The 144,179-nt window shown below is 43.6% G+C and overlaps 1 protein-coding gene and 1 pseudogene across 1 annotated transcript; both read right to left on the bottom strand.

The window, feature by feature from the left end:
• Nucleotides 1-64,374: 64,374 nt before the first annotated feature.
• Nucleotides 64,375-121,850, bottom strand: LOC126474733 (trypsin Tyr p 3.0101-like). Its single transcript, XM_050102212.1, has 4 exons — nucleotides 121,834-121,850; nucleotides 121,591-121,726; nucleotides 73,753-73,884; nucleotides 64,375-64,620 (listed from the first exon to the last, which is right to left on the bottom strand). Exons 1-4 carry the CDS (start codon nucleotides 121,848-121,850, stop codon nucleotides 64,375-64,377), a joined length of 531 nt encoding a protein of 176 aa, XP_049958169.1.
• On the bottom strand, nucleotides 118,061-118,178 carry LOC126475712 (5S ribosomal RNA; annotated as a pseudogene).
• Nucleotides 121,851-144,179: the final 22,329 nt, after the last annotated feature.

The following is a 144,179-nucleotide window of genomic DNA, read 5'->3' as shown; positions in this document are numbered from 1 at the left end:
AGGACTTGCTAACAAGTTTCTCCTCTTCAGAGACCCCTTTCTATCTATTGCCAGTCTGTACTTAATAGCCTCTCTCCTTGGCTGTAAGCACTATGGGACTTAACATCTATGGTCATCAGTCCCCTAGAACTTAGAACTACTTAAACCTAACTAACCTAAGGATAGCACACAACACCCAGTCATCACGAGGAAGAGAAAATCCCTGACCCCGTTGCCTCACTCCTTCAGACAAACTCAGTTACTTTGCTACTTATATAGAAAAAACTCATCTATCATTTTTAGGCTCTCAGTTCTTGATCTTACTGCCTCAGAATGGTCTGATTTTATTCGACTTCATTTCATTACGCCTGGTTTACTTTTGCTTGTGTTAATCGTATAACCTCTTTTCAAGACGCCCTCCATTTGTTTCAAATTATCTTCCAAGTCTCTTGCCGACTTTCGCAGAATTGCTATGCCATCGACAAATGTCTTCTGAATTTTAATTTACTTTCCAAATTTCTCCTTTGTTTCATTTCGTGATTACTCAGTGTACTGACTGTATAACATCGGGGATAAGCTTCACCCTTTGTCACTCTCTTCCCAGCTACAGCTTTCGTTTCATGTCCTACAGTTTTGTTTCCGTACATTTTGTAAACAATCTTTCGTTCCCTTTACTTTCTCCCTACTGTTTTCAGCATTTCTAGGAGTGTAATGAAGTCAATATTGTCAAAATTTATTCTAAATCTACAAATGCTATACATGTAGGTTTCTCTGTGTTCAGTTTATCTTACAAGATAAGTCGTAGAGTCTGCATTACCTCACGCGATCCATCTTTTTTTCCTGGAAACCAAACTGACCTTCCCCCAGGTTCGGCTACTGCCAGTTGTTCTTTTCTTCTGTAAATATTTGTGTCACTATTTTGCAGTCATGAATTACTAAACTAATGTTTCGGTATATTCACGTCTGAAAGCATCAGTCTTATTTCGAGCTGGAATTATCACGTTCTTCTGGAAGTCTGAGAGTATTTCGTCAGCCGCGCGGTATTAGCCGAGCGGTCTCAGGCGCTGCAGTCATGAACTGTGCAGCTGATCCCAGCGGAGGTTCGAGTCCTCCCTCGGGCATGGGTGTGTGTGTTTGTCCTTAGGTTAATTTAGGTTTAGTAGTGTGTAAGCTTAGGGACTGATGATCTCAACAGTTAAGTCCCGTAAGATTTCACACACATTTGAACATTTTTGAAATATTTCGTCTGACTCATATTTAAGGAACAGTCGAACGAAAACGAGACAGATAAAAAAAGTAAGTAAAGTGTTCATTACTGCAGAAGTAATCGCCGAAACTGTTAGTACAGTTATTCCACGGTGATACAACATGGTTAACGTCTTAATGTAAAATTGTTTGCGGTTGCTGAGGGAACCATGATTGTACTCAAGTGTGTTCCTCTTCGTTCGAAACAAATCGACGGCTACGAATGTCTTCCTTCGGCGCTTCAAAAATATGAAAATCGCGTGGACAGAGATCGGGACTGTATGGATAATACGTTAGGGCTTCCCAGCGAAACTTCTGCAGCGTATTCGAAACAACCTTGGCAACGTGTGGGCGGGTGTTATCATTCTGTTCCAGGACGGGGAATAAATGTGCTAACAATTATGGTAATTAAACATTTTACTTACTATTTTCCCTCTGTCTCCTTTCTATATGACCTCCCCTTATATCTTTCACAACAGGTGGAATAGTTTTGCCATGGTATGTTCTTCTAAGGCTCTCAGTAAGTCTGGGGAAACGTTGTCTGCACCTGGTGCCTCGTTTCGACTTTAGTCTTTTAGTGTGTCCGATTCTGAAGCTCTCAGTTCTCATCCCATCTTCATCTCCTTCCGCCTACCCTTCCCGTACCACTGTCTTCAATGTCGTTTCCTTTGAATATATATTTAACCATTCCTTCCACGTTTCAACTTTCCTTTGCTTAGTACTGGCTCTTGATCTTCGTACAGCAGCTTCTGTTTTGTCTAATGGACAGTTTAATTTTCCTGTACGTCGCACATATCGTTACGCACGCTTCTATGCTTTTTATTTCTCCCCTACCTATTTCTGCTTTGCTATTTTGCACTCTCTGTAAATATCGCTTTTTAGATATCCGAATTAGCTTTTGCGTATTTCATTTGCTGAATTTTTATATTCTCTCCTTTCATAAGCTAAAATCAGTACCTTGTGTGTTATACAAGGGTTTCTACTAGACTTTTTGGGTATTTGACCCTTTGCTGCCTTCACTATTTCATATCTCGAAGATATCAATTCGTCTTCTACAACATTTTTCCCCCTGTTTCAACCATCGGTACCTAACAGTCACTTGGAAATCGCCACAACCAGTGACTGTTGTTGATTATCCAGATCTCATCTTCTCAGTTTTCTGCCTTTCAGTAGTTTCTTAAGTTTTAATCATCAGTAAATAATTAGTAATTATGGGCAGTCTCCACATGTGTCCGAGGAAATGTTTCGCGGGTTGAAATCTGGTTTAGAACCCTCTGTCTTACCCTCCGAGGTCTCCAAGTCTCTTCCACGTCCACTGCCTGGTTTCATGTTCCTTAAATGGTTCAAATGGCTCTGAGCACTATGGGACTTAACTTCTAAGGTCATCAGTCCCCTAGAACTTAGAACTACTTAAACCTAACTAACCTAAGGACATCACACACATCCATGCCCGAGGGAGGAGTCGAACCTGCGACCGTAGCGGTCACGCGGTTCCAGACTGTAGCGCCTTTAACCGCTTGGCCACACCGGCCGGCCATGCTCCTTAAACCATCGATTGTTAACAACGATGTTTTCTGTGCAAAATTCTGTCTGGCGACTTCCCCTCACAATCATCGCTCTTTAATTGCAGTATTATGGCTCAGGAGTGCTGTGGATATGAACAGTTTCGTATCACCATTCAGAGACGACGTAAAACGTCTTTGCCACTTGGCTTGTTCCTACAGTAGGTAATTCTTGATCTTCGCGGCCATAAAAAGAATTTAAGTTACGTAGTATTTCTCCTGAGTATGATGGCGTGAGTTACTGAGACGCATAGTGGCGTAATGTATCAGTCATTGGTGCAGGAAACTTTTTCATTTATGTTTGTTGATAAGCGGTTTATCTCCTATCAGTGAGTCAGAAAGTTTCAAAAGCCCAAGATATTTTGTTATCGAATGAAATCGTTCGCCTCTATTGCATGACCTTTACAGCACTTTGACAGCAGTGGTAATGTTCCTCGCACGCAGAGCCTCGCGCCCAATACAGTGACGCCTGTTTCTGGCAGTACGTTCATCATGCGTATTCTCACACATTTATAAAAAGTATAGAATTTAAATTCTGTGACCTTCAAATCGATCTCATTCATAAAAAACTTGTTATGTGCAAATTTCAGATGTTATCCTGCATCGGGGCAGATTTTTTCAAGGATGTTGAGGGTAATTGCTGTACGAGTACAAATGTAAGATATGATGTTCCTTTGATGACAGTTTCTTTGTATTGAGACACTGTATCTTACGGGGGAAGGCTACCGCAAGTGCAAATATGTATTTGAAACTTTATTACAGCCACGGTTACCGCACTTTTGCATGTGCGAAGCAAAACAACTGTATTTTAATGAAAAAAAAGGGTAAAAGACCCAGGATTGATACATTGGCGAAAATATTAATTTTTAAATTTTTAATTTTTCTCTCCATGAAACATGGACCGTTTCGTCGTTGGGCAGCGAGACAGATCCAGATCCAGATATGTGCAACCACAACGGATCTGCTGAGAGGCCAGACAAACGTGTGGTTCCTGAAGAGAAACACTACCCTTTTCAGTAATTGCAGGGGCAGCGGTCTGGATGGCTGACTGATCTGGCCTTGTAACATCAACCAAAATGGCCGTGCTGTGCTGGTACTGCGAACGGCTGAAAGCAAGAGGGAATTGTAGCCGTAATTCTTCTCCAGGCCATGGAGCTCTACTGTATGGTTAAATGATGATGGCGTCCTCTTGGGTAACAAATTCCAGAGGTAAAATATTTCCCCATTCTGATCCGGGAGGGTACTACTCTAGAGGTACTGTCATTAGGAAAGCAAAGCTAGCATTCTACGTATTGGAGAGTGAAATGTTAGATCCCTTAATCTGGCAGGTAGGTAACAAATTTAAAAAATGGAAATGAATAACGTGAAGTTAGGTACAGTGGACATTAGTGAAGTTCGGTAGCAGGAGGAATAGGACTTCTGGTCGGCGAATACAAGGCTATAAATACAGAATCAAATGAGGTAATGAGTAATGGGTTTAGTAATGCATAAGAAAACAGGAATGCATAGTGAGCGTATTATTGTAGCCAAGATTGAAACGAAGCCCACACCTACCATACTGGTACAAGTTTATTCGGCAACTCTCTGTCCAGGTGATGAAGAGACTGAAGAAATGTATGACGTGGTAAAAGATGTTATTCAGTTAGTTAAGGTAGAGTAAAATTTAATTGTGATGGAGGACTGGAATCCCACAGTAGGACAAGCAAGAGCAGGAAAAAAAGTACGTGAATATCAACTGGGGGGAAGGAACGAAAGAAGAAGCCGCCTGGTAGAATTTTGCACAGAGCATAATTTAATCATCGCTAACACTTGGTTTAAGAACCATGAAAGAAGATTATGTAGATGGAAGTGGCCTGGAGACAACGGAAGGTTTCAGATTGGATATATAATGGTAAGACAAAGATTTCGGGACCAGATTTTAAATTTTACTACATTTCCAGGGGCAGATGTGAACTCTGACCAAAATTTATTGATTATGAACTGTAGATTAACATAGAAGAAATTGTAAAAAGTTTTGAAACTAAGGAGACGGGAATTCTACAAGCCGAAAGAACAAGTGGTTTTTGAGGGCGAGTCTAATGGAGAATTCAAAACATTATAGAATACGTTTGGCAGCTATGTGGCCCTTTATTTCCTGGGTTGGTGCAGAATTATCCTACTAAATTTACTCGCTAATAACAGTATTTTGTTATTTCGATAAACATCCCAAATAATTGTCACATAAGCGGTGACATAAAGGTAGAAAATTCATGTTTTTGGGTTCAGAAAGCTCTAAGCAACAGAAACTGCAGATAATTTTGCCATTTTCATTGCGAAATTGCCGGCTAATTCATGTCTGGGGTAATAATAGAGGGCTGTTTGCCTAGGTTGTCTGGTAGCGTAGAGAAAGGTGTTTGCTACTGCAAGGGCGGTCTGGTTTGTTTTCGGTTCTAATCTCGATGGAGGCAGATAGACTATCAGTAAAGCAATTTTAAGAAATTCTCGCGTCCCCAATACGTTTTGTTGTTACCTTTATTCTGTACCGGAGCCCTGTGGATGTCGATATGAAACTTTTGTAGAATTTCATACTTGTTACTGCCTACTTTTTCCGCTTCTGTCAATAACTGAATTAAATGTGGCACTGAATGATTTTTAACTGAATTTCGTTATGAATCTTCACGCATTGCCAAATTTCCACACTTTCATTGTAGGTCAGCACCGGTAATCCAGTATGACTGGTCTGAACGTTGACACAGATCGTTTCGCGGCCGAATGCGCATAATATTTTGCTAATTCGTAGCGATCTGGGATATTTTGTCTTATTAAAACCGTTATGTTATTTCGATAAGCTGAAATTCATTTTTATTAGTAAAGTTCATACTAATTAGCGTTTCTTCTTTCATTTATATCTTATACTTACGTGTCGTGTTTAACACACGAAACAGCATTAATATAGCCTTACACATGATTTAAAACAGTCTGACAAAGTTCGGATAGTGTGTCAATTTCACGCCTGTGCATAGTATGTTGGTAGCACTTCGTCGCCTTGCCTGTTATGCTGTGTAGCATACTTTAAAGCTGTGCGGATCAGCACAACGAGAAGGCGAGGGGTTTCGCTCGTTTTGTCCACGACTGTACATGAGGAGTACAATGATGACGATACGAGTTTAACAAGTGGGAGTAACATTGAAACAGGTGTCGAGGCCTGTAGTTCGTCATCATTGTCTTATAGGAAGCTACAAATCCTGTCTCCAGTAAAATTTAGCAAAAAAAAAAAAATGGGGGGTGGGGGGCAGAAGTCCACAGCAATATGACCACATAGCCCATTAGGAAAACTACTGATATTCAAGGGAGGACAAGGCACACTTGTTACAAAAACTGGCGTTTACACGTTTCAAGGATGCTCGATACAATTTACAGGATGTGCATGATAGCGAGCTTCTGCCTTACGCACATTAAATTGCGGGTCACACAGATTACAGCGACGTAGTGAATGGTTGTATAACTTGAAACGGTGTTACAGAATTGGAAGACGTAAGAAAGCGAAATTTCAAACAAAGCGTTAACTTGACGATTCACGAATCGGAATCGGCCCTAAAATTTGAAGGTGAGATAAACTTATCCCATCGTTAAGTAAGGAACTTATTTTCACCTCCGACCAATCGGGATTTGAAGAGGAAATGGATATGAAAGGTACCATGAAAATTAAAGGTACCAAGACAGTTTTATCAAGATCAACTAACATCAGTTTAAATGGTTCAAATGGCTCTGAGCACTATGGGACTTAACATCTGAGGTCATAGGTCCCCTAGAACTTAAAACTACTTAAACCTAAGGACAGCACACACATCCATGCCCGAGGCAGGAGTCGAACCTGCGACCGTAGCGGTCGCGCGGTTCCAGACTGAAGCGCGTAGAATCGCTCGGTCACACAGGCCGGCAACTAACATCATGCCTTAATATGTTCGTATAAAATTATGCCGACTGTATATCTGAATGGTAAATTGTCTGAAAAGTTAATTATTGTGCTGCTAGACGTTGGAGGTGCTTTGCCTCCTATCATACTTTTATCTGTGCGTAATCTTGCAAGAGCAACAGGTAGAACTTACGTCACAACAAGCAAGGGTGGGAAAACGCGCGTAAGAGAACTACAGCTTTGGTATGAGTAATGCTATTGGCCAATACCTGGTCAAAGTAACTTGCTTTTGCTCGATTCCTCATCTGCGTACAAAAATCATACTCCTTGAGAGCAAACTATCCGTCCTGAAAAGTGTGTGAGATTGCAGTTCATACCACCTGGAACCACTGGACAAATTAAACCTCTGTATGTTTTTTTCTGTGCCTATAAAACACATTATCACACTACCTGCATCTACGGCGTAAAGTAAAGCTCAACGACAGACTGTTTCACATTCGGTTGCATGCTATCACATTCCATCAATTCTCGTCACCCCTTTACACCAATATGGCTCTATATGCCTACTCTAAGAGTGAATGCCGAGCTGAACGTCCTGCACGGTTTGTAACTCCCAAGGATGTTGCCTTCTATCTTGATGGTTCGAACCTTTGTCATCACTATGGCGCGTCATTGTCCATTCGGTGTTCATGGTGAAAGTTAACAGTTACTTTTGAACATTTCTCGAACGTCGACGATGTCCGTTTTGTGAAGTGTAAAACATACATCCCATAAAAGGTTTCTGTCTACACCTTCCGGACCCATTTCCTGTCGCCCTCCTGATGCACATGGTGAGTCATTAGCAGCTAATATTATCTTGTCATAATTACTAACACAACATTTTCAAATGAACCTTACTCAAGATTGAACTTGCGACATCGCACTCATGAGGTTCCTTGTAAGATTCGTCTTTCGTGGGTGGACTACAATTTCTGACAATTCTTCCAATAAATCTCAGTCTGGAAACTGTCTTTCAAATAATTAGTTTCACATGGTATTACTATTACTCCCACAACCCTCTAATACTTTCTTATTCCTTCACGAATGGTGGGAGGGAAGAACAAATTTCAGTAAACTTCTATATAATCTCGAACTTACCTAATTTAACCGCCAAGCTCATTTCATGGTATGTATGTCGAAGGAAGTCTTATTTCACATGACTTTTCATGGAACTTGTGTTCTTGGAATTTCAATAGTAAGTTTCTCCAAACAAACATGCAGTTCATCCTTGGATATTTTTGTCTCCTGCCTGATACTGACAAACAATATTCATCCATTAGTCGAACCCATGTTACCATTTTACTGAAATACAAACTGATCATGCCCGAGGGCGGCTTCTGCCATTTTTTCCAATCTTCTGTAAAGAATTTGTTATAGTAATTTGCAACCATGGCTTATTAAACTGATAGTTCGGTAATTTTCAATCCTGGCTTCAACCGCTTTCTTTGGAATTGGAATTACTACATTCTTCTTCAAGTCTGACCGTATTTCGTGAGTCTCGTACATCTTGCACACCAGATGGAACAGTTTTGTCACGGCTGGCTCTTCCAAGGGTATCAGTTCCTCTGTTGGAATGTTGTTTACTCCAGAAGCCTCATTTCGACTTAGGTCTTCCAGTGCTGTGTCAGTTTATTCTCGGATATCGTATCTCCCATCTCAGCTTCATGTACGTCCTCTTCTATTTCAATAATGTTGCTTTAAAGTTCATCTTCCTCTTATAGACTCTCTGTATGCTCATTCCACCTTTCAGCTTTCCCTTCTTTGCTCAGGACTGGTTTTCCGCCTGAGCTCTTGACATTTATTTTTCATACAGGAGCTTCTCTTTTCTGTAATTTTCCTATAGGCGGTATCTGTCTTTCCCCTAGTGAAATATACTTCTAAATATTAATATTTGTCCTCTAGCATTCTAGCTTAGCCAATTGGCACTCTATCTCATTTTTTAGACGTTTGCATTCCCTTTTGCCTGCTTCATTTGCTGCATTTTAATATTTGCTCATTTAATCAATTACATCTACATCAACATCATACTCTGCAAACCACCTAATGGTGTGTGGCGGAGGGTACTATTTGTACCACTAACTGAGCCCTCCAATCCTGTTACACTCGCGAATAGCGCGTCGGATGAATGATTGTCGGTAATCGCCTGCATTGTTTCTAATTTCATGAATTTTCTCCTCGTCGTCATTACCCGAAACGTTTGGGGGCCGAAATTTCAGTAGTAAATCTCTCCGTGATGCTCACTGCTCAGATACTGTGAAATTTGTATTCTGTCAATCTTGCAAAGCAAAAATATTTTTCTACCTTTCTTAAGATTCTTTGTCAGGTCCGTTTTCCTAGATGGTATCACAGCCCTACGACCACTGATACCTTTTTCTGTGTTAACTGATTCGATAAATTACAGCCTGTTTGTTGCCAGGAGATCTAAGACTTTATCCTCACAAGTTAGTTCTCTAACTATCCGCTCAAAGCAATTTTCGGACAAGACATCCAGAACAATGTCACACGAATCCCTGTCTCTGCCACCAGTTTTGACATCATGACACTCCCAAACCATACTTGGCAAGTTGAAATCACCCCCTGTTACAACAGCATGATCAGCTAAATTATTAACGATATTTTGCAAGATCTGTCTGAAACGCTATACCACTAGGTCTCCTGACACAGGCGGTCTCTAAAATCATCGACTACAATTTTTGATCAATCTTTGAAACTTAATTTCACCCAGATTAATTCACAATCGGAATCCGTGATAACCTCGCTAGATTTCATTCCTTTATGCAAGGAACACGCCGCCACCACTGGCGGATAACCTATCCTTACGAGAAATATTCCAGTCTGAACTTAGGATTTCGTTGTCACTAACGTCTGGTTTCAACCAACCTTCTGTTCCTAATACTACCAGTTCATTATAACCCTCACTAAGCGATACTAATTCTGGGGCCTTTCCTTGAATGTTCTTGTAGTTCCATAAAATCACATTAACTCTTTTTATCTCCGATCTGCGACAACGAATACTGTGGCAGAGTCGTCTGAGCCTCTGGTTTAGACCTTAGACTCTGCTCCAAACCTGAGGACCGCGATTCAACCGTGGGTACAGTGCTACAAATAGACAGCTTAACCTGCACCGTGCGATGTTAGTAGCTTGCACCGAACCAGTCACTCCCCTAAAGGAGCCGAGGATGCCCTCAGTACCAAAGCGGTAGGCGTCGTTCGTGCCGACATGTGCCACTACATGCAGCCGGTTGAGTGTATGAGCTTTCGGGCTGAGAACCTTGCCGCTCCATAGCCGCTGGCAGGGCTGAACCGTGAATTTATTTTCAAAACTGTTTCTTAAGAATTTACTTTATTTACTAGCGATTCATCAAGAACATTAACACATTTAATCACACTATGTGAGCGTGGAAGTAGTTGTCAGGGAGTAACTGATGAAATCAAAATGAAATTGCTTTTAACAAATGTGAATTTTATTCCTAAAAGCCTTTTTTATTTTTCATTTTTTTTAGGAAGCAGATTTAAATTACAAGCAGGAAGCGCTCTCTAAATATCAAGTTACAATTTCTTCAAAGGCAGAAAGAAACAAATTTTTGAGTGTATGAGCTTTCGGGCTGAGAACCTTGCCGCTCCCTTTTGACACGGCCGTAGTCACGACCGCTCACAACAACCTCTGAAAGACTACACAGGTGCAAATCTGCAACACACCTGATTACCTGAAAGTAAAAGTTTTAACGATTCACACAAGCACACAAACTATGCACCCCATAGGAGGGATGGAAATGGTACAAAACACTAAAATTATAAGATTAACTTGCCACCGAAGGTGCAACTTGATTTTAACTCCTAAGAATAGTATTACGGTGAAAGGGTGGCAACTTTATATCCTAAAATGACAATTTAAATAAAAGCCCATGAAATGCAATCTTATATAAAATTCTACACCATTGGCCAAACAAGTTAAAATGCTGTACAGTACACAGATACCGCCCCTCAAGATCATAGGCAAGGTCTAAACACATTTTAGGTATTAGGCCGTTACACTCCAAGCAATAAATTCGTTAACACAACGAATCCCACAAACATGACAGAGGCAGCTCCGAACGATAGACAGATACTAACTGCCTAACGAATGTGGACGAGAGACAGACGAGCAAGCTGGGGACCAAAGACTGACCAAGAAAACAAGTATAACTTAACGAGAGTAAACCACAGAACATATCACCAATTACTTAACTTCTAATAAACTGCGATTTCTCGAGAAGACCTGGCGCAGCAGCACCCCAAAATCGCTCTCCCGAACCGTCCGCTGCCAGCCGCTTCAACGGACGCAGGAAGGCGCGCCGATCTCCCGTCTTTCGTGGTCCGCACCAACCGACCGACTGCCCGCTGCCCCACCCGCGACTGCTGCTCTGTCGCGACTGCACTGCTGGTGCGTCTCGCACTGACTTCCAGACACACGACGGCGGAAATACTGGCTCGGACCCGACCATGCAGAGGAAACACGCCCACTGGCAAAAACGACATCCCTGCACCAGGAAAGGACCGAGCCAAGCTCCACAAGATGGTAACTGAAGGTGCCCAGAAGCGCTCGGAGAACCAGTTACACCACGGCGTCGTAGTTCGCACCGGCCAGACTGACGTCTTGGGTTGACTCCCGTTGCTCTCCTGTCGACCGCGAAGTCACTACCCCTCGCTATACGCCGCGGCCCACTGGACTCACGTGGCGACCTCACATGCGCCGACACTTAAGACAGACAAGGCATCTTGTGTCTCAGTGCGCGACCGACCAACCGATCGATCCAACCGGCCTTAAAGGTTGATCCGAACGACAGACATACTGGCACTCCAGACGACAGACAGACACTAACTGCCGCACAAATGCGGACGAGAGACAGACCAGCAACTGTTGACGGGTGACTGACCCAGACTCACTCTGACTGACCAACTGACTGACTGGCGAGCTCATAGCGCCCCTTAAATGCACATGAACGAGCTACCTTTGCCCTTTCCAATCAGAGAGAGACACCAAAGCTGCGATTTCCACAGCGGCGCCACCGCCAGATACGGAGAGCGACTGCTTCACACTACGAGCTGCGGCGCGCTCTTCAAAACAGCAGTTTTTACCATGGCTCAGGGGCCTCTTCCACATCACGGTCTAGATCCCCTGGCAAGCATACCGATTGCACACTGGCATTCCTTTCCGCCTTGCCTCCTATTTCCCTGAGGGGCTCCATCACCCGATAGTGACAAGCATACCTGCCCTCTGCACTTGTCCGGACTGGGCAGGAAAATCAGCCACTGGCCCAGCAGGAGAGACTCACAGTTATCATCAACACTGGGTAGCACCTCGTACCTGCTGCTAAGGTGTAGGGAGCTCCGTCTTTCGCCTTCCGCCCAGTGACACGCCAACCCACGACTGTCTGTCACTCACTCTCGAGAGATTGCGGACCTACCAGATGTTGCTTATCAGAAAACGCAGTGACACCCCGGGAGAATCCAAACGCCACCAAATTTGTCTCAGGTCTCGTTTCCAGTGCCCCGATGTTTTCGCAGCTTTGAGCAGTACACAGAAGCATGTCGACGGTAGACAAAGTTGCTACCAGATGTTTGCGGACAGCAGCGTAATCTCCTTGGGTCCGCTCACAAAAAAGCACAGTCGCGAGTCACATCGCAGTGTGTAAAAACAAATATAAGATCTCATATGGCGCTACTGAGTTTGGAATGTACGCAAAATATAACGAGCAGAATAGAGAAAGACTAAAAGTTGCTCTGCAGATTTCTCACTATGCCCTGAGACGCAAACTCTTACAAAGAAATAAACTTACCTGTGTATCTACAGTTACCTGATTCTAGAAACTCTGATTTCCCGAAAGCTGTTGCACGAGATAAATATGGAAACTAGAACACACTGATCTAAACTACATCCTGTGTACAGCACGATGTTTAAACTTAGTTGTTTGACTTGGCGGTCTGACGGCGGGAAAATTGCACTAGGAAGCCGGCTTACACATGGATATGCACCAAGATTTACTCAAAAATAAAAACTTGCAGGAAATCGCTAACCACCAATCTTCACAGTAAAGTACACATTTATAGTTCACTCCTTTGCAGAAGAAAGTAAAGAAAGATAGAAATTAAACTAAATTACTGTGTATCAGACACCTGCTACTCTGCTACCGCTGCTGGTGCGTCTCCCCGGCTCGACGTTCCGTGTTATCAAGGATTTCTACTAGGCCTTGTCTTTTTACCTATTTTATCCTCTGTTGCCTTCACTATTTCATCTCAGCTGCCTATTCGTCTTCTGCTTTATTCCTTTCCCCCGGGCTAGTCAACTGTTGTCTGCTGGCGTAGTGAAAGGTGTTTGCTACTGGAAGGATGGTCTGGTTTGTTTTCGGTTCTAATCTCGATGGAGGCAGATAGACTATCAGTAAAGCAATTTTAAGAAATTTTCGCGGCCTCAATACGTTTTATTGCTACCTTTATTCTGTACCGGCGCCCTGTGGATGTCAATATGAAACTCTTGTAGAATTTTATACTTGGTACTGCCTACTTTTTTCGCTTCTGTCAATAACTGAATTGACTTAAGTGTGGCACTGAATGATTTTTGACTGAATTTCGGTATGAATCTTCACGCATTGCTAAATTTGCACACTTTAATGGTAGGTCAGAACCGGTAATCCAGTATGAGTGGTCTGAACGGTGACACAGACCGTTTCGCCCGATTGCGCATAATATTTTGCTAATTCGTAACGATCCTGGATACATTGTCTTACTAAAACCGTTATGTTATTTCGATAAGCTGAAATTCATTTTTATTAGTAAAGTTCATACTAATTAGCGTTTCTTCTTTCATTTATATCTTATACTTACGTGCTGTGTTTAGCACACGAAACAGCATTAATATAGTCTTACACATGATTGAAAACAGTCTGACAAAGTTCGGATAGTTTATCAATTTCAGAATGTTGGTAGCACTTCGTCACCTTGCCTGTTATGCTGTGTAGCATACTTTAAAGCTGTGCGGATCAGTATAACGAAAAGGTGGGGGGTCTCGCTCGTTTTGTCCACGACTGTACACTGTCTGCACAGTCGAGCGAATAACATGCATGCCACCAACACATCTTGCAGAAACGCTAATATTTAATCTAACACTTCTTTCTCATTTTGCTAAATTCCTTGGACTTCTTTCTGACGAAATGTCACTTCGGCATCTGTTGTTGTAGATATAATGCAATATTTGCTTTGTTTATCGTTATCACTACTCTGCTTTATTACAACACCACTAGCACTGTCACACCGTTGTGAGTCGATTAAGCAGTTCAAGTATGCTCTGTAGAAACATGCTGTGATCACCACTGAATACATCCAGTACTGCCCCCCTGTTGCCATTAGCAGCCAATATTGTGGTCGCATGGTAAGCAATACGTGGGGCGTCAAAAGCCGTAAACATCATTAACGTACTGTGTCCTCATACTCAAGTGCTTTCTTGTTAGAAATAAACCTTCCTTCGACCTGTATCTGCATATTTTTCGTCACTCTGAAACCGTTACCAGATATCATTGGTAGATAAGTGCGAATGTGTCATGTAGATTATGTTCGTTCAGCAGCAGTGTCAAACGCTACAAAAGAGGAGTGGTGCACCACAGAATGGTTTCCTGTTAAAATTCCGAGAACGTGCGTTCCTAGAAGAATCAACCAATATGTTACTTCCTCTTACATATGCCAAATTTAAACGAGTTGCTTTTAATAGTTTCGACAACGAAACTTTATCTCAAAACGTGGCACAAAATCCAAAGAGATTCTGGTCGTATGTAAAGTATGACAGCAGCAAGACAGTCAACGCCTTCTCTGTGCGATAGCAATGGAAATACAGGATTATTCTAAATGATGGTCCCATTTCCAAAACTTCGTGTTTATTCAAATACAAATACATAATGAACAAGCTTTACACCAGTGAAAAGAGGAAGTTTCAAAGTTTTTACATAATGTTTGATATCAATTTAATAAATTTAATAGTTAGTAATTAACTAGTTTTTAATAATTAGACATGTGATAAATGTTCAATGTGGCCACCGTTGGCTGCACGGCAAACATCGACGCTGTAACCAAACTCATCCGACAATTGCTGTTACTGAGTGCACAGCAGCAGTGATCCGGTTCTGCAGATTGTTCAAATGGTTCAAATGGCTCTGAGCACTATGGGACTCAACTGCTGAGGTCATTAGTCCCCTACAACTTAGAACTAGTTAAACCTAACTAACCTAAGGACATCACAAACATCCATGCCCGAGGCAGGATTCGAACCTGCGACTGTAGCGGTCCTGCGGTTCCAGACTGCAGCGCCTTTAACCGCATGGCCACTTCGGCCGGCCGCAGATTGTTCAGAGAGGTTGGTAGAGGCAGGATGTAAACAGCTTCCTTCAGTTAACCCCATAAGAAAATAGTCGCAGAGTGTGAGATCAGGAGATCTTGGTGGACAGAAGTGCAGAGTCAGGTCCTCTAGTTCCCTGCAACCAATCCAGCGCCGAGGGAGGGAACCATTCAAAAAGCCTCACACATCATGGTGCCAATGGGGCGGTGCTCCAATCTGTTTGAATTCCGGGAAATCTTCCATAACTTGAGGTAACAACCATTGTTCCAACATGTCCAGGTACATGATTCCCATTACAGTTCTTTCTACAAAGAAAAATGGTTCGTAAACCTTTGTTTGGGATAAGGCACAGAACACGTTGATCTTTGGTGGGTCTCTTTCGTATTGCAATGTGAATGTGGATTTTCCAAACCCCATATGCGAACATTGCGTCTGTTGACTTTTCCACTAAGGTGGAACGTCGCTTCATCACTGAAAATTACATGCTGTAGCAATGCGTCATCCTCCATCTTTGCTAGCACATAAAAGTAAAATTCGAGACAATTCTCTTTGTCATTGAGGTTAAGAGCCTGCACAGGCTGTAATCGGTAGGGCTTATGCAGCAAACGCCGTCTAAAACTTTCCACACAGTTGTTTGGGATATTACAAATTGTATACTGGCTCTACTGGTAGACTTACTGGAACTGCGCACAAAACTTTCTTGAATCCGTCGTACATCATCCTCCGACACACGCGGTCGGCCTGTGCTTTTACCTTTGCATACACTTCCAGTCTGTCTAAATTGCTTCAACCAACAGCTAATGCTTTTGCGAGTTTGTGGTTGAATACCGAATTTGGTGCGAAATTCCCGATCCCTTTTCGCAAACTCAGAAACGCAGAAAATCTTGTGCTCCAGAGTCGGCATCTGCTCACAACTGACAGTGAAACGGAATGACGGCCCTATTGCCGCGCGAACTCTACCGGCCGCTTCTGAAGCCATCACCGCTCGCCCGCCACCGCCCGCCAAGAACTTTGAAACTTCCTCTTTTCATTGGTATAAAGCTTCTTGATTTCGGACTTACACTTGAATGCATACGAATTTTTTAAATGAGTCCGTCATTTAGATTAACCCTATAACCCTGTATTATGGACGACAGTGCTGCGAAAGCAGAGTTACTAAACACAGCCTCTCGTAAATCCTTCATCAATGAAAACGAACTAAATATTCCAGAATTCGAATCAAGAATAGCCAAAACCCAGGCGATCATTGTAGGCAAAACCACCCCTTCCTTCCGCCTCCTTGATTTCTATCTCACCGTCTATGGCCATCCCATCGCCCTCACTCCAACCCTTAAGTACCTTGGCGTCACCCTCGACCGTCGCCTCTCCTGGACTCCCCATCTCCAGACAATCCAAGCCAAGGCCCGTTCCCGACTCCATCTCCTCAAGCTCCTTTCCGGCCGTACGTGGGGTCTGGACCCCTCCACCATCCTCCACACCTATAAATCCCTCATCCGCCCTGTCCTTTGTTATGCCCATCCAGCATGGATCTCCGCTCCCCCTACCTTTTATAAATCCCTCCAAATCCTTGAACGCCATGCTCTCCGCCTCGCCTATCACATCTGTCTCCCCTCCCCCACGCAGATCCTGTATGATCTCATCCCCTTCCCCCACCTCCTCCTTTTCCTTGAAAGGATATGGATCCTGTACACCTCCCGTAAACTTGATCCTCCTCACCCGCTCATATCTGCGATCCTCTCCCATCCCCGCCCGCTGCCGCGCCTGTATTCCCATGTCCCGCCCGGTCTCCATCTCTCCACCCACCTTACCCTCTCCCAAGGTGGCTTCCGCCAGCTCCCTCTCCCTGATGATGTCCTCGTCCCCTCCATCTACCCCTCCTATCAACTTTGACCCCGCCCCGCCCCCCACTTCTGGTGTCCTTTCCTTTCGGCACCCTCCCTCCCTTCTCTTCTCCCTTCTCTTCTCTTCCCTTCTTTTCCTTTTCCCCGTCCCCTCCCTCCCCCCTCTTCCCCCGGGCTTCCTCTCCCCTTCCTCCCTCCCCCCTCTCTCCCCTGCCCGTGGCATCTCTGCTCTCCCCTCTCGCTCTCCCACTCCCCTTCCTCCTCCTCCTCTCTTGGCAGGTCCCCGGACTCGCACACGCATAGTGAACATTCGCGCGCTGGAGATCATCGCCTTCTGTGTCTCTTGTGTGTGACGTCGTTTAGTGTTTTTTTGGTGTCCGCCGTCCCACTACTATGTTCACTTGTGCTGTAGGATTCATCAGTGTTCTGTGCGCCGTGCCAACGTGTTGTTATCGTCACGTGTGAACGACTCCGTGTTTTTGTGTCTCTGTGACCTCTCTCTTTTGCCCGTCACTTTCTTCACTATCATTCTCCGTTCTTATACTCTTGTAAACGCTATGGCTGAAGAGCGGCGTAGTGTGCCGCTGCCAGCCTACCTGATTTGTACAGGTTTTAAAATAACAATAAAGTAAAAAAAAAAAAGAATCAAGAATAGCTGTCAACATGAGTAACTTTGAAGCAGGTATCCTCGGAGTACTTAAGTAACCTAAATCACTTAATAAAACCAAGTCTCCTAATCCAGACTGAATACCAATTAGATTCCCTTCAGAGTATGCTGATCCAATAGCTCCATATTAACAATCATATACAACCGCTCGCTCGACGAAAGATCCGTATCCAAGGACTGGAAAGTTGTACAGATGACACCAATATTCAGGAAAAGTAGTAGCAGTAATCCACTAAATTACGGACTCATATCATTAATGCAGCAGGATTTTGGAGCATATCTTATGCTCAAACATCATGAGCTACCTCGAAGAGAACCGTCTATTGACACGCAGTAAACATGGATTTAGAAAACATCGTTCTGGTGAAACACAATTATCTGTTTACACACACGAAGTTTTGAGTGCTATTGACAAGGGATTTCAAATTGATTCTTTATTTCTAGATTTCCAAAAGGCTTTTGACACTGTACCACGCAAGCAGTTTGTAGTGAAATTGTGTGCTTATGAAATATCGTCTCAGTTATGTGGCGCGATACGTGATTTCCTGTCAGAGAGGTCAAAGCTCGTAGCAACTGACGGATAGTCATCGAATAAAACAGAAATGATTTCTGTCGTTCCCCAAGGTAGCGTTATAGGCCCTCTGCTGTTCCTTATCTATATAAACGATTTAGGAGACAATCTGAGCAGCCGTCTTAAGTTGTTTGGAGATCATTCTGTCGTTTATTGTCTAGTAAATCGTCAGAAGATCAAAGCAATTTGCAAAACAATTTAGGAAAGATATCTGTATGTTAAAAAAATTGGCAATTGACCCTAAAGAATGAAAAATGTGAGGTCATCCATATGATTGTTGCAAGGAATCCGCTAAACTTTTGTTACACCACAAATTAGTCTAATATAAAGACCGCAAATTCAACTAAATACCTAGGAATTACCGTTCAGAAAAACTTACATTGAAAGGAACACATAGAACATGTCGTGGGGAAGGCAAATCAAAGACTGCATTTTATTGGCAAAATATTTAGAAAATGTAACAGATCTACTACAGAGACTGCCTACACTACGCTTGTCCCTCCTCTTTTGAAGTACTGCTGCGCAGTCTGGAGTCCTTACCAGATAGGAATAATGGAGTATATCGAGATAGTTCAAAGAAGAGCGGCACGTTTTGTATTATCGCAAAATAGGGGAGAAAGTGTCACGGACATGGTACAGGATTTGGGATGAACACCATTAAAACAAAGGCGATTTTCGTTGCTGCGGAACCTTCTTCCGAAATTTCAATCACCAACTTTCTCCTCCAAATGCGAAAATGTTTTGTTGAAACCGACCGACATAGGGAGAAACGATCATCATAATAAAATAACGGGAATCAGAGCTCGCACGGAAAGACACAGATGTTCTTTTTTTTTCGCGCGCTGTTCGAGAGTGGAATAATAGAGAATTATTGTGAAGTTGGTTCAATGAACCCTCTGCCAGGCACTTAAGTGTTATTTGAAGAGTATCCATGTAGAGGTAGATGTAGATGTACATCTCATAGGAACACCACCAACGGAAAATTGGAGATATTCGAGGTCGCACGTAGGCTCAGCAACAATTGTTCCTCCAGCACGCATTTCGCAACTGGATCAGGAAAAGAAGAGTGAGCCAATGATACACAAACTAATCTCTACAGCACACCATAAGGTGGAACGCGGAATATAGATGTAGACGTAAACATAATTGTTACAAACGAATGGTGAAGTGGCTGCTTTTCACAGGTCTCGACCGGTTCCCTGTCTCTGCCTTGTTCGTTCCAACTACGTCCCCATTCTCTAATTATCTCGTTAAGTGCGCGGTGCTAAAAGCGAATCTTCCATCCAACTGTTATCGTGCGGACGAATAATAAGTGATCGGTGCATCATCTCACAAATGTTCTACTTTCTGAAATACAGGTGTGTCTATTATTTGCTAAGCATCTATATGTGCAAGAGTAGGTGTGGAATTTGTTTGTTACTCACTGGTTGGGCTCAACGTGGCCACCGAGATGACAAAGAGTGAGGCCAGTGTCCCCCACATACCGACAGCCAGCTTGATTACCGCTTTCAGTGCGATCTGGTTACCGAATGGTGCGGCCTGTCCAACACCGAGATTCAGCGACTTCCTGTATTACAGATAAGATACGTACGGGGATCAGATTCCAAGTGTGTACACCTGTCAGTGTATAGTCTATTGCACAGCACGTCGGGAGGGGGGGGAGAGCATTGGCTGTTGGGTGGAGGCGAGGTCGTTGGCGATAACATCGAAGTGACTTATTCAATCCAAGATTATGCGATGGGTGCTCGAAACAAGCTTGAATCTTCATTCACGCAACACATGCTATTTTTATTAAGTCTGATACATCACGATGAAAGTACATCAATCTAATTACATTTCCATGCATGCAGAAGAACTAACATACTATGCGAGATTAGACAACAGAAATTTCTGAAGTGATGAGAATTATATTTAACTAACTTAGAGCCCACTACTTAACTCGCACACACTGTGTGGTCTGCAAAGATTTTTTTTTTTGTTTTACTTTAATCGAACTTTATTTTTTCACAAACTGCTACATCCTTTGAACTTTTCACGCTTATTAAGGCCATAAAAGCATAGTCTTTCCCGACTGTACTTCTGATTAAAAATCGATTCTGGAAGCGTTCTTGCGTGTTATTTGCATGGAAAATTTCATTTCATAACACATATTTCTTAATAGCTAAACGAGAAGTGAAATGCCTTTTTTCATAGTTTTAGCTTTAAAAATTATTCAATACAACGAAATTTTCTTATAAATTTTCATTCCCTGTTTCACCTCCTTAAGGGCTGAATTACCAAAAACAGTGAAACGTGCATTTTTTTATTTCTAACGCAGAAGCCAAATACAAATTTTCATAATTTAACTTTGAAAATGTTTTCATACTAAAACAATTTCATAAAACTTTTCATCCCCGATTTCACTGTTATAGGCGTCTGAATTTCCAAAAACACTGAAACACGTTATTTTTGTTCCTCGCCGAAAATCGAATACCAGTTTTCATAGACGTAGCTTAAAAAATACTTTAGTAGTTCTTTGATAATAATTTATCGTTAAAAAAATTTCACCTATTACTTCATCCTCATAGGGGAGAAATTTCCAAAATTTCCGAAACACGTATTTCTTTCTCACCAAGGAACCAAATACCAATATTCGTAGGTCTAGCTAAAAAATTGACTTGATACCGACATTTTTCATAAAACCGTTCATCCCCTTTTTTACAGCCCCTTGGGGGTGGAATTTCGAAAAATTCCTTCTTAAACGACGCCTACAGCAACGACACTGTCTCCAAATTTCAAGTTTGTATCTTTAGCGGCTTTATATAACAGATGTTGAGCCGAATTACACAAGAGTTCAAATAAATAATCTACTCTCGTTTCACAATCGGTTAAAATGAAGAATGAAAAATCTCTGTAAAAACAGATTATTTTTTTCTGCTACACACAGTTTTACCAGCTGTTGTTGTACAACTATCGACAGCAGAACCCGATGAAAAAATACTTCTTAAATATTTTATGTTAAGTAATAATTTAATCTAATGGTTTTAGTCCTGAATCCACATCTGAACTCTGTTTATTTTTTTCCTAGCAGGTTTACTTGTGTCACAAAATGACTCCATTATACACTTGAACATCGGTTGGACGTATGTTACTGGAATGAAAAGTAATTCAATTTTTCAATATGAATAAACTTTTTTTAAGCATTAACATGAAAATATCTATTTATTTCATAGGAATTATGTGTCCACAGGCTTGTACGTTCCTTCTCTCTTCTCCTGAAAGCATCTAATACAGCTTTTTCTCTGTGGATTACCTGCTTACGACTCCATGAAGTGGAAAACAATGGTCTCCCATAATCTTAATATTATAACGACTCTGATACCATCTTTCCATCCCTTCAGTGTCTTGCTGCAGACATTCATCTTGTTCTTTACTGATACCCTCCACATTTCCAAGGAAAAAATGCAACATGACTGTTCAAAAAGTGAAATAAAGTAACCTAACTTTTTGAAATTTCCCAGCATGTTTACCACAACAGAAATAATAAAGTGGATTCTTTTTGCTACATATGAACGTAGTTAACAACCTCTTTCAATGATACCGGAGTCTCTTTCTCAGTGGTAGTCAGTTTTTAGTCAAACTTGAAATCAAAAATCTGACAAGCACTCCTGCTTCTTCTTGCACAGTCGGTTGAAACGTTCTCCAGTTTTGGGTAAGGCTGACAGAAATTGGAAACTGATCCATTAACCCCAATTTAATGACGAGAGAGATATACAATAAAAAGAATATATCCACAGAGGCAAAGATAAGCCACTACAAGGCGTCGGTGAGGAATGCAGTATTATATGCTGCTGAGACGATGACACTAGGAAGAAATGGGGAAGAACAACTAGAGAAAGAAGAGAGAAAAATGCTGAGAAAAATACTAGGTCCCAAAAGAGGTGGAGTGAGATGGATGCGAAAATCTAGGAAAGAACTCTACTGGAACATGAGAACAATATCTGGGGAAATCAGACTCAAAAGGGCAAGGTTTCCTGGACATGTAACTAGGTTGAGTATGGGCTGAATGATGAAGAGAGTGTGGGAAACAACAGGGAGGACAAGGGGAAAGTCGGAAACCAAGTGGGTTGTTGTACTTCAGAAGGGCTGTTTGGAAATGGGGCTCAAGGTCGAAGGAAAGGAAAATTGGAGGAACAAATGTACACTGACCAATGTGCCAGAGATCAATGACAGAGAAAAATAAAGGTAAAGATTAGAGTGTCACCAGTGGAGCCGACAGGAGCAAAAGGACACTGAAGATCTCGCAAGAAGACTGGGAGAGAAGAAGAGAAAGACTCAAGAGGTTCTCGGAGAGGTAAAGGAAAATGCAGTCCACGAAGAAAGTTTTCTTTGGACAGGGCAAAGAGTTTGTCTTATATATATATATATATATATTCACAAAGATACGTAACTTCCATTAAAATAGTTTCTTCACTGACGTTGTGTGGAGTTTTTCTTTCGATACCCAGCTACATGGAAGAATAAGCTTAAGAAATGTGTCGAAAAAAGTAACTAACTACAAGCTGTGAGGTTATAGGCCCGTGATGAAAGAGGCAAAATGTCAAGAGAATACGAAAGTATTAGAACATTCTATCTTTTCTTTCATATTTACACAGAGTAGCTTTTGAAAGCGCTTGGAATTTAAGAAATCATTGTTTACCTTCATGCAAATGTTCAGACATGTCGAGAGAATTTTAAAAACTCTGTAAGTGTGCAGCTGCGGACTGCGTTCAAAGCTTCCTACATAACGATTGGAAAGAAATGTTAATGGAGGAGCTTGAAAATAATAGCCTCTAGCAAATAATGGTGATGTGGCGGGATGGCTTAAAGATGCATTTCACAACTGATGTAGATAGTTGCTTGTGCTGGAACTGCCGACTTTGTCTGAAATGGCTAGTCATTCTGCCTCTTTCACCATGCAAGAGGCGACTGGCACTAGTCCAGCAGGTAAGTGGTATTATTCTGTGTGAAAGACATCATAACGATAGTAATAATATGCTGAACTGATGACGGTTTTCCCTGCAAGCAAACTGGTTGGGTTGCAGCGACCCATCCTCTTCTGTAGCCCTAGACCGATCAATGCCTGTGCGAGACTCAACGCTCGATCTGTCAACACTGGCTCCCAGCGGCAGTCGATGGAAGGACTATGACACATCTGCAGCAGCCGAGATCGTCCAACACCTCCCAGCAGAATAGGAAGAAGCAGAATAGTACATACCACAACTATGCCTGTAGTGGCTTTTATTATTATTGCATGTAACGGTTTTTCTTCTTCTTCCTCTCCTTTGTTCAGCAGCACAACTGGGACTTGTCGAGGCCTGCCCAGCTTGTTGGGACCAGCAGCAGCAGCTGTGACCTCCAGCACATGGAAACCTGTAGTGGAATTGGTTAGTATTTTGGAGCAGGACAAGGATCTGCTATTGTCTGTGCCATTCATTGATTTGTTTCATGAAGACACCCAACACCAAAGCACGGATATACCTGTCCACTAGTCACTGAAGTGCACCAGACATTTTCAGTTTCCAAAGCAACAGCCTGCTGAACAGCATCGGCAGTGCACGGGGAATCCCAAAGAGGACAGTATTGAATTCCAACATATGCATCGTCCATGGAACTTTGGGGCATTCCAGTGATACTGAAATGAAAGAACGTGGATGAAGTGGATGAGGATACCAATTGTTTCCAGTGCACTAATATTGCTATTCACTTCTACATATAATTTATCTGTTGGTGGATCAAAGCATCTGAATATGGGCACAGAAGCAGATGGTGGCTGGTGTGTGGTGACTGAGATTCAGAATGTGATGAAAGGTGTTAAAGTACTCAGTCAGAATGGGGGGAGGGGGGCAGGTATGTCGTGTAATGCTGCCCATCAATTCTCAGATGACTACAGCGCATAACCCATCACTTATTGTGCTGATTTGCAGCTATCTATCACATCAGTGTGTGATGACACAGCACGCAGGGTGCAATCTGGAGACCTATCCATTTACTTATGACACTCTACAGGTACGAACTTATTTGAACTAGGATTGGTGCGATTTACTGTGTCAGAGAGACTGAACCGCTGGTTAACATGTATTCAAGTTGTATGTAATGATATTGTGAACGATCTTCGTGTGTACAGCATCCATGTGAATGATTTAGAACAGTGCTCCAGTTCATGTATCCACGCACTGCCAAAGTCAACTACTAGTGCTTCAAAGGGTATAGAATCCATCAATGCTAAATTCTTCCCCAGCACCCTGGTGTTCCAGGAATGTCTTTGAAGTTTTAGTTCAGAACACTTAACAGTTGGCAAGTTTCACAACATATTCTAGGCAGAAATTTTGTTTATGAAGATAAATAGGTTTTAGGGAAGATGAACTGTAATAGCAGGGATATCACGCCACTCTGCTTTATCGCCAAATTTATTCAAGATATAGGATCCAAGATGGATGTAAGTCTTCATTTTATCTCCAGTGCCGTATATTGTATAATGCTTGGATGTGTTACAGCACAAAAAAACAATGTATCAAACAACAACACAACAATCCTCACTTGCGAGCGATAGCCTGTGGGATATAGTCCTCCTACAGCACAGATAATGAAACTTTACACTGGTCTGTGCAAACGACTTCGATCATTGGCCACCTGCTCCAGTGGACCAATACACATATATTTAATGGAATCACCAAAAATGGAGAATGTCAACACCCTGACTGTATTTCTTTCCTTTTATACCAGAAGAGGGAGACGTGGTAATATATTATCCAGTTCTCTATCAGATGACATTAGTGGAGTTTTTTTGTAGTCCGTATTTTTTCTCTGTTGGATGGCACAAAACAACGATGACAGAAACAATGTTTGGATGACAGTCATTAATGCCCCCTGAGGGGCGCAGATCTCCTTCAAACTGCAGTACCTGTATATAGTTTGGAGGCGCACTGCAGTAGCAAAATAAGCGTCCTTATTCCAGTTCCCGGAACTGCTCATACTGCCTTTTCTACTACCTCCTGTTGCGGGAGAAAGCTTCGTTTGGTACCCACCTTACACACTGTATGTGGTTGGCAGAGCTACAGTAACATGTTCTCATTTCCACCGAGTGGTCAAAACATGGTCCTGTCGCATTAGTACAGCTCACCATGTTTCTCCACAAGTGAACTCTGCTCGGCTTCTGACAGTTCCAACTTAAATTGGGAGAATCACATGGACAAAGCTGCAGGGAGGGCGGGACAGAGACTGAGGAACAATTACAAGTTCCAGAGGGACCGTTTAAAACCACGTTGGAGGTTTGCTGTATAGTGTCCCTGGCAGACAGATTCGAAGGAGGTGACTCGTTTCGAGATATGACAATACCAAAATGTGATTCACCAGTGGTTGTAATCATTAACAGTCGTCTCCATAGGATCCAGTGAAAGTACTTGGTTGATTGGAGAGACTTGTTTCCAAATCGCAGACAACATATCTCCCAGAAAGCGTAACACTATAGATCTGAAAAACCAGTGTACTAGTTATTGCATTTTCTACATTTCTTAAGACCTCAATCTAGCGTTTCATTTTTTAAGTGATTCGTCACATAGCACACCATCTGCTGTATGTGATCATTCTCAATCAACCATCATCCTCCCTCTCCTATAAACCAGTGGATATATCGCAGAACCTCTGACATGGTGCCGAGATAGAATACGCTACAATGCTGTTTGTTAGAGTGGGAAATATCTACTGACAGGATGAGGAAACTGAAAATATCGGCTTAATACCATATTCTGTAGCTGAATCACTTTCTGAATTCGGTGAGAAGGGTGATTTTTACTACGAGTTTACACCGCCGCCGAAGTGCACCCACGCTTTCGGCCTGTTAATACATACCCCAGGGATCACCGTCTACATTCAATATCGCGCTATCGTGTGGAAGATCGCTTCATTCGGAGGTAATACCATATCTCGATTTATAAAGCTTGAATAGATTTTAAAATGGATATCGTTAGCCATGATTGTGTGAACCTGTAGAAACAAGACCGCCTTTTTATGCAGGGTAACAGTAACATAATCGTTGCAACCGTGTTTTTAATAGCTGGCCGCTTATAAAACGGTTACGTCTGCCTTCCTATGACACACTGGTACTACCTGCAAGAAAAACATATGAGACACGTCTATTTATCGCGGATTTTCACTCAGTATTGTTTGGTGTCATCAGCATTCAATTATTGGCGAATTATTATACTTAGTAGGGGATGTGTCACAGAGTCGCTGTGATCAACAGGTTTGTAAAGTAGGTGTTGGGGTGTAAAGTTACTGTGGTCATTGTTCTGACAAGCGCAGAGAAAATGACTACGGCATGTCGTAATGGGAGGTTTGGATTTGACGTGGAGAATTGCGATTTCAACGTAGCTATAACTGTAAGGGGGATGAAGGACTTTATGTGGAAAATTATCTTCAGTCACAATGAGGATACAGATATTTATATTTCCAGATCCACAACCTTCAGGAACGGGTATTTACGATACTTCGCTCATTCCCAGAAATCATCATATTGGCCCTTCGAACTTAATATTTAATTGTAATTACACTGTTAAATATGTGGCTGGTTTCCTAGGAGAATTCTGCCTGGCATGTGGTATGTGATGGAGGTAGGCGGTGGCCAGAACGACTTGACGTTTCCAGCTTAAGGTATGAGCTGTCATTGAGCCAGCAGAACTGAAGATGCAGCGCACGAGAATGCAGCTGGCCTAACCGTTTCGCCCTCCAGGCGGGTCAATAGCGAAATAATACTCAGTATGGTTCAAATGGCTCTGAGCACTATGGGACTTAACTCCTGAGGTCATCAGTCCCCTAGAACTTAGAACTACTTAAACCTAACTAACCTAAGGACATCACACACATCCATGCCCGAGGCAGGATTCGAACCTGCTACCGTAGCGGTCGCGCGGTTCCAGACTGTAGCGCCTAGAACCGCTCGGCTACTCCGGCCGGCCTCAGTATGTGTTGGACATATTTTGCAATCGAATGTGTTGCGACTACTCTCCGTGAAAATTTAAGGAGATACAATATAGGATTGTGTTTGCGTGAGACAGTTACTCCCTCCCATGTAAATTGACCAGCTGAATGGCTGTACTGCCATTTTGCACATTAGCCTCTTTAATTAGTTGAGAGAACATTGATTGTGGTGCTGTGCGCATCTAGATGATGAAAAAGAGATGGTAGAGACGTTTACTGGTTCTCTAGGCATGAGAAACACTTACGATTACCTAAGTTGACTTTGTAAAGTGCAGGGATGATCTGGAATCTGTTACATCATTGACACCGGTATTCGCTAAAAAGTACGAGTGGAACTACCTGTTTCCACTATTTTCGGGTTGTCACGTAAATATCTATGCAGGCGAGCTAAGTTTCTAGTTACTCAGTGGTTTCCAGCATGTTCCACATCATGACCTCACTGAAGTTTCAGGTGTCTTGAGATATAATTACCATTCTTTATCTTAGGAATTATGCTGTACAGGCGATCGTTAGCATACTGCTGTGTGGCTGATATCGAGAACTATCGCGTGAATTCTATGTTATTCTGGCAAACCATGTATGCTGTATGCTCTTGTAGTTCCAGAGTGTGGAGATAATCACAACTCGTAGCAGGAACTATGGTAGCAAGCAGGCCATATCGGAAACAGTTCCATTAGCGGACGTCTTTATGCGGGAGGATCAGCCCAGCCTTTGCGCATCTGTTCATAGAGTGACTGCTGTCCGCGGAGGGTGCTCTGACCGCGCATCATGCCAGTGTATGTGTGTAGGGGGGGGGGGGGGGGGGATGCGGGGAGGGGGCAGTTGACTAGTGACAGTCGGCCGCTGTGGATGACTGACCGACCTCATGGGAAATATCTAGTGCTGCGACTATGTTTTTGTTTGGAGGGGGGGGGGCGGAGGGGGATCTGTCTGTCTTCACGGCATACGTACAGGTGTCTGGTGCTTGATAGCTATATGCAGGATGCACAAGTGATGAATTTGCGAATTGTGTTTCCTTCATCAATATCGTATGGTGGTACAATCGCTAGTGGTAATGTAGCGTGGTTGGAGATCGGTTTCACACAGCAAAATTCAAGCTTTCCTCCAAGGTAGCAGAGGAGAGTAATTGAGAAAGTGTCTTTGGCGGTTGTATTTCTTGATGTGTAGACCACTTTTGCAGTGTTTAATTATCATTGTAGTACGACTGCTATATGTTTTTCCATCTGCATAGAATAGTTTGCCGCTGAAATTCTATTAATTCCTCAAACTGCATAATGTAGTGGACAGTGCTCCCATATTGGCAGCATCAGGTTGGTGGGTAAATTCAGTAAGAACCAATCAGAATGTTTCATTCACAGTAAGTTCCCTTACATCAGGGAATCACACGACATGCTTTCTGAAGGGCTTATGATCCTCTACAGACTGGTTCAGACAAGAAAGGGGCAAGGGACCTATGGAAAGTTCCGTGAAGTCTGAGAGAGTCAGTGCTCAAGTGTGATTTGAGTAGTAGTATTGTGACATATGTTCCATTTGTGAAGGGAACTGTTTAATTAATATTTCCTATGGCACATCTCCTGAAGCAGCAACATTACAGAGTTTTGTGACTCCTCAAGATATGTATGTGACAGTTTCTGCACACTCCTTAAAACCTCAGATTTTACAACTCCTGAGGCACTTCAAGTTCAACACAAAGGGGTATCTACGTGCCACAAAGGAAGAAACCGTGTCTGTGAGGAGGACGGCGGTGGGTATTTCCAACGTGACAGGATGTACTTAGTGTGGCCACCTGCAGTTGCTGGTGGCTGGTTGCTGCTGTGGAGCGGCCCAGGGCACACAGCGCACTTGATAAAGCTTTTCAAATATGTTTAGCACGATCTGTGACAGTTTAGCTATGCGGTCCTTTTGCTCTTACAATAAAAAAAGCTGCAATTGTTTAACATAATCTAAGTTGTTTAAACCCAGTGTCAATTTTGTGGCGTATTGCGATCACAGAAAGCACTGCCTTGTGGAAATTATATTAGCCTTCTGTTGTGAGCTTCTCCCTGTCCAGCAGATAGGCACAGGCTAAACGAATTTCCCGCAATTTTTTCCCCAGAGCGTCAACTTGCATTACGTCATGGGAGGGGTGGAGAAGAGTCAACAGCACTCTTTAGTAGTGATGTTGTGAACTAGGTCAGTTGGGCTACAGGCCTCAAGGTGAGCACCCTGGATGGAGCTACTGTCTGGTGCTCAATCAAAGGCAGCTCAAATTCTTTAAATAAACAATATACAGCACTGCATATAAAAAAAAGACATCCATCGTATCCAGCAGCCCAGAACAGGTTAATTCCTTTACCCGCCAATTTCCGGATGGGGTAAGGGAGGGGAGGGGGGGCAAAGGAGTTAGGTTAGTGGAGATAGCCCAGTTGACCTATTTTCCCACCGAAATTTGAATTTCCCTCCATGACGACAATGCGACGGTGTGACAGTCATCTTGGATCCGCCATTTTGAATAAATCTGGCAACAAAGCAGAGTGGGGTGAAGTCCCCATTTGCCCAACTACTAACTGTTTGGTTTTGAAGATTGGTAGAGCGACTACATCTGTCTCTGCTGTAGGTGCTCTTTGCGAGGAGAAAGCTTTTAGCATTAAAAGCAGACTACTCTGATTTCCAACTGAATTTACGTATTATTAGTATTGGAGACTGCTGTTGAGTTTTCGCTGTTTGCAGCATTGGAAATGGCTGAGAGCTGTATCTGAAATACTGCGGGAAGGGTTCTGTCTGTGGAATGATCGACAGTGTTCTTTATTTATGAATGGGTTGGACTGCTGACTGCATACCGCACGTATAACATTGGCAGATATTTTAGGCAGGTATTTTGTTTACGAAGAAAAATAGCTTTCAGTGCAAGAGAAATATTTGGTTTTGGCAAGTTGGGATAGGTATTACCTCTCTTTCTGCTGCAGGTGTTATCTGCAAGGGAGGAAGATCTTTTAGCATAAACAGCAGAATCCTCTGATTTCCGAGGAAATAGCCTTATTATTGGAAGCTGCTGTTGAAAGTGTTTCCTGTTTGCTGACAATGGGGGAGCTAAGAGCTGTATCCAAAATATCCCACGAAGGACTTTGTCTGTGTTGAAAAATACAGGTGTTGAAAAATATCCTGTTGTTCCAGACTGGCGCCAGCTTGTGTTCGTTCTCCCTTTTGTGCACACGTGGGGCTGAATGCATATTTGTGTTCGGATGGACCACGTCACTCTTTGCAATGTGAAAGTATGGCATGACGACGTTTTCCTGGCTGCTATGAGAACATAGCGGATACATGTGCGGACACCAGTCAGCAGTTTATTCCAATTAGACAGTCTAGGCAATTGTCTAAATGCCAGTAGCGCCCAGCCATCACATTAGTTTTTCAGGCGACTACATGGGGTTGTACGGAGCACTCAGTGCATCCAGCTGACTTCTCACTCGGCCGCCAGCATCGGCGGTGTACACATCGGCGCTCCTGGTGCGTCAGCTCACACGTGCATGTAACGAAGCATTCGGCGTCGCAATTTTTGCAGTAGCATAGGGTGCGTGTTTTCGGCTGCCATTTCTGTGGTATGGTTATTACGGTCGTTAGCACCGTCTATTGCATCTGTAAATAAGATTTATTAAGACCGATAGCCGTGTTGTGGTACAGTATTTCACGATCTTTGCTGTGGGTACTGGATCCTTATATCATCTGTAGATCAAGTTTTTCACGAAATACTATGCATATGATTTTTAACCGATCTATGCTGATTATCTGTAGCAGTGTAATTACGTAATTAGGACACGTTTTTGAGATATGAGTGGATATTTATAGCATCTCTGCAGTGTAGTGAGTCAGCCGCTGTGTCCCAGCGGTTCTAGGCGCTTCAGTCCGGAACCGCGCTGCTGCTACGGTCGCAGGTTCGAATCCTGCCTTGGTCATGGATGTGTGTGATGTCCTTAGGTTATTTAGGTTTAGGTCTAAGTCTAGGGGACTGATGACCTCATATGTTAAGTCCCACAGTGTTTAGAGCCGTTTGAACCATTTGCAGTGAAGTGGGGCCACTGCTTAAGGTAATTTTAATGTGAATTTGTGACAGTGGATTGCAGCCATAGCCCTAAGTCAGGTGTGGGCCTGTAAGACGTCAAACAAATAACACACCTTACACTGAATTCCTGAAACAATTCTGGTTAACTCGATATGTCACAGAAACAGTTATGTGAAAATGTATGAATTTTATTGATAGGCAAAGTGAAGCTAGTAAACAAATCGACATTTCTTGAATATAAAATACTAACACTCACACTAGTCATTGCACGCAAGTAATTTCTCCGGCCCGAGCTACGAGAAACAGCTCTGAGGGAAAGGAAAATTTTATGATGGCACACCATCTCACGCGACTGAAACCCTCACGTGTTGTCACGGTCCTCCCGGCTCCCCCCATTGGAGATTCGAGTCCTCCCTCGGGCATGGGTGTGTGTGACGTCTATAGCGTAAGTTAGTTTAAGTTAGATTAAGTAGTGTATAAGCTTAGGGACCGATGACCTCAGCAGTTTGGTCCCATAAGACCCTACCACAAATTTCCAAATTTTGAAACCCTCGGCACAGGACACAATGAGACACTGCAGCCACGGTGTAGGAAAAAGAAGCTCTTGTCCCTGCTTTTAACAATGGCCCTTCAGAAATCCTTTCTATAGGAACATGGCCAGAGATCGCAGATAAATGTCTGGAAAATCCCAACTCAAAACAATGGTGACTCACTGTAGCCAGCTGCATTAAAACTCACATGAAAGAAAAAGCTGTTTATCTCAGACCTATGTAGCAGAAGTTAAACCCTGCTCGACGAAAGAAATGACGCCTGCGATAGGAAACAAAAGCTCTATTGGGTGGAGTTATAATAAGTACAAACGCCCTGATGGCCAGAAAGAAAATGCAGGCCACCAGCTTCGTCATAGAAAAATTGCTGACAGAGCAATTGGCTTCTTCTCTTGCAGAAAATCGTTGAGTGTTTGAGCAAGGTGACTCGCGTTGTTCTGAGACAATTGCGAGAGTCATTATGTGAACACTCGTTCACAGGCCCGTCTTAACTCGTAAGGATTTAAACTGCAAAGTCTCCTAATATGAAGAATCGCACCGAGCACTGACAGTTATCGCTTGCGAGCAATTTGAGGGCAACGATATACACACTACTCCAGCCAAATAGCGTGTACCGTGCCAATTAACTTAGCTAGGGAATAAATGGGAGTCTCGGCTTCACCGAATACACACTAAAAATATCAGACTGGTGATTAACAGTCGAGAGAGATTTAGAATAGATTCTCAGATTCACAGCTCATGCTGACAGCCGCCACTGGCGCCGCCAACGCAGGGTAATCACTACGCTAGCAAATTCCTAAAACACTCACAGAGCATCCTGGCGCAGCTGTGGTAGGAAGTTAGATCAGAACCAGTCTCACGTGTGTGAGAGGTTTGTTGATAGTACAATTGTGCAACGTAAAGTAGCAAAGTATGTCGGGCTGACATGTGTACAAGAGTTGCCGAAATGGAGTAGTCAACAGGATTGTGAGTAACTCTTTTTGCAAACCACGATCGAAACCAGCACACTGCCTCTAACCTATTGCGTGTTAGTTTGAAGAGACACATTCGCAAAACGTGTGCACTGCCGGGCATAAAATGGGGGGGTGGGGGGTTGGGGGGGGGGAGGAGGCCGGTCTGGTAATACCAGTGTCTTCAGTGTCACAGCTCTCTTGGATGACGGTGCTGCGATACACAGGTAATCTCACAAAGCTTCCGATGGAGGACCACAGCTTCAATCAGTGGTTGGGCCATGGATCGAACCTTGGAGTTCACAAGGTATAGAGAGCCAGCCAGCAGTGGACGCATTCTACCTCTGCAGAGGAGATTCACACACCAGGATCCACCTTCCACTGTCACAGGGAACGGATAGGCATGGTGCAAGTGCCACTTGTCATCGGAAACTGACGCATGGCCATCATCGAAGAGTTCACTCCTGAGATAGCGTGCTTCACCGTATCGATTGCAACTGGGCCATGGACAATGGGGTTGCACAGCACCTCTCTGCAGCTATGAGCTGCACAGCCTCCACTACAGCATCCCCATACCTCTGGTGACTTTTGGAGGTAGAGAGGTGTAGAGTTACACACGTGTGTGTGTGTGTGTGTGTGTGTGTGTGGTTTTTTTGCGATGTGTTGGTTATTAACTAAGGGTGCCAAAAAGCATTTAAGTATTGTTCTCTTGTGAACCTTAGTGAGAGCCGTGGTCTGTTGTCGTCATAATGCTAATAAATGTTTTAAGTCTAAGTGGTAAGACGTAACAATTAAGGGTTTTTTGTTCAATGTTGTATTTGAGTAGTTTATTATATTAAGTGTGAGGAGTAGTGGCATCACCAGGTGGGGGAGTTTTTTTTGTGATTGTGAGGTTTGTGATTTGATATGTTGAAGTTTGAAAGCAGCACAATGGCAGAGTCAGAAACGCAAGGTGTCTCGTAACCTGAAGCGGCGCGGATTTTATTGAACAGTGGATAGTACACATTTAAATAATCAGTTATTAGCCAAGAGTGAGCAGTTGTCGTTGCCTCAAGTGTCACAGCAGGAGATAAATCCGGTGGCGTGGGTCTGATTATGCCACTTTCAGGTAGAGAATCTGTTAGTGTGCATTCTTTCATAGAGGATCTGGAGGTGTCGGCTTTGATGAATGGTTGGACTGGTAAATAATTGTTGTATATAGCTAAGGCGCGGTTAGCAGGAAAAGCCACGACGTATGTTAGGTGATCTGAGGGCTTGAGAAAGGCGTCAGAGTTTGAAGAGTTGAAGGAATAATTGCTGCAGAGATATAAGAAACAGAATAGCACAGGGTGCTTTCGAAAGAGGCTGAGTATGATGGTAAAGAGGCAGGAAGAAACGCTGGAGATATTCGCAGATTGAATAAGAGAGACGAACAAGCACGCTTATGAACTGGGACAAAGTGATGAGGCAAATCAGGTTCTGGAACAGGAGGCCAAGTAGAGGGTACTGGATGTCTCTTTGAGGGGTTACCAGCGAATATGTATAGAAAGGTGTGTGAAGGGACGCTGAGGGGTCTGTACTCTGCTATTCACTTGCCGATTCTCTATGAAGAAGTAGACGTAGCAACAGAGGTATGTGATAAGCGGACAGTGTTTTTGACTAGAATAAGGTGTTATAAGTGTGGTTGTACAGGACATGTGCAGAAGCAGTGTCGCCAGCCACCAGAGAAATAAGGGCATAGGTGATAATCAGCTGTGTGGAGACTGGAGGGGTGGACGTTAAATGGCAGAGGGAGCTCAAGGTCCACCTAAAGGAGTTCCTGTTTACTTTCAATGCTACAAGTATGTGTGAAGAGGTGGAATGTTCAATGCTAGGATTTATGGGAACTAGGAAATTTAAGTTTTTGTTGGACACAGAGTGATTGTGTCTGTGGTTAGTAAGAGCCTAGTAGGTCAAAGAAAGTTGAACCCACCACATTATAGGTTGCATGGAGTAGCGGATGGAGAGGTCACGCAGTTCGTGTTAGTGAACGTGGATTTTCGAATAGAGGAAGTTCTATTTGGTCAGTGTGTGGAGATTGTACCAATTGTGATCAAAGACTGTGACATGATCCTCGGGGTAGATTTCTTGTTTGAGCATCATGTCAAAATTGACCTTGGACAGTGAACTTTGGAGCTTAGTGGAATGTTATTTCAGCTGCTGTAAACAGCTGTCATCGCGGAGCTGTTGCGAGGGGCGATCAATATAATGAACAACCCAACTGAAGCGTGTACATTAGCATTAAGGTTCAGTTTGCATGGTTGTGGGTCTAGTGGCAGCGGGAAGTCACTTTTCGCGACTGTGGAGTCAAGTCTACCTGCGGATATGGTGTGTGTTGTCCAACTGTTAGAAGAAAGAAGAAAATGATGTCTTCGATCCAGTAGGCTGTTTTGCGAAACGCAGTATAGCACGCGTACACGAGGGAAATGGCAGGCGAGTAGTGCCCATGAATGTGGATAATTATAACGCCATGCAATTGAATCTGAGGAAAGGTATGTTGAAAGCGAATTTAGATGTTGCTGATGAGTAGGTTTGGTGCACAAGGGATGCTCGTAGTGAACAACGACAAGCCACAGATATAACTGCATTATATAAGAAAATTGAGCATTTGAAAGGAATGGAGAATGACCGGATGGAAGACTTACTATGGGAATTTGAAGATTTGTTTTTTCCACAAGGGCTATTGCCAGCAACTCCAATAGCTTAGTACAGAATATCAATGTGCAACAAAGCACCAGTTTACTGTAAACCCCACCATACACCAAAGTATTTGCCACCGGTAGTGGAGGATTTTATTAACCAGCAGCTAGCTGGCTGTAAAATAGAATATAGTAGAAGTGCTTGAGGAACTCGGATCATGGTTGGACCAAAAAAGTCTGTGGATGGGACAAGTAAATAAAGGTTCTGCTGCGCCTATCGTTATCTCAACAGAATGACAGTAATGGATGCGTGCCCCATTCCAAATATATCTGAAACTTCTGATCACTTGGGACAATGCCAGCACTTTTCAATCACGAATATGTTGAGCAGCTAACATCAGTTAAAAGTGGTTATGGAGGATCGTTTGAAAACTACATTCTCCATGCATTATAGCCACTACCAATATAGAAGGTTGTCATAAGGTCCTCTCACCCAACGTTTTAGGGCTTGTTGGACAGTGTGTTTGAGGCTTTGGAACCACGGCAGTGTCTCGCATACTTAGATGACATCATAGTGTTTTCGAGTAGTATGGAACAGCATAGGCAGAGTCTGAAGGAACAGTTAATACGTTGCGAAGTGCACATTTGACATTGAGCAGTGAGAATTGTTACTTTGTATTGGAGGATATGAGATATTTGGGCCCTGTTATTAATGACTGAGTGCGGACGAATCCAAGGTTGATACAGGCAGTCCGGGATTTTCCAGAAACAAAAACAATTAAAGAAGTTCAGTCGATTCTTGGAATCTCGAATTTCTGTAGGCAGTTTGTTAAGGGATTTGCCGACATAGCACAGCGGTTGACGTGGTTGTTATGAAAAGGTGTAACGTTTGAGTGGACGGCGGAGTGTCAGAAAGTATTTGACAAATTAATGCAAGTGTTATCGTCACGTCCGGTTCTTGTTTTCCCAGATTTTGAAAAGGAGTTCATTCTGGCATGCGACGCATCCAGTCTGGCATTGGGGTGTGCTTTTAGCCACGAAATTGAAGGGAAGGATCATCCTGAGGGCTGTACATCAAGACAGCTAAATGCAGTGGAAAGGCATTTCTCGACGACAGAGAGGGAAAAGCTTAGTGTGGTTTATGGGGCTATGTATTTTAAGTGGTATTTCTACGGAAAAAAATTTCGTGTTGTAGCTGACCACATTCATTTGAAATGGTTACAGGGGCTAATAGATCCATCTAATAAAACCAAGTCTTCCGATTCAGACTGAATACCAATTAGGTTCATTTAACGGTATGCTGATGCATTATCTCCATACTTATCATGTACAGCTGGTCGCTCGACAAAAGATCCATACCCAAAGACTGGGAAGTTGCACAGGTCACACCAATATTCAAGAAAGGTAGCAGGAATAATCCACTAAATTACAGACCCATAACATCATTAACGTCGATATGCAGCAGGATTTTGCAGCTTATATTGTGCTTGAACATTATGAATTACCTCAATGGGACCAGTCTACAACACAGATCGAGAGAACAACGTTCTTGCGAAACACGACTAGCTCGTTAGATGCACCACGTGTTGAATACTGATGACAAGGGATTTCAAGTTGATTCCGTATTTCTAGATTTACAGAAGGCTTTTGACACTCTACCACACAAGCGGCTTGTAGTGAAATTGCGCGCTTACGAAATATCATCTCAGTTATGTGACTGGATTTGTGGTTTCCTGTCAGAGAGGTCACAGTGCATATTAACTGACAGAAAGTCATCGAGGAAGACAGAAGTGATTTCACGTGATCCCCAAGGTAGTGTTATAGGCCCTGTGCTGTTCCTTATATATATAAACGATTTAGGATACAATCTGAGCAGCCGTCTAAGTTGTTTTCAGATGATGCTGCCGTTTATTGTCTAGTAACTCGTCAGAAGAACAAAACAAATTGCAAAACGATTTAGGAAAGATATCTGCATGTTGCAAAAACTGGCAATGGATCATAAAGAATGAAAAATGTGAGGTCAAGCTGTAAGTAGCCCATTTATACGTTTTTATGTTGGCAGCGCTATTGACTGTATGAATATCGCTGACAGCGCTCTGCGTCCTTGGTAAGAGACTCTGTGGTTGGGCGGACTAGCAGTTAGCTATTAACAGCAGGGGGGTGAAACTCATATAGGGATTTCCGGTAACACGACGTTGGTTTGGTCCCAGGCCACTTGGAGCGTTGCAAGTTTAGCAATTTATAGTCTCGTGTTCCCATTGGATGACGTAGTCTTCCATAATTGTTTTGGTATCGTAGCAACGTGATCGTGATTTTTCGTTTAAATTGCAGTGTAAGTATGTTGCTATTATTCTGCTTAATTTTTGGATGCATTCGTAATATTTGACGGTGTGATGATTCAGTATTTACTTTTTTACTTTTGTTTCATATAAAACACGAGGTTCTATCATCACATTACGTTCTGTGGACTCTTGTATATTTGTGTCTGCAAAGAAATACAATTTCCGTTGCTCAGTTTACTTAAAGGGTAAGTATATTTCTTATTTCTGTTAATATTTCCTTGTATTTTATAGAGAATCCCATGCTAGCAGCTTTTGACATAGTTTGTATTCAACTTTCCGAATCCTGTAATGGAATATAATTCTGGCTTTGATTCGTCTTCCTTTTTGCCACGAAGTACTCTTAGTGACATAATAAGTATCATTTATTGTGCCGTTTACTACATACCAAATATTGGACGTGTTACAATTGATTCGTAATGCCTTGCGTGTGTTCTATTTCCCGTTTTCGACAGTAAATATTCTATACAGTACATAGCACTCTATCCAGGTAAAAAGTGTTTGTTGCTGTTGTATCGACAAAGGTTGTGTTCTCACATAATAAGACATTTGTTTCGAAGTCACACAAAGCAGGTCCTTCAAGCAGTTGAACATTTACACGTATTATTGTGGCAATATCCAATGCAGTAGAAATCTTCTCGCACTTTAATGCTCAACACAATGTAATACAGATTTACAGCTGTAACTGTTACTGATAATGTACAGATGAATTTGGTATCTACCATGGTATCTAGGTGCTGAAATATACTGAAATGGTACAATAAGCAGTGTTTCTACCGCCTGACAGCACTGTTTAGCACTGTTTAACGAAGTAGTGTTGAATATAGAATATAGTGCAACTATGCTCACGCAGTTATACACTCCTGGAAATGGAAAAAAGAACACATTGACACCGGTGTGTCAGACCCACCATACTTGCTCCGGACACTGCGAGAGGGCTGTACAAGCAATGATCACACGCACGGCACAGCGGACACACCAGGAACCGCGGTGTTGGCCGTCGAATGGCGCTAGCTGCGCAGCATTTGTGCACCGCCGCCGTCAGTGTCAGCCAGTTTGCCGTGGCATACGGAGCTCCATCGCAGTCTTTAACACTGGTAGCATGCCGCGACAGCGTGGACGTGAACCGTATGTGCAGTTGACGGACTTTGAGAGAGGGCGTATAGTGGGCATGCGGGAGGCCGGGTGGACGTACCGCCGAATTGCTCAACACGTGGGGCGTGAGGTCTCCACAGTACATCGATGTTGTCGCCAGTGGTCGGCGGAAGGTGCACGTGCCCGTCGACCTGGGACCGGACCGCAGCGACGCACGGATGCACGCCAAGACCGTAGGATCCTACGCAGTGCCGTAGGGGACCGCACCGCCACTTCCCAGCAAATTAGGGACACTGTTGCTCCTGGGGTATCGGCGAGGACCATTCGCAACCGTCTCCATGAAGCTGGGCTACGGTCCCGCACACCGTTGGGCCGTCTTCCGCTCACGCCCCAACATCGTGCAGCCCGCCTCCAGTGGTGTCGCGACAGGCGTGAATGGAGGGACGAATGGAGACGTGTCGTCTTCAGCGATGAGAGTCGCTTCTGCCTTGGTGCCAATGATGGTCGTATGCGTGTTTGGAGCCGTGCAGGTGAGCGCCACAATCAGGACTGCATACGACCGAGGCACACAGGGCCAACACCCGGCATCATGGTGTGGGGAGTGATCTCCTACACTGGCCGTACACCACTGGTGATCGTCGAGGGGACACTGAATAGTGCACGGTACATCCAAACCGTCATCGAACCCATCGTTCTACCATTCCTAGACCGGCAAGGGAACTTGCTGTTCCAACAGGACAATGCACGTCCGCATGTATCCCGTGCCACCCAACGTGCTCTAGAAGGTGTACGTCAACTACCCTGGCCAGCAAGCTCTCTGGATCTGTCCCCCATTGAGCATGTTTGGGACTGGATGAAGCGTCGTCTCACGCGGTCTGCACGTCCAGCACGAACGCTGGTCCAACTGAGGCGCCAGGTGGAAATGTAATGGCAAGCCGTTCCACAGGATTACATCCAGCATCTCTACGATCGTCTCCATGGGAGAATAGCAGCCTGCATTGCTGCGAAAGGTGGATATACACTGTACTAGTGCCGACATTGTGCATGCTCTGTTGCCTGTGTCTATGTGCCTGTGGTTCTGTCAGTGTGATCATGTGATGTATCTGACCCCAGGAATGTGTCAATAAAGTTTCCCCTTCCTGGGACAATGAATTCACGGTGTTCTTATTTCAATTTCCAGGAGTGTATATAGAGTGATGTGCATATCCGTAGTAGAAATGAGAATTTGTTTCGTTTTTTCACTATTTTGTAGCAATAACGCATCAGATTACAAGCCGTGATAGCAGTTATCAATACTTCAGTACAGGATAGCTGCATTTAGACATAAGCTAATATGATTTTTGATAGTGAAATTAATTTCACATTGAGTTCTTTTTAACATTAATCAATGTAAACCATACCTGATCTTTTTTCTCGTTCCTACTTTTTGGTTTGAATAACATTTCAGACACATGAGGATGGATCATACAGGAAGAGAAGAATCCAGTTTGAGATTGAAATTGAAATACTCATGCAAGTTTCCTGGATGCAGGAGTAGTTATTATGTAAAAATAAATTCCAAACACAAGAATAGACATTTCTATAAATTTCCAGCTGCATCAAAAAGTGAGTCTTTAAAGAAGTGGAAATTGATCTGTAATATAGATGAAGGTGTCAACTGTAGTTATTATTATGTGTGTGAGGATCATTTTTATGAAGCAGATTTTGTGAACTTTACTAGACACAGGCTAAATCCTGGTGTTATACCAAAGCACATGGAATTGGTGTTGTATCATCCTCCCCCACCCATCTGTGTTACATTGGTGGCGGTTTCACCACATCAGGTGCAAATATAAGCGTGCACGAGACAGGTCACAATACAAAATCTACAGTAAAACGAAGCAGTCCCCCTTTACAGAGCACAGATGATGGTGAGTACAGCTTTTTATCCTCACCTGTTTATTATGTTGAAAGTACTGCAGGTGTAATGGGAACTGGCGTTTCTAAACGTGATTTAACTCCAAGAAAACACAAAATGTATAAATTGCATAGAATTACAGTTTCCAGAGTGTGTAAATTGAAAAAACAGCTACAGAATGAGAGGAATAAATTAAAAATTCTTAAAGAGTTGTATGATGACAGGAAATTTCAGTTAATTGAAGAAGAGTTGAATGATGTGACTAAAACTTTTATTAATAGTCAGTTAAGAAATGCCAAAATGCAGCCCACAGCAGTACAGTGGTCTATACAAGATAAGGCATTTGCTTTATCTATTTATAAGCGTAGTCCCCGGTTGTACAGATATTTGGCCACATACTTCTCCCTTCCATCTGTCAGGCTGCTCAAGGGAGTGCTTTCCCACATACCATTTGATACAGGACTTAATCCAGCTTTATTAAACTTTTTAGCAAGGGAAGTAAGTAATATGCATGAAAATGACAAGTATTGTGCTCTACTTTTTGATGAAATGTCTCTGGATGATGGTATGTACTATGATGCACACAAACAGCTAATCTATGGGTATCAGGACTTGGGTCATTTAGGATGTTCACCTGTAGCTGCTAGTCAAGCATTGGTTTTTATGCTGAAAGGCATTCACATAACTTGGAAACAAGTTCTAGCATATTACTTTACTGCAACCACTTTCCACTACACCCATTTGAAATCACTCATTGTTCACATCATAAGTGAACTACAGAATATTGGGTTCAAAGTGGTTTGTACTGTATGTGACCAGAATGCAACAAACCAAAAGGCCCTTAAGCAACTGTGTGAAGCAAATTTATTGAAGCCCAGTATATTTCATTTTGTCGTCAATAATCAACCAATTGTTACCATTTATGATGTACCACATATGCTCAAAAACACTAGAAATGCTTTGATAGATAATAAAGTTCAATTTGAACCTCACAAAGCAGCAAAGTTTGAGTACATCAGTACAGTGTTCTATTTGGATAAAAAAAAAAGGTTCAAAACTCTGCCCAAATTAAAAGCACAACACTTTAACTTTTCTGATTCCCATGTCAAAATGAAGGTAAAAGTTGCTGCTGCAAAAATGAGCCATACTGTTGCAGCTGCAATTGAAACATATGTTTCTACTCACACATTAGCATCTGAAGCTATACACACAGCTGAGTTTGTGGAAAAGGTAGATAACCTCTTTGATTCACTCAACAGTAATGAACAATATCCCAGGGATGGAAAACAATTTAGGTGTGCTTTATCAGAAATTTCGCCACATTTAGAAATGTGGTATAGCATATTGAGGGAAATAGGCAGCTGGCAAATAATAGATTTAAAAACAGGAAGAAACAAGACTAATATGTTTAGCTTCATAAAAGGTTGGCAGATTACATTACAGTCTATTATTTTCTTGTGGAAGACCTTGAAAGTGGTTGGCTTTAAGTACTTAAATTTAAAGGCATTCAGTCAAGATGCTTTAGAAAATTTCTTTTGTTGTATAAGACAACATGGTATTGCTAATACAAACCCAACTTGTTTTCAGTTTGTGCAAGCTCTGAAGACTTGTGTTGTCAATCATATGACTTTGCCTTTCAAAGCCATGAGTGTAAGTAACTGTGAAAATGATGATTACACTCCCTTGAGCAGTTTGTGTCACTTTTTGGCAGCTAGTGGTAGGAGTGAACATTTAAGTGAATATGAGATGAAAGACACTGATACACCTGAGCAGATTTATTCTTACTCAGATGGTATCATCGAGTCTGTAGAAGATCAACAATCCTTAGCGTATGTAGCCATAGATGTGCCAGATGATTGTGAAACACGTAATACCAGTCTCTACTCCTCTGTTGTGACTGAAAATCATTTGTTTACCTCATTTAAAGAGAATAGTGAGGAGCATTCTCATTTGAAATATGCAAGTGAAAGAGTCATGATTTTCCTAAGGGCACTCCATGATCAGCTGTATGAGTATCTAAATAGTCATGGTCACACAACAAAACTACATGATAATTTTTAAAAAAACATTTGTTCTGTCTCATACAACAATTTGTAATAAACATGACATTGAAGAGAGACTTTTGAAGACAAGTATTCCATTTATAATATACAAGTATGTGAAAGAAAAGAAATTTACAAACAAGAGGAAACTGTGTATGCAACAACTTAAAAAGAAGTTCAAATCATGTTAAAAGACTTTGTATTTTGTTTATTATGTGTACAATGAGAGTAAGCTCCCTATACATATACAAATGTTCTCGTGTCAAAATCATGCCTTTGACTTGTTATGACAAAATCTGGTAATTCAGCCGGCACATAACTTAACACTTTCTAGATGTGATGATTGGATTCTAAAAGTATAATGAATAAAGTGCTGTCAAGGGGAATTTGTGTTAATTTTCAGTAGTGTACCAAACAGTGTTTTCAAAGAGGAAGTAAATAAATAAAAATATTAAAAATAAATGTTGTACCAGTGTCTTCTTTCATTGTTTAAACATGATGGGTGTTGCCAAAATAACAGTCAAGTTGGGGAAAAAAGAAAAAAAAATGTTGTGTTGCAGTTCATTTTCTTTGTATGTCTCATTGGCAAAAACATTTTGGCTACATTCATGGAGTGTCTACCTGCTCTGCTCCCAATTTGTTTTTCAGTTTTGTAAAGTCTCATACAACAATTTGTAATAAACATGACATTGAAGAGAGACTTTTGAAGACAAGTATTCCATTTATAATATACAAGTATGTGAAAGAAAAGAAATTTACAAACAAGAGGAAACTGTGTATGCAACAACTTAAAAAGAAGTTCAAATCATGTTAAAAGACTTTGTATTTTGTTTATTATGTGTACAATGAGAGTAAGCTCCCTATACATATACAAATGTTCTTGTGTCAAAATCATGCCTTTGACTTGTTATGACAAAATCTGGTAATTCAGCCGGCACATAACTTAACACTTTCTAGATGTGATGATTGGATTCTAAAAGTATAATGAATAAAGTGCTGTCAAGGGGAATTTGTGTTAATTTTCAGTAGTGTACCAAACAGTGTTTTCAAAGAGGAAGTAAATAAATAAAAATATTAAAAATAAATGTTGTACCAGTGTCTTCTTTCATTATTTAAACATGATGGGTGTTGCCAAAATAACAGTCAAGTTGGGGAAAAAAGAAAAAAAAATGTTGTGTTGCAGTTCATTTTCTTTGTATGTCTCATTGGCAAAAACATTTTGGCTACATTCATGGAGTGTCTACCTGCTCTGCTCCCAATTTGTTTTTCAGTTTTGTAAAGTAGTATTTTGTGTGTTTCATAAATTTATTTGAACTGTGCAGAAGTTCAATTTCAGATGACTGAATATCCATAAATAACAATCAACAGAAAAAATAATAAATCAGATTTTGTAGGCTTTACAGTACATCCTTGGTTTGTAGCACAGATTTTTTTGTAAATGACCTCTTGGTTATCCATTAGCTGTGTAGTTATTTATTTGTGTAACCTACTATTCCACTTTCGATCATGCGAGTGGACATAATGCGCTTTAGGATATGTGGAAACGTAAAAATCATTTATATATGCATGCAATGTCAGATGATTTTTGTCTGCCATGTGCTAAAGCTCGTTTATTTCCACATGATAATGGCCACATGGCCAAAATCGCAATATTGAGTTTTACAAAAAAAATTCACAGTCAAACGGTGACGTCGTAATTTACGAAAATTTTCACAATGTAAACTGCAGCTACGAGTAGTTAATGTTTGTTTTTGATTGAGATTTCTTTTATATATTACTTTGCAAGATTTCAAAAACCTTTATTACTGCGCTATGCGGCCCACATTCAAAGATTAAATGAAAAATATTGTCCTCTTATTCGCGTATTTAGAAATAAACATAAGAGATTTTCGCGCCATATTTTTTTCGTATTGAAGTTCACAGCCAGGCCACAAGTAGCGTTGGTGTCGTTCTGTGTTTCCGTATAATAATGTGGTCTTTGCACTTCTACTATATTGGTGTTCTGTGATTAGCAGTTAGTGAGCGGACGCCTTAGTCATGTATCCTTCATAGAGACCCAGTGTTGGTACGACATGCATTGTAAAATGAGGATGGATGTAGTTGGTAATGTCTGGATAGTGGAATTATTGACAACTATATAATTTTTGGAAGTGGATGTCACATGAATGAAGTAAAATCTGCTAAATACATTGTTTGCTCTTCAACAAAATCTTTCTTTTGCTAACCACATTCCTCCTAGTAGTTAGTGCCTATAGTAGTTCGAATCCTTTTATTTAGCTGGTTGTAGTTGCTGCTTGCTGTAATTGCTGTAGTTCGTGTTACGAAGATTTTCTGTGAGGTAAGTGACTTATGAAAAGTATGGGTTACTATTAGGATTTCTTCCAATTCAGAGCCATTCTTTTGTGTTAATTATTGCGTTGGCCTTGCTTATTGTGGGTAATAAATGAATTGGTTAAGTTTGAGTTGTCTTTGTCAGGGACAATTCTGTAGGTCAGTGTTTGAAATTATAATAATAAGTAAACACTAAGAAGTTTCAGTTGTCGACCCTTAGCCGAGGATACTTCACTGGACTCTTCTGATTTTCTTGTAGTTTGAATAATTAGCGCATGATTAGAAATTGGATATTGTTTACTGCTGGTGGGTAATTGTATGTATGGAATTTCCTTTGTAGTTGTATTTCTTATTGTTGTACTGTATTGTCGGGAGCAAAATAATTGTGGCATGCATGTGGATTTGCACTAAGTATCTCGCAGTCGCTTTTGCAACTAAAAAGATATTATTTTCAGTGCTGGTTTAGTGTTTCTTCTCATTTTTGCTTTTCAAATTTTTTGTGTATTATTGTGCAAAGTAGTATGATAATCATGGTGAGTGAAAAGCATAAAACTAGGCTGCAAGGCAAAGTGAGAAGCGACAGTGACGACGAGCGTAGCTTTTTAGGACCACCTAGTAACGAATTCAGAAATGTTCAAGACAATAATTTGTTAATGGTGCATAGAGGCATGGACCAGACAGTAAATAACGGGGTGGAAATTGATACAATCAGTGAACAAAGAACTATAGTCGATCGATCGGCCGGTAACAGTTTGCCTCAGGAATGTGAAATAACAGAACAAAATCTTGCAAATATCGTAGAGTCAGGTTTTGCGTCAATACACTTTTCTCAATTAAATCAAGACACACCCTTTGCTTTTCAAAATGCAAATATTGCCGGTGCAAACGCACTGACGAAAAGCACAAAGGATCATGTTTCAGTCGCTAATGCATTGTTATTGCAATTAATTCAAAAATTTGATGAAACAGAGAAATAAACACAGCAACAGCTTCAAAAGTTAGACACAATGAAACAAAATCAGAAACAAACACAGCAACAACTTCAAAAGTTTGACATAACCGACGAAATTAAACAAACATTTGAACAAACACGTCAAGATTTAACCGGTGAGATACTCAAAATTCAATCGAAATATCAAAACATTTCTGAAGACGTAAAAACACAAATTTGTGAGCATTTTCAGCCTACTGTTCAGTGACATGAAGATACACTACATGAACAGCCATAAAAGAACTGCAGATCATTGTACACGAAAATCATGACACCTTGCAGGCTAAAATTGGCTAGTTGCATCTACCGATACAGTCACGCAACTTTTAAAAATTCAGGAAAACTTAAAGGACACAGTAGATACGATTACGACACAAATGGATCCTGGGTTCAGATAGGAGAGCCTATACACTTTCCGCCAGCCGCCATTGGCTGCAGGTAATACGAGTATGTGCCAGCCAGCTACCTGGTCTTATGGCAGCAGAGCTCTGTAGTATTGCACAATAGTAAAGAGTTGGAAACGTGGAATATTGTCAAAGTTTCGTTGCCTATGCCGAGAGCCAGAGGCAGTAGGTTAGCGAAGAGGTAAGAGGATTGCACATATATCGGAATGTGTCGTCACGCAGGGGCAGTGGCCGGGTTACACACAACAGGCGACAGAGAATTGCTTAGCACGCGGGTTTGTATTAGACGGAGACTTTCGTAGAGTGTGAGACAGAGGAATAGCGTCAACTGTACTGCATTTCACAGCTTCTTGTAAGTCTGCCATAACAACACATATCTCTGTCGCAAGAACACCTAAGGGGCGAGTAGGACAGATGAATCAGCAGTATAAGTGGAACGAATGCAGTCATTACAAATGATCATCACGTCAGGACGTCACTCGTGCTTCCTTTAAATACACCAGCTTCGATAGCAACAAGGCACTCGCAGTTAGATGTGTACTGGGACGCTGTGTAGTGCTCAGCTCGGTGATCGACATGTTAATCATTATTAAGGATATGTTGCAGTAAGGGCGGCCCATCCAGCAGCAGACGTGAGGGGACAGTACCAGCTCTGGTCCTCTCTGCTGCCGCTGTCAATCATCAACCCAGGATTAGCAGACATCGCGGCAGACTCGCTCGCCGCCAATGCTGACCACATCAATGAGCTGTCGTCGAGGTCGTGCGGGGCCTAGGTCCTGTGCATCCGCCGTCACAACCGGGTGAGCCGACAACGCTGTGGGATTGCAGCCCGTTCCACCCGTCCACTGCGGCCGAGCCACCAAGAGGAGCAGGGAAGAAGATGGGGTGGGATAGAGTACACTCCGCACTACGAGAATGCCTCTCGTGCTGACAGCGCTGGGTCTCCAACCCGGAGCCTCCTACTCGCAGCAGCCTGCTGTCCGCCGCCGAGCAGCCGGCCGGCCGGCCAGCCGGGTGCCACCAGCCACACGCGGCCGAAGTACGAAGTAAGGGCATTCCTCCGCTACATCACAGCACGCGGCACTGCGCTAGCAAGACTGGTGCGGCCCAGAGCTGGTGTCATCGCAACGAGTCAGCGAGGACTCGGGGAAGGTCGTTGATATCACCAAGTTCAGTCAGCCTGTGTTACGCGGGCCACATTGTACTCGGCAGGAATAAAGGTGTCATGAATTAATAACGTTTCATTGGAGTTTCTGATGCGTCCACAGTCCTTTCCTAGCATCCTGACAACTGGAGAGGTCACCGCTCGGCCTCCAGTCCACCGTAGGCGACCAGGAGCACCGGGGCGCCTACAGCTCATAAACCACTTGGCCAATTTCAATCCTGCTCAATATATTACCATGAATTTCTGATCTGTTATCTTTAAGATGTAAACAGGTTATTCATAATCAGTACCCGTGGCAACATGCAACGCTCTGTATTATATACAGGCTGAATTATCTTAAACCTGCATCTCAAATTTTGCGTAAAGGAAAGTGCTGTTGTTGTGCGGTTTCAAAAATGGTTCAAATGGCTCTGAGCGCTATGCGACTTAACTTCTGAGGTCATTAGTCCCCTAGAACTTAGAACTACTTAAACCTAACTAACCTAAGGACATCACACACATCCATGTCCGAGGCAGGATTCGAACCTGCGATGGTAGCGGTCACGCGGTTCCAGACTGCTCGGCCACTGTGGCTGCGTTTTCCACAAAATGGATTAGTAGTCAGGAGCTCTTATTGTTAGCCAATCAACAAATTGTAATAATAATTAGAATGTGTAGTTTTTCTGTAAACATACACTTTTTAAACGGAACAATGCCTACGACATTAACAAACTAAAAATAGGGTAAATTGGAATGTCAGTGATGTTTGTTGCAAGATTATAGAGCGAGTCGTTTATGAGTTTAATTTTGAAAAGTTGCCACACCAACACTTGTACAGTACCAGCGGTAGCACACACTAAAGAACAACAGAAGTGCATACACTAGTTATGCGGATTCTGACCTGTAACGACCATCACAGGCTGTGTTCAAAATGACCACAGGCAGCGGCGATATTCGCTTTCGGTCTGGTATGCAACGACTGCTGCACACGTGCTAGCATTTCAGAGGAGGTTTCCTAACAGGCTGGAGTAATACGTCGTTGGACATCATCGAGTGTAGTTGGAAACAGTTCATGATTCATGTTGTAGTACTTCATGCACTATGGCCTGCAAAGCTATCTCGTTTGTACGAAAGTTTCCTCATAGTCTCAAGAGGAGCATCTTCTAATATCTTGTAACCTTTGAACATTTTAACTGGGTTGTTACAATGTGATACATATACCTGAGTGAACTTATCACTTCTTAGAACGCATGCTGTTACAGCGTGATTACCTGTACATACCACATTAATGCAATAAATGCTCAAAATGATGTCCGTCAACCTCAATGCGTTTGTCAGTGATTAGTTCGCCTTCCGTAATGTTCGCACAAGCATCGACAATGTGCTGACGCAAGTTGTCAGGCGTTGTCGGTGAATCACGATAGGAAATATCCTTCAACTTTCCCCACAGAAAGAAATCCGGGGACGTCAGATCCGGTGAACATGCAGGCCATGGTATGGTGCTTCGACGATCAATCCACCCGTCATGAAATATGCTATTCAATACCGCTTCAACTGCACGCGAGCTATGTGCCGGACATCCGTCATGTTGGAAGTACATCACCATTCTGTCATGCAGTCAAACATCTTGTAGTAACATCGGTAGGTCATTACATAGGAAATCAGAATACATTGCACCATTTAGATTGCCGTCGATAAAATGGGGGCCAATTATCCTTCCTCCCATAATGCCGCACCATACATTAACCCGCCAAGGTCACTGATGTTACACTTGTCGCAGCCATCGTGGATTTTCCGTTGCCTAATAGTGCATATTATGCTGGTTTACGTTACCGCTGTTGGTGAATGACGCTTCGTCGCTAAATAAACGCGTGCAAAAAGTCTGTCATCGTCCCGCAATTTCTCTTGTGCCCAGTGGCAGAACTGTACACGACGTTCAAAGTCGTCGCCATGCAATTCCTGGTGCATAGAAATATGGTACGGGTGCAATCGATGTTGATGTAGCATTCTCAACACCGACGTTTTTGAGATTCCTGATTCTCGCGCAGTTTGTCTGCTATTGATGTGCGGATTAGCCGCGACAGCAGCTAAAACACCAACTTGTGCATCATCATTTGTTACAGGTAGTGGTTGACGTTTCACATGTGGCTCAACGCTTCCTGTTTCCTTAAATAACGCAACTATCCGGCGAACGGTCCGGACACTTGGATGATGTCAAGAATACCGAGCAGCATACATAGCACACGACCTTTGGGCATTTTGATCACAATAGCCATACATCAACACGATATCGACCTTTTCCGCAATTGGTAAACGGTCCATTTTAACACGGGTAATGTACCACGAAGCAAATACAGTCCCCACTGGCGTAATGTTACGTGATACCACGTACTTATGCGTTTGTTACTATTACAGCGCCATCTATCACAAAGCAAAAAAGGTGGTCTAACTAAAACATTCATATTTCTTTACGTACTACACGAATATGTAATAAAAATCGGGGTTCCTATTTTTAAAAAATGCAGTTGATATCTGTTTGACCTATGGCATCGTCATCTAGCGGGCCAACCATAGCGCCATCTGGTCTCTTCCTTCAAGCTAGACGACTTCCGTTTTTTATAGTTATTTCGTTTGATGCTTATTTCGTGAGATATTTGGCCCGGTCACTATCAATGTATAAAATAACTGATGGCTGTAACGTCAGCAACAAGGTGGTAACTTAAATATCCTCCGTCGTTTGTAATCATTAAATCAACTTACTGGTACCTGTCTGTACCTTACGATGAAGTGAAAATAATTAATCTGACTAATGGTTATCCTACTAATTAGCGAATTTTTGTAATATTAATCTAACTACTTAAATGTTTTTATTGACTCGCACTAATGTAGGATGGTTATATCACGGCAGAGGTGTTCCCATCTTGTATGATGTTTATCTTTTTCTGATCAGGGTACCATTTGCTAGGCAAAGTCTGGCTTCCGACTGTTAAAAATCAACAGTTTAAATTTATTACTTTACGGACCAGACACAAACCTGTGTAATGTGTAAGACCGTATCGACTGCTCATTAAAATCCTTGCAGATTGGGAAATCTGTCTAGCTTCGACACCCTCCACGGTTTTCTTGTAGAAACTCATCTTACTTCGGACGAAAGTTCAAATGGTTCAAATGGCTCTAAGCACTATGGGACTTAACATCTGAGGTCATCAGTCCCCTAGACTTAGAACTCCTTAAATCTAAATAACCTAAGAACATCAAACGCATGCCCGAGGCAGGAGTCGATCCTACGACCGTAGCAGGCTCGCGGTTCCGGACTGAATCTCCTAGAACCGCTCGGCCACAGCGGCCGGCTACTGGGACGAAAGTGTAAAGAACAAAATTAAGCAACATTTGAAGGAATTTGGAAAAATTTCAAAGACTATTTCGCGGCGCTTTCGCAGTCGCTTGGAGAAGACAATAATTTTGGAATCCACGTGAAGTGTAAATGAAAACGACCTGTTGCCCGAAATTTCCAGTGACTAAGTTAGAGAAAATAAATCCTTGTCACCGATTAGTTTCTGGTTAAGCTTAAAGACGGAGTTTCTAATGCTATCAAATAAAGCGATAACAACTTTATTACCTCTCTCCTCCATATATCTGTGCGAAAAGACTTTTCCTTCTTACACGCATATAAAAAGTAAATCCAGAAACAAACTTCACAGCGAAACAAATTAGAGGCTGTCTTTACCTTCTGTGGCTCCTGATCTGAAAATTACGTCACATGCAAAGCAGGCAGATCCTCCTCAACGAGTTCGGAGGAAGGATTGAGCCAGTTAATTGCTTAATGAAAACTCGTAGAGTAACAGAAGAGTGTAAAACACTTTAATATTGCACGCTAGACCCACCCATTGTGCAAAAGCTTTATCAGCCTTTTTCAAGTGGTACAGGTGGAACGTAAGGCATTATAAAAGCATTAAGACTACTAAACCATTTGCACTGATTTCAATTACGACCATGTTACGCTGCATACTTTTTTGTGTTGAGAGTTGGCAATACTCTCTTAGGATTTAAAGGTTGGCTACAGCGCGCACACACAAGCTCTGGAATCTAAGATATTGTTGTTACGCTTCGCAGCGCACGGATTAACTAGTGGCAGTTTTGAAGCCAGAGTAGGTGCCCACCTGCTGTGGTGCGCACGTGTGTTGGGCGAGGGGTCGTCGCCGAGCTGCCGTGTCCGTCAGCAGCGACACAGGATTTCGTATTGAGTTGATATTCTTTTATAATTTGCAGCGCACTTATTAATTTAAAGAAAAGGGTTTGTGTATGTGCGTAGCAGCAGACGGTAATTTTGATAATGATAGGAGTTGAATTCTTAAGGGAAACTATTGTTAGGCGAATAGATTAAGTATTGATTTTTGTCATTGATTTCTTTTGTAATTGTCAGGGAATTGTTTCACTATGTATTTAATTGAGAAGTATTTCAGTCTGTCTCAAGAGTTTGATTAATTTTTAATATTGCTTTAATGCCAATGGAGGCAGATTTACATACGAAGCGATTATTCAAAGAGCTTCTAGCGTTTTGTTAATTGAATGAGAAAGAATATAGTTTTTTTTAAATAGGAATTACTTGTTTGGGTTATCATTTATCGAGTTTAGATTTGACTAAACCCTTTCTCTTGAATTATATGTAGTTGTAGAAAGCAGCAACAGCAGGAGCCGCCATACAGAACATGCATTGCACTCAACATGAATAATAGGTTTTTTTATGTTTTTGTTAAATGATGGAATGCAGCAGATCAAGCAGTGGCAGCAGAAAGACCAAGTAAGTTATCTGTTGCGCACAGGACCAATTAAAAAAAAATAATAAAGTTTAGGCGATCTCTGTAATAGTAAAGTTAACAAGAGTACAAGCACGAGATTTTCAGTAGAAAACACGAGATAAGAAGATAGAGCTCGCGACTTTCAGTGTTACTCGTACATCCATCGTTTTTTACATTATACGTTATTTTTCTTCGTAAAGGATCAAGAACTCTCTGTTACTAGCACATCAAACCTTCACGATTCTCAAAGGGGTGGTGACAATTCAGAAAGCAGTTCCGCACGTGTGTAGGCAGGCATTCCCCCCTTCCCAGCGCTGCCTGATTCGCGCTTGCACCGATTCCTGTTGACACGATACCCGAACGAGCTCGAGGCCTCGATGGCGCATCGCTGCTAAATGTGGTGCGATGCAAGGCTCTGCTTGCCCAACTAACGCCACCTCCTCGTGCGATTGCTCGGGAGCTAACGTGCGACCAACTGCATCAACAGCAAGAATATTCATTAATTTCCCCCTCTTCTGTCGTCACTTGTTTCTTTCTCTTACGTTGTCTAGGTATTGCGCTATCACTTTTACCTGACTACTTGTCGACGTTTATAAATAACTGCAGATGTGGTTGACGTTTATTGGGGTGTCTTGCCGCATACATCATACAAGAACGAACTGCATTCTTCCTACACTCTCCATACACCATGAGCATGTCGGCATTTTCGGCATCGGTAAATCCCATCATCCACTCACGACCCACTACTTGGACTGTCACACACTAAATGTCTAGCAAATCGCAGTGCACTCAAGGTACACAGAAGCAAGCTACAAGCAAACATAACAATATCGTACCTATCAACTACGCAGGCTGAAGGTCACAAACAAGTGTCGGTATGGAAACTTTTCAAAACACGATACCTCGTAAACGACTCCCACTAGATTTCTACAACAAACATCACTGACATTCTAATTTACCCTGCTTTTAGTTTGTTAATGTCAATAGGCATTGTTCCATTTAAAAAAGTGTATGTTTGCTCAAAAGATACACTTTCCAGGTATTATTACATTCTGTCGTATTGGCTAACAATACGAGCCCCTGACGACCAATCTATTTTGTGAAAACCGCAGACCAATGGGACTCTCCATTTCCACAATATTTGCGGTGTAAGTTTTAGATGATTCACCTTGTATGAAGCTAAAAATTTTGTTACAGCAACATTTGTTAAAATTGATGCAGAAATAAAACAGAATGGTGAAAATATAAACAATTAAAAACAACTTAAAGGAAACTGATGTCATAAACCGATATAGACTGTCACCCAGGCGCCTATTTCGCCAAGCAAGATAACTTCTTTAGACGATTTTCTAGATTTCTCGTGGATATTTCGAGACCTGTCAGACTTAAAACTTTTCCTGCGTCATTGATTTATAGGCTGGTAAGTATGTACAAAATTGCGTATAAAATGCCAGCAGTAGTTAACGGTTGAAGATTTTTGGGGGCTAGCAGATTGCCAATGACAGCCACACTTTCTGCATAAACTAGAACCCATCTTTACTAAGGACATCAGGAAGATATGCCTCATTGGAGTGAAAACAAGACTAGGCATTTGTCGAGATCTGTTCATTTTGAGGGAGATCAACCGGATGTGAAAATGTTCCTTTCCAATGGCTGCGGTCACAAAGAGGTCATCCAAATAATTAACGCATTTCGGAATGCCTTCTACATTGTCACCTTACATTAATGTGACCATCTGTCAAAAGCAGCAGTAACCAATGCCTCCAACAGCCCGACCGAGTAGGCCCGGAGATTTTCGACTGGGTTAAATCTGGTGAATTTGGTGGTCAGGGGACCGCAGTAACTCATCCTGCTGCTCTTAGAACCATCCACGTACACTGCAGCCTGTGTGACACGTTGCACTGACCGAGCGAGGTGGCGCAGTGGTTAGACACTGGACTCGCATTCGGGAGGACGACGGTTCAATCCCGCGTCCGGCCATCCTGATTTAGGTTTTCCGTGATTTCCCTAAATCACTCCAGGCAAATGCCGGGATGGTTCCTCTGAAAGGGCACGACCGACTTCCTTCCCTAATCCGATGAGACCGATGACCACGCTGTCTGGTCTCCTTCCCCAAACCAACCAACCAACCAACCGACGTTGCATTGTCCTGTTGGTAGATGCCATCGTGCCGAGGAAAAAAACTCCGTGGAACGGTAAACATGTTCATCGAGGATATATGCATACTTGTGTTGATCCATTGTGCCTTCTACAATGACGATATTACCCAGGAAATGACGCAAAAACATTCCCCGAGACCGTAATGCTCCCTCCTCCTGCCTGGACGCTTCCGACGACTGTTGAAGGGTGTTTGTCAACTGTCTGATGGGGTATAAAACGTGATTCATCTGGAAACGCCACCTGTGGACGTTCAGTTGCAGTGGTGTGCAAATTCCAGCCTTCTTCGCCGATGACCAGTAGCCAGCAAGAGGTGCATGAACCACACGCCTACTGCAGAGGCCCATACGCAGCACGTTCGCTGAACGGTGGTTGAGGAATCACAATTGGTAGCCCCTCGTTTCATCTGGGTGGTCATTTCCTCGACAGTTGCACGTCTAAATGGCTCAAATGGCTCTGAGCACTATGGGACTTAACATCTGTGGTCATCAGTCCCCTAGAACTTAGAACTACTTAAACCTAACTAACCTAAGGACATCACACACATCCATGCCCGAGGCAGGATTCGAACCTGCGACCGTAGCAGTCATGCGGTTCCAGACTCAAGTGCCTAGAACCGCACGGCCTCACCGGCCGGCAGTTGCAGGTCTATTCGTCCTTACACATCTCCGCAGCCGTCGTTCATCCCTTTCATCTACGGCCCGTGGTGCACTAAAATGGCCTCGGTGACAGTTTTGGGTAGCACCATTTTGCCATGCACGGTATACTTTAACCACAGTGGCACCTGGACATTTTACAAGCTTAGCCATTTCGGAAATGTTTCCAGCCTTGGACCGAAAACCATTGATATTATCCTTTTGATCATCAAATAAATCGCTCCGTTTTCGCATTACGACAACGACTCCACTGTTTTCCGCAATCGCTAACACACTTTATATACCCTCCACTGCTATTGCTGCCACCTGCCGTCTGTGAGTGGTTGCTGCTCGTTGATGGCGGACGTAGGCGGTGGTCACATTAATGTGAATCGATCACATAGTCCACATGATCGATTACGAAGTCGTAAAATTCATCTTCAGCTGGCAGATTATTTCAACCAAACTATAGAAAAAGATCCAAAACGTAACCACATCGAAAGTCACTTGTGCTACTGTTAGCATAAAACATGCCGGTTCTTGTATGTACGCAATATGAAAGCGAAATGTACAGCAGGAAATGATAGAAGGTTGATAACGGTATGTTTCAAGGGCTCATCTGCACTTGAAAGCGATAATATATTTTTTCGCGCTGTCAAAGACGTGAATTAAGCGCTATCGAAAAACACTATGTAGTTGCGGTGAAAGAACAGCAAATGTTTTATTATTGTACTTCGGCTCTTACTCATCTCGCACTACTTTAAGTGGTGAGACAATTTGTTTCTGTACGGACGCATTTTGTCATTGTTCCGTAACTCCAGACATTTTGTTACATACTGAACATAGGCAGGTTTAAAGAGGCGCATCGACGTACTCATTTATATTAACATACTGTCAAGCAACAATTGTTATTTATATGTAAGTATCTATTCATAATTTATGTGATTTCTTTAATATACATTTCATTAATCGCTATGTTTTTCATATTAGTAGTTTTAACAATGATGTAAGCGGCTGAGACCTGGTAGATGCTTCTGTGCAATCTGATGGAAAATTATAAAGTCCTAGCATAAAAGAACCATAAGTCAATCTTCACCGCAATTTTCAAGAAGTCCGATATTTCACACGGTAACACAAAAATACTTAGCGAACACACGACCTCAACCACCAATGTCATTGTTCGCACGCCAGACAATGTGTGGGGAAATAATATTAACTAATCTTAATGCGTTGAAATATTATTAATCGTCTGGTCTGAATTCTCATCTTCACACACAGAAGCAAAATTATTATTTATACTGGCGACTGCGTTTTAGGACTTCGTTACATATATTATACAATCTGTTCTCTTTTCAATGACAGTCAACAACAACCGGAGGAACAATTATCAACCATTATCTGGAAAACAATCATGAAATCCCGAACATGACCTGGCCGAAATCGCAAACTGCGTTTCCAAATTCCAAATTACGGCAAGACGCAGCATATCCGGATTCGCATTCAGTTTACAACGTGCTCAGATTCAGTGTTAAATCATTTAAAATTCAGGTTCATTTCATTTTCTGACAATTTGCAAGTGCATTGAAATTACGACGATAGTTACCATCTTAAACAATAGGTTCTTTCCAATACACAAAATGGCCGCATTCAAGTTCATTTCATCACATGGCGATAAGCCAGCAAGACTGAAATTTTGCGTGTGAAGATTTGGTTTCATTTATTCATGTTAACAAGATCCATGACTTTATTATAGGGACTACACATACATTTTACACACTTACGAATTTAATTACTTCATCTTTTCGCATTTTGCATTATGGTCAAAACCGGAAAACAATCCAACATGGAACAACAATTAGATAACGTGAATACTGATACACACGGCAACACCGACACATACGACAATACCATGAGTAACCAAAAATCAGATTGTGACAGAAAGTAATTTCATTTCTTTGCCGTCAACTTCCGAAAGATCAAATTCCGAACCAAACTTGCGCTTGCACGCCTAAGCTAATAACGTAGTGCTAGCAGCGCCATTGTCTAAAAAATTTTATCGTACTGTTGAACACAACCATGAAAGGTATTTCCAACCTAAATGAAAAACAGACAAAGAATGACGAAAGCATTTCGCAATTTGTGAAAGACAATGCGAACCATCTAACAAAGACCTAAGAAAGACTGACGTGATTGCTTGACAAGATTATCACTCGTTTGACAGAGCAAGTAAACGGCTTGTCGGAGATATTCGCAGAGCTTACTTTGCAGCACGATCAGACAGCATCAGACGTCAGTGCAGTCAAACATCAGATAAAAGAGCGAGCCACAGTCTGTTGTGAAAGTATGGTTACCCAGATTAAGGCCAGTACTCGTACAAATGAAGAAATACACACCAGAATGAAGGATGTTGAATGTAAATTCAATGAGGCACACTCATATATACAAGAAACTGACACGCACGTTGCAAACTTCATTGAGCTATTTCGGACTTGGGCAGCACAGAAGGATAAAGATTTCGATACATGTTTGAATGAGAAATTCCCAGCCGTAGCGCCAGACACAGTAACTGATTATTTGTCGAAAAGAAACAGGTGATCGACCACACAGCACAATATACCACATCTGAACAGATACATACATACAATCCTTCACTTACACAACAGTCTGACACGAAAGCACGACACAAGATTTGGTAACGAACAATTTTACCATCGTGAATCTCAGCACACAGGAACACCGAATACGATCTGTGACAATTTCCAAAACTCACCACCACAATACAATGTAAATAACTACAGTCATCAAAACAACTACATACAAGGGGACAAACCCTACAAAAGACGAAAATTTAATAATTTCAATCCGAGAACAAATCATAACACAAGAATACGATTACAATTACTGCTCTGAAGACATATATTCACAACACCCGGAAGAACATTATACATTCTCAGACCGCAACAGACACAGGAAGTTTCTACCTTTATTCCAGGAAAGAATACACCCTGTGATATTTCTCAAAGCTTTCAAACACGCCTTTCTTCCCTTTGGAACGAAAGAAACAATATTTCCCACATCGTTGATTACATTCAGAGCGATACGAGCTTTTTTAAAATGCATTCCTGAATAAATACCGGTCAGAGACTTCAGGAACGTATGAGGAGTAATGGAGTAATGGAACTTGAGCACTTCAAACCAAAAAATGGAAACCTGTGAAGATACACTGAGAAATATCTCGACATGATCCACTTCCTCGACGAACCAGTCGCAGCTCGTGACATAATCCGTTCACGCAAATCCAAATTGCCATTTCACATAAAAGAAAAATTAGTCCATCTCCCTGACGACGACGCAGAATACTTTTTTGAAAGACTTGACGCTACTGATATACTCTACGTAGAGAACCAACAACGTCAATCCCGGAACAGAAATATAAGAATTACGTAGCCGCTATGCCGAACTTACAGGCAAGCCAACCCAATTCAGGCGCGCACTCAAATGTTTCTTTCGTGCAGCCACAAAATACACAGAACACTTTCCAAAACTCACCACCACAATACAATGTAAATAACTACAGTCATCAAAACAACTACACACAAGGGGACAAACCCTACAAAAGACGAAAATTTAATTATTTCAATCCGAGAACAAATCATAACCAATACAGTCAAAATATTAAAAACTTCCGTGATGGACAATCTTCAAACAGAAGACAGTGGCAGATACGAAATACGAATTACACAGCACCACAAAACCACATGCAAAACCAAAACTTTTATCCACATAATCAGTTTCAGTACAATCAACACTGGTAACCACCACCGTAGCCGATACAACAGAACAATTATGCAAATCAAAACAACATGCCGACAACATCCCATACACAACAGCAACACCAAAATCAACCCAGAGAATGGCGACGCCAATACCCACAGATAAATGTATAATGAAATGCAAAGCGGAACGCCATCTCCAGCTAACATTTACACAAAGAATTTAACTACCCACGAGTTAAACTAGACGCAGTCATTACCGTGCCCAAGGGCGTGACTGAGGCATATTTGGGGTGCAGCTTCGACACACAATTACTGTTTGACACATCAAACACTAACACACCATACAGTAATACGATCAGATTCACACCACATGAATCACTCATACTATTCTTGAGATACAACGAACAAGGAAATTTGGCTTATTACCTCATGAGTGATAACACACAGTGTCGATCAAAGAAGAAACAAATTGTGCTATCATCCACTACTGGTACAGTAGTGGGAGTACCCACTACTATTGTAATTGATACAGGTACTGTAGGCAGCGTAGTATAACAGAACTTTTATGTAAAGATGAACGAAGTAAGCAAAGTTGTAGAATTTCCTTTTCAGAATTGTCAGATACTCACTGCATTAAGCAATAAGCCTAGGGTAAGTAATCAAGTGTTTGTGAAGTTGGCGATAGGCAATGGGACTACACGGTGGCCATTCCTCGTCATTCCACACTTATCTACGAATTGTATTTTAGAGAATGATTTTTTGTGTGAGAAGAACTCCAATATAGACTTCTCCAAAGGTATTTGTTATTTTTTTAGTGAAGACAGTGAGATCTGTGTAAAATTAGACACGAGAACAGCTGGACACGACAAACGCTGCACTGGATATAAACTACAGATGATACAGGAGACTGATCAACACTGCACACCTACACCTATGTCACAGACAGAGTATGAATGCGAAGACATATTAACACAAATTAATTCTAAGCTTTCAGAATGCACAATGATCGAATGAAGAGAAAAAGTCACACTTAAAGAATATTCCACTGAAAAAATGAGTGTATTTACAAAAGGACCTGGTGTGATCAAAACTTACACATACACCACCAAATGAAGCCTCACTAGTGGACAGGCAGGGACGGCTCAGTTCCGTGGCTTTCGAAATCACCTGGCGTTACCCCCTTAGATTTCTTTCTTTGCGGGTATATGAAAGATATTGTGTACAAAGCAGTACTACCTGATTTATGACGTTGCAGCAAAGCACCAGAGATGCCATTAGCACAGTCACACCAGACATGCAGACTGTGTGGCAAGAGACTGAATACCAGCTTGATATTTTGGGTGTTTCTCCCATGAACCATGGACCTTGCCGTTGGTGGGGAGACTTGCGTGCCACAACAATACAGGTAGCCGTACCGTAGGTGCAACCACAACGGAGGGGTATCTGTTGAGAAGCCAGACAAACGTGTGGTTTCTGAAGAGGGGCAGCAGCCTTTTCAGTAGTTGCAGGGGCAACAGTCTGGATGATTGACTGATCTGGCCTTGTAACACTAACCAAAATGGCCTTGCTGTTCTGGTACTGCGAACGGCTGAAAGCAAGGGGAAACTACAGTTGTAATTTTTCCCGAGGGCATGCAGCTTTACTGTATGATCAAATGATGATGACGTCCTCTTGGGTAAAATAATCCGGAGGTAAAATAGTCCCCCATTCGGATCTCCGGCCAGGGACTACTCAGGAGGACGTCGTTATCAGGAGAAAGAAAACTGGCGTTCTACGGGTCAGAGCGTGGAATGTCAGATCCCTTATCGGGCAGGTAGGTTAGAAAATTTAAAAAGAGAAATGGATAGGTTATGTTAGATATAGAGGGAGTTAGTGAAGTTCGGTGGCAGGAGGCTCAAAATGGCTCTGAGCACTATGGGACTCAACTGCTGAGGTCATTAGTCCCCTAGAACTTAGAACTAGTTAAACCTAACTAACCTAAGGACATCACAAACATCCATGCCCAAAGCAGGATTCGAACCTGCGACCGTAGCGGTCTTGCGGTTCCAGACTGCAGCGCCTTTAACCGCACGGCCACTTCGGCCGGCGGTGGCAGGAGGAACAAGACTTTTGGTCAGGTGAATATAGGGTTATAAATACAAAATCAAATAGGGGTAATGCAGGAGTAGGTTTAATAATGAATAAAAAATAGGAGTGCGGATAAGCTACCACAAACAGCATAGTGAACGCATTATTGTGGCCAAGATAGACACGAAGCCCACGCCTACTACAGTAGTACAAGTTTACATGCCAACCAGCTCTGCAAATGACGAAGAAATTGATGAAATGTATGATGAGATAAAAGAAATTATTCAGGTAGTGAAGGGAGACGAAAATTTAATAGTCATGGGTAACTGGAATTCAAGAGTAGGAAAAGGGAGAAAAGGAAACATAGTAGGAGAATATGGATTGGGGCTAAGAAATGAAAGAGGAAGCCGCCTGGTAGAATTTTGCGCAGAGCATAACTTAATCATAGCTAACACTTGGTTTAAGAATCATGAAAGAAGGTTGTATACTTGGAAGAACCCTGTAGATACTAAAAGGCATCAGATATATTATATAATGGTAAGACAGAGATTTAGGAACCAGGTTTTATATTGTAAGACATTTCCAGGGGCAGATGTGGACTCTGACCACAATCTATTGGTTATGAACTGTAGATTAAAACTGAAGAAACTGGGTGGGAATTTAAGGAGATGGGACCTGGATAAACTGAAAGAACCAGAGGTTGTACAGAGTTTCAGGGAGAGCATAAGGGAACGATTGACAGGAATGGGGGAAAGAAATACAGTAGAAGAAGAATGGGTAGTTTTGAGGGATGAAATAGTGAATGCAGCAGAGGATCAAATAGGTAAAAAGACGAGGGCTAGCAGAAACCCTTGGGTAACAGAAGAAATATTGAATTTAATTGATGAAAGGAGAAAATATAAAAATGCAGTAAACGAAGCAGGCAAAAAGGAATAAAAACGTCTTAAAAATGATATCGACAGGCAGTGCAAAATGGCTAAGCAGGGATGGCTAGAGGACAAATGTAAGGATGTAGAGGCTTATCTCACTAGGGGTAAGATAGATATTGCTTACAGGAAAATGAAAGAGACCTTTGGAGAAAGGAGAACCACTTGCATGAATATCAAGAGCTTTGATGGAAACCCAGTTCTAAGCAAAGAAGGGAAAGCAGAAAGGTGGAAGGAGTATATAAAGGGTCTATACAAGGGCAATGTACTTGAGAACAATATTATGGAAATGGAAGAGGATGTAGATGAAGATGAAATGGGAGATATGATACTGTGTGAAGAGTTTGACAGAGCACTGAAAGACCTGAGTCGAAACAAGGCTCCCGGAGTAGACAACATTCCGATAGAACTACTGACAGCGTTGGGAGAGCCAGTCCTGACAAAACTCTACTATCTGGTTAGCAAGATGTATGAGACAGGCGAAATATCCTCAGACTTCAAGAAGAATATAATAATTCCAATCCCAAAGATAGCAGGTGTTGACAGATGCTAAAATTACCGAACTATCAGTTTAATAAGTCACAGCTGCAAAATACTAACGCGAATTCTTTACAGACGAATGCAAAAACTGATAGAAGCCGACCTCGGGCAAGGTCAGTTTGGATTCCGTTAAATGTTGGAACACGTGAGGCAATACTGACCTTACGACTTATCTTAGAAGAAGGTTAAGGAAAGGCAAACCTACGTTTCTAGCATTTGTAGACTTAGAGAAAGCTTTTTGACAATGTTGACTTGAATACTCTCTTTCAAATTCTGAAGGTGGCAGGGGTAAAATACAGGGAGCGAAAGGCTATTTACAATTTGTACAGAAACCAGATGGCAGTTATGAGAGTTGAGGGACATGAAAGGGAAGCAGTGGTTGGGAAGGGAGTGAGACAAGGTTGTAGCCTATCCCCGATGTCTATTGAGCAAGCAATAAAGGAAACAAAAGAAAAGTTCGGAGTAGGTATTAAAATCCATTGAGAAGAAATAAAAACTTTGAGGATCGGCGATGACATTGTAATTCTGTCAGAGACACCAAAGGACTTGGAAGAGCAGTTGAACAGAATGGACAGTGTCTTGAAAGGAGGGTATAAGATGAACCTCAACAAAAGCAAAACGAGGATAATGGAATGTAGTCGAATTACGTCGGGTGTTGCTGAGGAAATTAGATTAGGAAATGAGACACTTAAAGTAGTAAAGGAGTTTTGCTATTTGGGGAGCAAAATAACTGATGATGGTCGAAGTAGAGAGGATATAAAATGTAGACTGGCTATGGAAAGGAAAGCATTTCTGAAGAAGAAAAATTTGTTAACATCGAGTACAGATTTAAATGTCAGGAAGTCGTTTCTGAAAGTATTTGTATGGAGTGTAGCCATGTATGGAAGTGAAACGTGGACGATAAATAGTTTAGACAAGAAGAGAATAGAAGCTTTCGAAATGTGGTGCTACAGAAGAATGCTGAAGGTTAGAGGGGTAGATCACGCAACTGATGAGGAGGTATTGAATAGAATTGGGGAGAAGAGGAGCTTGTGGCACACCTGGACGAGAAGAAGGGATCGGTTGGTAGGACATGTTCTGAGACATCGAGGGATCACGGGAATTTAGTATTGGAGGGCAGCGTGGAGGGTAAAAATCGTAGAGGGAGGCCAAGAAACGAATACACTAAGCAGATTCAGAAGGATGTAGGCTGCAGTAAGTATTGTGAGATGAAGAAACTTGCACAGGATAGAGTAGCATGGAGAGCTGCATCAAACCAGTCTCAGGACTGAAGACCACAACAACAACAACCAGAGGTGCAGACGTTGAAGTGATTTAAATGTTGAAGTGTATTAGCAGCATTAAACGTTCATGTAGGGTTCAAAATTTAATGAGTAGAGCAATGAGTGGTATAACGCACGTTTCATTTACTATATGTAGTAAAGAGTTACAGTGTTTCGTTATCAGGATAAACATTTATGTACATCTTGTATTAGCTGCTTGCACATATCTTTCGGTGCAACCAAATGCTGTACAATACTACACCATTTTAATAAAGAAACCGTTACTGAAAATACTAAAATCAAGATACGGTGAACATTACTCCACGAGTCGGCTGAATATGGATCCCGCCATTAGTCAGCTGAACGCTATGTTGGTTTCAATATAAGGATATCATGACGGTATATATTGTCTATGTTCTAAGGCAGTTTCACTCGTACCAGCATTAATGTATGACATTAGATGTAATAGAGTACATTAAGAGAAGAAAATCGCATGTCCTTTTACTGATGAGAGAGCAGTAAACCTACATAAGACATCCATTTATGAAAGCCACAATTTTGTTGGTACAGAGACTCCCGTGGGCTAGTACTTCGCAGTGAAACTAGCAGCAGAGTTAGACCCGGCTGGCCGCTCCCCACGCTGCCCACGTGGCTACGATGGAGCAGACGACGGTCAGCGTCTGGTGGACTGGTGACGTCACTGACGCGGCGCCGGCTCTGGTCAGCGAATAGTTGAGGAAGTCGACGTATTTGGACACGTCGGTATACACGCCAGGGTAGCCTGGCAGACCGCAGTAGTAGCCAAAGCTGACTATTCCTGCAAGTGAACCATTACACACGAGTGGCCCACCACTGTCTCCCTGTGGAGAAGAATGAAGTCGTCAGTCAAAACCAAATATGAATAAATTCCATGAAGAAAACTACCGAATCATATTGTACCTCTAATATCGATTATATATATGACTGTGTGACACTAACTAACCTTAAAATCGCACCGTCACATTAACGGTTATAATAATATTTTAGACGATTTTAAATAAAGCAACATCTAAAGTAACTGAGGAAGTTAAAAAAAAATGGTTCAAATGGCTCTGAGCACTATGGGATTTAACTTCTGAGGTCATTAGTCCCCTAGAACTTAGAACTACTTAAACCTAACTAACCTAAGAACATGACACACATCCATGTCCGAGGCAGGATTCGAACCTGCGACCGTAGCGGTCGCGCGGTTCCAGACCGTAGCGCCTAGAACCGCTCGGCCACTCCGTCCGGCGAGGAAGATAATCTGCGGCCCTACTATCCTTAGAAAGATATCCCATAGCCACAAATTCACATAACAGCTGAACATACAGTTTCCACTCTTTGTAAACAATGCAGTGCTAACATAGTTTAATCATTTCTCATAAAAGTTTCTTAAGTGCGAGTATTACTGTCAGAATAAAGTTACTTATAGTTTAATTGTTATCTTTTCATGAAGTTTAAATGTCACCCTAAGACAGAGAAGAGCGAGACACCACAAAAGAATTGTCCACATAGGACGGAAATAGGTATATGTGATGTACAGACAAACAAATGACCACATTTTCAGAAAAATTGGATGGTTTATTCAAGAGAAAGGGCTTCACAGATGGGTGAGACAGTATTCCTTAGGTCCATTTCTGGGAATTACGCAAACAACTATTTGGCTTGGCATTGGTTGACAGAGTTGTTGGACATCCTCCTGGGGAATATCGTGCCAAATTCTGTTTAACTGGCGCGTTAGAGCATGAAAATCCCGATATGTATGGAGGCCCCCGCCCATAATGCTCAAAACGTTCTCAATTAGGGAGAGATCGGGCATCCTTGCTGGTGATCGAAGTGTTTGACAAGCACGAAGAAAAGCAGTGCAAACTCTCGCCATGTGCGGGCGGGCATTATCTTGCTGAAATTTAGGCCCACGATGGCTTGCTAAGAGATGCAACAAACCGGAGCGTAGCATATCATCAACGTATCGGTATGCTCTAAGGTTGCCACGGATAGCAACCATAGGATCCTGATATGAAAAGAAATGGCAACTCAGACCCAAACTCCATTTTGTCAGGCAACTCTCCAGGCACGTCTTCGGCCTGGAATCTCACTGACTAGAGTAGAATTATTTTCAGTGCTGAGTCCCGCTTCGAACTGAAATCTGATGACCAGATGACCAGCGAGGACATGTCTGGAGACGCCCCGGTCAGCGGTGGGATACTAGCCTGACTGTTGTCCACCACACATCTCATCATTCAGGAGTAATGATCTGGCGTGCCATTTCATTTCCTAGCACAACCTCTTTGGTTGTCATCCGCGACACCCTTACAGCACAGCAGAACGTCAGCGATATTCTACGCCCCATCATGTTGCACTTCACGGCAAGCCACCCTGAGCCAACATTTCAGTTGGATAATCCCGGCCCCCTCTCCCCCCGCACATAGTGAAAGTTTCTACTTCTTGTCTTTGTGCACGCAAAACCATACCTTGACCAGCGACGCCGCCGGATCTAGATGCAATTGAAAAAGTTAGCAGCTTTATAGGCAGGTCTTTCCAATAATCTCGGGATTTTGACAATATAATTCGCCAATTGTACAGAATTTGGCATGATATCCCTGAAGAGGACATGCAACAACTCTATCGATCAATGCCAAGCCGAATAACTGCTTGCATTAGGGCCAGAGGTAGACCGACGCTCTATTGAGTTGGTCAATTTGTAAAGCTCTTTCCCTTCAATTAATCATCCAACTTTTTTCTGAAATTGTAGTCATTTGTCTGTCTGTACATGTAAAGCACATCTACTCGTTTTCATCCCATTCGGATAATTTCTTCGTGGTACGTCGTCTTTATGGCTTACAGTGTTTACACTGCCGGAAAAAATTAGCACACCTAGAAAAATAATGTCGATTTTGGTCAGGTGATGGCATATGCCACCTGGAAGTAGTAGATTTACTGATAATGGTATCAACGTCGTCCGCCAACAGATAGCGCAATGGCAGATCTACCAGAGCGCTATCTGTGTCTGTCCTTTAATAAGGAATGCTCATAAGCAGAAGACTCAGTGTGGTGCAAATGAGTGAAGCAAGCAGCCGATCATGCCATGGAGTCGTACTCGTGCTTCCTACAGGCAACTGAAAGAGCTTGAAAAGGGTGAAAATGTTGTATTTCAAGTGCATGGATGGTCCTTTCGCAGAATCGCCACACAAGTTGGACGTGTTGCGTCAGTTATGTAGAGATGCTGGTGGACACGTGCACATCCTCACAACTGCAGACAGAGTTCTGGACTTCCACGCAGCACAGACGCTCTAATGGCAGCAGTGGCAGATCTTACAGCTACCAAAGCACAGGTAAGAGGGTTTGTGCGCCCAGACGCGTCAACACGAATCGGCTATTAGCAGTGGGACTATGGGCATGCACACCTATAGACCATCATCCGCTCAACTTTCGTTTGTGTGACACAACTCCTCGTTGTTGTTGTTGTTGTTGTTGTGGTTTTCAGTCCTGAGACTGGTTTGATGCAGCTCTCCATGCTACTCTATCCTGTGCAACCTCCTTCATCTCCCAGTACCTACTGCAACCTACATCCTTCTGTATCTGTTTAGTGTATTCATCTCTTGGTCTCCCTCTACCATTTTTACCCTCCACGCTGCCCTCCAGTACCAAATTGGTGATCCCTTGATGCCTCAGAACATGTCCTACCAACCGATCCCTTCTTCTAGCCAAGTTGTGCTACAAACTTCTCTTCTCCCCAATCCTATTCAATACCTCCTCATTAGTTATGTGATCTACCCTTCTAATCTTCAGCATTCTTCTGTAGCACCACATTTCGAAAGGTTCTATTCTCTTCTTGTCCAAACTAGTTTCACTTCCATACATGGCTACACTCCATACAAATACTTTCAGAAACGACTTCCTGACACTTAAATCTATACTCGATGTTAACAAATTTCTCTTCTTCAGAAACGCTTTCCTTGCCACTGCCAGTCTACATTTTATACCCTCTATACTTCGACCATCATCAGTTATTTTGCTCCCCAAATTGCAAAACTCTTTTACTACTTTAGTGTCTCATTTCCTAATCTAAGTCCCTCAGCACCACGAGAGTTAACTCGACTACATTCCATTATCCAAGTTTTGCTTTGGATGATGTTCATCTTATATCCTCCTTTCAAGACACTGTCCATTCCCTTCAACTGCTCTTCCAAGTCCATTGCTGTCACTGACGGAATTACAATGTCATCGGCGAACCTCAAAGTTTTTATTTCTTCTCCATGGATTTTAATACCTACTCCGAATTTTTCTTTTGTTTCCTTCACTGTCTGCTCAATACACAGACTGAGTAACATAGGGGAGAGGCTACAATTCTGTCTCACTCCCTTCTTGTTATTGCGATTTTTTTCCACCAGCGTAGTATTTTCACAGATCGCAGTACATACGAGTGTTGGAACTTAAATAGTGGCAACTATTTATTCACAGCCGATACAAGAGAGTTACATGTTTGCACCTGTTACTGTCCTTCAAAAGTAGTCACCAGCGTTGTGTAGAACCCGTTGCTAGCGATGTGTAAGGCGTAGTATACCGTTAGAAGCGCCTGTTCTGTTGATGGTGTGAATGGAGCGGTCTACTGCCTGTCGAATCTCTGGAACAGTTCTGAAGCGAATGCCACGAAGTGGTTCCTTCATCTTCGGAACCAAATCAAAGTCACAAGTACTTAAGTCCGGGGAGTATGGTGGATGGTACAGTACTTCCCAGTCCCATCGACCGAACAGAGCAGCCACAGCTTGCGCTGTATGCGTCCGCGCATTGTCGTGCAAAATGATGGGTGGGTTGCGCAGGAAGTGTCACCACTTCTTTCGCAAAGCTGGTCGCAGGTGATGCTCCAAAAACGAACAGTAATACTGTGCATTGACGGTCTGCCGTGGAGAAATGTAATGCGTTAGGATAACACCATCACAGTCGTATACGAGGATCGCCATAACATTCACCATACTGGAGCTCTGACGCACTTTCGACTTTCGCGGCGACCCATAACGACGCCATTCGTTGGATTGGCGTTTAAGTTTTGGCTCCTACGATGTGGCCCATGTCTCATCCAGTGTTACGATACGTCGTAAGAAAGCCTGTCCTTCGCGCTCGTAGCGCTCCAGGTGCGTCTGAGTAGCTACGTAACGCATCCATTTCTGCATTTCCGTCAAGTCATGCGGAACCCATAGTGATGCAATTTTTCGCACGCCCCAGATGCGAAGCACAGTCGTATGCGCTAATCAGGTTTCGTGGGCGAGCTCACGACTCGTATGGCGTCGATCACTGTCCACTAACGCGGGAACAGCATGCACTTCTTCTTCAGAGACGGTAGAACGACCTGCCCGATGCATGTCTGCCACAGTTTGCCGACCTTCGTTGAAGGCTTTTACCCAATGTGCCGCTGTTCTGTACGGCAATGCCTATTCCCCGCATGCCTCTTGAAGACCTTGATGACACTGTCGTGCTGCCGGCCGGAGTGGCCGAGCGGTTCTAGGCGCTACAGTCTGGAACCACGCGACCGCTACGGTCGCAGGTTCGAATCCTGCCTCGGGCATGGATGTGTGTGATGTCCTTAGGTTAGTTACGTTTAAGTAGTTCTAAGTTCTAGGGGACTGATGACTTCACAAGTTAAGTCCCATAGTGCTCAGAGCCATTTGAACTTTCGTGCTGTACGACCTCTGACACATTCAATCTTGATCCAACGCCGTTGTTCCTGTTTCGAAAACATAGCGACACCGTTACGTTAGACCGCTCGCTCACAAGTGACTGTGTTTCCTTCGATTGTGCGCACGCCGGCGACGTGGCACGGGCGAGTCCATTTTCTCGGAAGTAAATTAGGTATGTCAACAACGTGTGCTATCAGCGACGATAGTAGCTTCCATTGCATAGTGTCTCCACAGCAGTGGAGTATATAGAAATGGCTCATAAATAGTCGCTAAATATACACGAAATATAGGAAAAACATTATCTACGAACGTCTGAAAATTGTGAATCACAGCACAGGCCTGCACGGGGCAAGTGGTGCCGTCAGAGCATCACTTGGAAGATGGAGTGGCGCACTCGCTTCATGCAGAATGTTGGTAGATCCGTTTTTGCCGTTCTCGTAAAAGAAAGGATATGTGTTGTTCCAACAAGATAATGCTCGCCCATACATTGCCCATGATCTCAACGTGCTCTGCAAGAAGTGCAGCACTATCTCTGGACTTGTCTCCAATCAATGTGTGGGATATGATTTGGTGAGAAGTGACTCGTGCGACTGCTCAACCAGCAACTCTTATAGAGCTGCGCAAACAGATCGAACAGGAGCGCGTATCGTATCCTAGGACAGCATTCACCATCTGAACGATCGACTGGACGCCAGAGTCAGCACCTGGATTGCCGCTCGTGGCGGCTACAACACGTTCTAATATAGGTGTTTCAGCATCGGTCGATACCTGCACCTCAGAACCGCTTTTGCTATTCATCTGTAGACGTAAACATTTCATGTACTCCATACATTGTTGCAACAATAAATTTTAAGTGAACTGGAAACCGCTAAAAGGGTGTAACATTTTTCCCAGCAGTGTATTACCTCCGCAACTTAACTAGACTCTGTTGTGTTGGCAGAAGAGTCAACACCGTGTTACAACTGGAGGCCGAAATGCACGCGTTTTAGCTCACGCAGGCTAGCGTGAGGAGAGAAGGACTATACTGACGTGAGGTCTGGAACATGACAAGGAATGAGAATTCAGAAAGCGACGTAATTAGTTTGATACTTAACTTTAATCCATTAATGATGAACGTCGCTCTTGACGGTATATGATTCACAATATTATCTGTTCAGGATACGTAGTAACTGAATATGGCGCCTTGCTAGGTCGTAGCAAATGACGTAGCTGAAGGCTATGTTAAACTGTCGTCTCTGCAAATGAGAGCGTATGCAGGCAGTGAACCATGACTAGCAAAGTCGGCTGTACAACTGGGGCGAGTGTTAGGGAGTCTCTCTAGACTAGACCTGCCGTGTGGCGGCGGCGCTCGGTCTGCAATCCTGATAGTGGCGACACGCGGGTCCGACATGTACTAACGGACCGCGGCCGATTTAAAGGCTACCACCTAGCAAGTGTGGTGTCTGGCAGTGACACCACAGACTCAGTCCGTAAACTGTTTTCCAGATAATGTAATGATTGTCTTTGTTGACACAGTTATGAAGTTTTTAATAGTGACACTCAAACAAATTTTAGGTATCTGGTCAGAAATATGTTACAGGTAGAATTATTTGGATCAATGATAATCTGTATGCATCCGTAAATGAAACTATATTAGTAAAGCACCACGCAAAAGATGGTGGCCGACGTCACTTACAATACTAAAGGAAAAATAAATTACTTTGAGACGATGTTCGAAACGCTGCATCGGCATCCGCAAGTATTAGATGCTTTTAGCCTCAGCGTTTAATGCTTCACACATGGCTCTTCTAGTAATTAATTAAAACCACGAAGCACTGTCTCAGCATTCCAGTTCTTTACCAGCAGTGGCAACGGTCATTCGGGACAACAGTAAGTTTCAGCCTCGAATTCAAACTGACATGCATTCACTACAATGGCTGACTGCACATCGTCGTCCGTTGGCAAGCTCTCAACGCCCCTTCCGCCTTCTCCATTGGCGTGCTTTTGCCTCCTTAACACAGAGGGGCTTCCCTCCAGTTTTTAAAAAAATGGTTCAAATGGCTCTGAGCACTATGGGACTTAACATCTGAGGTCATCAGTCCCCTAGAACTTAGAACTACTTAAAGCTAACTAACCTAAGGACATCATACACATCCATGCCCGAGGCAGGATTCGAACCTGCGACCGTAGCGGTCGCGCGGTTCCAGACTGAAGTGCCTAGAACCGCTCGGCCACACCGGCCGGCTCCAGTTTTTCTTATTATATAGTTACAATTGTATCGATGCTATACGCGGATCAGTAACAATATACACTGACGGAAAAAACAACGCCACATCAAGAAATAATTAATGCAGCGTAATGATCTTTCAGGAATATATTTGTCTAGGTAACATATTCAAATGATTGACATTGCGAGATCAAAGGTTAATGCAAATCTGAAATGCTGGTATATTAATAATCAGTGTAATCGACAGAATGTTGAATGCAAGCACGCAAAGGTGCATGCATTGTGTTGTACAGGTGCCGGATGTCAGTTCGTGGGATGGAATGCCATGCCCGTTGGCACTTGGTTGGTCAATGCAGGGACGCTTAATGCTGGTTCTGGATGATGGATGATGCTAAAAATTTCGTCTGATGATGTCCCTTATGTGCTCGATTGGATCCGGTGATTGAGCAGGCCAAGCCAATATATCGACACTCTGAAGAGCGTATTGGGTTCAACAGCGGTATGTGGGCGTACGTTATCCTGTTGGAAAACACCCCCTGGAATGCTGTTCATGAATGGCAGCACAATGTGTTTGGATCATCAAATTGACGTACAGAGTTGCAGTCAAGGTGCTTTGGATAACCACGAGAGTCTCCTGCTGTCATACAAAATCGCACCCCACACCATAACGCCAGTTGCAGGTCCAATGTGCCTAGCACTTAAGAGAGGTTTATTGCAGGCCCTCAACTGTCCCCGTTCTTACCAACACATGGCGATCACTGGCTCCGAGGCAGAACCAGCTTTTATCAGAAAACACAACAAACCCCCATCCTGCCCCCAATGTGCTCTCGCTTAGCACCACTGAAGTCGTAAATGGCAGTGGTTTGGAGTCAGTGGAATACACGCTGCACGGCATCTAGCTCAGAGCTGTCCATCAAGTAACCGATTTGTAACCGTTCATTTGTCACTGTGGTGCCAACTGCGGCTCAAATTGCTGACGCAGATGCAGTACGCTGCGGCAGAGTCATAAGCTAAACTAGATGGTCACCCCTCTCGACAGTACCACGTTGACATCCGGAACCCGTTCTTCCCTTGATCACCGCCGCCAGCAATCATGTACAGTGGCTACATTCTTGCAAAGACTTTCTGCAGTATTGCAAAAGGAATATCCAGCTTCTCGTAGCCTTATTACACGACCTCGTTCAAACTCAATGGCATACTGATAATGGCGTCTTTGTCGCCTTAAAGGCATTCTTGCCTAACATCAGCTAACCACGTCCAATCTCAAAGGTAAATAACGCTCACGACCGTAACAGCGCGTATTTAAAGCCAACCTGATTTGCATCCTCTTAATGATGCTACTAGCGGCACTCTTATGTGATTGGCGAGAAATTTGCGTAGACATCTTTCAGATGTAGAAAAATGCCTTTCAACTTTCGTTTTTGTCGCACAATTACTTCTTGATGTTGCGACTTTTCCCCGCCAGTGTAGTATTTTCACAGATTACGTTACATATGTAGAAATGATTCGTAAATAGTCACTAAATGTGCACGAAATATAGGAAAAAACATTATCTGTGAACGTCTGTAAATTATGAATCACGAAAACGTTGATGTTACAGAGTGGCAGGACGCGCCTGCGGTCTGGGAGGTGGAATATTACATGCAAATACTGTTCAGATAGGTATAGTGGAGTAATTATAGGTAATAGTGCAGGAGTAGTGGTAAGTACAGCTAGTTATTTTAGTGGATGCTGTCGTAATTAACAGTAGTAATCACTGTGGTATGGTAAACAGTAACATATTAGTTGTAGTAGTACATGTAGTTTCATTAGATGCCGATGCACAGAAAACAATACTAACTTTAGATAGTAGTAATGTGAAAGAGAGAGCTTAAATTGTACGTAACGGGTAAGAACTGAAGAAACAAATTATTAAATAATAGATGATCTATGGGTATTTCAGTGAGAAGTGTGCTGAAGATGAAATACATTGCGTCATCATCTACTCGAAGAAATCCATGAAGGAAGTGGGACACATGTCGTGATTACTATGAGGACTTAACAGGTGTGAAGTGAAGGGACTATTATCTATATAAGGACAATAGACTCACCTGGCAGGAGTCTTCGTTCCTCACCCCTCCAGCACACAGCATCCCTTCCAGAACGAGCAGCCTCGTGCGGCAAATCGCTGTGTCCGTCACGTTCACCGTCACGTACTTCAGTTCATTTGAAGTTTGCCCATTCTGCAGAAATAAGATAACAAGCTTATAGCTGCACACTGTAGCACACCGCGGAGGCATAACACTGAGACTGAACAATTCATCGGCCCTTTCCAAGCGTAAGTCGTGCAAGAAGCGATCCACAGACCAATATGATTTTTGAAGCTTAATGGAAGATTAAAACAGTGTTCCGGACCAGGACTCGAACCCGAAACTTCTGAATTTTTTGCGAAAATCCTGTACCGGCAGAGCCAAACTACTGGCCATTCAAAAGTGCTACACCATGAAGATCACGTGTTACACACGCGAAATTTAACCGACAGGAAGAAGATGCTGTGATATGCAAATGATTAGCTTTTCAGAGCATTCACACAAGGTTGGCGGCGATGGCGACACCTACAACGTGCTGACATGAGGAAAGTTTCCAACCCATTTCTCATCCACAAACAGCAGTTGACCGGCGTTGCCTGGTGAAACGTTGTTGTGATGCCTCGTGTAAGGAGGAGAAATGCGTTTCCAACTTTGATAAAGGTCGGATTGTAGCCCATAGCGATCGCGATTTACCGTATCGCGACATTGCTGCTCGCGTTGGTCGAGATCCAGTGACTGTTAGCAGAATATGGAATCAGTGGGTTCAGGATGGAAATACGGAACGCCTCGCTGGATCCCAACGGCCTCGTATCACTAGCAGTCGAGACGACAGGCATCTTATCCGCATGGCTGTAACGGATCGTGCAGCCACGTCTCGATCCCTGAGTCAACAAATGGGGACGTTTGCGAGACAGCAACCATCTGCACGAACAGTTCGTCGACGTTCGCAGCACCATGGACTATCAGCTCGGAGACCATGGCTGCGGTTACCCTTGACGCTGCATCACAGACAGGAGCGCTTGCGATGGTGTACTCAACGACGAACCTGGGTGCACGAATGGCAAAACGTTATTCTTTCGGATGAATCCAGGTTCTGTTTACAGTATCATGATGGTCGCATCCATGTTTGGCGACATCGCGGTGAACGCACATTGGAAGCGTATATTCGTCATCGCCATACTGCCGTATCACCCGGCGTGATGGTATGTGCGTGCCATTGGTTACACTTCTCGGTTACCTCTTGTTCGCATTGACGGCACTTTGAACAGTGAACGTTACATTTCAGATGTGTTACCACCCGTGGCTCTATCCTTCATCCGATTCCTGCGAATCCCTACATTTCAGCAGGATAATGCACGACCGCATGTTGCAAGTCCTGTACGGGCCTTTCTGGATACAGAAAATGTTCGACTGCTGCCCTGGCCATCACATTCTCCAGATCTCTCACAGACTGAAAACGTCTGGTCAATGATGGCCGAGCAACTGGCTCGTCGCAATTTTCCAGTCACTACTCTTGATTAACTGTGGTATCGTGTTGAAGCTGTTAAATGTGCCGTCAATGCGAACAAGAGGTGACCGAGACGTGTAATTAAAGCCACCCCATACCATTAGGCCGGGTGATACGCCAGTATGGTGATAACGAATACACGCTTCCAATGTGCGTTCACCGCGATGTCGCCAAACACGGATGCGACCATCATGATGCTGTAAACAGAACCTGGATTCATCCGAAAAAATGACGTTTTGCCATTCGTGCACCCACGTTCGTCGTTGAGTACACCATCGCAGGCGCTCCTGTCTGTGATGCAGCGTCAAGAACAACTGCAGCCATGGTCTCCCAGCTGACAGTCCATGCTGCTGAAAACGTCGTCGAATTGTTCGTGCAGATGGTTGCTGTCTCGCAAACGTCCCCATCTGTTGACTCAGGGATCGAGACATGGCTGCACGATCCGTTACAGCCATGCGGATAAGATGCCTCTCATCTCGGCTGCTAGTGATACGAGGCCGTTGGGATCCGGCAGGCGTTCCGTATTACCCTCCTGAACCCACCGATTCAATATTCTGCTAACAATCATTGGATCTCGACCAACGCGAGCAGCAATGTTGCGATACGATAAACCGCAATCGCGATAGTCTACAATGCGACCTTTAACAAAGTCGGAAACGTGATGGTACGCATTTCTCCTCCTTACACGAGGCATCACAACAACGTTTCACCAGGCAACGCCGGTCAACAGCCTTTTGTAAATGAGAAATGGGTTGGAAACTTTCCTCGTGTCAGCACGTTGTAGGTGTCGCCACCGGCGCCAACCGTGTGTGAATGCTCTGAAAAGCTAATCATTTGCATATCACAGCATCTTCTTCCTGTCGGTTAAATTTCGCGTCTGTAGCAGGTCATCTTCGTGGTGTAGCAATTTTAATGTCCAGTAGTGTACTTAAACCTAACTAACCTAAGAATATCACACACATCCATGCCCGAGGCAGGATTCGAACCTGCGACCATGGCAGCAGCGCAGTTCCGGACTGAAGCGCCTAGAGCAGGCAATTGTGGCCGTGCGGTTCTAGGCGCTACAGTCTGGAGCCGAGCGGCCGCTACCGTCGCAGGATCGAATCCTGCCTCGGGCATAGATGTGTGTGATGTCCTTAGGTTAGTTAGGTTTAATTAGTTCTAAGTTCTAGGCTACTGATGACCTCAGAGTCCCTTTTAGAAGGAAACAAATTTTTCCAGATACATATTAAGACGTACGACTGAGCCTAACTGTACATGTGTGTTCACAAGAAACTAACAGTCACATTCAACAAGCAGTGCTGCGCCGCGAGCACTCTCATGTGATACTTGTCGGGTCATTTTGAATTGGACGATGTTACGGTGCTGGGACCTTTGTTCGGAGGTTAGTTTTACGGTACATTACTGTTAAACATCACCGACTTCTGTCTGTATACGGTCTTGCTTGTCCGTCTTAATCTAAAGATTAATACCCCCAAAATACTTAATCTGAACAGTAATTATTTCTATTTCCTTAGAGATACACAAGGATTACAATAGTTCATCCGAGATAATGTTCCGTATATTGCGGTGCCTGTCTGGTTCAATATTATTGAACTTCTTGTTTCTTATTTGTGGCACAAAGTAAGATTGTGGTTTACGATTTTTACTGGCGTGGCTAACATACAGCTTACCAAGCTTGCTTTAAGTCTGAGATTTCACTCTAGATATTTTTGAGGGGAGATTAGAAGTGTTGAATGTCTCGCTGGACTTTATTATGATTTGTTTGAAATATTGCGCCTCACCTTAAAACATTTTGTTCTTCTGTGTGGATGTCATTGAAAAGTTACTGTCACGCAGTAAGCGCTACTGTTAGTTCTGGCATGTGTATGACTTAAAGCCGTTAGCCTGTGTAAAATATGCATGTTTCAGGAAACATAATTCATTTTGTTCAAAGGTATCTTGTGGTTCAAAATGGTTCAAATGGCTCTGAGCACTATGGGACTTAACTTCTGAGGTCATCAGGTCCCTAGAACTTAGAACTACTTAAACCTAACTAACCTAAAGATATCACAAACATCCTCGCCCGAGGCAGGATTCGAACCTGCGACCGTAGCGGTCGCGCGGTTCCAGGCTGTAGCGCCTAGAACCGCTCAGCCACCCCGGCCGGCGGTATATTGTGAGCCTGGGTTATATTGTAATGAAAGAGGACGTCAAAAGCTCCACTGATCGTTAAGAAATGTTTAGCATATGAGAAATATATGACGTAAAGGGTGCTGGGCCTTTGACAGATCAAATTCTCTTCCATCCAGCCTGTCATTTTTTGTAACCTTGCTATTGTTTTACAGAAAGGTTCTGTATTTTTATTAACAAATTTAAACAGTCTTAACCTAATATTTTTGCTTTTTTCCGTAATATTTTTGCACCAAGGAGATAAAAGTCTTGTGAAAGAGATGTCAACGTATGTTACGACACTGAACCCGGAATGGTAGTTGGAGCTGGATGTATGAGACATTCCATTCGGAAATCGTTAGGGAATTCAATATTCCGAAATTCACAGTTCCAAGAGTGTGCCAAGAATACCAGATTTCAGACTTTACCTCTCATCAAGGACAACGGAGTGGCCGACGACCTTCTCTTGTTGATCGAGAAAATCGGCGTTTGTGTAGGGTTGTCAGTGTTAGGCCGGCCGAAGTGGCCGTGCGGTTAAAGGCGCTGCAGTCTGGAACCGCAAGACCGCTACGGTCGCAGGTTCGAATCCTGCCTCGGGCATGGATGTTTGTGATGTCCTTAGGTTAGTTAGGTTTAACTAGTTCTAAGTTCTAGGGGACTAATGACCTCAGCAGTTGAGTCCCATAGTGCTCAGAGCCATTTGAACCATTTGTCAGTGTTAACAGACAAGCAGCACTGCGTGAATAACCGTAGAAATCAATGTGGGACGTACGATGAACGTATCCCTTCGGACAGTACGACGAACATGAGTGCCTTTGCTGACAGGACAACAGCTGCAGCGCCTCTCTAACGTTAATGACCATTTCGGTTTGAGTCTACACGACTGGAAAACTGTCACCTGGTCAGATGAGTCCCGATTTCAGTTGGTAAGAGCTGATGGTAGGGTTCGTGTGTGGTGCAGACCCAACGATGCTACAGACCCAAGTTGTCAACAAGGTACTGTGCAAGCTGGTGGTGGCTCCATAATAACGTGGACTGTGTTTACATGGGATGGACTGCGTCTTCTGTCCTAAGTGGACCAGTCATTCACTTGAAATGGATATGTTCGGCTACTTGGAGAACATTTGTAGCCATTCGTGGAGCTCATGATGCCAAACAACACTGGAATTTTTATGGGTAACAATGCGCCATGTCGCCAGGCCACATCTGTTCGCGAGTGGTTTGAAAAACATTTTGGATAAATCGAGCTTATGATTTGGCCGACCACATCACCCGACGTGAACCCCATCGAACGTTTATGGGACACAGTTGAGAGATCAGTTAGTGCATAAAATCCTGTACTGGCAACACTGTTGCAATTATGGACGGCTTTAGAGGCAACAGGGTTCAATGTGACTGCAGGGGGTTCCAGCGACTTGTTGAGTCCATACCACGTGAAATTGCTGCACGATGCCGGGCAAAAGGAGGTCTGACACGAGATATCCCATGACGTTTGCTACCTCAGTGTATGCTTCTTGTTGTAGAACTTGCGTCTACTGTATTTATTCTAGGGGAAACTGTTTTAAGGTTGTTGAGACGTTGTGGAAATTTTTCTGAATTTTTGCAAGGTATGCAGTGTTAAAGATATTGGCCAATATCTGTGAACTGCAGTGTTACATTGATGTTAAAAACTTCTTGAAGTGATATTTTGTGTGTAACGATTTTCTATTCTTTCGTTACACACAAAATATCACTTCAAGAAGTTTTTAACATCAATGTAACACTGCAGTTCACAGATATTGGCCAATATCTTTAACACTGCATACCTTGCAAAAATTCAGAAATTTGTTAATTTGGAGGGTTATTTGTTCTTGTAATGAATAAACTATTTAATATATATGTCGAATAAAATTGATGATGTAAGGGAGCCTCTGATTGTACTTATACTCCTATCTACCAGCTCAGTAAGACACAGTGATTTGAATAGGGTGCTTAGACTAATTAAGGGCACCGTATACAGGAGAACTTCTGTGAAGTTGGAAGGTAGGAGATATGGTAATGGTGGAAGTAAAGCTGTGAGTGCGTAGGCATGCCTGGATAGCTCAGGTAGATGTTCCGGATTCAAGACCTGGTCAAGCACACAATTTTTATCGCCTCTCAAAAGAGGGTACACTCAGCTGCAGGCTGAAAATTCATTCTGGAAGATGACTCTTGACTTACGTCATTGCCCAACTTAAATCCAATGTTGAATTTTATTGATATTATCACCACCTCTGTGTCAGACCGAGATCTTTCTAATTTCCTTTGTTTCGCATATATAAAGTCATATATTCAAAGTCATCTAGATGAAGTTGCGTAACAATAAGAAAATATCTGAAAGTATTATGTAGAAAAAACTGCATATAATATATAACATTCACCCTCTTCAATGATATACTGTCGTATGTTAGGCATGGTTAATAACTTTGTTTGCGTGCACAGCATGTCAATGACTGACCTGTCTCCTTTTGAGTTGCTATAAGCGATGGTTTAATACCTCTACGTTTCAAACATCAGTCTCGTTGCAGTTCAAGCACCATCGCAAGTCAGACGAGCTTAAAGTTGCATAGAGTACAGACAAGGGAACACGTATTTGATCTTCACTCCTGGAACCACAGGTTGACTAAGTGAGTGATATGCAGTATGTCTGCAATCGGGCACGGCCATACATTAGGGCTTCACCTGTAGAACCTAAGAAGACAACCGATCAGTCCTAAACCCGGTTCAGATGTAGGTAAGACGCAGCAGAGCTTGCCTCGTAGAGCATAAAGGTAGTGACTATATCAGTTGTCACAGAGCTCATAGTCCAGGCACATACCACAACTTTAGCTTCGCCACCTGAGGACGACGGCTCGGACCGGGACACCAGGCTGTTCGAATTACAGGCAGCAAGGGAACATTAGACCACGGCTCACCGAACGTGGTGATGACATCAGTTACTTGTAAAAAAAATATCGTGTATGAAAATGTGATCGTCAACTCAGCTAGGTTCCGGAATAAAACCTATCGCTTATTATTTCAATTGGTGAAATTTATGACTTTACGTTGGCATACTTCTCAGCCGGAAAATTTATAAATGACGGTTTCATATTGTTTCGAGACAAACTATGGTCTGCTCGTAGCAGGCAACTTTTAAATGGCTGCAGCCGTTTTTAATGGAATAAATGCTGCATCACTAGGTTTTGTTATTCTTTCTCAGAGAGAGTGATGGGTGATGTCTACACCATGAGGTTACGTCGTGTGATGCGAAGAGGACAGCCAACTATTTCTCATCTTACAAACTCGGATGTATTTGTATAACATATCTGATGATAATTTATCCATTGAAATATGCTGAGAAATCCCTTACGTATCAACAAAATCTCGACCCTAATAATTCTGTAACAGCGGGTAGGGCTGTAAGGGGACAACATCAACTGCTTTAAAAGTAATTTCAAGATTAGCTCAAGGAAATATTGTTGTTGTTGTTGTGGTCTTCAGTCCTGAGACTGGTTCGATGCAGCTCTCCATGCTACTCTATCCTTTGCAAGTTCCTTCATCTCCCAGTTCCTACTGCAACCTACATCCTTCTGAATCTGTTTAGTGTATTCATCTCTTGGTCTCCCTATGCGATTTTTACCCTCCGCGCTGCCCTCCAATACTAAATTGGTGATCCCTTGATGCTTCAGAATATACCCTACCAACCGATCCCTTCTTCTAGTCAAGTTGTGCCAAAAATTTCTCTTCTCCCCAGTTTTATTCAATACCTCCTCATTAATTATGTGATCTACCCATCTAATCTTTAGCATTCTTCTGTAGCACCACATTTCGAAATCTTCTATTTTCTTCCTGTCTAAACTACACTCCTGGAAATTGAAATAAGAACACCATGAATTCATTGTCCCAGGAAGGGGAAACTTTATTGACAAATTCCTGGGGTCAGATACATCACATGATCACACTGACAGAACCACAGGCACATAGACACAGGCAACAGAGCATGCACAATGTCGGCACTAGTACAGTGTATATCCACCTTTCGCAGCAATGCAGGCTGCTATTCTCCCATGGAGACGATCGTAGAGATGCTGGATGTAGTCCTGTGGAACGGCTTGCCATGCCATTTCCACCTGGCGCCTCAGTTGGACCAGCGTTCGTGCTGGACGTGCAGACCGCGTGAGACGACGCTTCATCCAGTCCCAAACATGCTCAATGGGAGACAGATCCGGAGATCTTGCTGCCCAGGGTAGTTGACTTACACCTTCTAGAGCACGTTGGGTGGCACGGGTTACATGCGGACGTGCATTGTCCTGTTGGAGCAGCAAGTTCCCTTGCCGGTCTAGGAATGATAGAACGATGGGTTCGATGACGGTTTGGATGTACCGTGCACTATTCAGTGTCCCCTCGACGATCACCAGTGGTGTACGGCCAGTGTAGGAGATCGCTCCCCACACCATGATGCCGGGTGTTGGCCCTGTGTGCCTCGGTCGTATGCAGTCCTGATTGTGGCGCTCACCTGCACGGCGCCAAACACGCATACGACCATCATTGGCACCAAGGCAGAAGCGACTCTCATCGCTGAAGACGACACGTCTCCATTCGTCCCTCCATTCACGCCTGTCGCGACACCACTGGAGGCGGGCTGCACGATGTTGGGGCGTGAGCGGAAGACGGCCTAACGGTGTGCGGGACCGTAGCCCAGCTTCATGGAGACGGTTGCGAATGGTCCTCGCCGATACCCCAGGAGCAACAGTGTCCCTAATTTGCTGGGAAGTGGCGGTGCGGTCCCCTACGGCACTGCGTAGGATCCTACGGTCTTGGCGTGCATCCGTGCGTCGCTGCGGTCCGGTCCCAGGTCGACGGGCACGTGCACCTTCCGCCGACCACTGGCGACAACATCGATGTACTGTGGAGACCTCACGCCCCACGTGTTGAGCAATTCGGCGGTACGTCCACCCGGCCTCCCGCATGCCCACTATACGCCCTCGCTCAAAGTCCGTCAACTGCACATACGGTTCACGTCCACGCTGTCGCGGCATGCTACCAGTGTTAAAGACTGCGATGGAGCTCCGTATGCCACGGCAAACTGGCTGACACTGACGGCGGCGGTGCACAAATGCTGCGCAGCTAGCGCCATTCGACGGCCAACACCGCGGTTCCTGGTGTGTCCGCTGTGCCGTGCGTGTGATCATTGCTTGTACAGCCCTCTCGCAGCGTCCGGAGCAAGTATGGTGGGTCTGACACACCGGTGTCAATGTGTTCTTTTTTCCATTTCCAGGAGTGTATTTATCGTCCATGTTTCACTTCCATACATGGTTACACTCCATACAAATACTTTCAGAAACGACTTCCTGACACTTAAATCTATACTCAATGTTAATAAATTTCTCTTCTTCAGAAATGCTTTCCTTGCCATTGCCAGTATACATTTTATATCCTCTCTACTTCGACCATCATCAGTTATTTTGCTCCCCAAATAGCAATACTCATTTACTACTTTAAGCGCCTTATTTCCTAATCTAATTCCCGCAGCACCACCCGATTTCATTCGTCTACATTCCATTATTCTCGTTTTGCTTTTGTTGATGTTCATCTTATACCCTCCTTTCAAGACACTGTCCATTCCGTTCAACTGCTCTTCCAAGTCCTTTGCTGTCTCTGACAGAATTACAATGTCATCGGCGAACCTCAAAGTTTTCATTTCTTCTCCATGGATTTTAATACCTACTCCCAACTTTTCTTTTGTTTCCTTTACTGCTTGCTCAATATATAGATTGAATAACACCGGGGAGAGGAAGTATTACAAGGCCTTTAACATATCACATATGCTGCCGAGCTATTCAGACGCCTAATGTTATCGGAATCATTGGAGTTGTTCACTGAGATGACAAGAGTCATGGGACAGCGATATACTGATTGCGGTAGTATGGAGCACACAAAGTATAAACGGGCAATGCATTGCCGGAACTGTCATTGGATTTCAGATGATTCATGTGGAAGGATTTCGGACGTAATAATGGCCGCGCGACGAGAATTAACAGATTTTGAACTCGGAATGTCATTTGGAGCTAGATGCGTGGGACATTCCATTTCAGAAACCGCTAGGGAATTCGACATTCAGCCGGCCGAAGTGGCCGCGCGGTTAAAGGCGCTGCAGTCTGGAACCGCAAGACCGCTACGGTCGCAGGTTCGAATCCTGCCTCGGGCATGGATGTTTGTGATGTCCTTAGGTTAGTTAGGTTTAACTAGTTCTAAGTTCTAGGGGACTAATGACCTCAGCAGTTGAGTCCCATAGTGCTCAGAGCCATTTGAACCATTTTTGAATTCGACATTCCGAGATCAACAGTATCAAGAGTGCGTCAGAATACCACATTACCTCTCACCACGGAGTAGCAGTGGTCGACAGCCTACCCTTAACGACCGAGGGCAGTGGCGTTTGCGTGGTGTTGTCAGTGCTAACAAACAAGCAACACTATGTTAAATAACCGCAGAAATCAATGTGGGACGTTTGACTACTGCATCCGTTAGCACACTGCGGCGAAATTTGGCTTTAATGGACTATGACAGCAGAGTAAAGACGCGAGTGCGATTGCTAACACCATGACATCTCCTGCAGCGCGTTTCCATGGGCTTGTGAACATGTCGATTGGATCCTAGACGACTGGAAAACTGTGGCTTGGTCAGATGAGTCCCGTTTCCAGTTGGTAAGACTATATTGTAATGTTCGAGCGCGGCGCAGACCCAACGAAGCCATAGACCCAAGTTTTCAACAGGGCACTGTGCAAGCTGGTGGTCGGCTCTGTAATGGCGTGGGCCGTGTTTGGATGGAATTGACTGGGTCCTCTGGTCCAACTGAACCAATCATGAACTGAAAACAGTAATGTTCGGCTTTTTGGAGACCTTCTTCAGCCGTTCGTGGACTTCATTTTTCCAAACAACGATGTCATTTTATAGATAACAATGTGCCGTGTCACCGGGCCAAAGTAGTTCGTAATTGGTTTGTTGAATATTCTGAACCATTCGGGGGAATGATTTTGCCACCCATCGAACATATATGGGACATAATCGGGATGTCAGTTCGTGCACAAAATCCTGCACCGGCAATAGCTTCGCACGGATGGCTATAGAGCATGGGTCAATATTTCTGGGGGGGGGGGGGGGGCTTCTAAGGACTTGAGTCCACGACACATCGATTTTCTGCACTGCGCAGGGCGAAAGGAGGTCCGACGCGGTATTAGGAAGTATCGCATGACTTTTGTCCCCTCATTATATGATTTAACTCCAATGAGCGGCCGAGGAGAGGCTGAGCCAGCTTCAGTAACTACGCGGCTACCGGTAACAGACAGTCGGTCTTTTGTTGTCAAATACGGAAGGGGTAATGTGACCGTTGGCTTGGATAATAGCACTCCCCTAAAGAAGGCAGCTGTCGTAATATAGCAAACTGGAACTATTGAGAAATACGTTAAAATTAAAACAATAATTCACAATTTCGACATACAACAAAATCAATCACATCTGAGTAATCACGACATAGAGTTTCATGTATTGGGTATCACAAGAATTGCTGACGTTATATCGTAGCCGTATAAAAACGTTGTAAATTAATAACAGTTGAATATTTATTTTATATGGACATAAAAAATATAAATTAATAGCGGTGGACACTAGCTATAATCACTAAAAGCCACACCTCTGTTTGTATTTTATTTATTGATTTATCACTCGTCTTATATCTTTTTAATTGTGTAAATGTGCACGGATCATCATAGTCTCGACACTTGCGTGGAACGTGACATACCTTATACATTTCCCGTGATAATTAAGCATCATATGTATAACTAATTATGTGACTGCTAGTTCATATAATGAAATACGAGACTGGACTATATAAAAAAGACTCTTATTACCTGAAAGTAGCTATTTAAATGTAACTTTTCGTCCTACCATCCAACAGAACACAAAAAGACGCTTCTACTGAGCAGGCTGCCTTTAATTTTTTTCATATTTTAACAACAATTTCTTCGTCATTTATTATAGGCACATGTGCGTAAATTTCATGTTTTATTGTATTGTATTGTGCATAAACTGCTTCACTCAGGACAATCTGCATAAACTGCTTCACTTAGTCTGCGTATAGTCTGATGGGGGACCAGAAGAGAAGGACTTTTTGTTTGACTAATATGTTGTAATTTTAACTACAATAAATTATAATAGTGACCTGTTTTCTATATTTTGATACATATGTTGTAATTGTAACTTGTATGCATTTTAAATGGTGGTCCATTTCCTACATTTGTTGTCCATAAAAAGGCTATATTGAATAGGCTACCTTTATTTTTACCGTGTTTTAATAATTTCATCATCATTTATTGTAAGTGCATGTGGACAAATTTCCTGCTTTATTAAATTCTGCATAAACTGTTAGGCTTAGGAGAATGTGTATGGTCTGAAGGAGGGCTGTAAGAGAATGACCTTTTGTTGGATGTATATGTTATAACTGTAACATGTCTGTATTATAAATGCTGGCCCATTTTCTATATTTTGTGAGTGTTGTTAATTCTAACAGGGAAACTAAAGGCTTCTAAGTGCAAGAAGAGAAAGAAAGCCGATAGTCTGCATGCCGACTTGCTGCGCTGTCCAGTGCAGCTATATGCGCTTACCGGTGTGCATAGAGAACGGTGCTTAGCCTGATAGTCAAGGTGCAGAAGTGCGATTATGGATAGAACATCACATGCACTCCATTGGTTCTGTACTCTTTCCAACACGGTTTTACAGAAATAACTCATCAAAAAAAAAAGATTTTTTGTTAATATAGCTTTATATGTCAACTTCATGGTGAAATGTCCATCATCACGCTAACAGTCATACTTAATGTGATATTCTCATTTAAGTAAGACGGGGCGCGAAATTCGAGAAAGTTTGCAATAAAATATACGGGCCGCTATGATTTTGCGTTTGGTGAATATTACATCGTATGTTACTGATAAGGGAATTTCACTAAGTCTACAATCTCGAGAAAATAGTATTTATGTAGCGTGTTCACTCAGAAGCGCTCGCACACGAGAATGAAATATTCATAACATACCTCAGATCTTCTAAATCGTTCGAGATATCGAAACGAGAATTTGGTAAATAATAGCACACAATGAGAGGAGTATTTTTCCATATGCCTAACATAAGAAACTTTCTTACCTACGTTGATATAATCGAAGCTACAGGTTTTATTTAATTTTTTTTAAATCCAGTTCTGCAAATTTTTTTAAAAAATTCCTTGACTGCTACTGAAAAGAGAGTTTTCTAGTATGAAAATAAACGTTTAAGTTCTTATCTTACGTTTCAGCAAGCTGACATAATGAGGTTTTCCTCTGGACGCTTATTGCTTTTATATTTTGTTTCCTGTAACAATAGCTATTGCAAGGTGAGTTTGTGCAGTTCATACTGTTTTGGCAGAATAGCAAAATTAGGCCTGTCAACAAGAGAAATGTTGCTGTTCCTTATAACCGATGACGCCTCTTCAAATCAGAAATGTTTAACGGCTCACACAAAAATAAATTGCGAATTCTAGGAGGAATCCTGTAACCCACCATATTTTTATAGTGAACGCCTAGAATGGAAAACAACCATATTTTTAATAGTGAACGACTGGAATGGAAACTTACCAAAGGATTTTCTCACTGTTTTTCATCTAAGAAATATGAAAATAATTCGCAGCAAATAGTGTAGAATATTTCTGTTCCAATCCACATTCAGTGTGAAGTGGTGAACTTCCACAACACAATTATCTTTCAATGTGTTAAAGATAGATTATATATATTTACAATCTATTTTAATCTTAATGAGTAGTATTAAGCGTTTTTTCAAGCGGTTCATAAAGTAATACAGTGCATCTTTAATAATGAACACCTGTAACTTAAAACATAACCGAAGGATTTTCTTTATACGCCTCAGTTATGTTTGACATATGAAAAAGTACAGCAAATAGCACACGAACTTCCCATTCCCATCCCTGTATAGAGTATGGGAGTGAATCTTCTTACTACAAATATCTTTCGCTTCATCAGTGATACAGACTTTGACGAATAGTTGGCAAATTTGTGCAAGTTGTCATTGTGTTCACAGCTTCAGAGATATGAAACGGTTTCATTGGGTCAGTTTTTCACTGCTGTAAAAATGCGGTATTGTTCAATTAGAAATAACAAATTTGGTTCCTGCGTATCTGTGGACAACAATGTTACAAAACATGATAGTCATTACTTTATGAGCCGCTTGAAAATATGCATTAACATTTATATATATATACATATATATATATATATATATATATATATATATATATATATATGTGTGTGTGTGTGTGTGTGTGTGTGTGTGTGTGTGTGTGTGTGTGTGTGTGTGTGTGTGTCTGTGTTTGTGTGACAGGCGAAACTCAGACAATACAGTATACAGTACAGTTGTACTACCTGAAGCCCTTTATGCATCAGAAATGACCACAATCGTGGCATTAGGCATCACAGAGACGGAAAAGATAGAACGTAATATCCTTAGAAAATTTTTTGGAGCAGTACACAGAGATGGTATATGCATGAAGAGACCAACCAAAGAACGATATGAATATATAGACAGACTCACAGACATAATCAGAAAACGTTGGATAACATTCTTTGGGCACATACACAGAATGAACAACACCAGACTCACAAAGAGGATTTTCGATGTGGTCAACAGCTCAATCAAAATAATCAACTGGTTTCATGAAATAGAAGAAGACTTAAAACAAGCAGGAGTCAATAAAGAAATGATAGACGAAAGAGACAAATTCAGAAACAAGATTATGAATACGAAATTTGAAGTAAAAGAAAGGAAGAGACCGGGGAAAGTATGGACAGAGGTTTTGGGAAGAGAAAAATAAGAAGAAAACATTAAAAAGGCGAAAATTGAATAATCATGTAATATTCAAATTCAATCACTGTCTTAAGGGACAAGCACCATTCATATATATGTAAAGCATAGGAAACCATTGGACGTATTGGACGGTAGCAAGTTCGATCCTTCCTACCATCCAATGTCCAATTTTTGTGTCGCTCTCTAGCTCGGTTTGAGAAAACCTAATGAAGAACACGCTTGGCATCTCAGTCTCTGGCAGGCTAGTTCAATTTGCACGTGGAGCGACTTTACTGGCTAACTTCGGTGCTAATGAAATCGGAAACAGCGCAATGTATGGAATTAGTATTTAGCTCTGCAACACCCTTACAGAATTTTTTCTGACCGTCCTGTATGGACACAGGGTTGTTCGTTAGTACGTCTTGTGTATAAAATCTATAAGACATGAAAGAAAATGGCACACTGTGGATACAGTATCTCTCCAAGTTTTCAACTCAAATCACAGGTGCTGAATATGAGCACCGTTTGCGACACGGCAGACGTCAATACGATCAGAAGGGCAACTCCTTGCAATTCGGTTATACGAGGGCTGTCCAGAATGGAAGTTACGATTGATCGCGAAATGGAAACCACAGTGAAAATCAGAAATGTTTTATTTGTAACTGTTAGCTACACCTTCCAGCTACTTCTCTACTTAGTCGCCGTTCTGATTTAGACATCTGTCGTAGCGTTGTACCAACTTTCCATTACCCTCGTTTTAGAAGGCAGCCGCCAGTGCTTTCCGCCAATTCTCTACGCTGCCCTACAACTCGTTGTCTGTGCCAAAATGTTGACTTCATAGCCAGCGATTCATGTGAGCAGAGATGAAACTCAGAGGGAGATAATTACGCGCTGTATTGTGGATAATCAAACATTTCCAATTGAAAACTATGCAGGAGAATCTTCATTGCCCCTGCAGAATGCGGCTGAGAATTGTCTTGAAGACGAAACTGCACGACAGTTATGTAATGTTGGTTGCATAGCTTCAGGCGAAATTTCTCGCCAGGCCCTCATACTTGGCGGGAGACACTATTTTCTAGACATCTTTACCCGCTCACTGTGAGCTCAGAAATAAGAAGAGCAACGTGATGCTATCTAGGGTCATACTAGAGACACTGGCCAACACATCTGTGCAAAGCTTTATCGGATTTTCATAGTCGTTTCCATTTCACGACCGATCGTAACTTACTTTCTGGACAGCCCTCGTATCATGGAAAGGTAAACAGCAGCAGCCCGCTTTGAAAATCTGTTCGTTTGGTTGCCTGTCTGCAGAGGCGAATTTATTTGGTGTGATACCCGTAGCAGACCCCTTGTCTACATATTGTGCTCTCTTTGTCAAACTATTACGAATCAAACGCCGGACAGATGTTCTGTATGTGGCGCATTGTCAGAATAGAGTATACGTTCTACGTTTTCTCCAGAGACAGCTCTGCTGGGATACGATCAACAGGTGTATCACAGTGTGCGAGTGAAACGGCACAGTGCTGGAAGCGTACATCAAAGTTGAAACACGCCAAATAATACGATTTCTACGGGCAAAACGTCTAATTGCTTGCAGATTCACAGTAAAAATCAGCGATATATGAACTAAATGCAGTGTAGCGTCTAGTCATGCAGAAATGGTGCTAACAATTTGACCAAGGCCGCACATACGTGGGTGATGATATCGGGAAGAAAAGCCATCGACATCGACCACAGCCGACAATATCTAGGCAGGTGAGGAAAATATTCGAAAGAATCGCAGAGTGGCTATCGTGGACATTGCTGAGGAGACTAGCATCTCGAGAGGCCATGCTCATTCCATTGCCCCATGTCGTTTGCAGTATCGGAAATAGTCTACAAGCTTGGTTCAGCGATCACTGTTGCATGTACTTGAAGGTGCAATGTCTACCGTGTCTCTGGACTTAAGTTGTCAGCCTCCGTTAGCTGAGTGGTCAGTGTGGCGGAATGCCACGCCAAGGAGAACGGGTTCGATTCCCGGCTGGGGCAGGAAATTTTCTCCTCCCAGGAACTGAGTGTTGTGTTGTCCCCATCATCATTTCATCCCCACCTCCGACGTGCACGTCGCCCAACGTGGCGTCGAATACAATAAGTACTTGCCCTCGGTGGCCGAACTTCCACCAATGGGGGACTCCCGGCCCACAATGCAGTACGCTCATTTCCATTGGACTTAAGTCAGGGTTACCACATGGACGGAAATAACTTCATAAGGCACATCACAATGGTTGCTGTGATATACGACCATCATTTTACTTCTGCGCCAAACAGACTGTCTATGAAATGGAGACACATCTTCTCACTTCCGCGGAATAAACACAAAGTTGCGCCATGAGCAGGGAGGGTCAGGGCCACATTTTTCGTCGTCTGTGAAGGAGATGTATAGACAGAGTTTATACCAAAAGGCATAACGATTAAAGCAGATACGTAATGTGCAAAACTGACATCACTGCGCCACGCTATAAAATACAAGAGGCGTGGAAAACCAAGCAAAAGCTTTTTTTTCTTCATGACAATGCAACACTATACACTGAAGCGGCATGGAGAACTGCATCAAACCAATCTTTGGACTGAAGACCACAACAGCATATAACACTGCAACTGCATTTACGTAGCTTATGTAATCAAATACCAAATTTGGTTTATTACGTACTATGCCCCAACAGCACAACTAGTCCTGTCACGGAAAAGCCACGTATAACACTACCGTCCGCTACTGCTATACCATAACCTTAAAGTTGGAAGCAGATCGTGAAATAAAACTATCTTGTTAAAGCAATTATGGTACAAAGCAACAGAGCAGTGTTACCCTCTGAAAGGAATTTTGTTATGTTGACCGTGTTGTACCTAACGGAGGTGGCTTATCGGAAATCAAAGTCAGAATTACGTAAATATTCGAACAGTAACAAACAATATTTTTGCCTAGCTATACTGTTTAAAGACTAAGGAAATCGGTCGCCAGCCTAATTAGGCAAGAGAAAGATTAAAGTTCTCGTTTAAGATAGTAGGTATGCGTAACTTTAACGGACAAACACAACCTAGACTTGGCCACACGTGAGTGCAATGAACGCTGACACCTGCATATGTTAACGTTAAGGCTGGAACAAACAGCTAGAGCAGCACAAACTATTTGCAAAAATATAGCAGATAACGAAACACACTATTACTTTCAGGGATTATTCGAACTGAATGGTCTTTATGACGTTACTATTAATATTCACTGCAGAATCATTAATTGGACATACAGGGTGTTTCAAAAATGACTGTCTATGAAATGGAGACACATCTTCTCACTTCCGCGGAATAAACGCAAAGTTGCACCATGAGCAGGGAGGGTCAGGGCCACATTTTTCGTCGTCTGTGAAGGAGATGTATAGACAGAGTTTATACCAAAAGGAAATAAAAACTAAACGAGCAGCGATAGAAATACACCGTTTGTTGCAATATGCTTGGGACAACAGTACATTTTCAGGCAGACAAACTTTCGAATTTACAGTAGTTACAATTTTCAACAACAGATGGCGCTGCGGTCTGGGAAACTCTATAGTACGATATTTTCCACATATCCACCATGTGTAGCAATAATATGGCGTAGTCTCTGAATGAAATTACCCGAAACCTTTGACAACGTGTCTGGCGGAATGGCTTCACATGCAGATGAGATGTACTGCTTCAGCTGTTCAATTGTTACTGGATTCTGGCGGTACACCTGGTCTTTCAAGTATCCCCAGAGAAAGAAGTCACAGGGGTTCATGTCTGGCGAATAGGGAGGCCAATCCACGCCGCCTCCTGTATGTTTCGGATAGCCCAAAGCAATCACACGATCATCGAAATATTCATTCAGGAAATTAAAGACGTCGGCCGTGCGATGTGGCCGGGCACCATCTTGCATAAACCACGAGGTGTTCGCAGTGTCGTCTAAGGCAGTTTGTACCGCCACAAATTCACGAAGAATGTCCAGATAGCGTGATGCAGTAATCGTTTCGGATCTGAAAAATGGGCCAATGATTCCTTTGGAAGAAATGGCGGCCCAGACCAGTACTTTTTGAGGATGCAGGGACGTTGGGACTGCAACATGGGGCTTTTCGGTTCCCCATATGCGCCAGTTCTGTTTATTGACGAAGCCGTCCAGGTAAAAATAAGCTTCGTCAGTAAACCAAATGCTGCCCACATGCATATCGCCGTCATCAATCCTGTGCACTATATCGTTAGCGAATGTCTCTCGTGCAGCAATGGTAGCGGCGCTGAGGGGTTGCCGCGTTTGAATTTTGTATCGATAGAGGTGTAAACTCTGGCACATGAGACGACACGTGGACGTTGGCGTCATTTGGACCGCAGCTGCAACACGGAGAACGGAAACCCGAGGCCGCTGTTGGATCACCTGCTGCACTAGCTGCGCGTTGCCCTCTGTGGTTGCCGTACGCGGTCGCCCTACCTTTCCAGCACGTTCATCCGTCACATTCCCAGTCCGTTGAAATTTTTCAAACAGATCCTTTATTGCATCGCTTTTCGGTCCTTTGGTTACATTAAACCTCCGTTGAAAACTTCGTCTTGTTGCAACAACACTGTGTTCTAGGCGGTGGAATTCCAACACCAGAAAAATCCTCTGTTCTAAGGAATAAACCATGTTGTCTACAGCACACTTGCACGTTGTGAATAGCACACGCTTACAGCAGAAAGACGACGTACAGAATGGCACACCCACAGACTGCGTTGTCTTCTATATCTTTCACATCACTTGCAGCGCCATCTGTTGTTGAAAATTGTAACTACTGTAATTTCGAAAGTTCGTCCGCCTGAAAATGTACTGTTGTCCCAAGCATATTGCAACAAACAGTGTATTTCTATCGCTGCTCGTTTAGTTTTTATTGCCGTTTCAAATATACCGGTCATTTTTGAAACACCCTGTAGGTTCAGTATTATTGTTCAAACATTTTCCTAGCTGACATAAAATTATAAATGTAGTTCACTGCAAAATTATGAACTGATCACAGGGTAAGTCTCTCTCAACTAAATACTTTTCTATTAAGAATGAAGGTTATATGGAATTCATCAACAGGTTACTTCTCACTGTCTTTTGAATAAAGAAATTAATGTTTTCATAGATAGTGGTCTTCCCATTACTTGTTACCTAACATTAACACAATAGACAAACTGTGGATCCTGTTATACTATTAATATGCACTTCCAATACACAAGAGAGACAAACACTTAGCAAACGAGTATATAACCTTCCATAAATGCAATTCACGACTTTTACTACAGTGAGACACAATGTTGACAAATTTGCAAGATACTGATTCACCTTCTGCAATTTACAACAGGCAGCAATGTGATCATTTAATAAGCAAAACTTCATAAGCCTCAGTCTTAAGAACTTTTAATTTTGAAGTTGTCAACAACACTTTAATAAGCAGTTTTAATAGGAAAATTATTTTCAGTGAGCATCATTTACTTTAACTCATTCTCTTGCCACATTAACTTTAACTTTCTTTTTACTATGTTCAAGAGGCATTAATTAGCAAAACACTGGTCTTTAATATTCTTTCAGTACGGACACTCGGTAATCACTTTAGTTCAAACGGAGAGGTACCTGAGAGGTGTTATGATGAGGAAAAAATTAAGGTAGGTACATAAATTCCGTTATAAGTTACCTTATATTTGTGCACACTAAATCGCCCAATAAGCTGATCCTTCACTGTACATTATTATAGTACTCCTTTACAGTAATTGCGCAATGTGGTGGCACCGCATGTTGGTAGGCGGATTTGCAGACAGCATAGCTGGACTCTGGCTCTTCTTGGTGGCGATGATGAATACCAATTCCAGAATCGTTCCAGCTATTTATCCATCCATCCGAGGCATAAGAAAGTAACGGAAAAAGCCTCTCTCGGAACCAGCACAAAATGCAACATTTACATGGCAGTGCACAATTTGGTAGCTCGTCCCCGACTGACTCTTGTTCCACCTTTTCTACCTAGGCCAACCACAATTTGCGCGCGCTACACAGTTCCTTTCCCGAGGGGAACCACTACACCTTTTATATATTAAAGAACTAAGAACCCTAAGTGAGGATCAGCAATTTACATAACAGCAAACAAACATTTTCAATAAAACAGAACATTTGCATATATCAGTAGTTCTATACAAAATTATTTAAACAAATTCCAAATATATACAGTAAGTTTTTGTCTCCCTCCAATTGCGACAAAGAATTTAAATGACAGATACACTACTTTGCATAGAATCAAATCATGACATCAAAGTTTGTACAAAGAAAGGAGTATACAATTTTGTGTTATCGATTCAATCAAACATATTTACAGAAGCTCAACGATGTAACATTAAAGGAAACAAAAACAAAATAAATCAGTAGAGCACTAGAGTTGTGGTGTTACAAGCACAACAGTGACGTGGCAATAGTCACGGGACACTTCCAAATATGGTGTCGGAACTCCTTTTGCCCGGCGTAGTACAGCAGCTCCACGTGCCATAGACTCAACAAGTTGATGGAAGTCCCTTGCAGAAATATTGAGCCATACTGTCTCTACAGTAATTGCGAAAGTATTGCCAGTGTAGCATTTCGTGCAAGAACTGACCTCTCGATTATGTCTCATAAATACTTGATTGGATTCATGTCGGGCAATCTACGAGGCCAAATCAGTCCAGCCGAACTGTCCAAGATGTTCATCAAACCAATCGCGAACTATTGTGGCCCGGTTAAACAGCGCACTGTCATCCGTAAAAGTACCTTCGTTGTCTGGGAACATGAAGTCCATTAATGGCTGAAAATCGTCTCCAAATAGCCGAACATAACCACTTACAGTCAATGATAGGCTCAGTTGGACCAGAGGACTCAGCCCGTTTCATGTAAACACAGCCCACACCATTATGGAGCCACCACCAGCTTGTACAGTGCCTTATTGACAACTTCGGTCCGTGGCTTCGTGGAGTCTGTGGCACACTCTAACCCTACGACTAGCTCTTACCAAATGAAATAGGGACTCATCCGACCAGGCCACTGTTTTCCAGTCGTCTAGGGTCCAACCGACACGGTCACAAGCCGAAAAGAGGTGCTATAGGAGATGTTGTGCTACTAGCAAAGGTACTCGCGTCGATCGTCTGCTGCCATAACGCACTAACGCCAAATTTCGCCAGACTGTCCTGACGAATGGGTTCGTCGTACGTCCCACACTGATTTCCGTTGTTATTCCACGCAGTGTTGCTTGTCTGTAGGCAGTGTCAACTCTATGAAAAAGCCGCTGGTCTCGGTCGTCCGTGGTGAAACGCAATGCCCGAAATTTGGTATTCTCCACACACTCTTGATACTTTGGATCCCGGTCTATTGAATTCCCTAACGATTTCCGAAATGGGGTGTCCCATGCGTCTAGACCCAGCTACCATTCCGCGTTCACAGTCTGTTAATTTCCGTCGTGCTGCAATAATCACGTCGGACACATTTCCACACGAACCACCTGAGTACAAATGACAGCTTCAGCAATGCACCCTTTCACAGCTCGTGTACGCGATATTATCACTATCTTTATAAATGCATAATCCTATTCCACGAATTTTGCCACACCAGTGTATATGTATTGTCACCTCAGTGTCATATATTTGTGTCACCTGGAAGTGAAGTGAGCACGTTCTATAGAAGTTACATGGTATGCAACAGTAGTGTGTAACTTACTTTTTGAAGTCGCCTTGTATACGTATTAGTAGAGATTCAGTTAAGTTTAGTAAAACAAAAATAAAAACATTGCTCTTCCACTTAATCTGCCCCCTAGCACCTATCTAAATAATAGTTAAGTTAAAATGGTTCAAATGGCTCTGAGCACTATGGGACTTAACATCTATGGTCATCAGTCCCCTAGAACTCAGAACTACTTAAACCTAACTAACTTAAGGACATCACACAACACCCAGTCATCACGAGGCAGAGAAAATCCCTGACCCCGCCGGGAATCGAACCCGGGAACGCGGGCGTGGGAAGCGAGAACGCTACCGCACGACCACGAGCTGCGGATAGTCAAGTTAAAGACAGTTTAATATTAATATTAATCACTTTCTTAATGTACTTCATATTCATTTAGGAATCAACAAGTTTTGCATCCAACACAGTACACGTAGCATACGCATCCAAGAAAATAAAAACGACAGTCGGTAAAACCACAGTGAACTCACAAAGGTAGTGACACCCCATCCGCTCACGTTGCACGGCGTATTCGTCGTAGGAGTACTGCTCGAGAGTCCGATGGGCTGCACGTTACGACCCCAGGTTAGTTTCTTCTTAGTCTGCAAATCCATCACAGAATTCAATCACTAACTAGAAAACCAGAGTAGAAAAACAAGATTTCTCACTTGTTGCCATTCTACACTGCAGATAAATTAAAATGCATTAGTAAACACAAGCATAGTGACGGAACAAATCATGACACCAAAAAATAATTAATGTAGGATAATAAAATTTCTGGAATACATTTGTCTATGTAACGTACATAAATGATTAACATTGCAATGTCGCAAGTTAATGTAAGTGGGAGATAAGCTATTGCAAACGTGAACGGCCAGAATGTTGAATGCAAGCATACAAACGTGGCAGCATTGTGTTGTACAAGTGCCGGATGTCAGTTTGTGCGATAGAGTTCCGTGACTATTGACTTTGTCGATTAATGCAGGGACAGTCGGTGCTGTTTGTGGATGACGCTGAAGTTGTCGTCCGATAATGCCCCATATGTGCTCGACTGGATACAGATTTGGTGATCCAGCAGGTCAGGGCAACATGTTGACGCTTGCAGAGCATGTTGGGTTACAACAGCGGTATGTGGGCAAGAGTCACCCTGTTGGAAAACAGCAATGGAATGCTGTTCATAAAAAGGAGAACAACGCGGAATCATCAGACTGACGTACAGTTTTTCAGTCAGTGTGCGTTGAATAACCACGAGAGAGCAACTGCTGTCATACGAAATCGCATCCCAGACCATAACTCCAGGTGTAGGTTCAGGTTGCAGGCCCTCAACGTGATACCTTCTAACCAAAACATGACCATCACTGGCACCAGCTTTCATCACAAAACACAACAGACCTCCACTCTGTCCTCCAACGAGCTCTCGCTTCACGCAACTTGTAATTAGGCTGTTTAGGTTTTTACACTCCTGGAACTGGAAAAAAGAACACATTGACACCGGTGTGTCAGACCCACCATACTTGCTCCGGACACTGCGAGAGGGCTGTACAAGCAATGATCACACGCACGGCACAGCGGACACACCAGGAACCGCGGTGTTGGCCGTCGAATGGCGCTAGCTGCGCAGCATTTGTGCACCGCCGCCGTCAGTGTCAGCCAGTTTGCCGTGGCATACGGAGCTCCATCGCAGTCTTTAACACTGGTAGCATGCCGCGACAGCGTGGACGTGAACCGTATGTGCAGTTGACGGACTTTGAGCGAGGGCGTATAGTGGGCATGCGGGAGGCCGGGTGGACGTACCGCCGAATTGCTCAACACGTGGGGCGTGAGGTCTCCACAGTACATCGATGTTGTCGCCAGTGGTCGGCGGAAGGTACACGTGCCCGTCGACCTGGGACCGGACCGCAGCGACGCACGGATGCACGCCAAGACCGTAGGATCCTACGCAGTGCCGTAGGGGACCGCACCGCCACTTCCCAGCAAATTAGGGACACTGTTGCTCCTGGGGTATCGGCGAGGACCATTCGCAACCGTCTCCATGAAGCTGGGCTACGGTCCCGCACACCGTTAGGCCGTCTTCCGCTCACGCCCCAACATCGTGCAGCCCGCCTCCAGTGGTGTCGCGACAGGCGTGAATGGAGGGACGAATGGAGACGTGTCGTCTTCAGCGATGAGAGTCGCTTCTGCCTTGGTGCCAATGATGGTCGTATGCGTGTTTGGCGCCGTGCAGGTGAGCGCCACAATCAGGACTGCATACGACCGAGGCACACAGGGCCAACACCCGGCATCATGGTGTGGGGAGCGATCTCCTACACTGGCCGTACACCACTGGTGATCGTCGAGGGGACACTGAATAGTGCACGGTACATCCAAACCGTCATCGAACCCATCGTTCTACCATTCCTAGACCGGCAAGGGAACTTGCTGTTCCAACAGGACAATGCACGTCCGCATGTATCCCGTGCCACCCAACGTGCTCTAGAAGGTGTAAGTCAACTACCCTGACCAGCAAGATCTCCGGATCTGTCCCCCATTGAGCATGTTTGGGACTGGATGAAGCGTCGTCTCACGCGGTCTGCACGTCCAGCACGAACGCTGGTCCAACTGAGGCGCCAGGTGGAAATGGCATGGCAAGCCGTTCCACAGGACTACATCCAGCATCTCTACGATCGTCTCCATGGGAGAATAGCAGCCTGCATTGCTGCGAAAGGTGGATATACACTGTACTAGTGCCGACATTGTGCATGCTCTGTTGCCTGTGTCTATGTGCCTGTGGTTCTGTCAGTGTGATCATGTGATGTATCTGACCCCAGGAATGTGTCAATAAAGTTTCCCCTTCCTGGGACAATGAATTCACGGTGTTCTTATTTCAATTTCCAGGAGTGTATGTTGGTGACGCCACGTAGCGCTCTGTATTAAAAATGTGCAGTCTGTGGCTGGTTGGGCTCATTGTAGGAAGTTTTTCACGAGTAGCGTTGGGCAGTTGGAGGTGAGTCGCCGACAGTGGTGGATGTGGGGAGAGAGATGCCAGAGATCTGAGATGTTAATATGAGCGGACGATCTGGACGTGTGTCTGTCAGAAAAGGGAAATTCGTTAAACTGGATGTCATGAATTTATATAGGGTGGTCCATTGATAGTGATCGGGTCAAATATCTCACGAAATAAGCATCAAACGAAAAAACTACAAAGAACGAAACTCATCTAGCTTGAAGGGGGAAACCACATAGCGCTATGGTTGGCCCGCTAGATGGCGCTGCCATAGGTCAAACGGATATCAACTACGTTTTTTTTTTAAATAGGAACCTCCATTTTTATTACATATTCGTGTAGTACGTAAAGAAATATGAATGATTAGTTGGACCACTTTTTTCGCTTTGTGATAGATGGCGCTGCAATAACCACAAACGTAAAAGTACGTGGTATCACGTAACATTCCGCCAGTGCGGACGGTATTTGCTTCGTGATACATTACCCGTGTTAAAATTCACCGTTTACCAAATGCGGAAAAGGTCGATATCGTGTTGATGTATGGCTATTATGATCAAAATGCCCAACGGGCGTGTGCTATGTATGCTGCTCGGTATCCTGGATGACATCATCCCAGTGTCCGGACCGTTCGCCGGATAGTTACGTTATTTCAGGAAACAGGAAGTCTTCTGCCACATACGAAACGTCAGCCACGACCTGCAACAAATGATGATGCCCAAGTAGGTGTTTTAGCTGCTGTCGCGGCTAATCCGCACATCAATAGCAGACAAACTGCGCGAGAATCAGGAATCTCAAAAACGTCGGTGTTGAGAATGCTACATCAACATCGATTGCACCCGTACCATATTTCTGTGTACCAAGAATTGCATGGCGTCGACTTTGAACGTCGTGTACAGTTCTGCCACTGGGCACAAGAGAAATTACGGGACTATGACAGATTTTTTGCACGCGTTCTATTTAGCGACGAAGCGTCATTCACCAACAGCGGCAACGTAAACCGGCATAATATGCACTATTGGACAACTGAAAATCCACGATGGCTGCGACAAGTGGAACATCAGCGACCCTGGCGGCCTAATGTATGGTGCGGCATTATGGGAGGAAGGATTATTGGCCCCCATTTTATCGATGGCAATCTAAATGGTGCAATGTATGCTGATTTCCTACGTAATGTTGCACCGATGTTACTACAAAATGTTTCACTGCATGACAGAATGGCGATGTACTTCCAACATGATGGATGTCCGGCACATAGCTCGCGTGCGGTTGAAGCGGTATTGAATAGCATATTTTATGACAGGTCGTCGAAGCACCATACCATGGCCCGCACGTTCACCGGATCTGACGTACCCGAATTTCTTTCTGTGGGGAAAGTTGAAGGATATTTTCTATTGTGATCCACCGACAACGCCTGACAACATGGGTCAGCGCATTGTCAATGCATGTGCGAACGTTATGGAAGACTAACTACTCGCTGTTGAGCGGAATTTCGTTACACGTATTGCCAAATGCACTGAGGTTGATGGACATCATTTTGAGCATTTATTGCATTAATGTGGTATTTACAGGTAATCACGCTGTAACAGCATGCGTCTCAGAAATGGTAAGTTCACAAAGGTACATATATCACATTCGAACAACCGAAATAAAATGTTCAAACGCACCTACGTTCTGTATTTTAATTTAACAAATCTACCTGTTACCAACTGTTCGTCTATAAATGTGAACCATATGTTTGTGGCTATTACAGAGCTATCTATCACAAAGCGAGAAAAGTGGTCCAACTAAAACATCCATATTTCTTTACGTACTACACGAATAAGAAATAAAAAATGGGGGTTACTATTTTAAAAAACGCAGTTGATATCCGTTTGACCTATGGCAGCGCCATCTAGCAGGCCAACCATAGCGCCATCTGGTTCCCCCCTTCAAGCTAGACTAGTTTCGTTCTTTGTAGTATTTTCGTTTGACGCTTATTTCATGAGATATTTGTCCCGGTCACGATCAATGGATCACCCTATATATATATATATATATATATATATATATATATATATATATATATATATATATATATATATATATATATGTATATATATAGGGTGATCCATATATATATATATATATATATATATATATATATATATATATATATATATATATATAATGAAATAAGCGTCAAACGAAAATACTATAAAGAACGAAACTTGTCTAGCTTGAAGGGGGACACCAGATAGCGCCATGGTTGGCCCGCTAGATCGCGCTGCCATAGGTCCAACGGATATCAACTGCGTTTTTTTAAATAGTAAACCCCATTTTTTATTACATATTCGTGTAGTACGTAAAGAAATATGGATGTTTTACTTGGACCACTTTTTTCGCTTTGTGATAGATGGCTTTGTAATAGTCACAAACATATGGCTCACAATTTTAGAAGAACATTTGGTAACAGGTAGGTTTTTTTAAATTAAAATACAGAACGTAGGTACGTTTCTATATATATATATAATAACTTTTGAACATATTTAAGGTAAATACATTGTTTGTTCTCTATCAAAATAGGGCATTGGTTATTGTTAGTCAGGGTTATTCTTACGTAGGGATTATTGAAAGTCAGATTGCGTTGCGCTAAAATATTGTGTGTCAGGTTTGAAATGATCAGAATAATTAAAGAGAAAACAGTCTCAGTACGTTCAGTTTCACTCTGGAGTTTGAAAATCAAGTAACGTAGAAGTTTTACCATCACAGTTATTCTCTACATTGGAAGGGGACGTTTCAAACTGAAGTCGCAGATGGCGGTGATTTGGGGTCAGTGGATTTATGTGACTGCCGTGAAATTTGATTCCAAGTGTAGAAACATATCTACCAGCTTTCATTTATGACCCACATCTCTTTCTTGGTGTTGCAATTTTTTCCCGTCACTGTTGATAGTACCCATAAACAAGAATCCAACAAATGCGATGTATTCATGTAAATAATGACAGAGACAAAACTTCTATAAGAGGTTACAAAATCACACTATTCGTCTCTGAAACAATTTACTGAAATAAATTTAATCTGCATGTATGAGACTAGTCAAAGTGAAACATTTTACTTTTATACGAAATAAATTTAAGATAGTGTTACCAAAATGGTGGAAGAAATCTAATACTGTTCATCCGATTTTGCTCACAATCGATATCTGAATATTCCAGGGCAGCAGATCGTTAATTCATGGGAATAAAAAACACCACATCCAGTTCCATTTAGTATATCCAAGGAAATTTAAACATTTTTGTGAATTCAGTAAGAACAATTTTGATTCTCAACTATACGAGCGCCCCATCCCAAGCCTGCCCCTCAATGCCCTGCAGGTTTGTGGGGTGCTCTTCACAGTCTGAAGAGCGTTCACTTAATGGAAAACGTATTTCGTGTCTCCGGACAGCTAACGAAATATACTGACGGAAAAAATCTGAACATCAATAAAGAGTTGTGCGACATAAACAAATGTCCGTAGGCGTGTTGCTACATCTGGAAGACGATGTCATTTCAAATTTCACACCAGGCCCGTGCGAGTGGGGCTAGTAGAGGCAGTGTGAGGATGCAAATCAGGTTTTCTTTAAATAAGCATTGAAACGGTGATTAGCTATAGTTACCTTTGACGATGAACGTGGTGAGCTGAGTCAAGAATGCTTTTGCAGCCACGAAGACGCCATTATCAAAACGTCACTGAGTTTGTACGAGGTTGTGTAATAGGACTACGAGATGATGGATGGCCATTTTGCTATACCGCAGAAATACTTGGCAGGAATTTAGCCACTTTACATGATTGCTGACAGCGGCGGTCACAGGAGTGTACGGTCGCCACAAGACCGGACTGTGGACGGCCGCCGGCTGGAGTGGCCGTGCGGCTCTAGGGGCTACAGTCTGGAACTGAGCGACCGCTACGGTCGCAGGTTCGAATCCTGCCTCGGGCATGGATGTGTGTGATGTCCTTAAGTTAGTTATGTTTAATTAGTTCTAAGTTCTAGGCGACTGATTAGAAGTTAAGTCGCATAGTGCTCAGAGCCATTTGAACCATTTTGTGGACGGTCACGTTGCACTAAAGAGAGGAAAGACCGTCTGTTCGGCATATGGCTCTGGCACATCGCACTGCATATGCAGTAGCAACTTGACCAACAGTTGGCTCCACAGTAATAGAACGAACTGTTCAAATCGGTTACTTCAAAGACAGCTGAGACAGACTCCCTGTATCATGCGTACCACTGACCGAAAACCTCCGCCGTTTGCGACTTCAGTGGTGTCAAGCGACAGCTCATTGGAGAGCACGGTGAAGGTCTGCTGTGTTTTCTAATCAAAGCTGGTTCTGCGTCTGTGCCAGTGATGACCGTGAATTGATTAGAATAAGGCCACTTGAGGAACTGCAACCGATCTGTCCCCCTGCTAGACACACTGGACCTCTGTGCTACGGTTTTATATGACAGCAGGAGCACTCTCGCGGTTATCCCGCGTGGCCTGAAGGCAAAATTGTGCGTTAGTCTGGTGATTTAACCTGTTGTGCTCCCATTCATGAACGCATTCCAGGAGTATGGTTCAAATGGCTCTGATCACTATGGGACTTAACAGCGGAGGTCATCAGTCCCCTAGAAGTTAGAACTACTTAAACCTAACTAACCTAAGGACATCACACACATGCATGCCCGAGGCAGGATTAGAACGTGCGACCGTAGCGGTCGCGCGGTTCCAGACTGTAGCGCCTAGAACCGCTCGGCCACCCCTGCCGGCCATTCCAGGAGTACTTCCAACAGGATAATACTCCTCCATATATGGCTGTTGCAACCCAACATGCCCTACAGAGTGTGAGCATAGTGCCTTGGCCTGCTCGATTACAAGATCTGTCTCCTGTCGTGCACATATGGGACACCGACGGACGACAACTCCAGCGTCTTCCACAAACAGCACTGACCGTCCCTGTATTGACAGACCAAGTCCAACAGTCATGAAATTCCATCCCACTAACTAACATGCGGCCCTATACAACACAATGCGTGCACGTTTGCATGCTTGCATTCAGCATATTGGCGGTTCCACTGGTTATTAACGTACCAGCTTTTCCGATTTGCAGTGGCTTACCTTGCGCTTACATTCACCTATGATGTTGCGATATTAATCACTTAAATATATCACAAGACAAATGTATTCCCGAAATTTTATTATTCTACATTAAATACTTCTTGGTGTTGTGATTTTTTTCCGTCTGTGTATTTTCGGTGGTCACGTTATGGAGAGCATGCTGAGCAAATGTGAACTTAGTCCGAACTCACACAGGTTTCCTGAATTGTGTTTTTCGTTTAACATACCCACGATCCTCAGTGGATCATTACAACGTGATTTATTCCGCTTGTTTGCCAAGACTGTGCTACACCGAAAGCACCTGCTTTTCAGAGCATATCTATGCTATAGCTAATATTTGTCATTCTTTGCAATCGAAACGTTTCCATTAGCTCTGCTATTCACTGTTGACTCTTGCCGCTATTCCTCCATCTTCAAATTGCTTTAAAACCACGACAGTGATGTTAACTGAGTTCTCGTGATATTTGCCACATCCTGTCGGCAGTAGAAGAGATGTCAGCGCCGACAGCTGTGAAAAACACTTTGTTTTATCTCCAACTGGATTTGTATTTTTAATTTCCTGGCAATGTACACAACATTTGCCGTAAAATGTTTATAAAATGACTCACGGGAGGGTTGTTCCAGTTGAAATTTGGAAATTTGTGGTAAAGTCTGATGTGACCAAACTGCTGAGGTCATCGGTTCCTCAGCTTACGCACTACTTAATCTAATTTTAACTTACGTTAGGGACGACACACACACCCTTGCCCGGGGGAGGACTCGAACCTCCGACGGAGGGAGCCGCCTGGACCGTGACAAGACCCCCTAGACCGCGCGGCTACCACGCGCCGCAGTTCCAGTTGAAAGTCTGCCATGTATGATGTTCGAATGTTACAGCTAGAAGCAGCATATGGCGAAAACTCCTACGACGTTTAGTGAAATGTGTAGTAAACACGGCATCACGTCTCGAGTTAGTCGACTTTGAACGTGGGTTGACTATCGACGTGTGGCTCATAGCATATTGGTGACGACGCAAGAACTAGGATTTCCCAGATCAACACTGTCTATTATCGTTCTTCAACTTCGCACTGTCAATGTTTCCATACTCTTAAACAGCATCTTAGGACGACCACAGGTGCTTGAAAAACGCTCGTCACCCGGCCTTCCCAAAACTTTCCGGCCTTCGGCATACACTGACGTGACAGAAGTCATGGAACACCATTTAATATCGTTTAGGATACCCGGTCCGTACCTGGGAAAGTGTTGCCGGTGCAGGATTATGTGCATGAACTTATCTCTCCATTATGTCCTGTAAATGTTCAATGGGTGGCCAAATCACTCGCCCGAATTGTCCACAATCTTCTTCGAACCAATAGCGAACAATTGTCGGCCGGTAACAAGGTGCACCGTCATCCATAAAAATTCCATCGTTCTTTCGGAACATGAAGTCCATGAATCGTTGCAAATAGTCTCCAAGTAGCCAAACATAACAATTTCCAGTCAATGATCACTTCAGTTGGACCAGAGGATCCACTCCATTCCATGTAAGCACATCCCATGCCATTATGGAGCCACTATCAGCGTGCACAGTCCCTTACTGACAACTTAGGACCATGTTTCCGTGGGGTATGCAGCACACTGAAAGTCTACCATCAGCTCTCACCAAATGAAATCAGGACTCATCTGACCAGGCCACAGTTTTCCAGTCGTCTAGGATTCAACCGATATGGTCACGAGCCCAGGAGAATCACTGTGGGCGATGTCGTGCTGTTAGAAAAGGCACCCGCGGCGGTCGTCACAGCTCATTAACGCCAAATTTCGCCCCACTGTCCTAACGGTTACGATTGTCGTACTTCCCACATTGATTATGCGGTTATTTAACTCATTGTCGGTGTTGCTTGTCTGTTAGCACTGACAACTCTACGCAGTCGCAGCTGCTCTTAGTCGTTAAGTGAGGGCCATCGGCCATTGTGTTGTCCATGGTGACAGGTTATGCCTAAAATCTTGTATCCTCGACGTATACTGAATTGCCGAAATGGAATGTACCATACATCTGCGTACCAAGTCTGTTAATTCCCGTTGTGCTGCCACAATCGTGTCGGAAACCTTTCCATAAGAATCTCCTGACAACAAATGACAGCTCCACCAATGCACTACACTCAGTGTAGTGGTCTCGAGGTAAAGCTAGTGTATGGGAACTGATAGGTCGCATGATTGAATCCCGACCGGACCACGAAAAACTTGAGTTTCCCTTTCATCTAGCCTTTACCCCTCAGGGTCGGGAAGATTCGCGATGAACAACAGGCCGTTCGGATCCCATGTTAAGCCGTACGTACAGTTCCCTAGCAGAATAACTGAAGGTATGTTCGGGATATGCAGTCGGTAAAGTTGTGTTGATTGAAACACTAGCACCAGGCAGTTGAGTCATGCAGTATATTATTATTTTAGTAATAGGGGGCGATAGGTCCCTCTACAGCGAGTCTAACTGTCCACAGTTTGAACGTGCGGCTTCAGGAACCTATTTCTAACAAGACTGTATGGAGACAAAAGCATTGTATGGACTTAATCACTATCGCCTAGGTGAATTCTACCAGCTCTTTGACACAGTTACACGGAACGAGATACTTTTTAACGTTACGTCACAATATACAAGAAGTAAACACGAAACACGCTGTTGTAGAGGCAACGGAAAAAGCATGTGAAGTTCAAAAGAACGCGAAATCCCGAAGATTGGCTAAAATTTTCAGACGTGCGAAATTTGGCACGGACTTCAATGCGAGATGCCTTTAATAGGTTCCACAACGAAACATTGTCTCGAAATTTGGTAGAAAATCCGAAGAAATTCTGGTCGTATGCAAAGTACACAAGCGGTAAGATGCAGTCAATACCTTCGCTGCGCAGTGCCGATGGTACTGTTACCGACGACTGTGCCGCTAAAGCGGAGTTATTGAACGTAATTTTCCGAAATTCCTTCACCAGGAAAGACGAGTGGAATATTCCAGAATTTGAAAAACGAACAGCTGCTAGCATGAGTTTCTTAGAATTAGATACCTTAGGGGTTGCGAAGCAACTCAAATCGCTTGATACGGGCAAGTCTTCAAGTCCAGACTGTATCCCGATAAGGGTCCTTTCAGATTACGCTGATACAATAGCTCCCTACTAAGCAATCATATACAACCGCTCGCTCACCAATAGATCTGTACCTACAGATTGGAAAATTGCGCAGGTCGCACCAGTGTTTAGGAAGGGTAGTAGGAGTAATCCATCGAACTACAGACCTATATCATTGACGTCGGTTTGCAGTAGGGTTTTGGAGCATATACTGTATTCAAACATTATGAATCACATCGAAGGGAACGATCTATTCATACGTAATGAGCATGGTTTCAGAAAACATCGATCTTGTGCAACGCAGCTAGCTCTTTATCCGCAAGAAGTAATGGCCGCTATCGACAGGGGATCTCAGGTTGATTCCGTCTTTCTGGATTTCCGGAAGGCTTTTGACACCGTTCCTCACAAGCGACTTCTAATCAAGCTGCGGGCCTATGGGGTATCGTCTCAGTTGTGCGACTGGATTCGTGATTTCCTGTCAGGAAGGTCGCAGTTCGTAGTAATAGACGGCAAATCATCGAGTAAAACTGGAGTGATATCAGGTGTTCCCCAGGGAAGCGTCCTGGGACCTCTGCTGTCCCTGATCTATATAAATGACCTGGGTGACAATCTGAGCAGTTCTCTTAGGTTGTTCGCAGATGATTCTGTAATTTACCGTCTAGTAAGGTCATCCGAAGACCAGTATCAGTTGCAAAGCAATTTAGAAAAGATTGCTGTATGGTGTGGCAGGTGGCAGTTGACGCTAAATAACGAAAAGTGTGAGGTGATCCACCTGAGTTCCAAAAGAAATCTGTTGGAATTCGATTACTCGATAAATAGTACAATTCTCAAGGCTGTCAATTCAACTAAGTACCTGGGTGTAAAAATTACGAACAACTTCAGTTGGAAAGACCACATAGATAATATTGTGGGGGAAGGCGAGCCAAAGGTTGCGTTTCATTGGAAGGACACTTAGAAGATGCAACAAGTCCTCTAAAGAGACAGCTTACACTACACTCGTTCGCCCTCTGTTAGAATATTGCTGCGCGGTGTGGGATCCTTACCAGGTGGGATTGACGGAGGACATCGAAAGGGTGCAAAAAAGGGCAGCTCGTTTTGTATTATCACGTAATAGGGGAGGGAGTGTAGCAGATATGATACGCGAGTTGGGATGGAAGTCATTAAAGCAAAGACGTTTTTCCTCGCGGCGAGATCTATTTACGAAATTTCAGTCACCAACTTTCTCTTCCGAATGCAAAAATATTTTGTTGAGCCCAACCTACATAGGTAGGAATGATCATCAAAATAAAATAAGAGAAATCAGAGTTCGAACAGAAAGGTTTAGGTGTTCGTTTTTCCCGCGCGCTGTTCGGGAGTGGAATGGTAGGGAGATAGTACGATTGTGGTTCGATGAACCCTCTGCCAAGCACTTAAATGTGAATTGCAAAGTAATCATGTAGATGTAGATGTAGATGTAAACGGCTGCAACAGCATCACTGATCGCAGAAGTCAGTGCTATCCAACACTGTACATACACTATGAGGTCAAAAGAACTGTCTGTATACCACTACATAATGCAGAGTTGACCATAAGATGTCACAGAGTCGGACCCGCCAGTGTAAAAAGAGACAGGAATCTTGTGTCACCAGTAGAAATGCGTTAACAGCTGATTGGGTTGGTCATGAGAGCACAGTGAATTCGAAGATGGACTATTCATTGGATTTCACCTGAGTAGCAAATCCATCCCTTCTAAAGTTGCCCAAATCTACTGAAGCGCCGCAGAAAGAGCTCCTTGACGAATGCAAAATTTTTGAAGTGTCTCTCTGGCCAGCACCAAACCAAGCCAGGGCAGGTTCGTGTGCAACATCTACGTCGGAATGTCAATCACGCAGGAACGCCAATACTGCACAAAGTGTGGTGCACAACGGAGGCCTTATTACGCATCGCTCAATTGAGGTGTCTGAGTCGCCAACTCAGCAGTATCACCTGAATGAGAAGGAAGCATACAACATTCTATCAACCATGCGCAGTTGAGTATCAACGCGTAAATCATATTCCAGAACGACTTTCAGCACACTGACACTGCAGAAAGTATTGAGGTGAAAGCCTGAAACGATAGTATGGACACCGCAGTATGCTGAAGAGCGCTGATTGGCCCAGAAAACCAGGCCACATGTCGTCATCAACCAGAGAATAATGTCATTGCCTCTGACTGACAGCTACTAAGACTCGGGCTTGCAAGCCCTTCTTCTGTTCAGTTGCACAGAGCCACTGTGAGCTGCAGTCTCTTCCTCCACTGATATGAAGACTTGGAGCCTTCCACCACCTGCTCACCGGAGGTGAAACTGCTGCTGTTTGGCACATTGTCGAAATATTGTTGTCCTGGGGACAAGCGCTAGCTGCTGCCGCCCCTTGACTTGCATCTGAGCCGACACCATTCTCCACAGCCGTCATCTGGACGACAGCACATCATGTAACACAACTACCTAGAGCTCACTGCAGAGCTGCTGGGTGCTTACTAGGATATTGTATTGTATGTTAACCGGGGACCTAGAAACGACGGAGATGCTCCGTCCGCGCCGCAGCCGCAGTGGTCCACAACCCCACGACGACTACCGCAGTCCACTTCACCCCTCCGCCGCCCCACACCAAACCCAGGGTTATTGTGCGGTTCGGCCCCCGGTGGACCCCCCCGGGAACGTCTCACACGACGAGTGTAACCCCTACGTTTGCGTGGTAGAGTAATGGTGGTGTACGCCTACGTGGAGAACTTGTTTGCGCAGCAATCGCCGACATAGTGTAACTGAGGCGGAATAAGGGGAACCAGCCCGCATTCGCCGAGGCAGATGGAAAACCGCCTAAAAACCATCCACAGACTGGCCGGTTCACCGTACCTCGACACAAATCCGCCGGGTAGTACACCCTAGTAATCCCTGTTGTTGCGCTGTCAAGTGTCTTGGCTGAACGGCTATGTGTGCCAACAATTAGGGTTGGCTATCTTGCACAGCACTCCTTGTGGATACATCAGCACATCCCAGTTCCGCATGCCCACTTCTCCTGGCATCGCCGCTGCTGTGGAGAATGTGATTCAGTAGTAAAAAAAAAAAAAATTGTTCAAATGGCTCTGAGCACTATGGGACTTAACTGCTGAGGTCATCAGTCCCCCAGAACTTAGAACTACTTAAACCTAACTAACCTAAGGACATCACACACATCCATGCCCGAGGCAGGATTCGAACCTGCGACCGTAGCGGTCGCGCGGTTCCAGACTGTAGCGCCTAGAACCGCTCGGCCACACCGGCCGGCTCATTAGTAAAAGTCAAGCCAATAAATTCACTAATATTGTCTCATTAGCGCCTCTGGTGCCCCATGTATTAACTCTATTGCACTCTATACTTCACCATCCTGCATCCGAACGGGTCATACCTTACATACATTTTAGTGTCAGCAGTGGTCACAGTCCGTGCAGACCCCTGGCGTTGCTACAGCAGATACCACACCCTCACTTCACCTATCATTTCATCACTATGCAAAGCAGTGAGCGACTGTTTTTTTTTTTTTTACCTTGTCCTTTTTTCGTTTGTTGTGCCAGTGGTGGAGTATAGTGATGTTCGTAGGTATCTTAGGTTCACATTTATGAGGCTACCGGAGCCTGCAGTCTTGTCACAGGTTAAAGGGAGCTATAGGGAAGCGTATTTAACGCCAGTGAGGTGTAAATTCTGTAATTTGTCAGGGCACGGGTTGCAACGCACTAAGGCAATGCCAGGCATATGTGTCATTTGTACACGGGCTGGGCGTTTGGTGCAACACTTTTCTGATTCACGATGGGCTACGACACGGTGTAAAGAATAATTTAGTTCATTTTTGTTGTGTATTGTAAAGTGCAGATTTTCCAATTTTTTCTTTTCTTGTAACGGCAATTGTGAAATACAAATATGTCAAACGCACATGCAGCTGCTATAGGTGAAGCTATAGCCACTTTTTCGGAACAGATAACCAAGTAATTCTCAGCAGAGAGAGTATAATGAGGAATCACATAGGCAAGTGGAAATATTACAAATCATTCAACAGCAGACACAATAGGGACAAGCGGAAGCAATATAGTGTTGAGTGTACACCCTCCTTCCGTGGATCCATTAGCAGCCAACTTAATAACGCCTTTTTGCGGGAAAACGACAGCGGGTGTAACTGTTATTTACTAACGACGTGGAGACATGTGTACACATACCTAATTAACGGTTAACAGGCGAGGTTAAAACAAACATTATGTATCATGAAACACTTAGTAAGGCACAAACAGCTAACGGCCTGAACAAGCGATGCAAAAAAAAAAAAAAAAAAAAAAAAAAAAAGCACGAGATTCGTCAGGGGAAAACTTAGTAGTTTAGCACAGAAGCCCAGTGACTCTGTGCCGGCCGAAGTGGCCGTGCGGTTAAAGGCGCTGCAGTCTGGAACTGCAAGACCGCTACGGTCGCAGGTTCGAATCCTGCCTCGGGCATGGATGTTTGTGGTGTCCTTAGGTTAGTTAGGTTTAACTAGTTCTAAGTTCTAGGGGACTAATGACCTCAGCAGTTGAGTCCCATAGTGCTCAGAGCCATTTGAACCAGTGAATCTGTGGAGTCCTTCTCCGACATCTGCTGAAAGACTAATGCACAAACATATGAGATGACGCAGAGTGCAGCGGCTGATTGAGTAATCCCGTGTGAAGCTGAAAATAGGACTCTCGGGGTCTTTTTACGGGGTATCCCCATTCGCATCTCACGCAGAGTCAGAGTGGCGAATCCGTGTGATGCGTGCGTGGCTATTACACTCCTGGAAATGGAAAAAAGAACACATTGACACCAGTGTGTCAGACCCACCATACTTGCTCCGGACACTGCGAGAGGGCTGTACAAGCAATGATCACACGCACGGCACAGCGGACACACCAGGAACCGCGGTGTTGGCCGTCGAATGGCGCTAGCTGCGCAGCATTTGTGCACCGCCGCCGTCAGTGTCAGCCAGTTTGCCGTGGCATACGGAGCTCCATCGCAGTCCTTAACACTGGTAGCATGCCGCGACAGCGTGGACGTGAACCGTATGTGCAGTTGACGGACTTTGAGCGAGGGCGCATAGTGGGCATGCGGGAGACCGGGTGGATGTACCATCGAATTGCTCAACACGTGGGGCGTGAGGTCTCCACAGTACATCGATGTTGTCGCCAGTGGTCGGCGGAAGGTGCACGTGCCCGTCGACCTGGGACCGGACCGCAGCGACGCACGGATGCACGCCAAGACCGTAGGATCCTACGCAGTGCCGTAGGGGACCGCACCGCCACTTCCCAGCAAATTAGGGACACTGTTGCTCCTGGGGTATCGGCGAGGACCATTCGCAACCGTCTCCATGAAGCTGGGCTACGGTCCCGCACACCGTTAGACCGTCTTCCGCTCACGCCCCAACATCGTGCAGCCCGCCTCCAGTGGTGTTGCGACAGGCGTGAATGGAGGGACGAATGGAGACGTGTCGTCTTCAGCGATGAGAGTCGCTTCTGCCTTGGTGCCAATGATGGTCGTATGCGTGTTTGGCGCCGTGCAGGTGAGCGCCACAATCAGGACTGCATACGACCGAGGCACACAGGGCCAACACCCGGCATCATGGTGTGGGGAGCGATCTCCTACACTGGCCGTACACCACTGGTGATCGTCGGGGGGACACTGAATAGTGCACGGTACATCCAAACCGTCATCGAACCCATCGTTCTACCATTCCTAGACCGGCAAGGGAACTTGCTGTTCCAACAGGACAATGCACGTCCGCATGTATCCCGTGCCACCCAACGTGCTCTAGAAGGTGTAAGTCAACTACCCTGGCCAGCAAGATCTCCGGATCTGTCCCCCATTGATCATGTTTGGGACTGGATGAAGCGTCGTCTCACGCGGTCTGCACGTCCAGCACGAACGCTGGTCCAACTGAGGCGCCAGGTGGAAATGGCATGGCAAGCCGTTCCACAGGACTACATCCAGCATCTCTACGATCGTCTCCATGGGAGAATAGCAGCCTGCATTGCTGCGAAAGGTGGATATACACTGTACTAGTGCCGACATTGTGCATGCTCTGTTGCCTGTGTCTATGTGCCTGTGGTTCTGTCAGTGTGATCATGTGATGTATCTGACCCCAGGAATGTGTCAATAAAGTTTCCCCTTCCTGGGACAATGAATTCACGGTGTTCTTATTTCAATTTCCAGGAGTGTATAATCGCCGCACAGTTGGAGGGAACTGATATTGCTGCTAAAGGGCGTAGCGACAATCGGGTTGTAACACTTACGTCCGGCATTGGTTGTCCCTCTGTAATGTGACTTCAACGTTTCCTATGAAAACTGTAATATCTGTGATATATATGTTCTTTGAACTGATAGTATGGAAATAACTGTTCCTATTTTTCCCGCAAAGTTAGTGACCAGAACTGATATGCGAATGTTCTTTTTTATAAACTGTTTCCCTTCCTGGTGTAAATATGTTAATATGTTACACCGGCGGAAAAATTAGCAACACCAAAAGGTAATTAATGCAGAGGAATGAAATTTCGGAAACACATTTATCTAGGTAACATACGTAAGTGGTTAACATTGCAAGGTCACAGATCAATGTAAGTAACAGATAAGCCATTGCAAATGCGAAATTCTGGTACATTAATAACCAGTGTAACCACCTATATGTTCAATGCAAACCTGCAAACGCGCGTGCATTGTGTAGCACAGGTGTCAGATGTCTCTTTGTGGATGAGTTCCATGCCTGTTGCACTAGATCGGTCAGTACAGGAACGGTTAAAGCTGTTTGTGAATGACGCTGGAGTTATCGTTCGATGATGTCCCATGTGCGCCCGACTGGAGACAGATCTGGTGATCGAGCTGGCCAAGGAAACATGTCGACACTGTTTAGAGCAAGCTGGGTTGCGACAGCGGTATGTGGACGAGCGTGATCGTGTTGGAAAACAAACCCTGGAATGCTGCTTAAGAATGGTAGCATAACAGGTCGTATCACCAAATTGACATTCAATTTAGCAGTCAAGAGTGTGTGGGATAATCATAAGGATGCTCCTGCTGTCATACAAAATCGCACCCCAGACCTTAACTCCAGGTGTTAGTGCAGTGTGTCTAGCATGCATACGGGTTGGTTTCAGCTTGCCTCCTGCTAACCAACACATGGTCATCGCCGGTACCAAGACAGAACCAACTCTCATCAGAAAACACAACGGACCTCCATCCGGCCCTCCAATGATTTGTCGCTTCACACCACTGAATCTGCAAATGGTGATGATTAGGGGTGGGTGGAATTCACGCTACAGGGCGCCTGGCTCGTATCTGTCCTTGAAGTAACCGATTTGAAACATTTTCTTCTGTCACTGTAGTGCCAGTTGCTGCTCAAATTGTTGCTGCAGATGCAGTGCGATGCCCCAGAGCCATAAGCCGAATACCATGGTCTTCCGTCTCAGTAGTACCACGTGGCCACCCGGAGTCTGGTCTTCTTGTGACCGTAGATTATCGTGACCACAGCTGACGAAAATCATGCACAATGGCTAAATCCCTGCCAACTCTTTCTGTAATATCACAGAAGGAACATCTAGCCTTTCATAGCCCTATTATACGACCCCGTTCAAAGTCAACAAGGTGTTGATTAGCATCAACTCACCACGTCCAATCTCAAAGCTAACTAACGATAACGTCCGTTACTTCGTTAAGCGGTTACTTAATATTTTGTGTGAAAGACTTCATACGATAATCAAAGTGCATACCTAAAGTATTTCAAAAGAATGGGTGTTGAAATGGGAGTAATTGGAAGTATTACTTCAAATTTTCATTAAAAGTTTTGCACAATAGTAAAACCTGCACAACAGAACAGTGATAATAAAAACGAAGTACAGGCCATAACAGTTCAAAGGCCTCCACTTACTTTATCTGTACTGTTCTTTTATTTGCATTTACTCTTTTACTTTCTTATGTGTGTTTCTACGTGAATTATTACTGTGTCTTGTTAGGAATGTTAGTCCAAAACCCAGCCACTAGACAGAACTGTTTTCGCCCCCGCCCCCACCTTATGTTAAGCCATAAGTTTAGTAAATTTTACAGTGAAAATGTTTCTACGGTTCAGTAATTATCCTAGAGACATTGTTATTATTAAAATCATAAATGGTAAGAGCTTATTAAAACCAGAACAGATTAGGGTCCTGGATGCTTCATTTACATTCTGTATAGTACAAAGACTCGTGAAACAAATAGTGTTCGTTGTCAATTTATATGTGCTTCTCCATTATACACTGAAGAGACAAAGAAACTGGTACACCTGCCTATTATCGTGCAGGCCCCCTGCGAGCAGGCGTAAGTACCGCGACACGACGTGGCATGGATTTGACTAATGTCTGAAATAGTGCTGGAGGGAACTGACAATATGAATTCTGCAGGGCTGTCCATAAATTCGTAAGAGGTCGAGGGGAGGAGATCTCTTGTAAACAGCACGTCGCAAGGCATCCCAGATATGCTCAATAATGTTCATGTCTGAGCAGTTTGGTGGCCATCGGAAGTGAACTCAAAGGGTGTTCCTGAAGCCAGCCTGTGACAACTCTGGACGTGTGGGGTGTCGCATTGTCCTGCTGGAATTGAGCAAATCCATCGGGATGCACAATGGACATGATTGGACGCAGGTGATCAGACAGAATGCTTACGTACTTGTCACCTGTCAGAGTCGTATCTAGACCTATCAGAGGTCCCACATCACTCCAACTGCACAAGCCCCACACCATTACACAGCCTCCACCATGCACGTACACGTCCATCCGCTCGATAAAATTTGAAACGAGATTCGTCTGACCAGGCAACATGTTTCCGGTAATCAACAGTCCAATGTCGGTGTTGAGAGACCCAGGCGACGAGTAAGGCTTTGCGCCGTGCAGTCGTCAAAGGTACAAGAGTGGGCCCTCCGCTCCGAAAGTCCATATCGATGATATTTCGTTGAATGGTTCACACATTGACACTTCTGTCACGTTGATCGATTCGTTGGTCCCGTTCTTGCTGGATCTTTTTCCGGCAGCAGCGATGTCGGAGATTTGATGTTTTAGCGGATTCCTGACATTCACAGTACACCCGTGAAATGGTCGTATAGGGAAATCCCTACTTCATCGCTACCTCTGAGATACTGTGCCCCATCGCTAGTGTCCCGACTATAACACCACGTTCAAACGCACTTAAATCTTGATAACGTGCCATTGTAGCAGCAGTAACCGATCTAACAACTGCACCAGACACTTGTCTTATGATGGCTTTGCCGACTGCAGCGCCGTATTCTGCCTTTTGTACATATGTCTGTATTTGAATACGCACGTCTATACCAGTTTCTTTGGCGCTTCTGTGTAAAGTAGTTCTTTTTGATGAACATTATCGTTCACACTTCTAAACACACAGTATACGTTAGTGTGAAACAGTTTGCTGCTAATCCGATACATTTAAGCATGTGTTTGTATTGATCGTGGCAAGCTGCTTTGCTAATACATATTCAGTGAGCTGTTGTTTTCGTGTACAATTTACCAAACAGCTTTCTGTTTCAAGTAGAGTTCAGAACAGTAGTTACATTACTTTATTAACCGTATATTTATTTGGAATTACTTCGCCAAATTAGGCTGGTGACAGTATTTTGATTTAGTTTACAACTATAATACCGTTGGTTTGATTCCCATTAGAATAACAGCTGCTTCCCTTCAATAAGCCATCTCTCAGTTAACGAAACATAGTCCGATTATTTACTTTCCATTAACACGCTATCGCCGTCAATTTTAATTCCTGTCGAAGGAGAAACAGTATAGGGGACTCGCTTTCATAGTGATAACCTGTAGTGTTATAGGGTCTTTGCTTTTCAAATTAAGAGTTACAGATATGGATGTAAGAGCCATCTGCAGAAGCAGTGTCGTCAGTTGGACTGCGGCTAGTGTGGCATAAAACACAGAAGTATAGAAATAAAAAAACAGGAAGAAGAGCATCTGCAGAAGCTTCCGCTAACCGCAGGCCGGAAAGCATCGCCCGTCGGCAACCATTCCCGTAGGACACAATACTGCACAGACGTGTGCAGATATAGAATGCAGACTGTTAGGCGTAGTACACGGCAAGGAAAATAAATGTTTAGGAGACACGGGTACGCACGTGTCAGTCTTTAGTCTAGACCTCTTAGTTGGGAAGACGGAAGAGACTCAAATCTTCACGTTGATGCGGTAGGTAACAGTGGTATAAATTCACTAGTGACCACAATGCTAGAAGTGGTTGTGGCCACATGGCAGTGTTGTCACAAGTTGGCGAATCATGGACTTGACTACCTAGGCAAACATCACGCTAAAAAGATGTTTTACTGCATCCAAACCCTGTCGTGAAGGTGTTGCCAACTGAAATGCGAACACACATAGGAGCATAATGCCTTTCAATCAACCACACGCAGTATGGTGCCACCACGTAAATCATTCACAAGAACGACCTTCAGCACTCTGACATTGAGGAAAGTTACGAGCTGAAAGCCAGAAACGAAAGACGGGGAAACTATGATGTAGCGAAGAGCGCTGACAGGAACAGAAAACCAGGCACATTCGGTGATTCTCACCAGAGGATAACGTCACTGTCTCCGAATGACACCTACAAATACTCGGACTTCCAAGTCCTTCTTCAGTTAAAACTTAACTCCGTCCGAACAGACCTTGGAAGGCCCAACGGTACCGACCGACCGCCGTGTCATCCTTTGACCACAGGCGTCACTGAATGCGGATACGGATGGGCGTGTGGTCAGCACACCGCTCTTCCGGTCGTATGTCAGTTTACGAGACCGGAGCCGCTACTTCTCAATCACGTAGCTCCTCACTTTGCCTCACAAGGGCTGAGTGCACCCCGCTTGCCAACAGCGCTCGGTAGACCGCATGGTCACCCATCCAAGTGCTAGCCGGGCCCAACAGCGCTTAACTTCGGTGATCGGACGGGAACCGATGTTATCAATGCGGCAACGCCGTTGGCTGCGTCAACTACAGCTGAGTAGCCGGCAGCCTGGGAATGCGTCCCGGGAGCCCGCGCCTTCTGTTCAGTTGCAGTGAGCCAATTCTGAGAAGGGAGATGTGACAAGCTGCCTACCATCCCCAGATGACCGCCACCTATGTGACAGCAGCCAGTCTGGCCTGCTGGATTTGGTTGCTATGAGCTACCGTCTCCTCCTCCACTGATTTGAAGACCTGGAGCCCCCTACCATCTGCTCGCTAGAGGCCAAACTGACGGTTTGTAGCACGCTGACGAACTAAGCTTCACTCGGCCGACAGTTTCGTCACTCGCCTTCACGCGGGCAAGCTCTAGCCAAGAGTGACCCAGCAGATGTAGTCCTGCTATACGGCTGATGCAACATAAGTTAGCTACGTCACAATGAAATGAAACAATCGTATGGCATTGCTGGCCGGGAGGCCCCATCTGGGGATGTTTGGCAGCCGAGTTGACGCCACACTGGGCGACTTTCGTGTCGATGATGACGAAATGATTACGGGAACAACACAACACGCAGACCCCAAGCGGAGAAAACCTCCAACCCAGCCGGGAATCGAACCCGGACCTGCTGCAGGGCAATGGGACGCACTGACAACTCAGCTAAGGAGGCGGACTGTGTCCGGTTGCAGAGGGAGGCGTAGTAGTGAGCAAAGGAAGTCATAGGCGCATCGCGCCTGTACATTCCGCAACACAGCTGAGTGAGTGCGGCATTGATAAACACACAGTGTCCGCACTTGTATCAGTCTGAGAGGTCGTATCGGTAATCTTTGGAAACCTGCAGGAGTCTACGAAATATTAATTCACCCACTGTCTCGCGCATCGCAGCTCAGTGAAGACATTGTGGATCAGACATGGGTCTGCAGTTCTCTACTGCTCTACTGATTACCATTTCGGGAAGTGGGCACTAACAACTAATTTTAATCAGACTATGCAAGAGCTGATCAACAAAGCCTGCCACAGATTTTTTTCCTGCCATAGTTTCCTATCCGTACCATGAATATCTGAAAAGAGTGGGTTTTATATAAAAAATTCCATAGGAGGATACATTCTCGTAGCGGTAGGTTGGTAGTAATGCCCTATTTTGTAGGGGCACTTTGCACTTCGCTTACCAAGCAATGGAGGTGACGCGAGAGGAAAAATACCATAGAATAAAACTCTGTGTTCATTTAAGCCATACAAAAAGTTACGAAAAGCTGCAGCAAGTGTACGGTGAAAACGCACTCCCTCGTGCAATAGTATCTAGGTGGTTCAAGGACTTCAAAGAAGATCGAATTGTTTGTGTCAAGAAAGATGGGCTTGATGTTTCGGCTTCTGCAGTGACTGATGTCAACATCAACACAGCTGCTGTCACTGTCCGTGAGAATCGGCGAATAACATCACGTAACCTCAGTGAAGAACTGAGGATTTTATGATTATGCATGATCATTTCCACACGAGCCATGTTTGTGCCCGTTGAGTGCCATGTCTGTTGACTGCTGAACAACACGCTGTGTGAATGGAAACAAGCCGTGAGGTGCTATCTCTCTTTGCTGATGGCGTGGGTGCATTTTTGGAATCGATTATCACTGGTGATGAGTCATGGTTGCATCATTATGATTCTGAAGCAAAACGAACCGGCGCAGTGTGGAATTTTACAGGTTCTCCAACATCAAAACAGGCGGCAGTTGTTCCCTCTGCAGGGTAAGTGATGGTGATCACATTTTTTGACTGCCAAAAAAATGTTCAAATATGTGTGAAATTTTATTGGACTTAACTGCTAAGGTCATCAGTCCCTAAGCTGACACACTACTTAACCTAAATTATCCTAAGGACAAACACATACACCCATGCCCGAGGGAGGACTCGAACCTCCGCCGGGACCAGCAGCACAGTCCATGACTGCAGCGCCTAAGACCGCTCGGCTAATCCCGCGCGGATTTTGACTGTCATGGAACGATTTGCTAGCATGCATTTCCCCCTCACACTACTGTTACAGCAGCATACTCCTTGGCAATATTGGGTACATAGAGGAAACACATTGCACGGCAATGCTCAGAACTTTCTCGGAAAGGGTGGCGAACCGGCCGCTGTAACCGAGCGGTTCTAGGCGCTTCAGTCCGAAACCGCGCTGCTGCTACGGTCGTAGGTTCGAATCCTGCCTCGGGCATGGATGTGTGTGGTGTCCTTAGGTTAGTTAAGTTTAAGTAATTCTAAGTCTAGGGGACTGATGACCTCAGATGTTAAGTCCCATAGTGCTTAGAGCCATTTGAACCATTTGAACAGGGTGGCGACTTCACAATGTGTCGCGTCATGTCGCAAATCAAGTCATGTAGTTTCTGGGTCAGTTCAACAATACCTGTGTACCGCATTCGTCTTAAGCCCCGATCTCACATCTAGTGATTTTTGGTGTCCCCATCACTAAAGACAAAGCTTCAGGGCATTCGATTTAAGAACTTTGAAGCAGTGCTCAACAAAAGTGAGGCGATTCTCAAGGAGACGACGAAGAATGGCCTACAGCATGTGTTTGAGGACTGTCAGAGATGCAATAAAAAGAGCATTCAAGTAGGAGGGGAGAACTCTGAAAAAGAGCATGCAAACATTGAAATGGAGTAATAAACATCTGCTAAAGAAATGAGTCTGAGTTATTCCTCGTACTTACAAATTCCACTCGATGAAGACTTACTCTGTTTACGAGTGCTAAAAATGTCCTTTCGCCTTTACTGTTAAATTATTGATATTCGTTATTGTAAGCAACTTTTCAACAGCTCACTGGATGTAGACTTACACCGTTTAGAAGTGCTAAAAATGCCCTCTCGCCTTTACTGTTAAATTGTTTACATTCGTTATTGTAAGCAATTTTTCAACACCTCACCCGTCTGTCCCCTACGTAACAAGCATCTGGATGCCATCATTGTCATTGTATCCCCGTGAGAGCGCTTAGGTAATCTATGCACACGTAGTGAAAATATTAGTAATCTGCCCCGTAGAACAACGTTTGAAAGTATGTATTTTCCTGAAGAGCGTTTGAAAACCTAGAACATATTCTAAGCAAAGAATGCGTACTCCACGTCAAATAATACTGACAATTTCATGTTCAGAAAACTATAAAGAACTTCAGTCCATCTAAGAGTAGATAAAATATTATCATCTCCACCTCATCCAATTGCCCAGTGCTTAAATGGGCTTTTAAACTGATGCAGTTTAGCTGCTGACAACTTTGCCAATGGAATTCCGTTGATTCTAAAATGGATGTCTGCACTGTTTACGTCTAATGGCTAGTCCTAGTTTAATACATAACGTGTTTTTGCAAAAAGTTGCTGGCGAGATAGTCGAAAAATTGACAATGATGTGACCACATAACTTTCATGATAGATGAAAATGTACATATGACTGATCAGACTAGGACGCATAAACTTACCCTGAGAACAGCGATATCGTTCTGGTTTGTTGTGCGGTTGTATTTGGAGTGGACAAAGACTGCGGACACAGGCACTTTGGTGGCCGACCTGATGTTCACGCTGCCCACTGACACGCTCAGATATTTGGCGGGTATCCTGCAACATCACACGCCCACACGATGCACCATTACTTACACTCATATCTGCGCATATAACTTACAAAGTTATTTTTATGCAGTTTGAATAAAATTTGCTGTAATTACCATGCAGCCAGCACCATAGTAACCTGACGAAAACACAGAAGTATTCTTCAAAACTCCCTATGAAAAACTAGGTACACAAGTCTCAAGATGTGGCACCGATAAGAGCCACAGAGCCGGAAGCAAAATGCCAGATACGAAAAACACCGGGCGTACCAGAATATAATGAAAATCTTTTGGGGCAAAGAAGAAATTAGCATGATCAAGTGTGACCACATCTGAAAGGATGAAAGTATCAGTTCTGGTTGCAGAATGTGTGGAGCAGGCATGTCGGGATTATCGTAAAGACAGCAATGGAAAAGCATTCAATGAGTAACAATACGGAACTTAGAAGCCATTAATTTATTGCCAAATATACCGAAATGACAAAAGTCGTGGGATACCTCTTAATATCGTGTCGGACATCCTTCAACCGGCGCAGTAGAGCACCTCAACGTGGTACGGACTGAACAAGTCATTGGAAGTCCACTGCAGAAATACTGAACCATACCACCTCTAAAGCCGTCCATAATTGTGAATCTGTTTCCAGTGCAGGATTTTGTGCACGAGCTGAACTCTCGATTATGTCCCATAAATATTCGATGGGATTCATGTAGGACGATCTGTGTGGCCAATTCATTCACTCGAACTGTCCAAAATGTTCTTTAAACCAATCACGAACAACTGTCCCCTTAGTGACGTGGCCCATTATCATCCATAAAAATTCCACCGTTGTTTGGGAACATGAAATCCATGAATGGCCCCAAATGGTCTCCAATTAGCCGAACATAATCGTTTCCAGTCAATGATCGGTTTATTCCATGTAAACACAGCTCACACCATTATGGAGCTATCACCAAATTGCACAATGCCTTCTTGACAACCTGCGTCCTTGGCTTCGTGGAGTTTGCACCACTCTCGAACCCTACCATCAGCTGTTACGAAATGAGATCGGAACTCATCTGACCAGGCCACTGCCAGCCGTTGTGGCCGAGCGGTTCTAGGCGCGTCAGTCCGGAACCGCGCTGCTGCTACGGTCGCAGGTTCGAATCCTGCCTCGGGCTTGAATGTGTGTGCTGTCCTTAGGTTAGTTAGGTTTAAGTAGCTCTAAGTCTAGGGGACTGATGACCTCAGATGTTAAGTCCCATAGTGCTCAGAGCCATTTGAACCATTTGAACCAGGCCACTGTTTTTCAGTCGTCGAGGACCCAACCAATACAGTCAAGAGCAGAGCGGTGCTGCAGATGATGTGCCGTTAGCAAAGGCACTCGCGTCGGTCGTCTGCTGCCACAGCCTATTTACGCCAAATTTCGCCACATTGTCCGAAGGGATACGTTCGTCGTACGTCGCACATTGATTTCTGCTGTTATTTCACGCAGTGCTGCTTTAGCACTGACAACTCTACGCAAACGCCGCTGCTCTCGGTCGTTGAGTGATTGTTGGTTGTTTTGGGGAAGGAGACCAGACAGCGAGGTCATCGGTCTCATCAGATTAGGGAAGGATGGGGAAGGAAGTCGGCCGTGCCCTTTGAAAGGAACCATCCCGGCATTTGCCTGGAGCGATGTAGGGAAATCACGGAAAACCTAAATCAGGATGGCCGGACGCGGAATTGAACCGTCGTCCTCCCGAATGCGAGTCCAGTGTCTAACCACTGCGCCACTCGTTGAGTGAAGGCTGACGGCCACTGCGTTGTTCGTGGGAAGAGGTAATGCCTGAAATTTGGTATTCTCCGCACACTCTTGACACTGTGGATCTCGGAATATTAAATTCCTTAACGATTTCGGAAACATACTGTACCATGTGTCTAACTCCAACTACTATTCCGCGTTCATAGTCTGTAAATCCCCGTGGTGCGGCCATAATCAAAGTAAGACACCTTTCCACATGAATCACCCCAGTACAAATGACAACTCCGCCTATGCGCTATCGTTTTATATCATGTGTACGCGATACTACCGCCATCTGTATACGTTCGTATAGCTGTCCCACGACTTTTGTCATTTCAGTGTAACCATTATATTCATTAGTGACATAATCTCACGCATGTGGTTTCTCAGTTGCTCTTACTGTCTCCTTTATTATTATTATATTCAGTATAATCACCCTTTTATTGCCATTGTCTCACATCATCACACATTGCTCATCTTGTCGCTATGTTTTATCAATCTTACGCAACTTCAACCTTTACGCTCTGTACCAGACAAGTGTACCTGATCTTGAACTTTCACGCTCTGTGGCAGACAAGTGTACCTGGTCTTGAACTTCACACTTCCTCTGGTTTCTAGCTATCATTACTAAAAAGTAACATGGTAAAGCAAAATATGTACACTACTGGCCATTAAAATTGCTACACCAAGGAGAAATGCAGATGATAAACGGGTATTCATTGGACAAATATATTACACTAAAACTGACATGTGATTACATTTTCACGCAATTTGGGTGCATAGATCCTGAGAAATCAATACCCAGAACAACCACCTCTGGCCGTAATAACGGCCTTGATAAGCCTGGGCATTGAGTCAAACAGAGCTTGGAAGGCGTGTACAAGTACAGCTGCCCATGCAGCTTCAACACGATACCACAGTTCATCAAGAGTAGTGACGCGTATTCTGGCGAGCCAGTTGCTTGGACACCATTCACCAGACGTTTTCAATTGGTGAGAGATGTGGAGAATGTGTTGTCCAGGACAGCAGTCGAACATTTTCTGTATCCAGAAAGGCCCGTACAGGACCTGCAACATTCGGTCGTGCATTATCCTGCTGAAATGTAGGGTTTCGCAGGGATCGAATGAAGTGTAGAGCCACGGGTCGTAACACATGTAACGTCCACTGTTCAAAGAGCCGTCAATGCGTACAAGAGGTGTAACTAATGGCACCCTACACCATCACGCCGGGTGATACGCCAGTAGGGCGATGACGAATAAACGCTTCCAATGTGCGCTCACCGCGATGTCGCCAAACACGGATGCGACCATCATGATGCTGCAAACAGAACCTCTATTCATCCGAAAAAGTGACGTTTTGCCATTCGTGCACCCAGGTTCGTCGTTGAGTACACCATCGCAGGCGCTCCTGTTTCTGATGTAGCGTCAAGGGTAACTGCAACCATGGTCTCCGAGCTGATAGTCCATGCTGCTGGAAACGTCATCGAACTGTTCGTGCAGATGGTTGTTGTCTTGCAAACGTCCCCATCTGTTGACTCAGGGATCGAGACGTGGCTGCACGATCCGTTACAGCCGTGCGGATAAGATGCCTGTTATCTCGACTGCTAGTGATACGAGGCCGTTGGGATCCAGCTCGACGTTCCGTATTACCCTCCTGAACCCACCGATTCCATATTCTGCTAACAGTCATTGGATCTCGACCAACGCGAGCAGCAATGTAGCGATACGGTAAACCGCAATCGCGATAGGCTACAATCCGACCTTTATGAAAGTCGGAAACGTGATGCTACGCATTTCTCCTCCTTACACGAGGCATCACAACAACGTTTCACCAGGCAACGCAAGTCAGCTGCTGTTTGTGTATGAGAAATCGGTTGGAAACGTTCCTCATGTCAGTACGTTGTAGGTGTCGCCACCGGCGCCAACCTTATGTGAAAGCTCTGAAAAGCTAATCATTTGCATATCACAGCATCTTCTTCTCGTCGGTTAAATTTCGCGTGTGTAGCACGTCATCTTTGTGGTGTAGCAATTTTAATGGCCAGTAGTGTATTTTAAGGGGTCTTAAGCGTTTTAAACCATTTCCTTAATCACACACAGCAGTTCACAGTGCTGGAAGATATTTATAAAACCATATCGTTTTTTACCCAGTAAATTGCTACTATTGGCCACACACTGAATGACTTATCACAGGGAAGATGTCAAAGCGAGAAGATGGTTAAACGACAGTGAGACTAATGCACTGGCAATCTAATTAAACAAGAACTGTATTCTGCATGGAGGAATTCCTCTATCAGTTCTGTTTCTTTGACATTTCAATAATAACTCACTTTGTTGATATGCACAAGATACGACAGCACGCCTTGCTTCTTTCCTTTTTGTACGCGTTTATGGGCAAGCAGACAACACACAGGTAAGTTTTTTCCAAACGTGTACACTAAAAATGTTGTGCATACGAGCTGAATATGTAACAAACAAGATGCAGTAACGAAACGAGTAAGCAAACAAGCATCGGTTTCGGAGTTCCAGTTTCATTTACTATCGGTACAAATACAGTAAAAATGGAATTCAATGGATTACGAAAGCATGCTTTTCACATCACTTCTTTCTATTTCTGTGGCCGAGCGGTTCTAGGTGCTACAGTCTGGAACCGCGCGATCGCTACGGTCGCAGGTTCGAATCCTGCCTCGGGCATGGATGTGTGTGCTGTCCTTAGGTTAGTTAGGTTTAAGTAGTTCTAAGTTCTAGGAGACTGATGACCTCCGAAGTTAAGTCCCATAGTGCTCAGAGTCATTTGAACCATTTCTTAACCTTCTATTTCTGTTTATCCGTAATATAGTAGCAAAAATCAAGTTACATTAACGAGGCCAAATGTGTCGTATTACTAGAGCAAAGACGCTCTCAAGAACAGAAACACGTTTGAAATTGCCTTCCTTACAACATGTTGCCCCTGTAAGCATTGTAATTTTAGTGCTTAAAACAGCTATTGCGAACACAGGACAGAAATAATGAACAAGAAGCAGTCGTAAACAGCAGTCTGCTAATGTTTTGGACTCCTTAAAATGGTGGGAGGCATCGCCCACTCTGGCTTTAAATCAACGTGCAGCGTCAGTCTGTAGTGCCACCTTCCTTCTTTTTTTACCTCCATGCTTCTTATATTCCTTTGAGTTTTATCTCTGGTCTGTGTGTTTTGTTTTGCATATGGCTGTCTCTTTTCGTATTCTATCATGTCAATACGGTTTTCAAGACAGTATTTATGTTTAAAAAATGTGTGTTCATTTAGAATTTCTGGGTCTAGTGAAGCAGGGGGGGGGGGGGGCAGTGAAGCAGGGGATACAACCCGTTGGCTTTGACCAATGTCGTCAGAATTGGCCAGAAAGCATTTACTACACAGATGAAAGAGCTGACAAGAATGTTCAGAAACGAAGAAATACGAGAGACGAAAAATATAGTTGAAATATATAAAGGCCAGTAGTATATTCACGTTAAGGATATCGCGAGTTTGTGTCGTATTATTTCTCTGAAAATGAAAGGGAAAAAATGTATTGAAAATATTGGTAGCATAGAATATTCACTAAACTCTAAATGAAGCACGGGATACAAATTTTACATGTGTTGTTTATTTCGCATCCTCTAGGGTAGACCGGGTCAATGCCGACACCTTAAGAAATTTTTAAATTTTTACTGATTTAGTTACGGTTTTTATTGAGGTTCCTTAAGTTTAATTGGGGTTTCTGCTTTCATTAAAAATATAGTTTGGTTAAACTAATTACATTTATAAAGTGGAAAACGCGTACATAGCAATGTCTACTGGATGTCGGTATTTCCCCAGTCGCCGGGGCAATTTCGACACCACTTTGGGGTAATGCCGACATTAGTGAGAAATAGTAACATGAATGTGTATCAATAAAATGTATATTGTTACAAAGTTATATATTCTACTTATAATAGTATGTCATGACTATAGATAAACAAATATGACAAATAAGTCTGAAAAGGAAACAAATCATTTTAAGAAGTAGAGCAAAAGTCACAAATGTAGTTTTCAGGAGAATCATAGCCGCTACAGTCTGCATGTGCCCATTTCCCACAAAATACACACCGATACCACAGTTCAGTTTTAATGCCATATTCCCCACAGACTAAACACATTTCACTGTCTTTGTGAAAATAAATCCATTCCGTCGTCCATTTCATCGTCGTTGCATAACGTTGACTCATCTATTTCTTCTTCAGAAGATGTTTCTTCAAAAGAAATCTGTTTGCTGCACCTTTTCATCTTTTTTTGCCTTTGGATGTGGCCTTGCATTTGGTAGTGCTAGATTTTATTTTGGGTTTACCCTCTACTTGACCTGACTTCTTCAAAAGCTTAAGTTTAAGGTTTGGAACAATCTTTGGGTCATCAATTACCTTTTCTAATCTACGTTTAGATTTCATATCTTTAATGACTCTTTTCAACTGTGCTTCCTCCAATACAGTTTTCATGGGTGTGGTCGTCATAATAATGGAATGTCGTTTCCTGTAAAATTTTGTGTTTGACAACATCGTGATGTTGTTGTTGCTGTTGTTGCATAGGTGATAAAGCTTCTAAGGCTTCTCTGTAGTGAGTTGTATCCTGAGAGCTTTTTGGAGAAGGTGTTGTTCCAGGATCCGACCTTGAGGAGCAAGCTACTGGATTAGCATAAGGTCCAGAGATATTCAAGTTGGCGGTTCTCCAGGAACGCTGTGAATTTTCAGCCCTTGCCTGATTTGTGTTTGCAGGCTCCTCAGTTACTGCGTTATTCCCATCGTGAACACCATCGCCATTCGTTGGTTCGTCAACATTTTCTGGGTCAATGATGACCGGAGTTTGGAGTCTGTTCTCAGAGTTAAAATCCAAATCACTCAACTTTTCTGGTTTGTAAAGGAAGATCCCTGCTGCACCAAATCCTGCTATGCCCTTCTCCTTGGTTGCGACATTCATGTAAGCTTCATTGAAGATCGAAGAATATCATAAACTGATATCTTCTCGAAGCGATTAGCTGTCACACTGAATGTTGAATGCCTCCTTGAGAGGACTGTAAAAAGCCAAATCTAAAGGCTGCAATTTGTGTGGTGTATGTGGTGGTATAGAAACCACGAGAATATAATTAGCTCTACAAAACTCATAGCTATCTAGAAAGATGTGACTTCGTGGTTGTCCATAATGAATAAGACAGGGTCTTCCTTGGTTGGTTTGGCGTTCTCTTTGAAGTGCTTAAGCTAATCATTGAAAAGATTTTCTTTTTACCATCCGTTATGCGATTATCTAATATATGGCCCCAGCTGTCCCTCCTTTTTCCAACTGAGGAGACATCCGCTTCCAGGGATAGATGAACATGGGTGGGATGTAAATTCCAGAAGCACTTACATCGCAGACCACCGTAATATTCCTCCCTCGTTCCCAACTCGTTGCAGAGCCTACCTGATGTTGGCCTTTAGCGGCTAAAACCTTTCCTGGCTTTTGAACTGTTGATATCCCAGTTTCATCCATATTGAATACTCTTGTTGCCTTTGATGTTTTTGATATACTTTATCCAAGTTTAAAAAGAATTAATCAACTTCAGATTTAATAAAAGCCAGGATTCGGTTATGGCTTGCTGCAGAAGGCTGCCTAAGGCTTAAGGTTGGGTTCCTTTTGCGGAAACCGGCCATCTTAGTCCTAACCTGCCATTTTTGTTCCTTTGTTAAAGCTGTGCTTAATATTTAAGTTTTCTGCAAGGTCGTATGCAAATCGGCGTAAGTCTGTTAATGTGATACCATAGAATTGGTTTGACAATGGCTTTATATGATCAGTTAGAATAGCTTCCTGTTCGGGTGTAAGATAGGATTTTCTTCCTAACGCTGGTTTGGCTGCTGATTTTGCTTTTAAGCGATCATGTAGCGTAATTCTGGGAATTCCTTATTCCGCGGCGACCCTCTTTACTGATCTACCACTGTCAACTAGCTCAAAAGCCCTTTTAAGAGTTTGTTCATCCCATTTACCCTTCTCAGTCGTCCGTTTTCTCGACCTCACCATCTGGAATACAATAAAGGCATTAACAATCCCCTATAAAATATTAGCACAGATGGGGAAATACCGACACCCTGTCGATATTGCCCCGTAGTGGGATGTTGGCATTACCCCGGAGGGACAAGATGGCGGATACCTAACCCTACAGACTACTACACACTTTGAAATGTTACAACTACTATACCAAAATGTTCGTTAAAATATGTAATATCTAGTTGTATATGTTGTATTTTAGTAACACAGACGATTGGAGTATTACCTTAACTAGTTCAGAAGCCCTTCTTTACACCGAAAACTATAAAATTTTACGATAACGATTCTGGCATGCGTAGAAGACAGAAACACGTAACGATACTGGCATGCGTAGAAGACAGAAACACACTGAGCGTTAGTTGTGGTGTCGTCAGCAAGGGCGCAGCATTACGCAGCATCACTCCGCTATCAAAACCTATCGTGTCGGTATTGCACCAGGTGTTGGCATTGCCCCGGTCTACCCTATCACTATCAGTCTGTTCGTATGTAGATATTAGTACTACCGATGCAGAACCAGCTACTTTCATAACATTTGTATCCCATACTTCCGTTGACCTCTATATACACTCCTGGAAATGGAAAAAAGAACACATTGACACCGGTGTGTCAGACCCACCATACTTGCTCCGGACACTGCGAGAGGGCTGTACAAGCAATGATCACACGCACGGCACAGCGGACACACCAGGAACCGCGGTGTTGGCCGTCGAATGGCGCTAGCTGCGCAGCATTTGTGCACCGCCGCCGTCAGTGTCAGCCAGTTTGCCGTGGCATAAGGAGCTCCATCGCAGTCTTTAACACTGGTAGCATGCCGCGACAGCGTCGACGTGACCCGTATGTGCAGTTGACGGACTTTGAGCGAGGGCGTATAGTGGGCATGCGGGAGGCCGGGTGGACGTACCGCCGAATTGCTCAACACGTGGGGCGTGAGGTCTCCACAGTACATCGATGTTGTCGCCAGTGGTCGGCGGAAGGTACACGTGCCCGTCGACCTGGGACCGAACCGCAGCGACGCACGGATGCACGCCAAGACCGTAGGATCCTACGCAGTGCCGTAGGGGACCGCACCGCCAATTCCCAGCAAATTAGGGACACTGTTGCTCCTGGGGTATCGGCGAGGACCATTCGCAACCGTCTCCATGAAGCTGGCCTACGGTCCCGCACACCGTTAGGCCGTCTTCCGCTCACGCCCCAACATCGTGCAGCCCGCCTCCAGTGGTGTCGCGACAGGCGTGAATGGAGGGACGAATGGAGACGTGTCGTCTTCAGCGATGAGAGTCGCTTCTGCCTTGGTGCCAATGATGGTCGTATGCGTGTTTGGCGCCGTGCAGGTGAGCGCCACAATCAGGACTGCTTACGACCGAGGCACACAGGGCCAACACCCGGCATCATGGTGTGGGGAGCGATCTCCTACACTGGCCGTACACCACTGGTGATCGTCGAGGGGACACTGAATAGTGCACGGTACATCCAAACCGTCATCGAACCCATCGTTCTACCATTCCTAGACCGGCAAGGGAACTTGATGCTCCAACAGGACAATGCACGTCCGCATGTATCCCGTGCCACCCAACGTGCTCTAGAAGGTGTAAGTCAACTACCCTGGCCAGCAAGATCTCCGGATCTGTCCCCCATTGAGCATGTTTGGGACTGGATGAAGCGTCGTCTCACGCGGTCTGCACGTCCAGCACGAACGCTGGTCCAACTGAGGCGCCAGGTGGAAATGGCATGGCAAGCCGTTCCACAGGACTACATCCAGCATCTCTACGATCGTCTCCATGGGAGAATAGCAGCCTGCATTGCTGCGAAAGGTGGATATACACTGTACTAGTGCCGACATTGTGCATGCTCTGTTGCCTGTGTCTATGGCCTGTGGTTCTGTCAGTGTGATCATGTGATGTATCTGACCCCAGGAATGTGTCAATAAAGTTTCCCCTTCCTGGGACAATGAATTCACGGTGTTCTTATTCCAATTTCCAGGAGTGTATGTACATTGCTAACGAACACGTGGAAATTGGCGTACGTTACATTTGCAACCTGTACCTCAATTGAACTATGCGAAGAGGCAATTTGTATCCCGTACTTCAACATGGGGTACAGTTTTGTTTCCGCCTTCGATGCTAATAGCATCCTATTCTTTTCTTCAGCTATATAGCTATACACAACATTTGTATCCTGCTCTCCAGTTGACATATATTGGTAAATCTCATCAATGTTACATATGTCGTTCTTTTCGAATACGTAGTGTCAGTGTAAAGATCAACTGAAGGACGGGATTTCAGTTGTGTAGGCCGTTTCGCCTTCAATATTGCTAGTACAGATTCGAAAAAATCGTACTGATACTAGTGCTGTGAAGCGAAAGAAGAACTACAGCTGCGAAATTTCTATTACGTACAGGACTGCACAAAAACATTCGTATTGGTGTAATGCAACAATGAAATACGTCAATGGTCCAAAACATATGCGGATGGTCTCATTCAGTGCAAAATTTTATGCCCTGCAATTTTTAATTCTTCTTTGTTTTCGATATTGTGAGTTATTTACGAGATATAATCACAAAACCGAAAAAATACCCCTTTTTCGGGTACATTTTTGTCCCCCACCACTTTTCCACAACTCCGATGAGGGGGAAAACCGAGGATAGTCATACTGGGCCACAAATGAAGCCATTAAAACACTAAAACCTTTTGTAGCAATTATTTCCGATTTGTCTAATTTTTAGGTTTAACCCTACTGGACTATAATATTTCTCCTTTATATTACTCTGATGATCCTACGGTGTTGCCTTTCCTCACATGCCTTATCTGTTCCAACATCTATTTCGCAGAGAAGAAACTCTGCACCGTGATAAAAAGGAGAGTGGCCACAGCTGAGAAAAACTCGCGCGACCGTAATGCGGCAGTGAGTCAAGTGTGCGTTGTAACGTGCTCTAGACAGATAGTATATACCATTCTAAAAACAGTGTAACTGTAAATGAGCTGAAGAAGTTCGAGCGAGATAAATACACTCCTGGAAATTGAAATAAGAACACCGTGAATTCATTGTCCCAGGAAGGGGAAACTTTATTGACACATTCCTGGGGTCAGATACATCACAGATCACACTGACAGAACCACAGGCACATAGACACAGGCAACAGAGCATGCACAATGTCGGCACTAGTACAGTGTATATCCACCTTTCGCAGCAATGCAGGCTGCTATTCTCCCATGGAGACGATCGTAGAGCTGCTGGATGTAGTCCTGTGGAACGGCTTGCCGTGCCATTTCCACCTGGCGCCTCAGTTGGACCAGCGTTCGTGTTGGACGTGCAGACCGCGTGAGACGACGCTTCATCCAGTCCCAAACATGCTCAATGGGGGACAGATCCGGAGATCTTGCTGGCCTGGGTAGTTGACTTACACCTTCTAGAGCACATTGGGTGGCACGGGATACATGCGGACGTGCATTGTCCTGTTGGAACAGCAAGTTCCCTTGCCGGTCTAGGAATGGTAGAACGATGGGTTCGATGACGGTTTGGATGTACCGTGCACTATTCAGTGTCCCCTCGACGATCACCAGTGGTGTACGGCCAGTGTAGGAGATCGCTCCCCACACCATGATGCCGGGTGTTGGCCCTGTGTGCCTCGGTCGTAAGCAGTCCTGATTGTGGCGCTCACCTGCACGGCGCCAAACATGCATACGACCATCATTGGCACCAAGGCAGAAGCGACTCTCATCGCTGAAGACGACACGTCTCCATTCGTCCCTCCATTCACGCCTGTCGCGACACCACTGGAGGCGGGCTGCACGATGTTGGGGCGTGAGCGGAAGACGGCCTAACGGTGTGCGGGACCGTAGGCCAGCTTCATGGAGACGGTTGCGAATGGTCCTCGCCGATACCCCAGGAGCAACAGTGTCCCTAATTTGCTGGGAATTGGTGGTGCGGTCCCCTACGGCACTGCGTAGGATCCTACGGTCTTGGCGTGCATCCGTGCGTCGCTGCGGTCCGGTCCCAGGTCGACGGGCACGTGCACCTTCCGCCGACCACTGGCGCCTGGCGACAACATCGATGTACTGTGGAGACCTCACGCCCCACGTGTTGAGCAATTCGGCGGTACGTCCACCCGGCCTCCCGCATGCCCACTATACGCCCTCGCTCAAAGTCCGTCAACTGCACATACGGTTCACGTCGACGCTGTCGCGGCATGCTACCAGTGTTAAAGACTGCGATGGAGCTCCGTATGCCACGGCAAACTGGCTGACACTGACGGCGGCGGTGCACAAATGCTGCGCAGCTAGCGCCATTCGACGGCCAACACCGCGGTTCCTGGTGTGTCCGCTGTGCCGTGCGTGTGATCATTGCTTGTACAGCCCTCTCGCAGTGTCCGGAGCAAGTATGGTGGGTCTGACACACCGGTGTCAATGTGTTCTTTTTTCCATTTCCAGGAGTGTATATTAAATCGTCTCATGGTGTCAGTTCACTGATATTTCCGAAGTAATATCGGTCAGTTTTCTCTGCCTCGTGATGACTGGGTGTTGTGTGCTGTCCTTAGGTTAGTTAGGTTTAAGTAGTTCTAAGTTCTAGGGGACTGATAACCATAGATGTTAAGTCCCATAGTGCTCAGAGCCAATATCGGTCAGATTATCTATTTCTGTTTACAGTGTATCAGTAGTCGCTGTAACAATAATTTATTAATACTGCTACTGTGTATGCAACTTCTTAAATTCATTTTTTTTTCGTCGCAGTACACGTATGAATATCTATGGGGCGGAAGTAAGTGAAATGAAGCTATTTCTTCTCAACTGCCTATAGTGCAGAGCCCATTATCGCAGTTTCCATATTTTTCAAAGATTTATGTTGTTATTATCTTTCTGAAATATAATCTTTGCAGTTGATGTAGTTGCTGTGTTGCCTGAGATCTGCAAATACAAAGATATGTTTTCCCCAGCGTTCCTTCTACATGCAAAGTCTCATTGTCTTTAACTGCAGTCGCTGACAGAGGAGGAAAGCTCTGTTTGATATTTTTCTGTTGTATCAAACGATCTATTAATGTCTTACCATCGTTTCTACGAACAGACATCAGTCATGCAAGCAGATATCTAGGCTAATTGACTAATGCAGCAAGAAATCGATAAAGCGAAAGCACATTTCGTGGAACAACAAAGGGAAATTATAGGTATAAATCTATATCTTATCTTATGTCACTTTTAAGCCACAGAAAACATTTCCTATAGTCTGAAGCCTTAAGGTAACTTACTCATGAACGTCTGGAAAAATACAAACAACTTTCTTAAAGTTTACATGCCTCTAACTAAAAAACGTGAACTCTTCGTGGGATGAAAATTGTAATATGAATGGTTCCTGCTGAGCAGTTTAATATACAATTAATCACATTTGTTTACAAGTTGACTTTATTGCAGTTTTATTTGTGAAGGTTCATACTTTGAACCTATGCACTGACTAACTATCTCAGTTAGAATCTAAAAACTTCATTACAGATTAACATGTCTTTCTAAAGTGCAGACTACTATCATACTCGCATTCGGGAGGACGACGGTTCAATCCCGCGTCCGGCCATCCTGATTTAGGATTTCCGTGATTTCCCTAAATCACTCCAGGCAAATGCCGGGATGGTTCCTCTGAAAGGGCACGGCCTACTTCCTTCCCTAATCCGATGAGGCCGATGACCACGATGTCTGGTCTCCTTCCCCAAAACAACCAACCAACCAACCAACTATCATACTACTTCAGCCACCTGTTTTTATTCTAGAAATATTTACAGCCGAGAATTAAAATTAAGGTTAGTTTTTTATAACCAACGTGCGTGTATTTTCCTGCATGTTGATAATATTTTCCTCCAAATAGTATCTTGAAATATCCGAAAAAATTTCAGGCCCCTAGCTCAAATGGCTTTTTGTGCATTAAGTAAACTTGTCAAAAAATATAATACTCGGGAACTTCAATTTTATATTTCATCTATGACTCACCTCTCTTATTCCTAATACACTCCTGTTACATAATCTGCTTGGTTTACATGTTCCTCATCTCCTCTTTTCTTCTTTCTCCTTGTTATTCTGGCGTCTTCGGTTGCCTCAAGGACCCACTTTCCAGCTTCGTCTACACTCACGAAATCAATTGCCAACAGTGATGGTCTCATATCGAATCCAGCCTATATTCCTAGCAACTCTAGAATTTTACACATGCCAACTGCCTCAAACTAACTATCGTGAAGGATAAAATAGCAGAAACTGCAACTACATAAAAGTTTATAAGGGAAACAATACTCGAAAAGCAGACACATGAAGGAAATATAAGAGAATCACAAAGTATATCTTCTGATATGGCTGTCAATTTGACTAACAGTTGCATAGCAGTCCAATCACAACACTGGCGTGTGAAAGCATCGATTTAAGGTGAAAAAAAAACGATTTTTTGGAGCAGATTCACTGGTAAGTTGACTTAAAGCCAATTGAATTCGAATCTATACAAAAGGATTGAAGAAAGCTTGTAATCGAATACTCGTACTCCATAAAATAATTCTGTAACGAGATGTTTTGTTACAAAGCAAAGAATATGTTCGTCAGGCGGGATGTAATAACATTCTCAGCTTTCCCACATATTTGCATGGCACTATGCAAGCTTGCTACTCTCTTTTAGAACCTGAACTTTAGTAAAAATGGCAAGGTAGTGTTAATTAGAACACAGTGAGAAGTTGTGATGTAAATGACAATAGATTTATTCATCCTTATCACCAGAAGACACCAAAAATGTCTAAAGAAACGTCACACAAACATTTTTATTTGACAAACGCTTTCACTAACATGGGGTCTATGGTGGACAAAGTAATTATCTGGGGATCGACACACGACACTAACCGGAACACTAATCCCTTTATCTGGCCTCATACACATGAATCCGGGTTATGGCACAGAAACTGTGATACCATCAAGCATCTATACTCTACTATTCCAAAAAAGAAAAATATGATTCGAAAGAACAGGATGCTGAGAAACATATATTGGAGCCATACACCATAGCGTCAAATACTTTACCCTCCTGCTGGTCAGGGCGGCACACCACGATGCGTTCGGCGACTGATGTCATGGGCGGCCGCAATCTGTTATTAATGGCGCGCGCCCGAAAAATGCAAGTACATGGTCTCACGTTCGGTTAATTCGGAATGCAGGTACTTTCCTATAAGCCTCTGAAACACTGGTGGATTCCAGTGTGCAAGTGGATCCGTTTTCTGCTCTTCCAAACCAATCTGACTGTCCCACAACTATGCGCGATGGAGTATGTCAAATGTTTAGATGATCGACTCAAGACAAATAAGTACACCCACACACCAGTCGTTGTGGGCTTGATGCTAGAAGCAGTACCTCTGACGGTTCAGAAAGAGACTGGCACAGGCTCTAAGTGGCACACAAGCAAAGGACACAAGTCTCATCGTTTAGGTAGAGACCTGCAGTTCTTTACTAGTGAAGCGCCAGTACAAGAATTATATTCTCTTTCTGTCCGCTTTCCTCCTCAGCTCGATAGCAAAAGCCTATTTACATCTTAGACTTCCCCCACTTTAGCACAAGCCAATCACGAGCTGGAGCACGGCATTCGAAGGTTAGAGAGCGCCCCTTGCTCTGCATACACCGATTTGACCAATCAGAGACTTTCGAGTAATTGGGAGAAAAGGAAAAAGATTCAGCTTTGCGGCCTCTTTCCCACGATTTTACGCGTGTCTTTTGATAAGAACATGACCAGGCTGGAACCACTCCCCTCTATAAACAGCTTGTTATCTCCCCTGTTGCGTCCATTACGAAGTTTCCAAAGAACGGCCATAAACTCGCTTAAAGCCTCGTGCTTTCACAATATGTTTTGTAGCAGAGTCTAGACATATGGGCGCCAGTGACCTGTCCCAGGGAAATTCGCAGAATGCTCACAGTTACCTCATCGGCTTCCTGCCTGACAAGGACCCATCCTCTGCTTTATTGTGGGTCTACAATACTCTGGCCATTGTAGCGGCGACTTCTCGGAGCTAGTCAGTTTTTATTTTTTTTATTATTTGGCCTTTGAGTGTGTACTCAATTTAGCCATCGGCAACACATAGTGACAATGTACACATAATTGAATAAACAAATACAGAAATGCATATTTACAAGAATAAAAAGCTTAACTGTTACAGTTTTGTACATAATGTTTTAAAAATTGAATTGAATTGCATTGGAAAAAAATTAAAAGTGTCTTGGCTTACAATTCACACCAATTCTGAAATATCTTCATCAGCAAGACATATTTATAATTTACGTGCACCATTAAAACCTACAGATTGTAACCAGTACTCCTGATGAAGTTAACTATCACTTTATATAGAAGAACGTCTTTAGTACACAAAAGAGAAGAAGCTGATTGAGGAAGATGGTAGCCCATACTCAGCAATGTCTTCAGAAAGACCAACCGTTCACGGTCAAATTTGGGGCACATAAATAAGATGTGGTTGACATCAGCTTCCGACTCAGGATCACACTCACATGCTGGTGAACTGTAAACGTTGATCCGATGTAGATTTTGTGGGAAAGAGGCATGATTGAAGCGGAGTCTTATGATGGTAGAAATTGTGGATCGGTCCACATGTGTCTTCATGAACCACGGCCAGTTTACCTGGACGTGGCTGCCTACCAACCGGCGCCAACCAACGTGTCTGCACAATGAGACCGCAGAACTTGGCTGTCCGGAAATGTTTCCAACCAGGTTCTGCAGAAAAAACGCGCTTCCCACAGCCCACCGTCGCCATGCTTTTACTACAGTCGTTTAAATCGGCACTCTGTTCCTTTGAACGCAGGTAAAGTTACCATTATTCCTTCCCTAGAGCACGCAAGCAAGAGCATTAACTACTGCCCACCATTTCATCATGACGTATGAAGTCAAATCGCAATAAAGATCATATTCTCTAAGAACATGAAGCGGCATAACACCGAATCAGAAGGAGAGTGCTATGCAATCTCTCAACTATACCTTAGATGTTGCAACTGACCTGAACAAAAGCCGGCCGGGGTGGCCGAGCGGTTATAGGCGCTTCAGTCTGGAACCGCGCGACCGCTACGGTCGCAAGTTCGAATCCTGCCTCGGGCATGGATGTGTGTGATGTCCTTAGGTTAGTTAGGTTTAAGTAGTTCTAAGTTCTATGAGACTGATGACCTCAGACGTTAAGTTCCGTAGTGCTCAGAGCCATTTGAACCATTTTTTTGAGAACAAACATTTTCCACCACTATTGCCTTATCGGCTGTGGATTTTAGTATCTAGTTTCTTACATCATTATGTAATGTACAGGGTGGTTATAGCTACATTTTCGCTACTTGAGAGGGCCCTCATGAAAGACGAGTGATCGTAGGACAGCGAAACTTTGTGGGAACATTTGTAAAGACATACAGAAGAGACATAACAATAAACCATTGAAAGAAACATGTCTTAATTTCCACATGAGAAGGTAGCATTTGCTAACTGTGTACCATCTTTAAGTTTCAGGTTACAAAAGTTGCTCAGTGTGATGATCATCTGCATCCACGGCAGTACGGGACAGCACTAGAGGTACCATTGCACAGTTGTTCACAGCACTTTTCGAACGGTGGACCATGGAATGTTCACCTGCCATGACACAGATCGTGCACTGCTTGAAGATCGCTCATTGCGTCCAGCCGTCTCAGCAATGGCAACAGTAACTTATTCAACAATTTGGGGTGCAGCTGGCCGTCGGCTTCTCCCAGGAGCAGTACACATAGCGGGAGTTAATTCGAACTTCCGAACCATTTTCCTCAACTCCCGTGTGGAAACGGAACCTCGCCGTATCCCTTTAATATGTCAGCGCTGGCCAAAGAGTAGCTGCTCCATGGAAAACAGATTTACGAGTAAAGCCTTGCTCATGTTGTCCAGACCCATGTTGGCTGTCTCCAGCTCTAATACACGTCCCTGCTTGTGTTTCCACCCAACGTCACCGTACCAGTACTGGCGCCCAACGAGAGGTCATGAGTTAATGACACTAACACTACCAACAACGCAAATACTGCGGCGCACAGCATGAAAATCATTCCCATAAAATTAGTTACCTTTATGGTAACTAGTTTTCCGTCTGCTTGCATTACTAGCAAGCACATATTGACGTGCCTCCATGGTAGAGATGTGCGGTGGCAGTCGATTCTGAAATGGCGGGATGATTCTGATGGCAGGTGGTATAGCTTTTAATATTCTATATAGTGTTTTTAGAAACAGAATCGGGTGTATCTCAATAAACTGTAGAAACGATGAACAAAAAACACTGCATTTTAGATGTCCTTTGTCTGCAAAAGGAAGCCGATTAGCCACATACGCATTAAATGACATGAATATTGGGCAAGAGAGTGTTTAGCTGTTTGATTAGGCAAACTCGCAAGTGTTCCATACCCCTCCACTTAAGAACGAGTAATTCAGTGACGTGTTGTGTCCATTTGTGAACACAAACTTTGAGTTTATAGTCGGTGCGACATCCGCAGCCGTCCATTGATCTCAGCTGCCTTTTGAGAATATAACAATGTAATTAATTGATTGCAATTGTTCTTCTGCAACTGTACTCCGCGTAATAACCTGACATTATTCATTGTATATTTGCGTATTTTTAGCCGCAAAAGCTAATCTTTACAGTTCTCCATGCGGTAACAGTTGGTGTGAATATACTAAGGCACATCATAATTACGTGTAATATATGTTGAACCTTCTCATGATAGAAACATTTTCGTCTGCTGACATAGTATTGTGTGGAAATATTTTCAGACGCAATGAAAACGTGAGAATCAATTTAATGTGTGCATTTAAGTGAAATAAATGCAGTTTACATGATCTGAATTCCACTGCTTTTTCCTTCGTTGTTTGTCGAGGTTCAAAAAAAAACTGGTCACACATCCAGTCCCCGAAATTGTTCGCCTTTTATGAATAAGTTTTGCTTACGCTGCCTTTGTGCTTTTGCCATTTCATAAAAGGCGCAAAATTTCGAAAAGTGAATGTGCAACCAGGTTTTATCTAAGTTCAGCCTCCGCTAAGAACGAGGCAAAAAGCATTGGTTTTTCAGTAGGCGTAAACAATCAGTATCAACACTTAAGAAATTTTACGACAATTTCATAAAGAAATACTGTTTTAAATTTATAAATACGAAATGTTGAAACTTATTACGCATAGGTATCATATTTCCAGAATGCCCACAGATCATTTATATTTAAAGGCAATGGGCGTCTCGTGAAAAATCATCTTTAATTGTAGATAGCTTAAGGAGGAAAAACTAACAGTAATGGATAACATGTAACAATTGGCTACGGAAGATGGACACACTAGCAGTACAATTAAAAACCAATGGATTGTTCAGATAGTAGTGCGTAGCATGGGCATATGACATTATAAAAATTCAGCAGTGACATAAATGTGTATATCTCATAATTGTAATGGACACAAAAGTCTAGATACAAAATACATTTAATGTACTTCACGTACAAAAGTCTAGAGGTTGCCCTTCTTCACAAGAAATACAAATGGTTGATTACGATAATGATACAAATATCTAGTTCTAAGGATGAATCTTCACCATTCTGGATGCATTTCTAATAAGGATGTTTAACACAAAACCAAGATTTCATAAATTTTTCAACTCATTTTCATTTATTTCATTGGAACTTTCTTGTGGTACGCTACATTACTAAGTCGAACTTTATTATTCAAATTATTGTTGTTTGTTTGTTTTAGTGTTAAATATTCTGACAGTTAGATAGTATTAATTTAATTACTTTGTAGCTTCTTCCATTCTTTTCTCAATGAGACTGAGTGTTTTAACACGTTCTTTCGACATCTAAAATGGCCTGTCGAGCACTGACGTTGCTGATTGTTAGTGGTCGTTAGGAGACGTAAAGGCCAAATCTGTTAAAAATGTTCTGGGTTATAAATTATTTGGAAGAATTTTTGGTACCTAGCTTTTTTGTATTCTCAAAATTAAATCGTGAAAATGTGGCTCTTACTATGCAGATGAGGAGACGATATCCGGCTGTTGCGATTCTGCAGTTTGGTCTACTTAAACCTAAAGCCTGTGTTATACATGTCTTGAGTTCCGAATTTGTAAATACGTCATACAGTGTAAATGATCGGGGTCATTATGTACCACATTAGTGTAGCTATGTTTATCAAAAGGGATTATTTCATCGCCATTGGATTATGTACCGCCTCAGACTGCTGCCTATGAAAAGACAGCTTAAAAAAGAAAGATATAAACTTAATTACGCACAAGTCACACTCAGATTAACCACGACTGGCAGAAAGAACTGGCTATAGTTTTCTTGAAAAAACTATTCCAGCGTTTACCATACGTGGTTTCAGAAATTAATAGTCAACCTAATTAATGAATGCTGCAAAGAATCATGTACTGTTGTGCACAAATACAGATCTTGCATTCACAGCACTATTGAATACCTTACTTGATTTGAAGCTCTAGTTTTCCTTTCTTGGCATTCTCCCGAATGCACCAATATGTAACTCTGTTCCGTACATGTACGCTGTGCTCTGTACCTCACAACCGTAGCAATATCGCTCGAAAAATAATCGAATACTTCAAAATATTTTCAATCCCATCTTTTACAGACAGAAATTCTGTAAGGCTATTTACGTAATTCTAATACTTGTGTTAACATGCAACATAACGCGTAAGCTACAGGTTTATGGACAAATCTATAAGATAAATAGTGATATATGGGAGGAGTGTTTGGGATTTATTCACTCACACGTCTCCGTTGCTGTAGAGGACACAGTGGGCTGCTGTGACGAAATTGTTAGCGTCAGCGATGGTGGCGCCGCAGAACGGCCGACTGCTGCCGCTCATCCACAGTCCAGCCTGCAACAGGAGTGCATTTGACAGTGTAAATCACAACATTCTCCTAGAAATACTGTAGGTTTAAATACACTCCTGGAAATGGAAAAAAGAACACATTGACACCGGTGTGTCAGACCCACCATACTTGCTCCGGACACTGCGAGAGGGCTGTAAAAGCAATGATCACACGCACGGCACAGCGGACACACCAGGAACCGCGGTGTTGGCCGTCGAATGGCGCTAGCTGCGCAGCATTTGTGCACCGCCGCCGTCAGTGTCAGCCAGTTTGCCGTGGCATACGGAGCTCCATCGCAGTCTTTAACACTGGTAGCATGCCGCGACAGCGTCGACGTGAACCGTATGTGCAGTTGACAGACTTTGAGCGAGGGCGTATAGTGGGCATGCGGGAGGCCGGATGGACGTACCGCCGAATTGCTCAACACGTGGGGCGTGAGGTCTCCACAGTACATCGATGTTGTCGCCAGTCGCCAGTGGTCGGCGGAAGGTGCACGTGCCCGTCGACCTGGGACCGGACCGCAGCGACGCACGGATGCACGCCAAGACCGTAGGATCCTAGGCAGTGCCGTAGGGGACCGCACCGCCACTTCCCAGCAAATTAGGGACACTGTTGCTCCTGGGGTATCGGCGAGGACCATTCGTAACCGTCTCCATGAAGCTGGGCTACGGTCCCGCACACCGTTAGGCCGTCTTCCGCTCACGCCCCAACATCGTGCAGCCCGCCTCCAGTGGTGTCGCGACAGGCGTGAATGGAGGGACGAATGGAGACGTGTCGTCTTCAGCGATGAGAGTCGCTTCTGCCTTGGTGCCAATGATGGTCGTATGCGTGTTTGGCGCCGTGCAGGTGAGCGCCACAATCAGGACTGCATACGACCGAGGCACACAGGGCCAACACCCGGCATCATGGTGTGGTGAGCGATCTCCTACACTGGCCGTACAGCACTGGTGATCGTCGAGGGGACACTGAATAGTGCACGGTACATCCAAACCGTCATTGAACCCATCGTTCTACCATTCCTAGACCGGCAAGGGAACTTGCTGTTCCAACAGGACAATGCACGTCCGCATGTATCCCGTGCCACCCAACGTGCTCTAGAAGGTGTAAGTCAACAACCCTGGCCAGCAAGATCTCCGGATCTGTCCCCCATTGAGCATGTTTGGGACTGGATGAAGCGTCGTCTCACGCGGTCTGCACGTCCAACACGAACGCTGGTCCAACTGAGGCGCCAGGTGGAAATGGCATGGCAAGCCGTTCCACAGGACTACATCCAGCATCTCTACGATCGTCTCCATGGGAGAATAGCAGCTTGCATTGCTGCGAAAGATGGATATACACTGTACTAGTGCCGACATTGTGCATGCTCTGTTGCCTGTGTCTATGGCCTGTGGTTCTGTCAGTGTAATCATGTGATGTATCTGACCCCAGGAATGTGTCAATAAAGTTTCCCCTTCCTGGGACAATGAATTCACGGTGTTCTTATTTCAATTTCCAGGAGTGTATTTAATGGCTTAGACAACGAATGACTCGTGTTTTATTTATGGGAAAACAATGACGACGAGGAGGTTTCTCTGACCGGAAATGTGAAGCTGCTTCATTTGTTATGTATACGGCAGATTTGATTCTTTTGCAGATGACACAATTATTGCAATCAATACCGAGAGAAATAGAATTAAAGAGCAACCTGTAAATGCAGTATTTAAATAAATTACTGAAGAATGTTCATGCACTCACTTAGAAAGAAAGTTACAGCACCATGGATGAATTTGAGTCATTGC

The sequence above is a fragment of the Schistocerca serialis genome, chromosome 4, assembly GCF_023864345.2.
Source record: "Schistocerca serialis cubense isolate TAMUIC-IGC-003099 chromosome 4, iqSchSeri2.2, whole genome shotgun sequence".
Classification (NCBI taxonomy): Eukaryota; Metazoa; Arthropoda; class Insecta; order Orthoptera; family Acrididae; genus Schistocerca; species Schistocerca serialis.
This window is presented reverse-complemented; position numbering and strand designations above follow the sequence as displayed.

What these genes read in the sequence shown, in the direction of transcription:
- LOC126474733 (XM_050102212.1), bottom strand. An exon ending in ACGATATCGCTGTTCTCAGG is followed by an intron (nt 73,885 to 121,590) that starts GTAAGTTTATGC and finishes TTATTTCTGCAG; the next exon opens with AATGGGCAAACTTCAAATGA. An exon ending in GGAACGAAGACTCCTGCCAG is followed by an intron (nt 64,621 to 73,752) that starts GTGAGTCTATTG and finishes TCTTCTCCACAG; the next exon opens with GGAGACAGTGGTGGGCCACT.